This window comes from Bubalus bubalis, chromosome 1, assembly GCF_019923935.1.
Source record: "Bubalus bubalis isolate 160015118507 breed Murrah chromosome 1, NDDB_SH_1, whole genome shotgun sequence".
In the NCBI taxonomy this organism is placed as follows: Eukaryota; Metazoa; Chordata; class Mammalia; order Artiodactyla; family Bovidae; genus Bubalus; species Bubalus bubalis.
The window spans coordinates 184,459,690-184,603,868 of record NC_059157.1 but is presented as its reverse complement, the minus strand read 5'-3'; the positions used below and the strand labels follow the sequence as shown (position 1 = coordinate 184,603,868).

Below are 144,179 nucleotides of genomic sequence, written 5' to 3'. Positions count from 1 at the left end.
AAAAGCATCTTCCTCAGGGAAAGGTACTTACATTTCTCAGTCACCTGATCCTCTTCTTACAGGTCACTACCAAAGAATTTTATTCTATTTATATAGAGCCCCTCCCTCTCTGTCTTTTTACATTATTTCATAAAGCTGAGCTCAAAGACCTTTTTATACAGCTTTCCATCTTCTCTAGATGCCTTTTCCTTTAGTATTATTTGTGAATTCTAAGTCATCTTATTTTTTCAAATCTTCTATTCTCATGGGTAAATATCCCTTTTAAGATTCTGTATCAGATCATTGATACAAAGATCACAGCATCCAGTCCCATCACTTCATGACAAATAGATGGAGAAACATGGAAGCAGCGACAGATTTTTATTTTCTTGGGCTCCAAAATCACTGTAGGCAGTGAGCACAACTATGGGATTAAAAGACACTTGCTCCTTGGAAGGAAAGCTGTGACAAATCTAGACAGCATATTAAAAATCAAAGACATCATTTTGCCAACAAAGATCTAAATAGTCAAAACTATGGCTTTTCCAGTAGTCATGTACGGATGTGAAAGTTGGATCATACAGAAGGCTGAGCACTGAAGAATTGGTGCTTTTCAATTGTGGTGCTAGAGAAGACTCAGAGAGTCCCTTGGACAGCATGGAGATCAAACCTGTCAATCCTAAAGGAAATCAACCCTTTAGGGGTTGAATATTCATTGGAAGGACTGATGTTGAAGTTGAAGCTCCAATACTTTGGCCACCTGATACATAAAATCGACTCATCTAAAAAGACCCTGATGCTGGGAAAGATTGAAGGCAAAAGGAGAAGAGAGTGGCAGAGAATGAGATGGTTAGATAGCTAATATCACTGACTCAATGAACAAGAGTTTGAGCAAACCTGAGGAGATAGTGAAGGACAGGGAAGCCTGGCATGCTGCAGTCCATGGGGTTGCAAAAAGTTGAACACGACTTAGCCACTGAACAACAACATCAGACTGCTAAACTTTAACATCTTTTTAAAATAAAAAGAATAGAAAAATTCAGGAAGTAGGGGAAGTTGTGTAGAAGCAAGAGATTAAGTACAAAAGATGCCAAGAAAATAATTAGAGAAGTTTGTAGCCAATGAAAAGAGATTACTTTCAAAATTTCTAATACAGGAATGTCAAAAATAGAAATAGATGTCAAAATAGAAAGGCACCTCCATTATAGAAACATAAAGGGGATACTTGGGAGTGGAAGCGAAGAAGCACATGATTTTACCCATACTTACTCTACAAACGTCAAGAGTACACACACTTGCCGTGGAAGAATCCAAACATTCCAGAGCTTCCCCAAGTTCGCCGAAGGCCATGAGCACTGCCCAGAGACAAACCACAGTGGACAATGCTGTATGTCTCTTCCTAAGGTGTGAGGATTTCTTTGAGACAGGCTTTATTGAATCTGAAGATTCAAATGGAGTTTCATGGCACAGAGATCAGAAGCATCAGACTTGGTCATGCTTGGCAAACAGGATGTTCTAAACCAAACTTGAAAGAATCCTTTCTAAGTAAGTCATTCAGCCTTCAGGGCATGCACCCAAGGTGAACTTCTAAAGCAGCCGCTCCTAACATTGCCTTTGAACTCCCCCTCCCTGGAGGACAGAGGCTGGAGCTGAGACCCCAGCCAAATACACCTACTGAGAGACTTGCATATTTTACCATTTAAAAGGATGCTCCATTCCTCATACATAAGTAAAATGAGACTATATAAATGTTTACATGTATATGTCTGCATATCTATTGCTGTTGTTGTTTAGTCCCTTTCAGTTCAGTTCAGTTCAGTCACTCAGTCCTGTCCGACTCTTTGCAACCCCATGAATTGCAGCACGCCAGGCCTCCCTGTCCATCACCAACTCCCAGAGTTCACTCAAACTCAAGTCCATTGAGTCAGTGATGTGATTCAGCCATCTCATCCTCTGTCGTCCCCTTTTCCTCCTGGCCCCAATCCCTCCCAGCATCAGAGTCTTTTCCAATGAGTCAACTCTTCGCATCAGGTGGCCAAAGTATTGGCGTTTCAGCTTTAGCATCAGTCCTTCCAAAGAACACCCAGGACTGATCTCCTTTAGAATGGACTGGTTGGATCTCCTTGCAGTCCATGGGACTCTCAAGAGTCTTCTCCAACACCACGGTTCAAAAGCATCAATTTTTCGGCACTCAGCTTTCTTCACCATCCAACTCTCACATCCATACATGACTACTGGAAAAACCATAGCCTTGACTAGATGGACCTTTGTTGGCAAAGTAATGTTTCTGCTTTTGAATATGCTATCTAGGTTGGTCATAACTTTCCTTCCAAGGAGTAAGCATCTTTTAATCTCATGGATGCAATCACCATCTGCAGTGATTTTGGAGCCCCCCAAAATAAAGTCTGACACTGTTTCCACTCTTTCCCCATCTATTAGACTCTGCCCGCCAGGCTCCTTTGTCCATGGAATTTCCCAGGCAAGAATACTGGAGTGGGCTTTCATTTCTTTCTCCAGGGGATCTTCCCAAACCAGGGATTGAGCTCCTGTCTCCTGCATTGTCAGGCAGATTCTTTACGAGTGTGCCACCTGGAAAGTCCCAAGTCTATATACTTGTATATATTATAGATATGTATGTATACATATACATATTTTATACATATAAATGGGCTTCCCAGGTGGCTCTAGTGGTAAAGAACCTGCCTGCTACTGCAGGAGCCACAGGAGATACGGGTTCAGTCCCCAGGTTGGGAAGATCCCCTGGAGGAGGGCATGACAACCCACTCCAGTATTCTTGCATGAAGAATCCATTGAACAGAGGAGCACATATACATACATAAATGAAAGTATGAAAGTGTTAGTCAGGCAAGAATACTGCAGTGGGTTGCCATCCCTTTCTCCCACAGATCTTCCTGATGCAGGGATCAAACTCGGGCTTCCTGCATTTCAAGTGAATTGTTTATATCTGAGCCAAGATACATACATACACATCCCTATTCCTTGCCATCATACTTGTTTTGACCACGAGGTTTCCTCACTAGTCCTGAATCTGTCAGTCCCCCTGTTTCAATGTTCTTGGGCTGCTGTAACAAGGTATCCCAGACTGGGTGGCTTATCCAACAGAAATGTGTTGCCACATTCCTGGAGATGTGTTTGCTGGCAAGGCTGTTTCCCTCTGAGGGCTGTGAGGAAAAGATCTGTTCCAGGGCCTCTCCTTGGCTTGTCCACAGAACTGTTCATGCTTTCATTGTCCTATCCCCATCTGCAAGTCTGTCTCCAAATTTCCCCCGTTTATAAGGACTCCAGTCATATTGGATTTCAGTTCAGTTCAGTTGCTCAGTCGTGTCCTACTCTTTGCAACCCCATGAATTGCAGCACGTCAGGCCTCCCTGTCCATCACCAACTTCTGGAGTTCACTCAAACTCATGTCCATCGAGTCAGTGATGCCATCCAATTATCTCATCCTCTATTGTCCCCTTCTCCTCCTGCCCCCAATCTCTCCCAGCATCGGAGTCTTTTCCAATGAGTCAACTCTTTGCATCAGGTGGCCAAAGTATTGGAGTTTCAGCTTTAGCATCAGTCCTTCCAAAGAACACCCAGGACTGATCTCCTTTAGAATAGACTGGTTAGATCTCCTTGCAGTCCATGGGACTCTCAAGAGTCTTCTCCAACACCACAGTTCAAAACCATCAATTCTTCAGCGCTCAGCTTTCTTCACAGTCTAACTCTCACAGCCATACATGACCACTGGAAAAACCATAGCTTTGACTAGATGGACCTTTGTTGGCAAAGTAATGTCTCTGCTTTTGAATATGCTATCTAGGTTGGTCATAACTTTCCTTCCAAGGAGTAAGCATCTTTTAATTTCATGGATGCAATCACCATCTGCAGTGATTTTAGGGGCCACCATAATAACCTCATTTTAACTTGGTAAAAACTCATCTCCAAAAACAGCCTCTCTGAGGGATTAGGGATCAGGATATCACCATATGACTTGGGGGGTTACATAATTCACCCCATAATGCACCCCCACCTCCAGCCTCTGCCCCATAAGTCACTTTATTCTGAAAGAAGCAACTCTTTAGCATCAAACAACAAAATCAGCTGAGAAGAACCAAGGCTCCAAAGTCTGTGTACAGTTCTTGTAGAAATCTGTGTTCCAGCTGGTTGAGTATCTATGGAAAAACAGCCTTTCCCAGGAGAGTAAGAAACACAGGAAGGGACTTCCCTGGTGGTCCAGTATTTAAGAATCTGCCTTGCAATGCAGGGGACAATCCCTGGTCTGGGAACTAAGATCCCACAATCCACAACTACTGAGCCCCATGTACCACAACTAGAGAGTCCCTGCACCACAATGAAAGATCCCACATGATGCAAGGAGAATTCCCCCATATACCACAACTAAGATTCAATGCAGCCAAATAAATAAATATTTAAAAAGAAACAAACAAACACAGGAGTTATAAGAAGGAAAAAATAAAAAGAAAGGAAAAGCACAGCAAAGTCCCCTAAGCCAGGTGAAGGTTGCAGAGGAAGCTGTTGAGTGTCTGTTTGTTTAGCCCATCTACACAGTTCCACTCTGGAAAACAAAGTCTGTCATGCCCATGTTTGGAAGCCCAGGGCCCTAACAGCAGACAAGAGGAAGTCTGCACGTGGGCCGGCCAGATTTGTCCAGGCACCCAGGATGTTTAGGTTCCACGTTTCACACCTGCAAGGTCACCGATGTAACTTACCTACTAGATGGTTGTGTAGGTCATTCACTGTCACTGAGAATCCCTTCTATACTGTAGGTGTGGATGAGGGTGTCCCAGGATATAGGAATGAGGCTACATGGAACCCAAGGTTTGCCCACTGTGTGCCACTATATATTTATTGAGCTCCTACTCTGGGCAGGGCACTGTGCTAAATATTGTACTTCAATGTAGCTGAAAGTCTGAGTGGAGACTGAGTGCATATGGGGTGTAGGACTGTGGTTCCTTCCATTCTACTCAGGCATCCATTTTCATAAGCTTATAGGGGTGAGTGGGAAGTAGCATTGGAGTTAAAGGGGGAAACAGGAGATGGTGCTTGGGGACTGGGAAAGAGGCTTGGAGGGAACCAAGGAACTTTGTAGGAGGATATGGGGGACCCAGTCCCTCCCCAGAGTCTCCCTTGGTTGTAAGGCAAAGGCAAATGGAATGTTTTGATTAAAACTTTCTGACTTTGGGCTCAGGTATAAGTTTTTTCTGGTTCCTGTGTGGACCTTGTAGCTTCATCCAGTGGCAGCTTTAGAAGGTCAGCAGATCAGCCCTGCTCTTCCCTTCAGTTCAGTTCATTTCAGCTGCTCAGCCGTGTCCGACTCTTTGTGACCCCATGAATCGCAGCACACCAGGCCTCCCTGTCTATCACCAACTCCTAGAGTTTACCCAAACTCATGTCCATCCAGTCGGTGATGCCATCCAGCCATCTCATCCTCTGTCGTCCCCTTCTCCTCCTGCCCCCAATCCCTCCCAGCATCAGGGTCTTTTCCAATGAGTCAAATCTTCGCATGAGGTGGCCAAAGTACTGGAGTTTCAGCTTCAGCATCAGTGCTTCCAATGAACACCTTGGACTGATCTCCTTTAGAATGGACTGGTTGGATCTCCTTGCAGTCCAAGGGACTCTCAAGAGTCTTTTCCAACACCACAGTTCAAAAGCATCAATTCTTCCGTGCTCAGCTTTCTTCACAGTCCAACTCTGATATCCATACATGACCACAGGAAAAACCATAGCCTTGACTAGACGAACCTTTGTTGGCAAAGTAATGTCTCTGCTTTTGAATATGCTATCTAGGTTAGTCATAACTTTCCTTCCAAGGAGTAAGTGTCTTTTAATTTCATGGCTGCAGTCACCATCTGCAGTGATTATGGAGCCCAAAAAAGTAAAGTCTGACACTGTTTCCACTGTTTCCCCGTCTATTTCCCATGAAGTGATGGGACCAGATGCCATGATCTTCGTTTTCTGAATGTTGAGCTTTAAGCCAAATTTTTCACTTGCTTCTTTCACTATCATCAAGAGGCTTTTTAGTTCCTCCTTACTTTCTGCCATAAGGGTGGTGTCATCTGCATATCACTCTTCCCTTAGGATCTTCTAAAATCGCAAATGCTCCCACACTTGGGTCAGTGATTTATTTTGCAGTATTTTCTGAACTAGTTTTTCTTTTCTATCTATCCCCAAAGTATTTTGTTTCTGAGAACAGAGCTCTGAGACTTGTAAATAACTGCACATGTTTTGATTTAACAACACGTGAATTATTGAATCACATCATTCCTAAGTTACTGAGGTAGCCATTAACAAAAGAAGCATCTCCATGCTGAGTCAGGCCACTGGGAGAGTTTTTCAGTGACGCCATTCGAAAGTATATAACCATATCTCCTTAGAAAGAAACCGCTAAATTATAAAAGAAAGCATATTAAATGCTGTTTGGTATTAATATTCACAATAATGTTTTAGAGTTTGCCTCATCACATTTTAAAAATCCATTTCCATCCCACTTAAATAGTCATGATCAACTCTGAGCTTGCAACCTGCAAGGGTATTTCAGAATTAAAAACACCCTATTGTCTTCTGTGCATTATTCCAATAAGTTACTAATTGTTTAATTTTGCCTTTTTCTCCAAGAAAAAGGCTATTTCACAAAGTATAATTTCTCAAACAGTAGTTTATGGTTCTCTTTATTCTGCCAGCATATAAAAGCTTCTGTTATGATTTGTATAAACTTGCCAAGTGAATTAAATCAATGTACAAAATGCATATGTTACCATGCAAATGTAGAAACCTGTCTGAGTGTGAGGGAAACCCACCCACCCTCATGCCAACAAGAGCCAGGGAGCTGCCCAAATATAGAGAAGTTTGGCTCAGGGCACAAAACAGTCATTTTATAATTCATTTACTGGGTTCCAGAACTGTTCATAATTCAATTTCCTGTAGTTTCAAGTCAGGGCTTTCTTTGTTAGTGGACTGATGCTCTGTGCAGATGGGCCAGCCTCTCGCCCAAGGACTATTTCTATGTGCTTCAGCTAAGAACCCTGGAGAGTTCTTCTGACCTTCCACCCAGAAATTAAAGTAAACATGGCCATCAATTGGTTTTAAAACCTGTGTAGGAGGACTTCCCTGGTGGTCCAGTGGTTTAAGAATCCGCCTGTCAATGCAGGGGACATTGGTTCAACCTCTAGTCCAGAAGATTCCACATGCTGTGGGGTAACTAAGTCCATATACCATAACTACTGAAGCCCAGATGCCCTAGAGCCCATGCTCCACAACATGAGAACCCCACACCACAAATAGAGAGTAACCCCACTGCTCGTTGCAGCTAGGGAAAGCCCACTCACAGTTAAAAAGATCCAGCAGAGTCAAAAATAAATAAATATGTGTCATTGTTGTTCAGTTGCCAAGTCATGTCTGACCCTTTGCAACTCCATGGACTGCTGCACACCAGACTTTCCTGTCCTTCACTATCTCCAGGAATTTGCTCAAACTCATGTCCATTGAGTCAGTGATGCCATCCAACCATCTTATCCTTTGCCACCCCTTTCTCCTCTTGCCCTCCATCTTTCCCAGCATCACAGTCTTTTCCTTTTTTATATTTATAACTATATACAGGGCTTCCCTGATAGCTCAGTTGGTAAAGAATGCGCCTGCAGTGAAGGAGACCCCTGTTTGATTCCTGAGTCAGGAAGATCCTCTGGAAAAGGGATAGGCTACCCACTCCAGTATTCTTAGGCTTCCCTTGTGGCTCAGCTGGTAAAGAATCCGCCTGCAATGTGGGAGACCTGAGTTTGATCCCTGGGTTGGAAAGATCCCCTGGAGAAGGGAAAGGCTAGTATTCTGAAGGGAAAGGACAGTATTCTGGCCTGGAGAATTCCAAGGACTGTATAGTCCATGGGGTCGCAAAGAGCCGGATGCAACTTTCACTCACTTTCACTCACTCACTCATAACTATATGAATAAATTGTTTTTTAAGCCTGTACATATTTTTAGGGTATATCTAGAAACAATAAATATAAGTCATACTTCAAACAATTGTAAATTTAGCCAAAGTCACCATTCCTTTATTTTTCACAATATTTAGGTTTCTTCTCCCCATCTGCTTCTCACTCCACCCCGCACCTCTCCATTGTCTCCACCTGGCCTGCAGCATTTCCAGGATAGAAATAGAGAGCAAAGAAGTGGTGCTGGGAGGAGAGGTAAGTTATCTGCTTTAGCTCCTCTCCCTACAGAGTGTGCACCTATGGTACCCAGCTTTGGAGGGACTCTGAAAGAATGAAATTGCTTGAAAGGAAATTGGAGCAATGCACTCAAAGAGCATTTTCCCCACTTATCTTCATCTTTTGTCAAATTCCGAGTGCACTCTTTTTCTCTGAATCCCTAATTAGAGCTGTGAGATGTTCTCTGTAAGGAGAATGCATTTATTTTTTCTATGTCTTCCTTAGCATTTTTTTTCTCTTCCAGCCTTATGGAGATAACTTACATACAGAACTGTATAAATTTAAGATGTATAACATAATGATTTGACTTGCGTATATCATGAAATGATGATCACAGTAAGTTTAGTGAAGATTTATCCTCTCATATGGGTGCAAAATTAAAGAAACAGAATTTTTTTTCTTGTGTGAGAACTCTTGGGATTTACTCTCTAAACCACTCTTGTTTGTACGTGCAGCAGTGTTGGTCATATTTGTCATGTTGGACATTACACCCCTAGTACTTACTTACAACTCTAGGTTTGTACCTTTTGAGCACCTTCAACCAATTCTCCCCACTCCAACTCATCCCTGCCTCTAATTGCTACAATCTGATCTCTTTTTCTATGCATTTGTTTGTTTTTAAAGTATAATTAAACTACAACACTATTTTAGTTCCTGTTATGCAACACAGTGATTTGATATTTCTATGCACATTTGGGGCTTCCCAGGTGGTAAAGAACCCACCCGTCAATGCACAAGACTTAAGAGATGCAGGTTTGATCCCTGGGTCAGGAAGATCACCTGGAGAAGGAAATGGCAACCCACTCCAGTTTTCTTTCCTGGAGAATTCCATGGACAGAGGAGGATGGTGAGCTATGGCCCATAGGGTCACAAAAAATCAAACACAACTGATGTGACTTTATACACTTGCACACATACACATTTAAAAATGATTACCATAATAAGTCTAGTTATGATGTATCACCATACAAAGATATTACACAATGATTGACTGCATTCTCCACACTGTACATTTCATGGTTGTGACTCGTTTATTTATTTTGTACCTCTTAATCTCCAGCACCTATTTCTCTTCTCACCTCACCCCTAGCTCTGGCAAGCACCTGTTTGTTCCCTGTATCTATAACTCTGTTTTGTTACATTTGTTCACTTGTTTTGCTTGTTATGTTATGTTCATGTGTTATGTTTGTTCTTTTGTTTCTAGATTCCCAACACAAGTGAAATCACACAGTATTTGTCCATCTCTGACTTATCTCACTTAGCATAATACACTCTAAATACATCCATGTTGTTGAAAATGTCAAGAGTTCATTTTATGGCATATATATATATATCATATATCATATATCACATATCTCATCTTTATCCATTCACTGATGGGCATTTAGTTTGCTTCCATATCTTGCCAGTGTAAATAATATTGCAATGAACATAGTGGTGCATATATCTTTTGGAATGAGTGTTTTCATTTTTTTTTTTTGATAAATACCCAAGAGTGGAATTGCTGGATCATATGAGAGTTTTATTTTTAATTTTTTGAAGAATTGACGTACTGTTTTCCATAGTGGCTTCACCAATTTACATTACCATCAAAGTGCACAAGGATTCCCTTTTCTTTCCTTTTTTTTTTTAAGATTTTTTGATGTGGACCATTTTTAAAGTCTTTCTTAAATGTGTTACAATAGCACTTCTGCTTTATGTTTTGGTTTCTCAGCCCTGAGGCATGTGGGATCTTAGTTCCCTGACCGGGGGTTGAACCCACAATCCCTGCATTGGAAGGCAAAGTCCTAACCACTGGACCACAAGGGAAGTCCTAACCAATCCCTTTTCTACGCATCCTTGCTAACAATTGTTATTGATAACATTGTTATTGATTTGTCTTCTTGATAATGGCCATTCTGGTCTTGATTTGCATTTCCCTGATAATTAGTGACATGGAGCATATTTTGATGTACCTGTTATCAAAATCTGCAAATTATTTAGTTCCAAGGAGCAAAATCGTATATACTGCTGTTGTAAAACTTGGAAGTGCTTAGGAAATTGAGTACTTAGGAAACTGAAACAGATTTAAGCAATGAAGGTCCATACAGCAAGAGGAATGAACTATCTACAACAACATGCAGAAATGTAGATGAAACCTCACAAACATAATGTTGAGAAAAGCCAGACAGCAAAGATGACCTACAGTAAGTTCTAATGACACAAAATTAAAAAGCAGGCAATATTAATCTCCAGTGTTAGAGGTCAGGAGAGTGGTCATTCTGGTGGCATGGGAGTGAATGGAAGGGGTCTTAGGGGAATACCTGGGGTTCTGGTTATGTTCTGAATCTTAATCTGAGTTCTCATACATAGGTGTGCTCTATGAAAATTTGTTGAGCTGGGAACACAGAAAAGTCTCTTTTCTGAAGTACGTTCAGTTCAGTTCAGTCACTCAGTCATGTCCAAATCTTTGTAACCCCATGCACTGCAGCATGCCAGGCCTCCCTGTCCATCACCAACTTCCGAGTTTACTCAAACTCATGTCCACTGAGTTGGTGATGCCATCCAACCATCTCATCCTCTATCGTCACCTTCTACTCCCACCTTCAATCTTTCCCAGCATCAGGGTCTTTTCAAATGAGTCAGCTTTTTGCATCAGGTGGCCAGAGTACTGGAGTTTCAGCTTCAGCATCAGTCCTTCCAATGAATATTCAGGACTGGTTTCCTTTAGGATGGACTGGTTGGATTTCCTTGTAATCCAAGGGACTCTCAAGATTCTTCTCCAACACCACAATTCAAAAGCATCAATTCTTTGGTGTTCAGCTTTCTTTATAGTCCAACTCTCACATCTGTACATGACCACTGGAAAAACCAAAGCTTTGACTAGATAGACCTTTGTTGGCAAAGTAATGTCTCTGTTTTTTAATATGCTGTCTAGGTTGGCCGTAGCTTTTCTTCCAAGAAGCAAGCATCTTTTAATTTCATGGCTGTAGTCACCAACTGCAGTGATTTGGGAGCCCCAAAAAATAAAGTCTCTCACTGTTTCCATTGTTCCCCTTCTATTTCCCATGAAGTGATGGGACCTGATGCCATGATCTCAGTTTTTGGAATATTGAGTTTTAAGCCAACTTTTCCACTCTCCTCTTTCACTTTCATCGAGAGGCTCTTTAGTTCCTCTTCACTTTCTGCCATAAGGGTGGTGTCTGAGTTTATTGATATTTCTCCCAGCAATCTTTATTCCAGCTTGTGCTTCATCCAGCCCAGCATTTCTCATGATGTACTCTGCATAAAAGTTAAATAAGCAGGGTGGTAATATACAGCCTTGATGTACTCCTTTTCCTATTTGGAACCAATCTGTTGTTCCATGTCCAGTTCTAACTGTTGCTTCTTGACCTGCATACAGATTTCTCAGGAGGGAGATAAAGTGGTTTGAGATTCCCATCTCTTGAAGAATTTTCCAGTTTGTTGTGATCCACACAGTCAAAGGCTTTGGCATAGTCAATAAAGCAGAAATCAATGCTTTTTTGGAACTCTCTTGCTTTTTCCATGATCCAACAGATGTTGGCAGTTTGATCTCTGGCTCCTCTGCCTTTTCTAAATCCAGCTTGAACATCTGAAAGTTCTTGCTTCATGTACTGCTGAAGCCTGGCTTGTAGAATTTTGAGCATTACTTTGCTAGCGTGTGAGATGAGTGAAATTATGCAGTAGTTTGAGCATTCTTTGGCATTGCCTTTCTTTGGGGTTGGAATGAAAACCGACCTATATATGTCAATAAGTTTTTTAAATGTGTGCCTTGTTGGTCCATTTCCTACTTTGGCCCTCACTACCACTTTTTTCCCTCACATTTGAACTACAGCACAGCACAGTATTCTTGCCTAGAGAATCCCATGGACAGAGGAGATTTGTGGGCTGCAGTCCATAGGGTGGCACAGAGTTGGACACACACACACACACACACAGTTTTAGAGACAGAATCCCTGTGTTCAGACAAGACCCACTCTACCATGAATATAGTTCAGTATTTGTGCAACTTCATTGGCTGACTACTAAGTTGTATAGACGGAGAGGTGAGCCCTAGGAAGCTGGGCTTTAAAACAAAACCAAAAAATAAATTTTTTTAAGGAAGGTATATTCAATAACAGCTGGATGCCACAAGGCAGGGGGACCAGGAGTTGATTCGCAGAGTTAGCCCAAATACGTCATAAACAAAGAAACAAGGAAAAAAGACCAATAAAAACGTTTAGGGAGAAAATCAGAATTCAGAGTTGATACAATATGCAATCTCAGAAGTCAAGTTTTCAACACAAAATTACAAAAAGTAAATAAAACAGTGACCCATACTCCAGAAGAAAAATATTTAATAAAAGCTGTCACTGGGGATGGTGCTAGTCACTCAGTAGTATCCAGCTCTTTGCGACCCAATGGACTCTAGCCCATCAGGCTCCTCTTTCCTTGGAATTCTCCAGGCAAGAATACTGGAGTGGGTAGCCATTCCCTTCTCCAGGGGATCTTCCTGACCCAGGGATCAAACCCAGGTCTCCACAGGAATCTGCATTGCAGTCAGATTCTTTACCATCTGAGCCACCAGGGATGCCCAAAGAATTAAATGTTCTATTACTTTTTTGTTTTTTGATCCCAAGGGACTTGATCCGTTGTCTTTTTTTGTTTTTTATAGCTACTCATTAGTGGTGGTGGTGGCTGTGTTTAGCTGACAAAGACTCAAAAGTAGCTATTATAAATAAATCAAGGAACTAAAGAAAACCAGGTGTAAAAATTTAAAGGAAATTATGACAATGAATCAACAAATGGATATTTTCAATAAGAAGTAGAAATTATAAATAAAAAACAACAAAGAAGTTCTGGAGGTGAAAAATCCAATAACCGAAATGAAACTTTCACCAAGAGGACTCAATAACAGATTTGAGATGGAAGAAAAAGTTTCTGTGGACTTGAAGATAGAGGAATAGAAATTTCCAATACGAAGAATAGAGAGAAAAAATATTAAGTAAAAATTAACAGAGCCTCAGAGACCTGTGAGTAACCATCAAGCATAACATCTACACTCAGTGAGAATCACAGAAAGGGTTAAAAAAAAAAAAAAAAAAAAAAACAGGAAGGAGAAGTAGAAAAAAATTGAAGGAACAACAATCAAAATTTTCCAGAATTTATGAGAAAAGCATTAATTTACCATCTTAATTCAGTGTGCTGAATCAATTACTATGAACTGGGCAACTTATTATCATGCATTTATTTTTCACAATTCTGGAACATGGCATCCAAATCAGGGCTCCAGCACCACTGGGTTCTGATGAGATAAAACTTCCTGTTGTATCCTCAGGTGGCAGAAAAAGGGAAAGCTAGTGCTCTGGCCTCTTCTGATGAAGGCATCAGTCACCTAATTACCTCCCAAAAGCCCCACCTCCAAATACCATCACATAGGAAATTAGATTTCAATATATGAATTCAGTGAATATTCAACAAATATTCAATCAACAACATCTACATATGCAAGAAGTCTGATGAATACTAAGTAGGATAAATTCAAATACTGCATAGTTGAATTGTAGAAAGGCAAAGAGAAAATCTTGAAAGTATCAAGAGAGGACATCTATGGTAGTGCAGTGGATAGAAATCCACCTGCCAATGCAGGGGACACGGATTCGATCCCAGGTCTGGGAAGAATCTACATGCCACGGAGCAATTAAGTCCGTGTGCCACAACCACTGAGCCTGTATGCCACAACTACTGAAGCCCATGCACCCTAGAGCCACACAGCAAAACTACTGAGTCCCTAGGCTGCAATTTCTGAAGCCAGAGCACCTAGAAACTGTGCTCAGTAACAAGAGAAGCCCATGCACCACAACGAAGAGTAACTCCCACATGCTGCGACTAGAGAAAGCCCCAGCACAGCAAGGAAGACCCAGTGCAAGAATAAATTTTTTTAAAAAAGAAAATAATTTAAAAAAGAGAAAAATAATTCATGAACAGAAGAGCATCAACATGATTGATGGGCATCTTCATCTAACAAGAGAAAGCCAGAAAGCTGGAGAATGACATATTCAATGTACTTAAAACAAAAAAAAAAAAAAAAAACCTATCAATCAAGAATTCTAACTATTGCAGTAACCATTTTGCAATATATACACACATCAAATCAGCATGCACAACTAAAACTAATACAACTGTTAGATGTAAACTGTATCTCAGTAAAACTGGTGGGGGGCAGAGAATTCTATATCCAACAAATGTCTTCTTCGAAAATGAAAGTAAAATAAAGATATTTCCAGATGAACAAAGAATCCATTGCTAGCAGACTACATTACAGGAAATACTAAAGGAAGTTCCTCAGGCTGAAAGAAAATGGCACCAGCTGGTAAACAATCCAGGGAAAGAAATTAATAGCTCACAAAATGGTAAATATGGAGCTTAAAGTCTATAAACATATTTTTTCTTATTTAGCCTCTTAACTTCTTCAATAGACACAGACTCTACAAAACCATCACTCTAACATTGTATTGTTGGATTTCTAACTTCTATAAATTTAATGTATAAGACAACAACAGTACAATTGGAAGTGAAAGTAAAGTCACTCAGTTGTGTCCGACTCTTTGTGACCCCATGGACTGTAGCCCACCAGGTTCCTCTGTTCATGGAAATTCCCAGGCAGAAATACTGAAGTGGGTTGCCATTTCCTTCTCCAGGGAATCTTCCCAACCCAGGGATCAAACCCAGGTCTCCTGAATTGCAGGCAGACGCTTTAGCATCTGAGACAATTAGAAGAGGGATTAAAAAAAAGAAGGCAGGGACACACATGGTGCCTGGGTTCAATCTCTGGTCAGGAAACTAGATCCTGCATGAAGGACCTAAAGATTCCTGTGTGTGTGTGTGTGTATGTGTGTGTCTGTGTGTGTGTGTACATGATCAGTCATGTCCAACTCTTTGCAACCCCATGGACCATAGCCCTCCAGGCTCCTCTGTGCATGGGATTTCCCAGGCAAGAATACTGGAGTGGGTTGCCATTTTCTTCTTCAGGGTATCTTCCCAACCAAGGAATTAAGCCCACATCTCCTGTAGCTCCTGCATTGGCAGGCAGATTCTTTACCACTGAGCCACCTAGGAAGCCTCTACAAAGATCAAAGTCCCACTTGCTACAACTAAGGCCCAGTGCAGACCAAAAAAAAAAATTTTTTTAAGGAGAAGGGGACAAATTTCTACATTTTACTAGAATTAAGTTAATATTAGTTTGAAGTGGCTTATGACAAATTAAGTCATATTATGATCCCTAACTCAACCAAAGAAAAAACTCAAAAGTGATACATCTTTTTAAATCAGCAGGAATGTATGTTTAAAAATACTTACCACCAGTCAGAATGGCTGCGATCCAAAAGTCTACAAGTAATAAGTGCTGGAGAGGGTGTGGAGAAAAGGGAACCCTCTTACACTGTTGGTGGGAATGCAAACTAGTACAACCACTATGGAGAACAGTGTGGAGATTCCTTAAAAAACTGGAAATAGAACTGCCTTATGACCCAGCAATCCCACTGCTGGGCATACACACTGAGAAAACCAGAAGGGAAAGAGACACGTGTACCCCAATGTTCATCGCAGCACTGTTTATAATAGCCAGGACATGGAAGCAACCTGGATGTCCGTCAGCAGATGAATGGATAAGAAAGCTATGGTACATATACACAATGGAGTATTACTCAGCCATTAAAAAGAATACATTTGCACCAGTTCTAATGAGGTGGATGAAACTGGAGCCTATTATACAGAGTGAAGTAAGCCAGAAATAGAAACACCAATAGAGTATAATAACGCATATATATGGAATTTAGAAAGATGGTAACAATAGCCCTGTGTACGAGACAGCAAAAGAGACACTGATGTATAGAACAGTCTTATGGACTCTGTGGGAGAGGGAGAGGGTGGGAAGATTTGGGAGAATGGCATTGAAACATGTATGATATCATGTGTGAAACGAGTTGCCAGTCCAGGTTCGATGCACGATACTGGATGCTTGGGGCTAGTGCACTGGGACGACCCAGAGGGAGGGTATGGGGAGGGAGGAGGGAGGAGGGTTCAGGATGGGCAACACATGTATACCTGTGGCGGATTCATTTTGATATTTGGCAAAACTAACACAATTATGTAAAGTTTAAAAATAAAATAAAATTTAAAAAAAAATACTTACCATAAAAATCAGCTTTTAAAAGGAATAGAACATTTACATTCATTATATGATTCTAAGCATTGTAAACAGCATTTACTGTTTTCAGAGTTTTTTTTTTTTTACTTGTATTGGGCAGGACCGGTTTGGTTGGAAGGAACATCAGATCCAGTGAAAAAATGGATTAGGAATGTGACTGGCCGTCCCAGGAGCTGAGGAGTTGTCAGGAGCCACTCCCTTTCTGCGGCCCCAGGGATTTTGGCCTATGCTCCTTTCCTCACTTTGCTCCCCAGCCTCAGTGTTGGTTTACCACCACACACTGAGCTCCCAACAGTTACCAGCCCCGGGGCTACTCGACCTTACAGATATGGCCTCACCTCTGTCTGACCAAGTACGTTCTTTTTCTTCAGTCTCAAGAGAGGCTCTCATTGGTAGCCTGACAGTCACCTGTCATCTCTCCTGATCACCTTTCCCTTTTGGTGTTGGGAGAGGCTGAGCAGAAGAACTTCAGCAAGGGCTGGGAGAGGCCAGCAAAGTGACTCAGGTGACTGCACTACTTTCTTTACTGGAAAAGGAACATCACTTTGCTTTTTCCCTATACACTAGCATGTCTGGTGGACACATTTAGTATTGTACATTCATTTTTAGTCAGAAATCTTGACAAGTGCCCTGAATCTAAAGAGAATTTTTTGGTCTCAGCAGTGGTCAGGGACCAGAACAGGGGCCTTCTCTGGGAGCAGTGGTTGAGCTAGGTGGGGCAGGACCCCAGGAACTGGGAAGAGGGGATACTCTGGCCCGAGATGCACAGCAGAAGCACCACGGGAGGTGTTAGTACCAGGAGATGCTGGGGCTGCTGTCAAGAAGGACTGACTGGGAATCTCTTGGGGGGGGGGGGGGGGGGAGGCGTCCCAGGGGACAGAAATGTGGTCCTGACACTGAGAATCACTTATATAAAGGAAAATCTTGGCAAAATAGTGACATCCAGAAATTTTAAATAATCTCATAAAAACTTAGGTGTTATGGGGAGGAGTGTGTGAAAATAGAGCCAAGGAAATAAACTCCAAAAGATTGCGTGTCAGGACTTCCCTAGTGGTCCAGTGGTTGAGAGTGTACCTTACAATACAGTGGACAGACATGGGTTCAATCCTCAGTTAGAGAACTAAGATCTCACTTGCCAGAGTGCATCTAAGCCCATGCACCACAACTATTGAGCCCAAGCACTTCAACAAGAGAGTCTATGAGCTGCAGTGAAAGATCCTGCATGACGCAAGGAGGACCCTGCTTGCCACAGCTAAGATCTGATGCAGCCAAATAAATAAACATTCAAAACAAACAAAGGGCTGTGTATGATATCCTGGACATTGTTAGCCTTGTGTTTTGGAGACTGAGTCCTCTGATGGATGTGGATGGCTGTCTGAGGAGAGGTAATTCATGGCTTTGGACTCAGACTGCACTCTGTCTCCAGCAGGTGCTGATTTCCTCAGCTGATGTCCTTTCCCTTAGCTGGGCTCTATCCCTCTCTGGTCGGTTCAGGGATCAGGCAGGATGGTGAAGCTTCTGCTGAGAACTGGGGACACCCTCCCTCTGGTCCCTTCCTTCCCAAGATCACCCATCACTCACCAGTGCCTGTGATTTCACCTGCCTCTGTTCTCTGACTATTCAGGAAAGAAAGAATCAAGATTTTTACAGGAGTTTTGTCTTTTCCATGGGTCTTGGCATGCTGCCAGGCTCAAGGCCATGAAAACAGTTAACTCTTTCCAGGCTATTCTCATTTTTCAAGGGTCATCACTGAATCACCTGCTTTTCCTCATTCTTCTGTGTTGTTTGTGTGTTTTGGGTCCAAAGTTTTACTTGTCTTCTGTAGGGTGCTCAGAATGAGGGAGACAGGAATGACTTGGGGTTCCAAGGCACCTGGCGGTGACTGACATCAATGAGCTGAGAGACACACGGAGAACACAAGCCGTTATGAGGCTGAGGATGTTGGAGGTGAAAGAGGAACAGGATCCAAGTCCCCTCCACTTGAAACCGAGCAGGGTCCTGTGGGGCTCCCAGGCACGTAGGTCTCTTTTTTGTTCCCCATTTCATTTGGCAAGACTCCAGCCTCCATGACCTTCCCTGAATTCCAAAGGGCAGATTTAAACAGTTGAGGCTCCAATACTTTGGCTACCTGATGTGAAGAGCTGACTCACTGGAAAACATCCTGAGGCTGGGAAAGATTAAGGGCAGGAGGAAAAGAGGGCAACAGAAGATGAGATGGTTGGATAGCGTCACTGACTCATTGGACATAAATGTGTGCAAACTCCAGGAGGTAGTGAAGGACAGGGGAGCATGGCTTGCCGCAGTCCATGGAGTTTCAGAGTCGGACATGACATAGTGACTGAACAGCAACAACAATCAAGGGAGGAGCAGCCAAGAAACCATCTGAGATGAGATTAAAGGAACCATAGAACTCATCAAAATTAGGAGACCAACCGCCTGAGACCCTGTTCAAATCTTAGTGACCCCACATTTGAATCTTCATTATAAAACCCTTCATCAGATACTCCCAGGTTGGGACACAGTTTTTTGAGGCAGAAGCCCACTGTTTCCCTCTTGCTCTGCCAAAGTAATCAGTTCAGTTCAGTTCAGTTGCTCAGTCATGTCCAAGCATTAGGGTCTTTTCTAATGAGTCATCTTTTCATATCAGATGGCCAAAGTATTGGAGCTTCAGTTTCAGCATCAGTCCTTCCAATGAATATTCAGGACTGATCTCCTTTAGGATTGATTGAGTGCAAGGCACTCTCAAGAGTCTTCTCCAATGCCACAGTTCAAAAGCATTAATTCATTGGCACTCAGTTTTCTTTATGATTCAGCTTTCACATCTACACACGACCACTGGAAAAATGATAGCTTTGACTCAGTTCAGTTCAGTTCAGTCGCTCAGTCGTGTCCAACTTTCTGCGACCCCATGAATCGCAGCACGCCAGGCCTCCCTGTCCATCACCAACTCCCGGAATTCACTCAGACTCACGTCCATCGAGTCAGTGATGCCATCCAGCCATCTCATCCTCTGTCATCCCCTTCTCCTTCTGCCCCCCAATCCCTCCCAGCATCAGAGTCTTTTCCAATGAGTCAACTCTTCGCATGAGGTGGCCAAAGTACTGGAGTTTCAGCTTCAGCATCATTCCCTCCAAAGAAATCCTAGGGCTGATCTCCTTCAGAATGGACTGGTTGGATCTCCTTGCAGTCCAAGGGACTCTCAAGAGTCTTCCCCAACACCACAGTTCAAAAGCATCAATTCTTCGGCTCTCAGCTTCCTTCACAGTCCAACTCTCACAGCCATACATACTGGAAAAATCATAGCCTTGACTAGATGGACCTGTGATGGCAAAGTAATGTCTCTGCTTTTCAATATGCTATCTAGGTTGATCATAATTTTTCTTCCAAGGAGTAAGTGTCTTTTAATTTCATGGCTGCAATCACCATCTGCAGTATTTTGCAGCCCCCAAAAAATAAAGTCTGGCACTGTTTCCACATCTATTTCCCATGCAGTGATAGGACCAGATGCCATGATCTTCGTTTTCTGAATGTGGAGCTTTAAGCCAACTTTTTCACTCTCCTCTTTCACCTCCATCAAGAGGCTTTTTAGTTCCTCTTCACTTTCTGCCATAAGGGTGGTGTCATCTGCATATCTGAGGTGACTGATATTTCTCCCAGCAATCTTGATTGCAGCTTGTGCTTCTTCCAGCCCAGCATTTCTCATGATGTACTCTGCGTATAAGTTAAATAAGCAGGGTGACAATATACAGTCTTGACGTACTCCTTTTCCTATTTGGAATCAGTCTGTTGTTCCATGTCCAGTTCTAACTGTTGCTTCCTGACCTGCATACAAATTTCTCAAGAGGCAGGTCAGGTGGTCTGGTATTCCCATCTCTTTCAGAATTTTCCACAGTTTATTGTGATCCACACAGTCAAAGGCTTTGGCATAGTCAATAAAGCAGAAATAGATGTTTTTCTGGAACTCTCTTGCTTTTTCAATGATCCAGCAGATGTTGGCAATTTGATCTCTGGTTCCTCTGCCTTTTCTAAAACCCGCTTGAACATCAGGAAGTTCACGGTTCACGTATTGCTGAAGCCTGGCTTGGAGAATTTTGAGCATTACTTTACTAGCGTGTGAGATGAGTGCAATTGTGTGGTAGTATGAGCATTCTTTGGCATTCACTTTCTTTGGGGTTGGAATGAAAACTGACCTTTGCCAGTCCTGTGGCCACTGCTGAGTTTTCCAAATTTGCTGGCATATTGAGTGCAGCACTTTCACAACATCATCTTTCAGGATTTGAAATAGCTCAACTGGAATTCCATCACCTCCACTAGCTTTGTTCGTAGTGATGCTTTCTAAGGCCCACTTGACTTCACATTCCAGGATGTCTGGCTCTAGGTCAATGATCACACCATCGTGATTATCTGGGTCGTGAAGATCTTTTTTGTACAGTGCTTCTGTGTATTCTTGCCACCTCTTCTTAATATCTTCTGCTTCTGTTGGGTCCATACCATTTCTGTCTTTTATCAAGCCCATCTTTGCATGAAATGTTCCCTTGGTATCTCTAATTTTCTTGAAGAGATCTCTAGTCTTTCCCATTCCATTGTTTTCCTCTATTTCTTTGCATCGATCACTAGACAGACCTTGGTCGGCACAGTAATGTCTCTGTTTTTTAATATGCTGTCTAGATTCTCCTTTTCTACTACACCCAAAAGTCTGTCTCCAAGAATTTGATTCAACACTGATGTACAGAGAAGCCGAGCTTTCTGTAACATACCTCCAACCCCCACCTCCCTCAGATGGAGACAGGGATCCTGGGAGAAAACAGCATCCAAATTTCCCTTTGGGGCCTCTGGAAACCCATTCTGATGGATTATTCAGACCAAGAGAGCCATGCTCCCTTCTGGGGCAGGAATGCCCTCAGGCTTCACTCTCTACTTTATCACTGGGTGTGAAGGGGTCAAGAAGCCATGAAAGATAACTCAGATAGGAAAACACTAGGGGGGGGGGAAAGTGTCTTTCTCCTTGCCTTAACCTGTAAATGCATGCAAAGTGAATGAAAACTCCAGCCAGGTGGAATCTCAACAACCATTTGAAGATTATATGGAGGAATAAAGGTTTGTAAATGCTAAGTCAACTTTGAAAAATCAGTAAAATAGTGGGCTTGGCCAAGTAAATACAAAGACATACCTCAAAGTTAGAGCAATAAAAAAGTGTGCCATAGGCACCCAAGATGGACAGGTCATGGTGGAGAGATCTGACAAAATGTGGTCGGCCCACTGGAGAAGGGAATGGCAAACCACTTCAGTATTCTTGCCTTGAGAACCCCATGAACATTATGAAAACACAAAAAGATAGGACACTGAAAGATAAACTCCTCTGGTCAGTAGGTGCCCAATAAGCTACTGGAGATCAGTGGAGAAATAACTCCAGAAAGAATGAAGAGGTGGAGCCAAAGCAAAAACAACACCCAGTTGTGGATATGACTGGTGGTAGAAGTAAAGTCCAATGCTGTAAAGAACAATATTGCATAGGAACCTGGAACGTTAGCTCCATGAATCAAGGTAAATTGGAAATGGTCAAACAGGAGACGGCAAGAGTGAAATACACATTCTAGGAATCAGTGAACTAAAATGGAATGAAATGGGTGGATTTAACTCAGATGACCATTATATCCACTACTGTGGGCAAGAATCCTTTAGAAGAAATGGAGTAGCCATCATAGTCAATGAAAGAGTCTGAAATTCAGTACTTGGGTGCAGTCTCAAAAATGACAGAATGATCTCTGTTCGTTTCCAAGGCAAGCCATTCAATATCACAGTAATCCAAGTGTATGCCCCAACCACAAATGCCAAAGAAGCTGAAGTTGAATGGTTCTATGATGACCTACAAGACCTTCTAGAACTAACACCATCATAGGGGACCAGAATGCAAAAGCAGGAAGTCAAGAAATACCTGGAGTAACAGGTAGGTTTGGTCTCGGAGTACAAAATAGTTTTACCAAGAGAACACACTGGTCATAGCAAACACCCTCTTCCAACAACACAAGAGACAACTCTATGCATGGATGTCACCAGATGGGCAATACCAAAAGCAGATTGATTACATTCTTTGCAGCCAAAGATGGAGAAGATCCATACAGTCAGCAAAAACAAATCCAGAAGCTGACTGTGGCTCAGATAATGAACTCCTTATTGCCAAATTCAGACTTAAATTGAAGAAATTAGGGAAAACCACTATACCATTCAGGTATGACCTAAATCAAATCCCTTACATCATAAAGAGGAAGTGACAAATAGATTCAAAGGATTAGATCTGATAGAGTGCCTGAAGAACTATGGCCCAAGGTTCATCACATTGAGGTGCAGGAGGCAGTGATCCCCAAGAAAAAGAAATGCAAAAAGGCAAAATGGTTGTCAGAGGAGGCCTTACAAATAGCTGAGAAAAGAAGAGAAGTGAAAGGCAAAAGAGAAAAGGAAAGATATACCCATCTGAATGCAGAGTGCCAAAGAATAGCAAGGAGAGATTTCATGCAAAGATGGGCACAATAACGGACAGAAACAGTATGGACCTAACAGAAGCAGAAGATATTAAGAAGAGGTGACAAGAATACACAGAAGAACTATACAAAAAAGATCTTAATGACCCAGATAATCACAATGGTGTGATCACTCACCTAGAGCCAGACATCCTAGAATGGGAAGTCAAGTGGGTCTTAGAAAGCATGACTAAGAACAAAGCTAATGGAGGTGATGGAATTCCAGTTGAGATCTTTTAAATCTTAAAAGATGATGCTTTGAAAGTGCTGCACCCAATATGCCAGCAAATTTGGAAAACTCAGTAGTGGCCACAGGACTGGAAAAAGTCAGTTTTCATTCCAATCCCAAAGAAAGACAATGCCAAAGAATGTTCAGACTACTACAAATTGCACTCATCTCACACACTAGCAAACTAATGCTCAAAATTCTTCAAGTAAGGCTTCAACAGTACCTGAACCAAGAACTTCCAGATGTTCAAGCTGGAAAGGCAGAGGAACCAGAGATCAAATAGCCAACATCTGCTGGATCATAGAAAAAGCAAGAGAGTTGCAGAAAAACATCAACTTCTGCTTTATTGACCATGCCAAAGCTGTTTGGATCACAACAAACTGTGGAAAATTCTTCAAGAGATGGGAATACCAAACACCTGACCTGCCTCCTGAGAAATCTGTATGCAGGTCAAGAAGCAACAGTTAGAACTGGACATGGAACAACAGACTGGTTCCAAATTGAGAAGGGAGTATGTCAAAGCTACATATTGTCACCCTGCTTATTTAACTCATATGCAGAGTACATCGTGAGAAATGCTGGGCTGGATGAAGCACAAGCTGGAATCAAGATTGCCGGGAAAAATATCAATAACCTCAGATATGCAGATGACACCATCCTTATGTCAGAAAGTGAAGAGGAACTACAGAGCCTCTCAAAGTGAAAAAGGAGAGTGGAAAAGTTGGCTTAAAACTCAACATTCAAAAAACTGAGATAATGGCATCTGGTCCCATCACTTCATGGCAAATAAATGGGGAAACAATGGAAACAGTGACAGACTTTATTTTCCTGGTCTCCAAAATCACTGTAGATGGTGACTGCAGCCATGAAGTTAAAGGATACTTGTCTCTTTAGAAAAGCTATGACCAAAAAGCAAAGATATCACTTTGCTGATGTCAAAAGTAATGTTTTTCCAGTAGTCATGTATGGATGTGAGTGTTGGACCCTAAAAAAAGTTGAGTGCCAAAGAACTTATGCTTTTGAACTATGGTGCTGGAGAAGACTCTTGAGAGTCCGTTGGATTGCAAGGAGATCAAATCAGTCAATCCTAAAGGAAATTAGTCCTGAATATTCGTTGGAAGAACTGATGCTGAAGCTGAAGCTCCAATACTTTGGCCACCTGATGTGAAGAGCTGACATTCTTTTCTAGGAAAGACTGAGGGCAGGAGGAGAAGGGAACAGCAGAGGATGGGATGGTTGGATGGCATCACCAACTTGATGGACATGAGTTTAAAACAAGCTCCAGGAGTTGGTGATGGACAGGCAAGCCTGCTACAGTCCATGGGGCTGCAAAGAGTCGGACACAACTGAGTGACTGAACTGAACTGAACTGAAGCACAAAAATAGAAAATGAATCAAAAGGGACAGAATAGACAGCCCTGAGTAAAACCTGGGTCTATATGGGAATTCTTTTTTTTTTTCTTTCTTTCTTTCTCTGTGTGTGCTCAGTCCCATTGTTAGAGAAAACCAATTAGGAAAGAGCAGATTACACATGTATACCTGTGGCGGATTCATTTTGATATTTGGCAAAACTAATACAATTATGTAAAGTTTAAAAATAAAATAAAATTTAAAAAAAAAAAGGAAAGAGCAGATTGTTTAGTTGATAGTACTGTGGAAATTGTAAGGGTATCAAGCAAAATAAAATCAAATTTCTATCTAATATACAAATAATGTGAGCTCTAGATTGATTCAACACTGACATGAGAAAGGTAAAACTATGAAGTTAGTAGAGAAAGATAAGAGAGTACCTTAATGATTGACCCGTAAGGTAGGACTTCTTAAGCAGAACTTCAGGTGCACAGAAAAGCTGGTAAGTTTGATGACATGAAAATGAAGGACTATGGGGACTTCCCTGTTGGTCCAGTGGTTAGGACTTTGCATTTCCACTGCAGGGGGCATGAATTTGATCCCTGGTCAGGGAGTTAAGATCCCATAAGCCAAATATCACGGCCAAAAACAAAGAAAGAAAATGAAGGACTTTTGGTCAAGAAAGATCATCATAGACTAAGATAATAGGTAACAAAGTGAGAGAAGATTTTGAAAGAAATAAATCAACAAGGTATTAAAAATGTGGAACAAGAAATGTCTGCAAGCAAAAGAAAAATCTTAACAACCCTGATAGAAAAGGGGTTAAAAACAACTTACAGGCAGGAAGCTGTGGAAGTCCCCTGCACTTGAAGGGGTGCTCAAAATCCTTAGTAGGCAGAGAAATGCAAATTAATACCACTGAAAATCACTTTACACCTCTCAACCTGGAATTAATTCAAAAGCTGACTGATACCAAGAACTGGCAAGGGTGTGGGGCTCCCTGGACCTTGTACTGGCTCTGCTGGTGGGAGTAATGGCAGGGGCACTTTCTGAGGCACAGGCTGTTCCTGGTTTAGGCATATTAAGCCAAATCACTCCATTGTTGTTGTTTAGCTCCTAAATTGTGTCGGACTCTTTGCCACCCCACGGACTAGTCCGCCAGGCTCCTCTGTCTGTGGGATTCTCCAGGCAAGAATATTGGAGTAGGTTGCCATTTCCTCCTCCAAAGCAGCTTCCTGACCCAGGGATCGAACCCAAGTCTCCTGTGTCTTATGCATTGCAGGTGAATTCTCAAATCACCCCAATGACCCAGCGATTCTGACCCCAGGTGTGGGAATTCTTACCCAGTCCATGGTGGAGAGGTGTTTTAAAATGTTTACTGCAATAAGCAGCTCACAAAAGGATAAATACTGCTTGATCCCACTTCTATATGGTACCTGCTACTGCTGCTGCTAAGTCACTTCAGTTGTGTCTGACTCTGTGCAACCCCATGGACTGTAGCCCACCAGGCTCCTCCAACCATGGGGTTTTCCAGGAAAGAGTACTGGAGTGGGGTGCCATTGCCTTCTCCGATATGGTACCTAGAGCAGTCAGATTCATCTAGACAGGAAGTAGAAGGGCGGTTGCCAGGGGCTGGGTAGGGGAAATGGAGAGTTAGTATTTAATGGGGACAGCGTTTCACCTGGGGAAGTTCTGGAGACAGATGATGGTGAACAAGTGGGTATGGATGTGTGCACCTGAGCAGGTATGCTTGTGATGGGGGTTGTCACTTGAATATCCAGGCTCAAGGAGAAGGTCTGTGTTAGTCCAGAGTGGGAGATAAATCAGGGGCACAGGTTGGGACTAGATTGAGAGCTTGAACTTGATCTCTGAAGCCAGGTCAGTAAGGTTTTAGAACAATACAGTGCAGGGTTGGTAGAAGTATGCAGACAGGGATGGAAGGAGCAAGATGTCATCAAGGTAGATGGCCCCTAACACTGTGGACCAGATCAAGGGAGCAGGTGAACACCAGGCTCACAACCTGCACCCCTTCCCTTCTCCTTGTAGCTCCACACGTTTTCAGCCCCCAGGTTCTAGTATTGCAGGTGAATTTGAGGTTCTTCTTCATTGAGAAAGAATTCAGAGATGAAGCAAAGAGGTTGAGAAAGTAAAGTGAAAGCTTATTTGAGCAAAGATACACTCTCAGGGCTTCTTTAAGTGGCTCAGTGGTAAAGAACCCACCTGCCAATGCAGGAGACTCAGGAGACATGGGTTCGATCCCTGGGTTAGGAAGGTCCCCTGGAGAAGAGAATGGCAATCCACTCCAGTATTCTTGCCTGGAGAATTCCATGGACAGAGAAGCCTGGCGGGCTATAGTCCATGGTGCTGCAAAGAATCAGACATGACTTAGAGACTGAGCATGCAAGTCTTACTATAATGAGATCACAGTGAGCAAAAGATTACATTTAGACACAGAAGATTCCTGCCCTTCCACTGCTTTTGCTACTTGGACCCTTATCACCCAAAATATGCAGCTTCCAGTCAGTCTGAAGGTTCCTGCTTTCCTCTCTCTGCCCATGGACCCTCACTGTTTACAAATTGTGTGATTTCCTGCTGCCTGGCCCCGTCCCCTTTTCTCTGGCTCAGACCTAGCTACCTGCCTGCTGTAACACCAGCAGCCTTCCAGCCCCCTAGGGTCTAAGGTGGACACACTGGAGGTGCAGTCTACCTTCAAAAGGACGGACCCGGAACTGCCCTGGTGGTCCAGTGGTTGAGACTCCACACTTCCACTTCAGGGGGCATGGGTTCAATCCCTGGTCAGGGAACCAAGATTTGGTGTGTCCCATGGTCCAATCCCCCACCCCTAAAAAAAGAAAGCACTGGGAAAAGAATCTAGAAAGGAGTGTGTGTGTGTGTTTTAGTCGCTCAGTCATGCCTAACTCTTTGCTACCCGTGGACTGTAGCCCACCAGGCTCCTCTGTCCATGGGATTCTCAGGCAAGAATATTGGAGTGGGTTGCCATTCCCTTCTCCAGGGGATCTTCCTGACCTGGGGATTGAACATGGGTCTCCTGTACTGCAGGAAGATTCTTTAGCATCTGAGTCACCCAGGAAGCCCTAGAAAGGGGTGGATATATCTATATGTTTAACTGATTCACTTTTCTGTGCAGCAGAAGCTAACACAACATTGTAAATCATCTGTACTCCAATAAAAATATTTTTAAAAAGAGGATGGATCAAGGAAGAGCTCACACTGAAACTAGAAGTGGCCTGGATCACTTCTAGGGGTTGAGGAGTGCTCAATGGTGACACCCCAAACTTCACAACTCAAGATGTTGAACTTGAATCACTCACCAGCCACCAGCTACCCTGCTTTGCAGAGAGTTCCTGCTGAGCCACCACACCTTCTGAAACACTTGAATAAAGAAATGGGTGGGAATATTGGCACTAAACTTACACAGAAAAGAATCAAGTTGTATTCAATCCAAGCCCAGATCAATCCATCTCTTTGATCTTCCCTTCACTCAGTCATGTCTGACTCTTTGCGACCCCATGGACAGTAGCCTACCAAGCTCCACCGTCCATGGGATTTTCCAGGCAAGAATATTGGAGTGGGCTGCCATTTCCTTCTCCAGGGGATCTTCTCAACCCAGGGATCGAACCCGGGTCTCCTGCATTGCAGACAGATGCTTTACCATCTGAGCCACCAGGGAAGCCAGGTTAATAGGGGCTGGGCAGGGGCTGGAATGCAGGAAGCTGAGATGAATCAGTACTGCCCAGTTACCACCCAGTGAAACGGATACTTCTCAAGGAGCCAGGAACTAATTCATGAGGTCACATCCCCAGCAACAGACAATTGTGATTATTCACATGGCAGTAAACCCAGAGTCGTATCTTTCTGGATGACCCAGGAGGAGGAGCTCCAATACTTTGGCCACCTGATGTAAAGAGCTGACTCACTGGGAAAGACCTTGATGCTGGGAAATATTGAAGGTAGAGGGAGAAGAAGGCAACAGGATGAAATGGTTGGATGGCATCACCAACTCAATGAACATGAGTTTGAGCAAACTCCAGGAGATGGTGAAGGACAGAAAAACCTGGAGTGCTACAGTCCGTGGGGTCACAAAGAGTAGGATCCAACTGAGCAACTGAACAACAACAGAAATACTTCATAAGCAAACAATCTGAATGAATCATACAAAATAATACAAGATTGGAAAGCTTTGGAGATTATGGTTTGTTAGCCCATCATTTCATATCTGGCAAAGAGAGAGTCTGAGTCACTAATTGGAACAATGTTTCTGGATTTGTCTCCACTGGCATCCTTTGGGTTGTCCCCAGAGCTTACAGAGGAAAAGGAAGACGTTTTCAGTGCCACACCCTCTGCACGTATTCTTTGCGATTTCCACCCAAGCAGCTATCTCAGCAGAAAACTCAGAAGCTGGGTCAAGCAGAGCTTGCCCTATTAACTGGGACCAAAAGCCCACATCCCATGACATTCAGTAAGTCAGGCAGAGCAAGATGTCATTCCCAAAAGAGATACCTACATGGGTGTGCTCCTGCAGTCAGCTGATAACCACAGACCCAGAAGCATTTCTGGGGGAAAAAAATGGTGGAGATATTTTGGTTAGACTTCCTAAAATTTCCCCAGAGTGATAAGGTAAGGGAAGAAGTCATTCTTCTATAATAACTCAGCTGCTTTTCCAACCACAAGACTTTGTACACCCACCACCAAAGCACAAGTTCAACCTCAAGAAAAGGTCCTCCCTGACTGAGCCCAGCAGCCATAAAACATGCTGATAATTTAACTCTGTGACCCTTTCCAACTTATGTGTGAGGAAAAAAAAAAAATCCTAACTAAAGTCAGATGATAAATGGCAAATGATTAAGTTATTCTCCATATGCATGCTGTATGTACCATTCTAATGGCAGGAAATGAAGAGGAACTGAAGAGCCTCTTGATGAGGGTGAAAGAGGACAGTGAAAAGGCTGGCTTAAAACTCAACATTCAAACAACTAAGATCATGGCATCCAGTCCCATCACTTCATGGCAAATAGATGGGGATAAAGTAAAAACAGTGGCAGATTTTGTTTTCCTGGGCTCCAAAATCACTGCGGATGGTGACTGCAGCCATGAAATTGAAAGACACTTGCTCCTTGGAAGAAAAGCTATGGCACACCTAGACACGATATTAAAAAGCAAAGATATCACTTTGCTGATGTCAAAGCTATGGTTTTTCCAGTAGTCATGTATGGATGTGAGACCATAAAGAAGGCTGAGCACCGAAGAACTGATGGTTTCCAATTGTGGTGCTGGAGAAGACTCTTGAGAGTTTCTTGGACAGAAAGATCAAACTATTCAATCCTAAAGAAAATGTACCCTGAATATTCACTGGAAGGACGGATGCTGATGATGAAGCTCCAATACTTTGGCCACCTGATGGAAAGAGCCAACTCATTGGAAAAGACCCTGATGCTGAGAAAGATTGAAGGCCACAGGAGAAAGGGGCAGCAGAGGATGAGATGGTTGGATGGCATCACCAACTCAATGGACATGAGTTTGAGCAAACTCTGGGATATGGTGAAGGACAGGGAAGCCTGGCATGCTACAGTTCATGGGGTCGCAAAGTCAGACATGACTTGGCAACTGAACAACAATGTACACAAGAGCTTATTCTTCACTATGAAAAGAGCTTTTAAAAATCAGTAAGGAGCCACCCAATAGTTGGGGGAAAAAAACAGGATTTAAATAGGTAGTTGACATGAAAGCATAGGAAAATAGTCTCAAGCTGGCTCATAATTACAGAAACTAAGATAAAAATAATTAAAATGCTTTCTTTTCAATGTTGGCAAAAATTTAAAGTTTAGGTATGAGAAACAAGCATTCTCATACAGCGTGGGCTGCAGTGTAAGTACAATATCTGTGGGGAAATTTGGCAACATATATTTAAAATGTACAAACTAGCACAGTTTAAATTCTTAAAATATTCCTTAAGAATTTATTCTATGCAAAGAAGACATACAGATGGCCAATGGGCACATAAAAAGATGCTCAACATTACTAATCATCAGGGAAATGCAAATCAAAACTGCAATGAGGTACCGTCTCACACCAGTCAGAATGGCCACCACCAAAAAGTCTACAAATATATTGCTGGAGAGGGTGTGGAGAAAAGGGAACCCTCCTACACTGTTGGTGGGAATGTAAGCAGGTACAGTCACTGTGAAAAGCAGTATGGAGGTTCCTTAAAAGGCTAAAAATAGAGGATTTCCTGGCAGTCCAGTGATTAAGACTCCTTGCTTCCAATTCAGAGAGCGCTGGTTTGATCCCTAGTTGGGAAACTAAGATCTCACACCCCAGGCAGTGCAGCCAAAAATTAAAAAAAAAAAAAAGTTAAAAGTAAAGTTATCATGTGATCCAGAAGCCCCACTCCTGGGCATATATATGGAGAAAAACATGCTACATGAACTCTGATGTTCATTTCAGCACTATTTACAATAGCCAGGACATGGAAGCAATCTAAATGTCCATTGACAGATAAATGGATAAAGTATATGTGGTACATACATACAACAGAATATTATTCAACCATAAAAGAATAAAATAATGCCATTTGCAGCAACCATGGATGGACCTAGAGACCATTACAAGTGAAGTAAGTCAGACAGAGAAAGATAAGTATCATATCACTTACATGTGGAATCTAAAACAACAACAACAACAAAAAAAAAAAAACAGTATAAATGAACTTACTTACAAAACAGAAATAAAGTCACAGATGTAGAAAACAAGTGTATGATTACCAGGGGGAAAGAGAAGGAAAGGAGGGATAAATTGGGAAATGGGGATTGACATATACACAATACTATATATAAAATAGACAACTAATAAACACCTACTGTATAGTAGGGAACTCTACTCAATATTCTCCAATGATCTATATGGAAAAATAATATTTAAACAAAAAAGAGTGGATATATGAATACATATGGACTTCCCTGGTGGCTCAGTGGTAAAGAATCTGCCTGACAATGTAGGAGACACAGGTTTGATCTCTAGATCTGGAAGATCCTTTAGAGAAGGAAATGATAACCCACTCCAGTATTCTTGCTTGGGAAATCCTATGGACAGAGGAGCCTGGTGGGCTACAATCCATGATGTCCCAAAAGAGTGGGACATGACTTAGTGTCTAAACAACAACAATGTATATATATATATAACTGATTCACTTTGCTGTACACCTGAAACTAATGCAACATTGTAAACCAAATATATTCCAATCAAAATTAAAACAATATAATATAAAATACATAAACAATAAGGTCCTTCTGTATAGCACAGGGAACTATATTCAATATCCCATAATAAACCATAATAGAAAAGAATATGTGTATATATATATATAACTGAATCATGGTGCTGTTCACTAGAAACTAGCAGAACATTGTAAATCAACTATACGTTAATCAAAATTTTTTAATTAAAAAAATGACTGCTCAAAAATGTTTATAGTAGCACTATTTGCTATAGCAAATAAGTAGAAACTGCCCCCAAGGTCTACAGTATAAACCTGGTTAAGTCAACATAGTAATGATACTATGCTGTTTTTTTCCCAAAAAATCCAAAAGATTTATATGTGCTGATATGGAAAGATTGCCTGGATATTTTAAGTAGAAAGAAAAGAAGAGTAGAAAATAAAGTCCACACTATACTATATTTACTGCACTATACATAGTCTTCTTAAACATTTTACAATTTGATTTTTAATTTATATACTATATATATATATGAATTCCAGAAGAATATACAAAAACTATTTTAATAGTTTTTTATTAATTATGAATAAATCACTAATATTAGCCATTATTAAATGGTTACTTCTAAAGACGGGGGAAAGAATTGGCAAGAGAAAGTGAATTTTGACTCATCCGTTTGAATCTTTTGTTTTACCATGAACATGTATTATATTGATCATTTCTTTAGAGTGACTCTAATGTTGAAGGGACCCCAGTGGTGGAGAGCACATGTAATAGCTTAAGGGCACTTGGTGCAGACTTACAGGCTTTGTTCATATGAGTCCTTGTTTATTGATATTCCAACATAATTTACACCCACTCTTTACGGGGACTTTAACCCTTCAAGAAAGTTCTTGACTTTCCATGGATTGATATTATGCATGTGCACACTTAATTGGGTCTTCTGCAGGGTGGTACAATTTGCCCCTGCCCCCTGGCTTCTATTGCTGCATTACTAAGACAGGCAGAAACAGATGGAGACAGAGACAACTAAAGGCATCTCTTTATTCCCAGGTAACATTCGTTGGGAGAAGGCAATGGCACCCCACTCCAGTACTCTTGCCTGGCAAATCCCATGAAGGGAGGAGCCTGGTAGGCTGCAGTCCATGGGGTCGCGAAGAGTCGGACATGACTCAGCAACTTCTGTTTCACTTTTCGCTTTCATGCTTTGGAGAAGGAAATGGCAACCTACTCCAGTGTTCTTGCCTGGAGAATCCCAGGAATGGGGGAGCCTGTTGGGCTGCCGTCTATGGGGTCACACAGAGTCGGGCATGACTGAAGTGACGCAGCAGCAACATTCATTGATCATGGAGAAAGCAAAGGAATTCCAGAAAAACATTTACTGCTGTTTCTTCGACTATGCTAAAGCCTTTGACTGTGTGAAACACAACAAACTGGAAAATTCTTAGTGAGATGGAAGTACCAGAGAACCTTACCTATCTGCTAAGAAACCTATGTGCAGGTCAAGAAGCAACAGTTAGAACTGAACATGGAACAATGACTGGTTCAAAATTGGGAAAGGAGTATGACAAGGCTGTATATTGTCACCCTGTTTATTTAACTTATGTGCAGAGTACATCATGAAAAATGCTGGGCTGAAGGAATCACAAGCTGGAATCAAGATCAAAACCTCAGATATGCAGATGATACCACTCTAATGGTAGACACTGAAGAGGAACTAAAGAGCTGCTTGATGACGGTGTAAGAGAGTGAAAAAGCTGCCTTAAAATGCAACATTCAAAATACTAAGATCATGCCATCTGGTCCCATCTCTTCATGACAAATAGATGGGGAAAAGTGGAATCAGTGACACATTTTATTTTCTTTGGCTCCAAAATCACTGTGGGCAGTGACTGCCCTATGAAATTAAAAGACACTTGCTCCTTGGAAGGAAAGCTATGACAAACCTAGACAGCATATTCAAAAGCAGAAACATCACTTTACCAACAAAGGTCTATATAGTCAAAACTGTGGTTGTTCCAGTAGTCATGTACAGATGTGAAAATTGGACTATAAAAAAGGCTGAGCACTGAAGAATTAATGACTTCAAACTATGAGCTGGAAAAGACTCCTGAGAGTCCCCTGGACAGCAAGAAGATCAAACCAGTCAGTCCTAAAGGAAATCAACCCTGAATATTCATTGGAAGGACTGATGCTGAAGCTCCAATACTTAGGTCACCTGATGAAAAGAGCTGACTCAGTGGAAAAGACCCTGATGCTGGGAAAGATTGAAGGCCAAAGAAGAAGGGAACAGCAGAGGATGAGATGGTTGGAAGGCATCACCAATTCCATGGACATGAATCTGAGCAAATTCCAGGAGATAGTGGAGGACAACAGAGGAGCCACACAACCACAAAGCAGAAGAGCCAGGAGGCCTCCCCTTTCTACCCCAGAGCCAGAGTCATGACCTCACACAGGGGCCCCTCGCAGATCCTTATGACCTTATGACTTGAGGAACCGAAACTCAAGCCATCTACTGGAAGACAGTCAGACTTCTGTTTTCATGCTTGAATTTAAAAGCCACAGGACACTCTGCTGTCAGGGATTTGTACTTGCAACTCAAGACTCCAGAGGTGCAGATGGGCCTGGACCCTGGTCTGTGATCCCCTGTCTTTGGAATTCTTCTTCGTGTTGCAGGTAAGAGCCAATTCTGACTCCATGATGGAGCTGTTTCTTTGACTTTAACCTTTGTTTTTCATTGCTTTTGTTATTATAATCATAAATCATGACCTGCCTAAGGGAACCCTGGCCCTCAGTTGTTGTTTAGTCACTAAGTTATGTCCCACTCTTTGTGATGCCATGGACTGTAGCGCACCAGGCTCACATGTCCTGCAATATCCCCCAAATTTTGCTTAAATTCATGTCCTTTGAGTCTCTGGTGCTATCCAACCATCTCATCCTCTGTCACCTTCTTCTCCTTTTCCCACCATCAGGGTCTTTTCCAATGAGTTGACACTATGCATCAAGTGGCCAAAATATTGGAACTTTTAACTTCAGCATCAGTCCTTCCAATGAATATTCAGGGTTTATTTCCTTAAGGATTGACTAGTTTGATCTCCTTGCTGTCCAAGGGACTCGCAAGAGTCCTCCAGGACTACAATTCAAAAGCATCGATTCTTCAGCATTCAGTCTTCTTTATGGTCCAACTCTCATATCAATACATGACTACTGGAAAAACCATAGCTTTGACTATATGGACCTTTGTCAGCAAAATGATGTCTCTGCTTTTTAATATGCTGTCTAGGTTTGTCACAGCTTTTCTTCCAAGGAGCAAGCATCTTTTTATTTCATGGCTGCAGTCCCATGACTGCAGTGATTCTGGAACCCAAGAAAATAAAGTTTGTTACTGTTTCCATTTTTCCCCCTTTTATTTGCCATAAAGTGATGGGATTGGATGCCATGATCTTAGTTTTTTGAATGTTGAGTTTCAAGTCAGCTTTTTCACTTTCCTCTTTCACCTTCATCAAGAGGTTCTTTAGTTCCTCTTCACTTTCTGCCATTAAAGAGGTATCATCTGCATATCTGAGATTGTTGATATTTCTCCTGGCAATCTTGATTCCACCTTGTGAGTCATCAAGCCAGGCATTTCACATGATGTACTTTTCATATAAGTTAAATAAGCAGAGTGAAAATATACAGCCTTGTTATACTCCTTTCCCAATTTTGAACCAGTCAGTTTTTCCATGTAAGGTTCTAACTGTTGCTTCTTGACCCTGCCTCTCTACCTGAAGAGATTAACACAATCCCTCCCTTAGGTTGGCCATGCCAGGAGATATTTGTAAGGTAATGATCTTTACTGCCCCATCTCTGTCCTATAAAAGAAACTGGCATCCAGACCCTGCCAAGATGGTTATTTTGAGACATTAGTCTGCCATCTTCTCAGTCAGCTGGCTTTCCAAATAAAGTCATATTCCTTGCCTCAACATTTCATCTCTCAGTTAATTGGCCTGTTATTTGGCAAGCAGACCAAGCTTAGACTCAGTAACATTTGTGTCCCCTTTTCCTTGCTCTAGACTCCAGGTAGGCAGTTGCCCAAGGAGCACCATGTGTTGCTGATTCTCCTCTGTTGGAAAAAGAGCTTCCTTCCCATTGCCAGGGCAGGATGCTCTGTAAGGAACAGAATGATTTTCCAATTCCATAGTGAATCCAGTGGTAAGCTGTCAAGTCCAGAAGTTGAAGCTAACATCTTGAATAACTTCTGACCCAAACCACCATGTGTGCATGCTCAGTCACTCAGTCATGTCTGACTCTTTGCATGTGACCCCATGGACTGTATCCAGCCCCAATTCTCTGTCCATAGAATTTTCCAGGCAAGAATGCTGGAGTGGGTTGCCATTTCCTTTCTCCAGGGGATCTTCCCAACCCAGGGATTGAGCCTGCATCTCCAGCTTCTTTTGCATTGGCAGGCAGATTCTTTACCACTGCACCACCTGGGAACACAAGCCAAGAGATAAGCTAACTTTTACTCTACACTTCCACCACCACATTTTCTACTGCATAATAGTTTCAACTGCTACTGCTGCTGAGTCGCTTCAGTCGTGTCCAACTCTGTGCGACCCCAGAGATGGCAGCCCACCAGGCTCCCCCGTCCCTGGGACTCTCCAGGCAAGAACACTGGAGTGGGTTGCCATTTCCTACTCCAATGCATGCAAGTGAAAAGTGAAAGTGAAGTCGCTCAGTCGTGTCCGACTCCTAGTGACCCCATGGACTGCAGCCCACCAGGCTCCTCCGTTCATGGGATTTTCCAGGCAAGAGTACTGGAGTGGGGTGCCATTACCTTCTCCGAATAGTTTCAAAGAAATGTACATATGATCTGGTGAATGTAGCCACAACTGATCCATTAAGCATGTACCAATTTTATAAAGCAGTACTGAACCCTTACTGTCACAGAGCTAAACACATCACATAGACTATTTAATGTAATTTAAATTTGATCTCATTTAATGCTCACAATATGCTGAAGAGTGGCATCCCCCATTGTTTTTATCCCCATTTTAGAACTCAAGAATCTAAGGTATATAAAGAACTCATACAATTCAAAAACCATAAAACCAAACAACACAATTTAGAAATGGCCAAAGGATCTGAATAGTCATTTTTCCAAAGAAGACATACAAATGGTCAATAGGCACATGAAAAGGTATTCAACACCACTGATGATTAGACAAATGCGTATCAAAATCAAAATGTAGTGTCACCTCACATCAGTCACAGTAATAATCATCAAAAAGACAACAAATAACAAGCGTTGGTTGAAGATGTGGATAAAAGGGAACCCTGCACTGTTGCTTGGAATGTAAATTGGTGCAGCCACTATGGAAGCCATTAGGGAGATTACTCAAAAAATTAGGGATTTAACTGTCTGTTCCTCTTCTGGCAGTATACTCAAAGAAAACAAAAACAGTAATTTGAAAAAACATATGCACCCCAATGTTCATTGCAGCATTATTTATGGTAACCAAGATCTGGAAACAATCTAAGGGTTGACTGATGGATGAATGGGTAAAGAAGATGTGGTATGTATAGTGAAAAATTATATATACAGCCATAAAAAGGAATTAAATCTTGCCATCTGTCACAACATAGATAGACCTTGAGGGTATTACATTAAGTGAAATATGTGAGCTAGAGAAAGACAGATACCATATAATTTTACTCATAAGTACCATCTTAAAAAAAAAAAAAAAAAACGAGTCGCTAATGAAACCTGTTTAGAGAAGGCCATGCACTCCCCTACTCTTGTGAGAGCACCAAAATCACAACTATCTGTTGAACAACCAGAGGACACAGGAATCCACTAAAAAAAGATACCCCACATCCAAAGACAAAAGAAAAGCAGAAACAAGATGGTAGGAGGGGCACAATCACAATAAAATCAAATCCCATACCTGCTGGTGGGCAACCCACAAACTGGAGAACAATAATGCCAAAGAAGTTCTCCCCACTGTTGTGAAGGTTCTGAGCCCCATGTTAGGCTCCCAGCCTGGGGCTCCAGCAATGGGACTGGGAATCCCCAGGGAACTTTACTTTGAAGGCCAGCAGGATTTGGTTAAGGACTTCCACAGGACCAGGGGAAACAGAGACTCCACTCTTGAAGGGCATGCACAAAATCTTGTGCACACCAAGACCCAAGGGAAAGGAGAAGTGACCCCACAGAAGACAACCTCTTTCTTTAAAATCCAAAATTAAACCTCTTTTCAGGTTTAATACTTCCCATCCCAATCATTTTATTAACTTGGGGTCTACTTTCTCTTGAATTTGATTGATTATCTGTAAGTTGACAATAAACTCCCTAAACAATGGGGCTGAAATAGAAAATTCTGGAAATCACACTTCATGAAAAAGGCGATACTTTTTGTTCCATTACATTTTTGACTGGGGAACTGGTGGCAACACCACTGAAGCAGCATCTAATGGAAGCATAATATTCTAATAGTGGGGGTTCTTCTAAAACAAACTCTGTAGAGAAGGTGGCTTTTCCAATCCCTTCTAGACATTTGAGATGGCTTTGGCTACTGTGAAATTTGGACATAAAATGAGAAATCCTTAAAGACCATGTCCAGACTCTGTGGACTATCCAATGCACTCATGTGATAACATTTTGAATGAAGCAAAGACACTTTTTAGGAGAGGAGCCCAAATCATATGAGGACCTTCATCAGGTTTGCTGGCATTTTCATTCATCTTTTCATAAAATAGTTAACAGTGAACAATTAAGACTCAGATATTTCACTTCAGGGGTCCTTGGGTTTGTGGCCACTGTTCCAGCCCACAGCTTCCCTGGTTCCACTTGAACACAGAAAAGACTTTGTTGTAGGAATTAGCCTAGCAGCCTGAGGACCATGAGCTCTGAGTGCCAGCTGTTGCCATAGTTACCAGGCCCTACTAGGGTGCCTTCCAGATTACAGATATTGTTTGAAAACAAACCAGCTCCTTGGCTTCCATTCACATTGTTTCCACTGTTTTATTCTTGAATTAAAAATCAACATGAGCCTCTGATACTAAAGAATACTTCTCAGTTCTGGTATTCAAGAGCCCTGTGAGCATGGCATGGTCTTTTCAACCATATTGCACACCACTTGGCTTGACAAATGGATTTTATACCTTTACATTAATGTCTTTATATTATGTCTAATTTCAGGTCTGGGTGGGACTTCCTGTCAGGGAATCCTATGATGAATGGCTTCAATGCTGCTGCTGCTGCTAAGCCACTTCAGTCGTGTCTGACTCTGTGCGACCCCATAGACGGCAGCTCACCAGGCTCCCCCGTCCCTGGGATTCCCCAGGCAAGAACACTGGAGTGGGTTGCCATTTCCTTCTCCAATGCATGAAAGTGGAAAGTGAAAGTGAAGTCGCTCAGTTGTGTCCAACTCTTAGCGACCTCATGGACTGCAGCCCACCAGGCTCCTCCATCCATGGGATTCCCCAGGCAAGAGTACCAGAGTGGTGTGCCATTGCCCTCTCCATAAGCAAAAGTAAAAGAGAAAACACTCCTCTTGAAATATATGTTACTGATATAATAAAGTAAAAATTGCAGTGACCAACTAAAAACCACAGCTGATGTCTTGCCAGTGAGAAATTCTTTCCCAGCGATCAGAATTACTCAAGGTGAAGCACAGATCGGTCATCAGGGCCCTAGAGGAAATCAAAGATCTCAGGGGGGTTGTCAGCATCACTTCAACAGCCCCAGCTTCAGGAGAGGTCTCTCAGAGAACCTGCCAGAAGGCAGCCCCCCACATCAACCAAGGTGAGGGTAGCACACACCTATGTGGGTACCCAACCCCCACTGTCATTATGAAGTTGTCAATGCGAACTATACAAGTATAAAACAACACCAGGGGTGTCACTACTGACCAAGGAATTTTACAAAACCTACAGGAAGGCCTGAGCACTGTTGAACCCATGCCAAGAGAGAAAGCTATGTGGTTTTTGCGAGAGGCATTTTGCACAATTAAGGTTTACAGATAAGTGGATATCAAGGCTCCATGCTCCATGATAGTTCAGAGAACTATCTTTGTTCTCTTTGTATCTCTGGTTCAGAGAACCAGCTTTGAAATCAGGTCAGTCTGAGGTCAAAGCCCAACCCCTTGCTAGCCCTGAGAACTTAGGTGAACCATGCAATGTTTCTGGGTGTCCATTTCCTCATGGCAGAATGAGAATGACGACACCAGTTGTACAAAATAACAATGAAATACTGGAGGTTTTTCCCTGTGGCTCAGACGGTAAAGAATCTGCCTGTAATGCAGGAGCCACAGGAGATGTGGGTCAGGAAGATCCCCTAGAGGTGGGTATGGCAACCCACTCCAATATACTTGCCTGGAAAATCCCATGGACAGAAGAGCCTGGCAAGCTACAGTTCATGGGGCCACAAAGAATCCAACTTGACTGAAGTGACTTAGAATGCATGCACAATGCTTGACACAACACTCAAGACACAGCATAGTCAATATTTGAGAAGTGATGGCTATAATAATAATAATCATGAGAAGAAAGAGGAGATGTGGAAAGGGAGGGGGAGGGGACAGTGGCAGGAGGAGCCCTGAGCAGGAAGAAGAGAGAAAGAGGAAGAAGATTCAGAAAAGGAGTATTTACAATGTTTACAAGATGTCATGTATAATGTCAACCCACTCCAATATTCTTGCCTGGAGAATCCCACGGACAGAGGAGCCTGGCGGGCTACAGTTCATAGGGTCCCAAAGAGTCGGACACGACGGAAGCAACTTAGCACCCACACATGCATGTATAAACTGGGATGGAAATGGTAAGGCATGGCCTTGACATACAGAGAGACCTGGGCTCAAATTTTAACTCTGACATGTCAGAATTATTGGCTTCAGAACTGGGCCTGGGAGGGAAGGAGTAAAGATTACCAAAGAAACAAGCTGCTGCTGCTAAGTCACTTCAGTCGTGTCCGACTCTGTGCGACCCCATAGACGGCAGCCCACCAGGCTCCCCTGTCCCTGGGATTCTCCAGGCAAGAACACTGGAGTGGGTTGCCATTTCCTTCTCCAATGCATGAAAATGAAAAGTGAAAGTGAAGTCGCTCAGTCGTGTCTGACTCTTAGCGACCCCATGGACTACAGCCCACCAGTCTCCTCCATCCATGGGATTTTCCAGGCAAGAGTACTGGAGTGGGGTCCCATTGCCTTCTCCGAAGAAACAAGGCTTAGGGGAAAAATGCTGACCTGATTTTCATCTTTTCCTGTGAAATTCCCCCTGCATATTTCCCCCTAATATTCTCCTAATATATTATATTAGGAGAATACATATATAATATAATATATAATTATATATAATATATATATATATATATAATATATCTCCTAATATATCTCTTCCCCCTAATATTCCAAGAGCAGGGTAGCTGAGCCATTTTAGGAATTTGGAGTAACGGATACAATTGTCCGTGTGTGCATGCATGCAAAGGTGAGTGCAGTGTGTATATAAAACCTAAGCATTTGAAATACAGTTAGCAATTAGAAATTCTTAAAAATCAACTTTCACTTTTCACACACATCAAACACTACTTGATAAAGATACATGGCTGGCCAGAACAATAAAGAACAGTATACATTCTTAACCTCCAGCCTAATGACTTGATCAAGTTTAAAGGTATAAGGAGTAATAATGTCTGGATGTTGGCCAAAATTTGAGTGAAATTCAATTATTTCACAGTGTGCCTGGAACAGATAACATGTAAGCACCAGTGAACATTACAACCAAAGTAGGACACAGGCCCCTGGCACCTTTCAGTATCAGTTCAGCAGCTTCATAGACATAAGGTTCTTCCAGGCTTGGCTTATTTCTTCTAGTTGTTACTACCGGTTTTCAGATCCAGCTCCTCAAAAGGCCTTCATATATGGCCTCCATGCCCATTCCAGCATATGTGCTAAGTTGCTTCAGTTGTGTCCGACTCTTTGCCACACTATGGACTGTAGCCCGGCAGGCTCGTCTGTCCATGGGATTCTCTAGGCAAGAATACCAGAGTGGGTTGCCATGCCCTCCTCCAGGGGATTGTCCCAGTCTAGGGATGGAGCCCACGTCTCTTGCATCGCAAGCAGATTCTTTACTACTAGTGCCACCTGAGAGAAGAGAGTCTTACATCTTACAAAGTCATAAGTCTGTACTGACATTTTCAACCCAAACCTAGTAACCTAACACAAAAGTGTCTGCATATTCATTCTCTTTTCCTTTTCTAAGCAACTATCTTTTTTTATCATCTTTTTTTTTTTTTTTTTGAGAGGATATCCTTGTGCCAGCTTCAGTGTATAGACAGTTGACCCTCAAATAACACAGGTTGAAATTGCTGAGTCCACTTATACATGGGTTTCTTTTTTTTTTGGTTGCACCACATGATTTGTGGGATCTTAGTTCCCCAACCAGGGTTCAAACCCCCCATGCCCTCTGCAGTGGAAGCACAGAGTCCTAACTGCTGGACCACCAGAGAAGTCCCACGTGGATTTTTTTCAACAGTAAATACTATAGTACTACTCGACCTGGGGCAGTGAATCTGCAGATACGGAACCCCAGGTGTAGAGGACAGCTATAAGTTACAGTCAGATTCTCAACTGCATGAAGGTCATCATCCCAACCTCCACATTTATTCAGTCAATTAGACAACACAGATTTACTGGGCATGTAGTATGCACTATTTGGGCTCAAGGACATAATTGTGAACAATACAGCAAAAATTACATGGAGCTTATAACCTAGTGAAGTAAGACAGACTGTACACAGAATAAATGGCATATAGTAGGATGGGACTAGGGCTTCCCAGGTGCCTCAGTGGGTAAAGACTCTGTCTGCAATGCAGGAGACATGGGTTTCATTCATGGGTTGGGAAGATCCCCTGGAGGAGGGCATAGTGCAACCCACTTCAGTATTCTTGCCTGGAGAATCCCATGGACAAGAGGAGCCTGGTGAGCTACAGTCCATTGCGGGGAGTGAGCTCTGCCCGTGGCAAAGGTCATGAGGAAGGAGGCTTGGCATACGCAAAGGCGGGATCAAGCCTCAGGAGTCTCCCTGGAAATTCTCGAGCATCTACCCCCAAAAGCAGAGTCTGCCTACTTTCTGCTTTGTGCTTTCACCTACACCTCTGACTTTACAGGGGGGCTGTCCCCCACTACCTCTCTCTGAAAAAAGAGCTTACAGCTCCAGTTAATAATTCCTGGGTGTGACAGTGTTTCAACCTACAAACTCCTTTGGAAATCCTCTAGCCTGCCTGAGTAGGTTTTTCCGGCCACATGTGATTGCTCAGAGCCTCCCATCTGTGAGAGGCATGAGATGTTCTAAACTGTCTAAATACAGATTCCTTTGAGCAGTTAAAAGATTGATTAGAAATTGTATTGGTGAAGGGTTTTTCACTTGTTGGGCCAATGCTTGCTGCTAAGTCTCCATATCCCTTACCTGCTGTGTCCCTGGCAGTGTATTGATTGATATAATTGGTGTAAATAGTAGCTTTAATGTTTGTAACCTGGGACCCTTGAGTTAATTCTTTTTCTTGTTATAGCCCACCACACCTTTGCTCTGTAGGAATGCAACTTTATCTAATGCTTTTGGAGGGTGGCGCTTGACTGATCACCTTTAGAGAAAAATAAGTTTTCTGAAGAAAGGGTCTTAAAATGTTAACAGGCCTCTGGGCCAGAAGATGATGCAAATCACCTAAACTTTTGCATATGATAAGTTTGCAGGAAGAAAGCCTGGCTTACTGCATGACTCTACCCCTTCCCCCATTATCCTCTATGCATAACTTAAGGTATAAAAACTACTTTGGAAAATAAAGTGTGGGCCTTGTTCACCGAAACTTGGTCTCCCCATGTCGTTCTTTCTCTTACCTTCTGGCTGAATTATTCAGCCTCTTTTCTTCACTGAATTTTCCTACTGAGCTATCCTTATTTTACCACTCTTTATATCCTTAATTAACGTTTTATTAAGCAGTTGTTTCCTGATCCTCGCCGACGCCGTCCCCGCCTCGAATTCCCTGGATCCACTGGGGCTGGACCCCAGCAGTCCATGGGCTCGCAAAGAGTCAGACACAACTGAAGCGACTGAGCATGCCCGCACGCAGGTTGGAATCAGCAGGAAAATAAAGCAGGAAAGGAAGATAATGAGTACTAGGCAGACAGGGAGTTCACATTATTTTATAACAGTTTTATTGGGATATCAGTTCAGTTCAGTTCAGTCTCTCAGTCATGTCTGACTCTTTGCAACCTCATGGACAGCAGCATATCAGGTTTCCCTGTCCATCAACAAATCCCAGAGCTTGCTCAAACTCATGTCCATTGAGTCAGTGATGCCATCCAACTATCTCATCCCCTATTGTCCCTTTCTACTCCTGCCCTCAATCTTTCCCAGCATCAGGGTCTTTTCCAATGAGTCAGTTCATCTCATCAGGTTGACCAAACGATTGGAGTTTCAGCTTCAGCATCATTCCTTCCAAAGCATATTCAGGACTGATTTCTGCTAGGAGTGACTGGTTTGATCTCCTTGCAGTCCAAGGGACTCTCAAGAGTTTTCTCCAACACCACAGTTCAAAAGCATCAATTCTTTGGCGCTCAGCTTTCTTTATAGTCCAACTCTCACATCCATACATGACTACCAGAAAAACCATAGCTTTGACTAGACGGACCTTTGTTGTCAGAGTAATGCCTCTGCTTTTTAATATGCTGTCTAGGTTGGTCATAACTTTTCTCCAAAGGAGCAAGTGTCGTTTAATTTCAAGGTCACAGTCACCATGTGCAGTGATTTTGGAGCCCCTAAAAATAAAATCTCTCACGGTTTCCATTGTTTCCTATTCTATTTGTCATGAATGGATGGGACCGGATGCCATGATCTTAGTTTTTTGAACATTAAGTTTTAAGCCAACTTTTCACTCTCCTCTTTCACTTTCAGCAAGAGGCTCTTTTGTTCTTCTTCACTTTCCAGGAGGCATAGGTGTGAAGATGAATGTGGACCTGTGTTGGTCGTAACACCAGCACGCAGTGGAAGTGAGAGAGCACACAGACCCCGGTGCGGCCAGCCGGGAAAACCTAGCCAACCAGATGGGAGGCAGCAGATGTCTGCACTTGAGGCAGAAACCCTGCCAGGGTGGACTGCCCAACTAATATGGTATTTCACTTGCCTGACCACAGCTCTCAATCCTACTGGAGTAAGGCAAGATTTACCCAGAAGCCCTCTGTCTCCCACTCCTTACTCAGGCACACACACACACACACAGCTCCCTGTTCCACACACCCCTCACCTGGTTATGACATCTAATAGTTTCCCATTCTCTCCAAACTGTCTGTCTTCATCAAGAGGCTCTCTAGTTCCTCTTCACTTTCTGCTGTAAGGGTGCTGTCATCTGCATATCTGAGGTTATTGATATTTCTCCCAGCAACCTTGATTCCAGCTTGTGTTTCATCCAGCCTGGCATTTCACATGATGTACTCTGCATATAAGTTAAATAAGCAGGGTGACAATATATAGCCTTGATGTACTCCTTTCCCAATTTGGAACCAGTCCGTTGTTCTATGTCTGGTTCTAACTGTTGCTTTTTGACCTGCATACAGAGTTCTCAGGAGGCAAGTTAGGAGGTCTGGTATTTTCATCTCTTGAAGAATTTTCTACAGTTTGTTGTGATCCACACAGTCAAAGGGGTTAGCATAGTCAATGAAACAGAAGTCAATGTTTTTCTGGAATTCTCTTGCTTTTTCTATGATCCAATATAGAAATTTGATCTCTGGTTCCTCTGCCTTTCCTAAATCCAGCTTGAACATCTGGAAGTTCTCATTTCATGTACTGTTGAAGCCTAGCTTGTAGAATTTTGAGCATTACTTTGCTAGCGTGTGAGATGAGTGCAATTGTATAGTTTGAACATTCTTTGGCATTGCCTTTCTTCGGGATTGGAATGAAGACTGACATTTTCTAGTCCTGTGGCCACTGCTGAGTTTTGCAAATTTGCTGGCATATTGAGTGCAGCACAGCATCATCTCTTAGGATTTGAAATAGCTCACTGGAATTCCATCACCTCCACTAGCTTTGTCCCTAGTGATGCTTCCCAAGGCCCACTTGACTTCAGGCCCACAGCACTCCAGGATGTCTGGAGCTAGGTGGCAATCACACCATCATGGTTATCTGGGTCATTAAGATATTTTTTGTATAGTTCTTCTGTGTATTCTTGCCGCCTCTTCTTAATATCTTCTGCTTCTGTTAAGTCCATACTGTTACTGTCCTTTATTGTGCCCATCTTTGCATGAAATATTCCCTTGGTTATTGGGATATAGGTCACCCTTTAAAGCTGCCCAGTTCTATGATTTCTAGTGTATTCACAGAGTTATGCAACCAAATCCACTACCTACTTTCAGGACATTTTCATCACCCAGCACTGATCCCCTGCCAAAAAAAAATACCCAGTAGCAGCCACTCCCCATTGCTTCCTCTCCTCAACCCATGGTGATCACAGATCTCCTTCCTGTGTACAGACTTGCCTGTTCTGTACAATTCATATAAATGGAGTCCTACAATATGTGGCCTTCTGTGTCTGACTTCTTTCAATCACATAATGTCTTTAAGATTCATCCATGTTGCTGTCTGTGTCAACATTCCATTCCTTGTTGTGGATGAGTAACATTCCACTGTATGGAGAGACCACCATCTGCTTATTTATTCACCAGTTGGTTGAACATTTGGGCTGTTTCCACTTTGCGGTTATTGTGGATAATGTTGCTATGAACATTCATGTACATGTTCTTGAGTGGACATATGTTTTCCTGTCTCTTGGGTATAGACCTATGAGTGGAATTGCTGGGTCATACTTTGAATTGTGGTGAAGAAGATTCTTGAGAGTCCCTTTGACAGCAAGGAGATCAAACCAGTCAATTCTAAAGGAAATCAATCCTGAATATTCATTGGAAGGAACTGATGCTGAAGCTGAAGTTCCAATACTTTGGCTACCTGATGCGAAGAGCTGACTCATTAGAAAAGACCCTGATGCTGGGAAAGACTGAACGCAGGAGGAGAAGGAGATGACAGAAGATGAGATGGTTGGATGGCATCACCAATTCAGTGGACATGAGTTTGAGCAAGTTCCAGGAGATGGTGAAGGACAGGGAATCCTGGTGTGCTGCAGTCCATGGGGTTGAAAAGAGTCAGACACAACTGAGTGACTGAACAACAACAATGGTAACTCTATGTTTAATTTAGGGGGAGAGAGTTTCATTTTAAATGGAGTGGCTGCAGGAGGCCTTGTTGATAAGAACACTGAGCAGACAGCTGAAGACATCAAACCTGGTACATTAAAAGAAACCTAAAAAATTAAAAGAAAAATTAGGTTCCCCAAGCTTGTTTTTTTGAATGTTGAATTTTAAGGCAGCTTTCTCACTCTTATCTTTCACTTTCATCAGGAGATTCTTTAGTTCCTCTTTGCTTTCTGCCATAAGGATGGTGTTATCTGCATATGTGAGGTTATTGATGTTTCTCCTGGCAATCTTGATTCCAGCTTGTGCTTCATCAGCCCAGCATTTCGCATGATGTATTCTGCATATAAGTTAAATAAGCAGGGTGACAATACACAGCCTTGACATACTCCTTTCCCAATTTGGAACCAGTCTGTTGTTCCATGTCCAGTTCTAACTGTTGCTTCTTGACCTGTATACAGATTTCTCAGGAAGCAAGTTAAGGTGGTCTGGTATTCCAATCTCTTGAAGAATTTTCCAGTTTGTTGTGATCCACACAGCCAAAGGCCTTATCATAGTCAATGAAGCAGAAGTAGATGTTTATGGGGAAACAATGGAAATAGTGACAGACTTTATTTTCTTGGGCTCCAAAATCACTGCAGAACAATTCTGCACTGAAAAACAACCTAACCTCAATGAGGTTAACTTTTAAAATCTACAACAAACAAAGAGTCTTCAAACTGCACTCTGAATTGAGTCCCCATGGGGGTCAAAGTCCCTATAGCTATACTCAGAGCAGCTCTTCATCCATCTGATTTTTATATGGAGATCCATTTAAACAAAGAGTTATATATATATATATATATATATATATATATATATATACATACATATATTTGAAAACAACTGGATCCTTTGTAAAATTCCATCAGTAATGATCAACTTTATTGTCCCATACAGGTGTGTACATGTGTGATAAGTAGATTCAGTCATGCCCGATTCTTTGTGACCCTACGGACTATAACCCACCAGGCTCCTCTGTCCATGGGATTATCCAGGCAAGAATACTAGAGCGGGTTGCCATTCTCTCCTCTAGGGGATCTTCCTGACCCAGGGATTGAATATGCATCTCTTACATCTCCTGCATTGGCAGGTAGGTTCTTTACCACTAGTGCCACCTGGGAAGCTCCCCTTGAGGGAGAACAAATTGGATGTTTTCCAGGGTCTAAATTCCTCCTGGCCAGCAATTTTTTTTTAATTGAAGGATAATTGCTTTACAATATTGTGTTGATTTCTGCCATACAACAACATGAATCAGCCACATGTATATATGTCTCCTCTCTCCTGAACCTCCCTCCCACCCCATCCCACCCCTGTGAATGGTCACAGAGCACTGGATTGAGCTTCCTGTGTCACGTAGTATTTCTTAAACCTAGTTTCACAGCTCAATTATCTGAGGAGCTTCTAAAAATACTTTGGCTCATGAACCCCATAAAGAATTTCATAGTGAGTCAAAGGTGACATCACTGGTCTAAAACTATTCCAGAAATTCAAGCCAGGAGGAGAACCATCAACAGGTGTATTCAGGAACCATGCAAAACTCCCATTCTCTACCTAGATATTTTGCAATCCCGACATATCAAGCAAATCCCCTGTAGCCACTCTGAAACACCATCAAGGTGCACATTTTTAAGTGAATTTGATCTACCAACATTTCTGTTTAAAATCTATGAACCTGGTCAAAGGCTGGAGAAAGTGATTTATTATTGTTGTTGTTCAGTTGCTGAGTGGTGTCCAGCTCTTTGCAACCTCATGGACTGTAGCCCGCCAGGCTCCTCTGTCCATGGAATTCTCCAGGCAAAAATACTGGAGTGCATAGCCATTCCCTTTTCTAGGGGAATCTTCCCGACCCAGGGATCAAACCTGCATCTCATGTCTCCTGGAATGGCAAGCAGGTTCTTTACTGTCTGAGCCACCAGGGAAGTCCAAAGTTATTTATAGAGAAATCTGTTTATATCTAGAGAGTGGTCTCTAGACAAAAACAAAGCCAGGCTGCATTTCTCTGCTTTTTTTTGGAGACCCTGAGGAGAAATTATTCTATGAGTGCAATGTTTTCTTGTGGGAGCTTTATTTGCATGCCTAGATAACTTCTGTTTCTTTCAAGGGATGGACAAAACAAACAAACATTTTATGCAACAAACCACAGAGAAAAGTGACCTGGTACAAAACAAGCAAATTAAAATTCTTGTCCTGGGACTAAGGCATAGTTTACCTCGTTAAAGTCATTCTACCAGTGTGTTTTAGAGGTTTCACAACTAATTTTTTTTCCTACTTACCTGAAGTCTTTCCAAAACAAATGGCCAAAACGCCGAGCAGCTCAGGCACCTGTGAAAAGAAGGCTTCTGCGAGGATAATGAGTCTATTTCCAAACATTTGGAAACACGTCATACTAGGCTAAAAAGGCTTGAAACAAGGGCAGTCAGCCACTTGGCCCATGGGGGTTCTGTTTATACTTCCACGAGGAGCTATTTACAGGGTAAAAGAAGATTCTGTATCTTGATCAAAATTGTAGTAGGCTATCAGTTGTTGACAACTTTAGACTCCTATCAACCGCATAGACTATACAGCCCATGGAATTCTCCAGGCCAGAATACTGGAGTTGGTAGCCTTTCCCTTCTTCAGGGGATCTTCCCAGCCCAGGGATTGAACCCGTATTGCAGGCGGATTCTGTACCAGCTGAGCCACCACAGAAGCCCAAGAATATTGGAGTGGGTAGCTTATCCCTTCTCCAGCAGATCTTCCTGAAAGGAATCAAACCAGGGTCTCTTGCATTGCACGTGAATTCTTTACCAGCTGAGCTACCAGGGAAACCCCCCTATGTAACCCAGCATTTGAAATTCAGTCAACCACTGGTTTTCATGTCTTTTAAGAATGTACCACATTTTGCCGAAAATTAATTGTCCTGGATAAAAGCATTGTTACAAAATTACAGAAATCCAAGATGGTGGAGTAGAAGGATGTGCACTTATCTTCTACTCCAAAATTACACATTTCTGCTGAGCAACCATCAACAGGAGAATGTTGGATCCCACCAAAATAAAATACCCCACATCCAAGGGCAAAGGAGAAACCCCAGCAAGATGGTAGGAGGGGCAAAATCACATTTAGAATCAAACACCCTACCTGTCAGAGATACTCAGAGAGCTCAAACAAACGTTGTGCACACCAGGACCCAGAGACCCCCACAGAGACTGAGCCAGAACTGTGTTTCAGTGTTTCTTGTGGAGGTACAGGTTAGCAGTGGCCTGCCACAGAGTCAGGGGTTCTGGGTGCAGCAGACCTGGGTATGGCATAAGCCCTCTTGAAGGAGGTCACCATTAACCCCACCATAGAGTTACCAGAACTTACACCACTGTTGCTGCTGCTGCTAAGTCACTTCAGTCATGTCTGACTCTGTGCGACCCCATAGACTGCAGCCCACCAGGCTTCCCCATCCCTGGGATTCTCCAGGCAAGAACACTGGATGGAGTGGGTTGCCATTTCCTTCTCCAATGCGTGAAAGTGAAAAGTGAAAGTGAAGTCGCTCAGTCGTGTCTGACCCTCAGCGACCCCATGGACTGCAGCCTTCCAGGCTCCTCCATCCATGGGATTTTCAGGCAAGATACTGGAGTGGGGTGCCATTGCCTTCTCCAAGAACTTACACAGGACTGGGGAAACAGACTCTTGGAGGGCACAAATAAAGCCTTGTGCACACCAGGACCCAGGAGAAAGGGGCAGTGACCCCACAAGAGACTGACCGACTTCCCCGTGAGTGTCCAGGAGTCTCCAGCAGAGGCGTGGGCTGGCAGTGGCCTGCTGCAGCGTCGCAGGCACTGAGTGCAGCAGCGCACCACACCTTTTGAAGAGGCGGCGACTATCTTCCTTACCTCCACCATAGTTTGGACTCAGGTCAAACAACAGGGAGGGAACACAGCCCAGCCCATCAATAGAAAATTGGATTAAAGATTTACTGAGCATTGCCCCACCCATCAAAACAAGACCCAGGTTTTCCCCTCAGTCAGTCTCTCCATCAGGAAGCTTCCATAAGCCTCTTACCCTTATCCATCAGAGGGCAGACAGACTGAAAAACCACAATTGCAGAAAACTAACCACACTAATCACACTGACCACAGCTTTGTCTAACTCAATGAAACTATGAGCCATGACATGCAGGGCCACCCAAGATACACAGGTCATGGTGGAGAGTTCTGACAAAATGTGGTCCCCTGGAGAAGGGAATGGCAAACCACTTCAGTATTCTTCCCTTGAGAACCCCATGAACAGTATGAAAGGGGAAAAAGATATGACACTGAAAGATGAACTCCCCAGGTCGGTAGGTGCCCAGTAAGCTACTGGAGAAGAGTAAAGAAATAGCTCCAGAAAGAATGAAGAGACAGAGCCAGAGAAAAAAGAACACCCAGTTGTGGATGTCACTGGTGATAGAAGTAAAGTCTGATGCTGTAAAGAGCAATACTGCATAGGAACCTGGAATGTTAGGTCCATGAATCAAGGCAAATTGGAAGTGGTCAAACCAGAGATGGCAAGAATGAACATTGACATTTTAGGAATCAGTGAACTAAAATGGACTGGAATGGGTGGTTTTAACTCAGATGACCATTATATCCACTACTGTGGGCAAGAATCCCTTAGAAGAAATGGAGTAGCCCTCATAGTCAACAAAAGATTCTGAAATGCAGTATCTGGATGCAATCTCAAAAATGACAGAATTATCTCTGTTCATTTCCAAGGGGAACTATTCATTATCACAGTATTGCAAGTCTCCTGGATCAGTAATGCTGAAGAAACTGAAGTTGAATGGTTCATGAAGACCTACAAAACCTTCTAGAACTAAGACCTAATAAAGATTTCCTTTTCATATAGGGGACTAGAATGCAAAAGTGGAAAGTCAAGAGATACTTTAAGTAACAGGCAAATTTGGCCTTGGAGTACAAAATGAAGCAGGTCAAAAGCTAACAGTTTTGCCAAGAGAACACACTGCTCATAGCAAACACCCTCTTCCAACAACACAAGAGAAGACTCTACGCATGGACATCACCAGATGGTCAATATCAAAAGCAGATTGATTACATTCTTTGCAGCCAAAGATGGAAAAGCTCTATACAGACAGCAAAACTAAGACTGGGAGATGACTGCGGCACAGATCATGAACTCCTTACTGCCAAATTCAGACTTAAATTGAAGAAAGTGGGGAAAACCACTAGACCATTCAGGCATACCCTAAATCAAATCCCTTAGGATTATACAGTGGAAGTGACAAATAGATTCAAGGGATTAGATCTGATAGACAGAGTGCCTGAAGAAGTATGGACAGAGATTATGACATTGTACAGGAAGCAGTGATCAATACCATCCCAAAGAAAAAGAAATGCAAAAAGACAAAATAGTTGTCTAAGGAGGCCTCACAAATAGCTGAGAAAAGAGAAGCTAAAGGCAAAGGAGAAAAGGAAAGCTATACTTATTTGAATGCAGAGTTCCAAAGAATAGCAAGGTGAGATAAGGAAGCCTTCCTCAGTGATCAATGCAAAGAAATAGAGGAAAACAATGGAATGGGAAAGACTAGAGATCTCTTCAAGAAAATTAGAGATACCAAGGGAACATTTCATGCAAAGATAGACATAATAAAGGCCAGTAATGGTATGAACCTAACAGAAGCAGAAGATATCAAGAACAGGTGGCAAGAATACACAGAAAAACTATACAAAAAAGATCTTAATGACCCAGATAACCATGATGGTGTGATCACTCACCTAGAGCCAGACATCCTGGAATGCAAAGTCAAGTAGGCCTTAGGAAGCATCACTATGAACAAAGCTAGTGGAGGTGATGGAATTCCAGCTGAGCTATTTCAAATCCTAAAAGATGATGCTGTGAAAGTGCTGTACTCAATATGCCAGCAACTTTAGAAAACTCAGCAGTGGCCACAGGACTGGAAAAGGTCAGTCTTCATTCCAATCCTGAAGAAAGGCAATGCCAAAGAATGTTCAAACTATACAATTGCACTCATCTCATACACTAGCGAAGTAATGCTCAAAATTCTCCAAGCCAGACTTCAGCAATACGTGAACAATGAACTTCCAGATAATTCAAGCTGGATTTAGAAAAGTCAGAAGAACCAGAGATTAAATTGCCAGCGTTGGATCATAGAAAAAGCAAAAGAGTTCTACAAAAACATCTACTTCTGCTTTACTGACTACACCAAAGCCTTTGACTGTGTGGATCACAGCAAACTGGAAAATTCTTAAAGAGATGGGAATACCAGACCACCTGACCTGCCTCCTGAGAAATCTGTATGCAGGTCAAGAAGCAACAGTTAGAACTGAACATGGAACAACAGACTGGTTCCAAATTGGAAAAGGAGTGTGCCAAGCCTGTGTATTTGTCACCCTGCTTATTTAACTTATATGCAGAGTACCTCATGCGAAATGCTGGGCTGGATGAAGCACAAGCTGGAATCAAGATTGCCGGAAGAAATATCAGTGTCATCTCAGATATGCAGATGACACCCTTATGGCAGAAAGCAAAGAAGAACTAATGAGTGTCTTGATGAAAGTGAAAGAGAACAGTGAAAAAGTTGGCTTTAAACTTCACATTCAAAAAACTAAGATCATGGCATCCGGTCCCATCACTTCATGGCAAATAGATGGAGAAACAATGGAAACAGTGAAACACTTTATTTGGAGGGCTCTAAAATCACTGCAGATGGTGACTGCAGCCATGAAATTAAAAGACGTTTCCTCCTTTGGAGAAAAGCAATGACCAACCTAGACAGCATATTAAAAAGCAGAGACATTACTTTGCCAGCAAAGGTCCATCTGTCAAAGCTTTGGTTTTTCCCAAAGTCATGTACGAATGTGAGAGTTGGACTATAAAGAAAGCTGAGCACCAAAGATTTGATGCTTTTGAAGTGTAGTGTTGGAGAAGAATCTTGAGAGCCCGTTGGACTGCAAGGAGATCAAACCAGTCAATCCTAAAGGAAATCAGTCTGAATATTCTTTGGAAGGACTGATGCTGAAGCTGAAACTCCAATCCTTTGGCCACCTGATGAGACGAACTGCCTCATTGGAAGAGACCCTGATGCTGGGAAAGATTGAAGGCGGGAGGAGAAGGGGACGACAGAAGGTGAGATGGTTGGATGGCATCACCAACTCAATGGACATGAGTTTGAGTAAGCTCGGGCAGTTGGTGATGGACAGGGAGGCTGGCGTGCTGCAGTCCATGGAGTCGCAGAGAGTCAGACACCACTTAGCGACTGAACTTAACTGAACTGAAAAGCATTATAAACAATATACTAATTAACTGACCAGTGGATGTGGAAGAGGGTTTGTTTGCTTTTCCTCTGTTTGGTGGATAAATGCTTTATGCTCACCTTCTGATCTCCACAGTACCCGCACACATAGCCAGGGGTCTCCGGGGACAGCGATGCTGTTTATCAAGAAGCTTGTGTTTTATCGCCATCTAGTGGCTCTTCTCTATTACCACACCTCACCGGCTCTCAATGGCCCACGAATCCAACCTGCAATGTAGGAGATGTTGGTTCCATCCTTGGGTAGGGAAGATCCCCCGGAGAAGGAAATGGCAACCCGCTCCAGTATTCTTGCCTGGAGAATCCCAATCCATGGGGTCTCAAAAGAGTCGGACACAACAGCAAAACAGTCACCCTACACTCACTACCTATGCACAGGTTTGACACTGTTTTTTAAAGAAGCATTTCTAAAATCCCTCAAGGAACTTTGTAGGTAATACACTCCATTCCCTTTCTATACCTCTCACATTTAATCTAGAAAAATTGATGACAAAAATAAACCCTCTTTATCTCTTATCTTGGATCCTTGCACCAGAGGAACATTTCAAACCAAAGAAATGCAAAAAAAAAAAAAAAAAAAACCCAAAAGTAAAAAGTGGAAGAGGAAGCACTTACTGTTCTGTGGTTAGAAAAATGCGCTTGAATATTTGTGTACCTGCTTTTCAAGTTAAAAAATAAAAAAGGAGGACTTCCCTGGCAGTCCAGTGGTTAAGAATCTGCCTGCCAACCTGCAGGGGACACAGGTTCGATCCCTGGTCCAGGAAGATTCCGCATGCTGCAGGGTAACTAAGCCCATGCACCACAACTACTGAGCCTGTGCTCTAGGGCCTGTGCTCCACAAGAGAACCCACTGCAGTGAGAAGCCTGCCCACCACCACCAGAGAGTAGCCCTGACTCCCTGCAATTCAGAAGAAGACTGCAACAACAAAGACCCAGTGTAGCCTAAAACTCAATTAAAAAAAAAATTAAAAAGGAACAGTTACTCTGAATGTTCAGGCTCTGTATAAACTAATCAAAACCAACTCTTTGAACCTCTGTTAGTTGAGATCATCATAGAATTGTTCCATTTCTTTGGTCTTTTCTCTCTCTCTCTTTCTTTCTTTCTTTTTTTTTTTTGAAGAAGGATTTTGTTTATTAACCTGGATGTTTCTTTTGAGCTTTTTCTTTTACATATTTGTAATGCTGTTTGTTTTCTAGAAACTTTATATATGGACAAAGCATGTGGATTTTTAAACTATATTTTGATATCTCATAGTCTACATTTGTCATTGTGCCTCTGGACCCACTAGCCATTGGAGGCTAGACTGATGGGTGAAGCCAAATCTGGATGAGAACTTATACTAGTTACATGGTATTATTGATCAAAATGATTTTTGCGTTTTAATAATACCTTGTAAAGAGTGAAATGTGAGTGAATAAATAATATATACTAGAATATTAATTTCTTGACTACAAAAGACAACATAATAAAAATAATTCAATTAAGTGATTTATTAATTAATTTAAATAAGTGATTTACTCTGCTTATTATTAGCACAAATATTTATTCTCATTCAAAAATACAAAAAAAAAAATAGGAAAACTTGCATCTAGATGAATAAATCTGTCTCCAGCCTGCTCTACCACAAGAGCTATAAATCAGCCCCAGAAACAGTAAATGCTTAAGGCCTATTTGGGTGTGGAGCAGCTATAAAATTGTGATGCTTTTTACATAGGACATAATCTAATGAAAGAGAGTACAAGGTAGAAACTAAATTTTAAGCATACGGATTTCCATCCCACTGCAGTCTCTCACCTTATTTTTAACAAGGAGAGAAATTTCCTCAGAGGAGTCTACTTCAACATTTTGGAACAAAATAATGTTAATTCTCTTCAAAATGCCTCTTTTTGTTACCAGGGTAACCAGAAAAGAGCTGTCTGCCAGAGTTCCCGTGAGCCACACGACTTCTGCCACCAGAGACTACATTCTCCAGTGACACCAACAGGCTTAGCCACAAAATCAATAGGCAGACTTAGGAGGAGGAAAAGTTAAGGGCTACTCCAAGTCGACAGCCAGCTTTGTCCTCAATTAAGAAAACAGCACAGAGAAGGGCCCTTCTGGTGGCACAGAAGCAATCCTGGCTGCAAGGAAAGCACACAGAGCACCACACACGCAGAGAGGGGCGAGATGTCAGCAAAACCTTACGAGGAAGGGAAAAAATTGCTATCAGACACTAAGATGGGGCAGGTGAGCAGAGAAACGCTTCAAACCTACCTGGTGAACAAGTCAAGGGGCTGGACCAGCTCTTGGAGAACAGACACTCAGCATCAGGAGGCAAGATTACAGTCACAGGCTTTGCACGTAGCAGTCATGGCTGCGAATCAATCAGTACAGGAGAAGCAGAAGCAGCCACTCCCTCCAGCGTGGCAACGTGCACAGGGCACTAGGGTGGCGAATTTCTTTGTCTGCCTCAAGATCCCTACACACATGGACAGCTGCGACATTTAAACAAGGCTTGGGAGACAAGGTACACAGTGGTGCAAATAATACAAAATAGGACATAATGAGACAATCAGTGTCATTGGAAAACATGGACCAATGACATTGATGCAACAAAAAGCATCCATCCCAGCGGGCACAGAAAAGTTCTGCCGAGGATCCAGGACCACCCCCTGCCCCCCACTACAGACAGACTGAGCCAGCCTGTACATGGAGAGGCTAGAAATGAAGAAATCCACTCCTTGGGACAAGATATTTGTTATTCAACTTTATTTGTATGGTTGTTCTCTGGAAAGTTCTTCGTCTTCAAAGCTAATTCTGAGAAAAGTAGCATAAGGCACATACAAAGAAGTACTTTTGTCTTATCACAAAGAGAAGTTCTATATTTTGTAATTTTTTTTTCAGGGTATTAGTGAGAAGGACTATTCATGCAAAGCAAAAAAAATTTAAGCAAAGGCCACAAATGTCAGGCCCGTGAAAGTATGTGTGGGCTGTCTTCACATTTGATTTCATGTCGATATGATTAAGTAAATACATGTGTGGAGATCTAATCGCATCATATCATACAATTCCCCGGTGAACCCTGGACATCCTGACAGAGGTGTGCTAGCTTCAGGCCAAAGCGTTTTGTTGAATTCAGTTTGTGGGGAGACAGATGAAATGGTGCTTCATGGTTTGGGTTTCCTAAAAGAAAGGGAAAATATTAGGGAGATGAAAATTAAAGAGAGACAGAGAATGTTTACCACAAACTTAATTATTTATCAAGAGAAGTGAAGTGAAAGTCGCTCTGCTGCTGCTGCTGCTGCTAAGTCACTTCAGTTGTGTCCAACTATGTGACCCCATAGACGGCAGCCCACCAGGCTCCTCCGTCCCTGGGATTCTCCAGGCAAGAACACTGGAGTGGGTTGCCATTTCCTTCTCCAGTGCATGAAAGTGAAAAGTGAAAGGGAAGTCACTCAGTCATGTCCGACTCTTAGCAACCCCATGGACTGCAGCCTGCCAGGCTCCTCTCTGTCCATGGAATTCTCCAGGCCAGAATACTGCAATGAGTTGCCATTTCCTTCTCCAATCAAGAGTCAAACTGCCTTTTATTCTAGAAACTACTACTCATCAAGGGCAAAGACAGGAAATTAAATTTTTCTTGTGGAAAACTAGCCGAGGTTTATATCCTTTCTCCGTACTAACCTATCAAACATCAGAGGGAAGCTGGCATCTTCCATTACAGTTTCCCCATTGCATTTTCATGAAAAATGGAGAGACTGAATTTACAGCTTAGTCCTGGGGGTGGGGGGGAAGCAAGGCAGGAGCAAGCAGGGGTAGTTGAAATGATCCACAGCTAGACTAGAGACAGCATAAAGCAGCATCCCGTTAGGAGACAGAACTCAGTCTCAGACTATAGACTGTTTCTCCTGGGGCATCAACTTAGCATCAATTTCAAATATAAGAAATGAGAAATCTTTCATAGTTCCATTCACGGCCATATTCTCCCTAGGACCATTTCTTCAAGCAAAATGCCTGGCATATGCATGAGTTATGAGATGGTTTGCTTTTAGACACAGAATGGTTTGCCCAGTGAAATGCGCCATGCCATGCATTTCAAGTTGCATTTTCAAGGACATAGGATCTCTCTGGGGGTCAGGGATGCGATTTAGGAAAGTGATTCTTGCCTTCCCTACCAGGCATTTTGACCTCACGACAAACTTCTACGAACTAAATTCCAAACTAGAAGGCATAGGTTGTTGTTGTTCAGTCACTAAGTCATGTCCAGCTGTTTGCAACTCCATGGACTGCAGCACGCCAGGCTTCCCTGTCCTTCACCAACTCCCAAAGCTTGCTCAAACTCATGTCCATTGAGTCAGTGATGCCATCCAACCATCTCATCATCAGAGAAACAGGTAAAATGGCCTTGCCATAGGTTTTTTTTTTTTTAATCAGTCTATAGAGCCATCTGGCTACTGAAGGATTCTCTCTCAACTGTGTCATTTCATATTCAATATTTTTTATAAGTATCACATTAAATTGCATAATTTTAAAAGACTTTACAAGCGGAGTGAATAGAAATGCATTTAACTGTATTTATGAGTCTTTTACTGTTGAGGGGAAGGTTGCTATAAATATCAGCATATTTTCCTTTTCTATCATTCTTCAGATAGAATTCTAAAAGTTAACTTGCCAGTCTTCATTTTTTTCAAAATTGAGTCCTAATCCATTCCTAAGAAATGGGATTAGGGACACTAATCAGACTGAATTCTCAATTGTAACTTTTTTCTTCTACTTAGAAGAAAATTAAAAATAAAGAAATGAGATCGCTTCCAAATTGATCATCATCTGGACCTGAAGTGGAGGTCTGTGTGGTCACAAAATGAAAGAAAGCACCTGGGAAAGCATCAAATGATGGGCTAGATTTGCTTCCCTGGGGCTCAGACAGTAAAGAATCTGTCTGCAATGCAGGAAACCTGGATTCGATCCCTGGGTCAGGAAGATCCCTTGGAGAAGGGAATGGCAACCCACTCCAGTATTCTTGCCTGGATAATCCCATGGACAGAGGAGCCTGGATGGCTACAGTCTATGGGGTTTCAAAGAGTTGGACAATACTTTGGCCACCTAATGCAAAGACCTGACTCATTGGAAAAGACCCTGATGCTGGGAAAAATTGAGAGCAGGAGGAGAAGGGGACGACAGGATGAGATGGTTGGATGGCATCATTAACTCAATGGACATGAGTTTGGGTGGACTCCGGAAGTTGGTGATGGACAGGGAGGCCTGGCGTGCTGCGGTTCATGGGGTCGCAAAGATTTGGACACAACTGAGTGACTGAACTGAACTGAACTGAGTGACTAACACTTTCACTTTCAGATTTGCTTTGTAATTTGAATAAAGCAGTGATGAAACTTCCATAGTCGCAATAATACAGTGTGATGGCTGCTCCCACCAGCTCCAAGATTTCCTAAAAATACATCTTTTTTTTTTTAGTATCAGTATTTTATGTATAAGTGTAAGTATATTAAAAGGAGAGATATATACTATTCAAATTGGTCTTTGGTGCACAGTGTGGAGCCTTATGTTAGCTGATATTTATAAGCACTGGAGTTTCTTTTCCTGTCTACAGTGGGACCCTTTTGTCTGCCCTCCACTAGACAGGCTCCAAGTGTGACTGCAGACCTTAACTGAAGACTTGTTGTGTGTCCAGCGCTCATTCTCTCATCCTCTGTTTCTTTCTGCTCCCCTGGTATCAACAGCCGCCAAATCGGTCTTACCTGCTTCAGTGGAGGCATGGTACAGACAGAAAGGAGACTAAAAAAAAAATTTTTTTTTTTTTAATGAACAAGAACCCTTAGGGTACCAGAGCAAATTGTGAGCCTCACTGCCCTAGAGAATAAATACTTGCCCTCAAATCTGTTGGCAAGGTCAAATCATGTCAATGGAAACATAATGTTCACATGGGTATTTGCTAAAAGTCTGTTATACCAGATACTTTTATAGCTCTTAATGACCTTATCATCTTTTCTGTATAGGCCACAACATTTGAGTATTTTCTCTGTGTCCTCAATATCCACTTTCAGCATCTTACTAATATAATACATTTAGGGTTATCTGCTGAAGCCAAAGCTCCAATACTTTGACCACATGATGCCAAGAGCCAACTCATTGGAAAAGACCCTGATGCTGGGAAAGATTGAGGGCAGGAGGAGAAGGGGACGACAGAGGATGAAACTGTTGGCATCACTGATTTGATGGAGATGAGTTTGAGTAAGCTCTGGGAGTTGGTGATGGACAGGGAGGCCTGGCATGCTGCAGTCCATGGGGTCACAAACAGTCGGACACGACTGAGCTACTGAAAAACAAAAGGGTTAACTCACCGAACTGTTAAGAACCACATAATTCTTTTTCATTGTCAATAGAAGTTTAAAATTACAAGGTAGTAAGCATACTTGTCAAAGATACCTAAAGTGACTTCACCATATTGCAAACTGTTTCTACATGAGTGCTCTGGCTAATATTGAATAAATGGAATGTTTTTATATAAATCAATGAATAGTAATATCAAGTACTTATCATTGAATCTGGCAATATTTTTTTTCATGGGCAGCCAGCTTTGTGGTTTTTTTTTTTAGGTTGTATTGATAATTTATCGCCATTGTTATGAACATCTATTGTAAATTCCCCCACAGATACGTAAAGGAGTTCATGTGATAGATGCTGAGAACAGAATACTTCCTGTGCTTTCACTTAAATAAAGAGGAAGAAGCAGCAGCAGGTGCAACACAAACTTCCTCACCTGAAAGTCACACTTTTTACTAGAAATTGTATCAACCACAGCCTTCCTTGCCCTGGTGCCCAAGAAATGGGTCCAGGAGAGTTCACCAGCCCAGCAGCTCCAAGAAGGGGCAGCCCAGGGCCTCGGGAAGACAAACAGGTCGAATTGGAATCCACCTCCGTCACTAAGTGAAATGTGGTCTAGACGGCGGACAGTAATAAGCAAGCCTTCAACCCCAGAACGATGTGGCTACCTGGACAAGTGGAAAAGTAGAGCATGAAAAGGCCTAAGACTCTTCTTCCTCGTCTCCTTCTCCTTCTTCTTCTCCTGGTTCCTCTTCTCCTTCTTCAGCTTCTTCTCCCTCTGCTTCCCCTTCTGCTCCCTCTGCAGTTACTTCTTTTGTCTTTAACAAAAATTACACCGTTATGGAGACGTGTAAGGGTCAACAGATATGGTGAGGAAGAGTGTAAAATATCAGACTAGAGGTCAGGGCCTCCCACACCCCATCTAACACACACACACAACATACCCATACCACACACACACAACACACACACCCGCCACACATACACACCCCACATATATACCCACCACACACACATACAAGCCCAACACATACACACACCACACACATACCCCACAAACACATCACATACATACCCCACACACACCACACACATACTCCCCCACACACTCCCTGCATATACACCTACCACACACACATACACACCAAACACACACACAGAATACACATACCCCACACATACACACCTCACACACACACTCACCACATACATACACCTACCACATACACACCCAACATACAAAAACCACCACACACTCAACACACAACACACACATACCCTCCCAACACACCCCACACATACATCCACCACACACACACATCCATGCCCAACACACACACACACAACCCACACACATACACTCACCACATATACACACACACAGACATCATCTTCCTAAACAGAGACGCTTCACCCTGGGATGGTTCTGCTGGCAATATGTTAATTCTAATGAGTTTCATGATTCCTCTCAAGCATATAGTCTTTACTTGTATTAACAGATTGTTCTAATACAATTACCTTTAAAAATTCAGAAAGCACTTGGAAGAATAAAACACAAAAAGAATCTCAGCAAAAAGAATTTTGTCAGAACTTTGATGAGGCTTTTAAACATGGAAGCTGGCTATATTTTGTTATACAAAGTAATTTCTTGAATCCAAAGTTATCAGCAACCTACGTATATAATCTGAAACTACTTGCAAATTAATAACCTGTTTGTCTTATTTTTATACATAAAAATGGGATTTTTTTTAAATGGAAGCTTGCCTAGCAAGAGAGGAATGAAAATTTATTATTGGAAAGATATAACATACAGGTAATGAAAATTCACTGTATAGAATAGGCTAAAAATAACTTTTAGGTCTAATAATAGGGATGAGTTTGATAAAATAATATTAAAATAATGAAACAGACCTATATTTACCATCCCTGTAAAATATATGGCTTAATTACATGAATAAAAGTAGATTACAGAAGAGTATCCATGAAGGTTTGATAAATATGTGTGTGTATGTGTATGAGTGTGTAACTAGTGGGTCTCTCTGGGTAATGGGGTTATAAACTATTTTTAGTTTCTGTTTTTCTCTGTATTATCTAAACTTTCTATAAATGTCATGAATTATTTACAATTTTAAAAATCAGCAAAAATTTTGGGGGGGAGTTTCTTATGACAGTTGGGACCTTCTTTAATGTGAATGACCTTCCACTGAAATACCTAGACAATACCTGTGACTTTTGGTAAATATTCTATCTTTCCTTGAGTTTTCAATTTTAATTTAGCTCTCTGATTAGCATTTGTACTTTTTAATTAATTTTTATTGGAATATAGCTGCTATTTCTTTTCCTTTCCCGTGGTTGGTGTTTTCCTTTATGGGTACAGGAAGGACGGCGGAGAGGAAGGCTCTGCCCAAACAGTTGGAGGCTCTGATCAGCTGTTTTTACTTCTGATGGTCCCTCATTCCTTTCAATCCTGAATCCCTACAATGAAGATGCTCCACCTCAGCTTTTACAAACAAACTGACTGCACACTAAGCCCTGGAGCAAGGATCCCCAACTCCGGGGCCACGAACAGGGTGGTGGGCAAGCAAAAGCTTCATCTGCCATTCTCCATCCCCTCCATCACTCACATTACAACCAGAACCACCCCCCAACCCTGGTCCATGGACATATCGTCTTCCACGAAACCCGTCCCTGGTGCCATATAGGTTGAGAACTGCTGCCCTGGAGCGTCTTATTCACCGACTGAGAAAAGCAGGCTTCTGAAGGTTCCAAAACACCATGGGTGATTCTGATGCACACCAGTGGTTAAGAACCAATCTTCTACCAATACTTTGGTCACCTGATGTGAAGAGCTGACTCATTGGAAAACACCCTGATGCTGGGAAAGACTGAAGGAAAAAGGAGAAGAGGGTGCCAGGGGATGAGATGGTTAGATAGCATCACCCAGTCAATGGACATGAATTTGAACTAACTCCAGGAGAAAATGACAGACAGGGAAGCTGGTGTGCTGCAGTCCATGAGATCACAAACAGTCAGACACGACTTAGCAACTGAACGACAACAGTTGCTTTGACATATACACACTATTGATACTATATATAAAATAGATAGCTAATGAGAACCTGCAGTATAGCACAGGGAACTCAAATCAATGCTCTGTGGTGACCTAAATGGGAAGGAAATTCAAGAAAGTGGGGATATATGTATAACTGATTCAGTTTGATGACTATCAGTTTTAAATGATGAGCCCAAAAATGTTCACAAACAATAGTCTTAAAAGTCTTGATTATAGTGCAGGTCTAGCTAACCTGAGAGGATGAATAGAAGTAGGGAGAATCCAAGAATGTCCCTTTGGACCTATCCTCAGAATCCACTAACATTCTCAGAACAGACTCATCCACCTGTTGACAAGATTCCATCCCCATTAGGAGTTAAAGTTAAAACTCCCCAACACCCAGCTAATAAAGTGCAGGTTCAACAGGCAAGTAGTTCAGTAAGAATCTCAGTTCCACTTTGCTTTTACATGTAATACCTCTTCCCCATTGTCAGCAATACAAAAACAGCATGCTGACCTTGCCAAGCTCAACCAATGAAAATTATCATAAAGCTCCTTATTATGGAGTCCTCCCCCCAGTGCCTGTGAAGGAGCAAGTCTGATAGGATCCAAATGTTTCAACAAGCAGGGAAAGAACAGGAAAGGAGAGGATTATCTGTGAAAATTTAGATTGAGTTAAAGACCTTCCTCAGTCTTAGATACCTTCTCTTTCTCTTTACTCATTTCCATTACTCATTTCAGTCACCAAAGAAAAGTAAAAGTTTTTTTTTTTCCATCAAACACAAGTTCCTCATGTAAAATAAATATTGTGTTTGAAATTAAATGGACCTTTTATTACAAGCTGAGCTAAAGAAGGCTGAGCACTGAAAAAGTGATGTTTTAAAATCATGTTGCTGGAGGAAACTCTTGAAAGTCCCTTGGACTACAAGGAGATGAAACCAATCAACCCTAAAGGAAATAAATCCTGAATATTCATTAGAAGGACTGTTGCTGAAGCTGAAGCTCCAGTACTTTGGCAACCTGATGCAAAGAGCATCAGGAAAGACCCTGATGCTGGGGAAGATTGAAGGCAGGAGGAGAAGGGGACGACAGAGGGTGAGATGGTTGGATGGCATCACCAACTCGATGGACATGAGTTTGAGTAAGCTCCAGAAGTTGGTGATGGACAGGCAGGCCTGGTGTGCTGCAGTCCATGGGGTCGAAGAGAGTCAGACGCCACTTAGTGACTGAACTTAACTGAACTGAAAAGCATTATAAACAATATACTTTCTATAAATGCCATGAATTATTTGCAATTTTAAAAATCAGCATAAGTTTTGGGGGGGAGTTTCTTATGACACTTGGGACCTCCTTTAATGTGAATGACCTTCCACTGAAATACCTAGACAATACATGTGACTTTTGGTAAATATTCTATCCTTGAGTTTTCAATTTTAATTTAGCTCTCTGATTAGCATTTGTACTTTTTAATTAATTTTTATTGGAATATAGCTGCTATTTCTTTTCCTTTCCCATGGTTGGTGTTTTCCTTTATGGGTACAGGAAGGACGGCAGAGAGAAAGGCTCTGCCCCAAACAGTTGGAGGCTCTGATCAGCTGTTTTTACCTCTGAGTGATCCCTCATTCCTTTCAATCCTGAATCCCCACAATGAAGATGCATCATCGACGCAATGGACATGAGTCTGAGCAAACTCGGGGAGATAATGAAGGACAGGAAAGCATGGCTTGCTACAGTCCCTGGGGTCGAAAACAGCTGGACACAACTAAGCGACTGAACAACAGCAATTACCAGCATCAAAACAGTAGGCGTTCTTGCCCTTGACCTCTACTTGGCAACCCTTGGGTCACTTAGAACCTGTGTTCTCAGCATTGATAGAGCATCAGAATCACCTGAAGAGCTTCTCAAAACAATCTTCTTGGCTCCAACTCAGGGCTTCTGACCTTATAGATCTGGGGCCAGGCCTGAAAACACGTATTTGTAGAGGTTCCCAGGTGAGGCAGCTGCTTCTTCTCTGGAAACCCACTTTGAGAACCTCCACTGAAGCCTGGACTTCCCTGGTGGCTCAGACGGTAAAGAGTCTGCCTGCAATGCAGGAGCCTGTGTTCTCTCTCTTAAATCACACTGGTTGATGACGGCATGGTTGAGTGCTTACAAGTAGTAGGTTTGGTATCACCACCCGCCAAAGTCTTCATTTACCAGGGTGGGTTATGTTTGTTCCCATGCTGGTATATCCAAGTCAGTCTTATTGTAATTACACAACTTAAATAAATATCACAGGGACTTCCCTGGTGCAGTGGTTAAGACTTTGCCTTCCAATTCTGGGGGTACAGGTTCAATTCCTAGTCAAAAAGCTAAGATCACACGTGCCTTGAGGCCAAAAAACCGAAACATAAGACAAAAGCAATATTGTAACAAATTCAATAAAGACTTTAAAAATGGTACACATCAAAAAATTTTTTAAAAAAATAAGCACCATGGAATCCAATGATATATGAACATGAAAAGAACTTTTTTCCCATGTAAAGTTAATGGAATGCTTTGAAAAGACCAACATATGTCTGTCATCAAATGAAGTGTCAAAAAGCTTGGGTGCTAAGGAGGACTCCTGAAACCCAAAAGGAAAGAAACCAAAACTGGAATTTCTAGACAGACTACTGATTATGTTAGGAAGACAGCAGGTAGTTCTAGCCATTGGACTATTTTTTAAAGAAGCGATTTTTGTCCTGCATCCAAAAACTTGGCAGTAAATACACATCTGTATATTTCAAGTTAAAATAAATGTTTAAGGTCTCTACATTTCTGTGATTTAACATTTTAATTAAATTCTTCATTTGTTCAAATAACTCCCAGCTCCAAATATGAGACATGAGGTCTCCCTAGGAATGTTGGTTATTATTTGAGCATAGATCCTGTAAACAAACATGTTGGCCAGCCCAATAATAGTTTAAATTATATGTTACAGAGGATATATTTCATTCCTTTAAATTTTATCCTTAATATCACTAATATTGTTTTATAACTTCTCTTTCATTGTTTTAAATGTACTTGTATTCTCAGTACTCACTTATTTAATACTTCTTACTTTGTGCAACTCTTTTTTTATTATTATTATTATTTTATTTGCCTGCTCTGGGTCTTAGTTGTGGTGCACTGGCTCAGTAATTATTGCATAGCACAGGGAATTCTACTCAATATTTTATAATAACATGTAAGGGAAAAGAATCACACATGAATCACTTTGTTACACATCTGAAACTAACATAACACTGTAAATCAACTATGTTCAAAAAAAAAAAAAGAACACCCACACACACACAAATAGTAATGCTCCCCCTGGGTAGATCCACACTAGAAATCCTGGAACCATGTGGTTACTTACCTATGTCACATGTCTTCCAGACACTAAATGATGAGCTGCATGTTTAAACCTCCTGGTGTCTAAGGTACACACCATGGTACAAGACTACAACTAAGACTCAGTATTATCCGCTGCCTTAACATTGGTAAAATTGGGAAGACTTACAATGGCCTGACCACTGGCTCCCCTCCCCGTCTGATCCCACAAATTAGGTCTCTCACCCAAGCAGCCCTCGGTATCAAGGGACCAGATGCAGTGCCTGCTTTCACCCCAGAATTACTCAATCAGGCCAACCATGTCCCCCGTGTGGACTCGGGGACACCCCACCCTCTTGATTCTACACAACCTGCCTCCCACAGCCCTAGTTGTTCACACTGTTCCCAAGAGACCCTACCCCGTGTGGCCCTGCACTGTGTGGATGACCTCATCCCCTGGGCTTGGAGAACATGTGAATAATAAACCCTGTCCAAACCTGTGGCTGATTCATGTCAATGTATGGCAAACACCACCACAATATTGTAAAGTCATTGTCCTCCAGTTAAAATTAATTAGTTAATTAAGAAAATAAAATAAGCCCTGTCCATCTCACTTGTCCAGTGAGTGTGTCCAGTTGTGTGTCTGCCATTCCCATAGCCAGAGGGAGGGAATTCCTCACTCACCAACAAGGTAAACAGGAGGCCATCAAGTAACACCAGTGAGAACCACACAAGCAGTATAAATGGTGCACTATTCAATGGGATGGGAAGGAAGAAGGGAGACGGCATCGCCACTGAAGGACTTGGTCCAGCTTGGCCTGACTTATTGATGACACCTTCACCACAAAAGGTGAAGACTTCAGAGCCCCTATTTCTCCATTCACCTCCAAATGTATCTCCAACTTATTTTATTTCTCTTCTTGGCAGGCTAAAGGAGGACTTGCTGGGAATGTGGGTCGAGTCAGCTTCTCTGTATCATGAACATGGAGAAATGTTGGAAAAGCTGCAATTCTCTCACCTAAAAGATGCTTTTGTTAAGCACAACACAACTGTGAAATATGCTACTGTACCTCTTCTGCTGCTGTCTCTCCCTCTTCTTCCTTAAATCCATAAACAGAAATTAAATAAAAACATAAGTTTTAAGTTGAATCTAAAAATTAAGCAAACTATAAGCCAATACTAGGTAATAACTGTAAATGGAAAGCAACTTTTAAAATGGCATAAAAATTTTAAACTATAAAAAATTTTAGTTAAAAAAATAAATAGAAATTAAGCAAGCTATAATAAATGCATATTTACCAAAACTAAGAATATCAATTTATTGAGAAAACATCAATAGCAAAGATATGATAACTGAGCAATGCTTACTTATTTCATGCATTTTATTTCAAGTCCTTGGAATATTATAAAATCAAAGACATATTTTCATCACTCTTACTCCTAAGAAAATACAACTAATTAGTAATACTGCTTAATTATATGTTTAATACTGTTCTATATCCAAAGCATATTGCAGACCTATAGAGCTATCAAGGAAAATTCAGACTATATATGTAAGCAACTAGAAAATTTGAACAAAATTATGTCTTTTCTGCTTTTATGACCTTATAAGTATGCCTTACTTCAGTTCTGAACCAATTAATAAAAGTAGATTAAAAACTTTTCCTCCATCAGAACAAATAACATATCTAAACCATTTAAACACTGAGTCCTGGTTAAAGAAAGAAACTTAAAGTTAAGAAATGATAAAACCATTTCCAGGCTCAAACAGGTCTCCACTCTGCCAATGCACAGAAGTTTCTATTTCCCTGGGATCAAAGTAGGAAAACCAGGCAATACCTCCTAAAATTGCAAAGAAATAAGAACCTTCACATCCTTTCCCAGAATGGCCCTCTCATGAGCCTTTCTGGGGCCAGAGTATTACAACGGCTTTAATTGGGCAGGAAGATCTGGTTCTAAAAAGTAGTCCCTAAACATTCCTAATGCCTTTCAAAGCAGGCAGTAAGTTCATGGAATTCTGGACCAGAGGAGTTGAAAGCAACCTCATAATTACCTATATCCTCTTACTCAGTCTTTTCTTTGGACAAATGAGGACACAAAGACCACAGGGTTAAGTAATTAGACAAAAATCAGAAGCCAAGTAACACAATCAGGACTTACTCTGAGACTCTCTGTTGTTGTTGCTGTTTAGTCACTAAGTGTGTCCAACTCTTTGTGGCCCATGGACTGCAGCATGCCAGGCTTCCCTGTCCTTCACTATCTCCCAGAGTTTGCTCAAACTCATGTCTATGCAGTCAGTGGTGCCTTCCAACCACCTCATCCTTTGTTGCCCCCTTCTCCTGTTTCCTAACTTAGTGTTCTTCCTACTCCACCACACAACCTCTCAAGATTATCACAGAAGACAAGTCATGGAGGGCCTGCCATATGGCCACCTTCTCTGGCTCAAGTTCTTGACCAGCTCCAGAACAATACTCTCAGATTTCTGATGCTGGCAAAGAAAATACAGAAAGCCCGATCCAGCCGGCTTAACCTGAGTCAACCCAAGAGGTGTCCCAGTACGGGGAATCTCTAAACTGAAGCTGGCAACACAGCAAGTCTTATAAAGTTCAGGAAAAGATAGTCCTGCACTTGTTGCAGAATCCGAGTGTTGGTTTTTCAGCAATGTGTTGAATATTAAATGTCTTTGATATTGTCTACCTCTGCCAATGCCTTGTCTTTCCTTCACCATGACTGCCATCTTCTCTCACCAAAATTACATCACTTCTAGGCTTCCTTATCTCCAAGTAATTCTCCACACTATAGCCAGAGATATCATTCTAAAAGACATCCCAGGGACTTCCCTGGTGGTCCAATGGTTGGGAATCTGCCTGCTAAAGCAGGGGACACAGGTTCCATCCCTGGTTCAGGAATCTCCCACATGCTTCAGGGCAACTAAACCTGTGCACCACAACTACTGAGCCTGAGCTCTAGAGCCTGTGCTGAGCAACAAGAGAAGTCACTACAATGAGAACCCCGTGCACCGCAATTAGACAGTAGCCCCTGCTAACTAAAACTAGAGAGCCCACACACAGCAAGAAGATCTAGTGCAGTCAAAAAATTTAGTTAACTTAAAAAAGACAATCCACCTCATGTCTAAAACCTTCCATCTTTTCATGATAAATCCATAATCTTTAGGATGGTTGAGAGGCTGTCATGATTTGGCTCTTGCTCACCTTTCTAGTCACATCATGTTTTACTTCAGCTAATGATCACATGTAACTTTCTCACATCAGCCACACCTTCCAGGACACTGCATACAATGATATTTTCAAGGAAGACTTTCCTGACCCCTAGGGGCTTCCCTGGTGGCTCAGTAGTGAAGAATTTGCCTGCCAATGCGGCAGAATCAAGTTTGATCCCTAGGTGGGGAAGATCCCCTGGAGAAGGAAATGGCAGCTCATTCCAGTTTTCTTGCCTGGGAAATCCCAAGGACAGAGGAGCCTGGCAGGTTACAGTTCATGGGGCAGCAGAGTCAAACCCAACTTAGCGACTAACCAACAACAACAACAAGGGATGAGTTAAAGAATCCCCTTATTTGCTCCCACAATCATCATTTATCGGCCTCCCTGACTGTGTGCTCTTGGGGGCACATGTGTCCTTGTTCATTTTTGGGTTTTCAGGACCCAGCTACTGTCTGGAATAAATACAATAAATGTATTAAGTGACTAAATTAATGAACCTGTAACTCTTTTAGATCTATTAACTCTTTAGATCTCAAAGAACATTCATTTTCTTCTTATCCACATACAATCAAATTAGAATTCACACTACATAATACAGAACTATCAGCTATGTAGAGTTTTACACTTTCTAAATCCAATTATTTTTATTAATTGTGTACAGTTGAAACAACTGAGTTAACAAAACCACACTATTAAAAATGGGGTTATCCTTAGAGCTAGGCTGGAGGCCACTAAGAGTTCTTATAGGAATAAGTGGTCATCTCAACTTCTAGAGGTTAGCTAGCAGCAATTACCATGGAACCTAGGGCTTTTATCAATACATGAATTGACCTTGATTTCTTGAAAGAGGCATTAAATATAAAAAGTAATTGCTCAGAGAATTTCTAGAGATACTTAGCCTCAAAAGGTCAAGTAAAGAAAAACAAATATTGTATATTAACACATATATGTGGGATGTAGGGAGAAGGCGATGGCACCCCACTCCAGTACTCTTGCCTGGAAAATCCCATGGACAGAGGAGCCTGGCAGGCTGCAGTCCATGGGGTCATGAAGAGTCGGACACAACTGAGTGACTTCCCTTTCACTTTTCACTTTCATGCATTGGAGAAGGAAATGGCAACACACTCCAGTGTTCTTGCCTGGAGAATCCCAGGGACAGGGGAGCCTGGTGGGCTGCCGTCTATGGGGTCGCACAGAGTCAGACACGACTGAAGTGACTTAGCAGCAGCAGGAGTGGGATGTAGACAAATGGTACAGGTGAATCTATTTGCAAATCAGAAGTAGAGACATTGACATAGAGAACAAATGTATGGACACCAAGAGAGGAAGGAGGGGTGGGATGAATTGGGAGACAGGAATTGACGTATATACACTCTGTGTATAAAATAGGTAACTAATAAAAACCTATTGTATAGTACAGGGAACTCTACTCAGTGCTCTGTGGTGACCTGAATGGGAAGGAAGTCCAGAAGGGAGGGGATATATGTATACATATAGCTGATTTACTTTGCTGTAATGTAGAAACTAACACATATTGTAAAGTAACTATACTCAAATTAAAAAAAAGTTTTAAAGGTCATGTAAGCTTTGAAGAAACTTGGCTAAGACCATCATCAGCTCTACCAGAACAGAAGCTCATTTTCACAGCTCCATCCCTGATCCCTGCACTGCCTGGCATGAGGCAGCATTCAATCTGTCAATAAAATGTTGAATTAAGGTATTTATGTATGCCATTCCTGCCTCAAATCTTTCTTAGGAGGAGATGGGATATTAATTAAATAAAAACTTCAATGCCCATCCTACAGTTCAGTTGCTCATTCATGTCCGACTCTTTGCAACCCCAAGGACAACAGCATGCCAGGCTTCCCTGTCCATCACCAACTCCCAGAGCTTGCTCAAATTCATGTCCATCATGTCAGTGATGCCATCCAACCATTTCATCCTCTGTCATCCCCTTCTCCTCTCGCCTTCAATCTTTTCCAGCATCAGGGTCTTTTCCAATAAGTCAGTTCTTTGCATCAGGTGGCCAAAGGATTGGAGTTTCAGCTTCAGCATTAGTCCTTTCATTGAGTATTCAGGACTGATTTCCTTTAGGTTTGACTGGGTTGATCTCCTTGCAGTCCAAGGAACTCTCAGGAGTCTTCTCCAACACCACAGTTCAAAAGCATCAATTCTTCGACACTCAGTTTTCTTTATGATCCAACTCTCACATCCATATATGACTACTGGAAAAACCATAGCTTTGATTAGATGGACCTTTGCTGGAAGAGTAATGTCTCTGTTTTTTAATATGCTGTCTAGGTTGGTCATAGCTTTTCTTCCAAGGAGCAAGCGTCTTTTCATTTCATGGCTGCAGCCACCATCTGCAGTGATTCTGGAGCCCCCAAAAATAAAGTCTGTCACTGTTTCCACTGTTTCCCCATCTATTTGCCTTGAAGTGATGGGACCGGATGTCATGATATTGGTTTTTCTGAATGTTAAGCTTTAAGCCAACTTTTTCACTCTTCTCTTTCTCTTTCATCAAGAGGCTCTTCAGTTCCTCTTCACTTTCTGCCATAAGGATGGTGTAATCTGCATATCTGAGATGATATTGATATTTCTCCCAGCCATCTTGATTCCAGCTTGTGTTTCATCCAGCCTGGCATTTCACATGATGTACTCTGTATTTAAGTTAAATAAGCAGGGTGACAGTATATAGCCTTGACATACTCCTTTTTCTATTTGGAACCAGGCTGTTGTTCCATGTCCAATTCTAACTGTTGCTTCCTGACCTGCATACAGATTTCTCAGGAGGCAGGTCAGGTGTTCTGTTATTCTCATCTCTTTAAGAATTTTCCACAGTTTATTGTGATCCACACAGTTGAAGGCTTTGGTGTAGTCAATAAAGCAGAAGCCGATGTTTTTGTGGAACTCTCTTGCTTTTTCTAGATGTTGGCCATTTGATCTGTGGTTCCTCTGCCTTTTCTAAATCCAGCTTGAACATCTGGAAATTCTTGCTTCATATACTTTTGAAGCTTCACTTGGAGAATTTTTTTTTTTTGCCTTTTTTTATTATTTTTTATTTTTTTAATTTTATTTTATTTTTAAACTTTACATAATTGTATTAGTTTTGCCAAATATCAAAATGAATCCGCCACAGGTATACATGTGTTCCCCATCCTAAACCCTCCTCCCTCCTCCCTCCCCATACCATCCCTCTGGGTCGTCCCAGTGCACTAGCCCCAAGCATCCTGTATCCTGCATCGAACCTGGACTGGCAACTCGTTTCATACATGATATTTTACATGTTTCAATGCCATTCTCCCAAATCTTCCCACCCTCTCCCTCTCCCACAGAGTCCATAAGACTGTTCTATACATCAGTGTCTCTTTTGCTGTCTCGTACACAGGGTTATTGTTACCATCTTTCTAAATTCCATATATATGCGTTAGTATACTGTATTGGTGTTTTTCTTTCTGGCTTACTTCACTCTGTATAATAGGCTCCAGTTTCATCCATCTCATTAGAACTGATTCAAATGTATTCTTTTTAATGGCTGAGTAATACTCCATTGTGTATATGTACCACAGCTTTCTTATCCATTCATCTGCTGATGGACATCTAGGTTGCTTCCATGTCCTGGCTATTATAAACAGTGCTGCGATGAACATTGGGGTACACGTGTCTCTTTCAATTCTGGTTTTCTCAGTGTGTATGCCCAGCAGTGGGATTGCTGGGTCATAAGGCAGTTCTATTTCCAGTTTTTTAAGGAATCTCCACACTGTTCTCCATAGTGGCTGTACTAGTTTGCATTCCCACCAACAGTGTAAGAGGGTTCCCTTTTCTCCACACCCTCTCCAGCTTTTATTACTTGTAGACTTTTGGATCGCAGCCATTCTGACTGGTGTGAAATGGTACCTCATTGTGGTTTTGATTTGCATTTCTCTGATAATGAGTGATGTTGAGCATCTTTTCATGTGTTTGTTAGCCATCTGTAATGTCTTCTTTGGAGAAATGTCTATTTAGTTCTTTGGCCCATTTTTTGATTGGGTCATTTATTTTTCTGGAGTTGAGCTATAGGAGTTGCTTCTATATTTTTTTGAGATTAGTTGTTTGTCAGTTGCTTCATTTGCTATTATTTTCTCCCATTCTGAAAGCTGTCTTTTCACCTTGCTAATAGTTTCCTTTGATGTGCAGAAGCTTTTAAGGTTAATTAGGTCCCATTTGTTTATTTTTGCTTTTATTTCCAATATTCTGGGAGGTGGGTCATAGAGGATCCTGCTGTGATGTACGTCAGAAAGTGTTTTGCCTATGTTCTCCTCTAAGAGTTTTATAGTTTCTGGTCTTACATTTAGATCTTTAATCCATTTTGAGTTTATTTTTGTGTATGGTGTTAGAAAGTGTTCTAGTTTCATTCTTTTACAAGTGGTTGACCAGATTTCCCAGCACCACTTGTTAAAGAGACCAATAGTATTCTTCACAGAGCTAGAACAAATAATTTCACAATTTGTATGGAAATACAAAAAACCTCGAATAGCCAAAGCGATCTTGAGAAAGAAGAATGGAACTGGAGGAATCAAGCTACCTGACTTCAGGCTCTACTACAAAGCCACAGTTATCAAGACAGTATGGTACTGGCACAAAGACAGAATATAGATCAATGGAACAAAATAGAAAGCCCAGAGATAAATCCACGCACATATGGACACCTTATCTTTGACAAGGGAGGCAAGAATATACAATGGATTAAAAACACTTGGAGAATTTTGAGCATTACTTTGTTAGCATGTGAGATTAGTGCAATTGTACAGTAGTTTGAACATTCTTTGGCATTGTCCTTCTTTAGGATTGGAATGAAAACTGACCTTTTCCAGTCCTGTGGCCACTGCTGAGTTTTCCAAACTTGCTGGCATATTGAGTGCAGCACTTTCACAGCACCATCTTTTAGGACTTGAAATAGCTCAGCTGAATTCCGTTACCTCCACTAGCTTTGTTCATAGTGATGCTTCCTAAGGCCCACTTGACCTCTCATTCCAGGATGTCTGGCTCTAGATCAGTAATCACACCATTGTGGTTATCTGGGTCATGAAGATCTTTTTTGTATAGTTCTTCTGTGTATTCTCGCCACCTCTTCTGAATATCTTCTGATTCTGCTAAGTCCATACCATTTCTATCCTTTATTGTGCCCATCTTTGCATGAAATGTTCCCTTGGTATCTCTAATTTTCTTGAAGAGATCTCTAGTCTTTCCCATTCCATTGTTTTCCTCTATTTCTTTGCATCAATCACTGAGAAAGGCTTTCTAATCTCACCTTGCTATTCTTTGGAACTCTGCATTCAGATGAGTATATCTTTCCTTTTCTCCTTTGCCTTTCACTTCTCTTCTTTTCTCAGCTATTTGTAAAGCCTCCTCAGACAACCATCTTACCTTTGTGCATTTCTTTTTCTTGGGGATGGTCTTGATCACTGCCTCCTACACAATGTCATGAACCTCCGTCCATAGTTCTTCAGGCACTCTGTCTATTAGATCTAATCCCTTTAGTCTATTTGTCACTTCTACTGTATAATCGTAAGGGATTTGATTTAGGTCATACCTGAATGGTTTAGTGGTTTTCCCTACTTTCTTCAATTTAAGTCTGAATTTTGTAATAAGGAGTTCATTATCTGAGCCACAGTCAGCGCCTGGTCTTGTTTTTGCTGACTGTATAGAGCTTCTCCATTTTCGACTGTGAAGAATATAATCAAACTGATTTCGGTATTGACCATCTGGTGATGTCCACCTGTAGAGTTTTCTCTTGTGTTGTTGGAAGAGGGTGTTTGCTATGACCAGTGTGTTCTCTTGGAAAAACTCTGTTAGCCTTTGCCCTGCTTCATTTTGTACTCCAAGGCCAAACTTGCCTGTTACTCCAGGTATCTCTTGATTTCCTACTTTTGCATTGTAGTCCCCTATAATGAAAAGGAAATCTTTTGGGGGTCTTAGTTCTAAAAAGCCTTGTAGGTCTTCACAGAACTATTCAACTTCAGCTTCTTCAGCATTACTGGTCGGGGCATAGACTTGGATTATTGTAATATTGAGTGTTTTGCCTTGGAAACGAACAGAGATCATTCTGTGATTTTTTTTTTTTTTTTTTTGCAAATCATTTTTTTAAATTTTATTTTATTTTTAAACTTTACATAATTGTATTAGTTTTGCCAAATATCAAAATGAATCCACCACAGGTATACATGTGTTCCCCATCCTGAACCCTCCTCCCTCCTCCCTCCCCATTCCATCCCTCTGGGTCGTCCCAGTGCACCAGCCCCAAGCATCCAGTATCGTGCATCGAACCTGGACTGGCAACTCGTTTCATGCATGATATTTTACATGTTTCAATGCCATTCTCCCAAATCTTCCCACCCTCTCCCTCTCTCACAGAGTCCATAAGACTGTTCTATACATAAGTCATTCTGTGATTTTTGAGATTGCATCCAGATATTGCATTTTGGACTCTTTTGTTGACTATGAGGGCTACTCCATTTCTTCTAAGGGATTCTTGCCCACAGTATTAGATATAATGGTCACTTAGCTCACGAAATTTTAAAACATCAGAATTACACAGATCCTTAAATGTCCTCTGGAGGCTCAGATGGTAAAGAATCTACCTGCAATGCAGGAAACATGGGTTCGATCCCTGAGTCGGGAACATCCGCAGGAGGAGGAGGAAATGGCTACCACTCCAGTATTCTTGCCTGGGAAATCCCATGGATAGAAGAGCCTGGTGGGCTACAGTCCATGGTGTCACAAAGAGTCAGACATGACTGACTGGACAAAGCTACAACTTAAAATTATTTTACCTTGTTGTTCTTCTAAGAAAGCTAGTCCATCAGTGGAGACACAGACATAGAGAACACACTTAAGAAAAGATGGGTGGAAAAGAAGGAGAGGGTGGAATGCATGAAGAAGGTAGTATAGAAACATACACTACCATATGTAAAATAGATAGCCAGTAGGAATTTACTGTGTGACTCAGGGCACTCAAACCAGGGCTCTGTAACAACCTAGAGGGGTGGGATGGGGAGGGAGATAGGAGGGAGGTTCAAGAGGGAGGAGACATGGGCAAACATATGGCTGATTCATGTTGATGTTTAGCAGAAACCAACAAAATATTGTATTGCAATTATCCTTCAATTAAAAATAAATAAATAAACTTTTTTTTTTAAAGAAATCTAGTCAAAGGAAGCCTCCAAAGTGAGAAGTCTTAAAATTTCATAGCAGCTGTTTCTCTTGGGAAGTTGGCCAGGGAGGCAGGCTGCTGACATGGCATGTGACCAGGACTAAGGACAGGTGTCAGCCGTGGTGAGTGTCAGGCAGTGGCTGGTTAAGACAAGTGGCCAGCGTGGAAGGAAGGCAGGGACCAGCCCAGAGGGATCTGAAGAGGGTGACCAGGCTGGAGGTCAGGAATAAGAGCAGGGTTCTTGTCGGGAGCCGCATTAGGCATTACTGACAAAATGGAGGCACGGTCCCCAGCCCCCTCTCCTCATTCCGCAGGCAAGGATCCTGGGATGAAGGAGTTAGGCCTTGTAATTCTGACTTGTCTTTTCCTCTCCTCGGCTGAGTTGACTGAAAAGGAATATTAAGGTGCTTATTGTTCTTGAGAGGAGCATGAAAAGGCACAAAGCCTTCTTCAGTTGTGCTCAGAAAATAATTCATAAAGTTAATCATTGACATTGGTTTAAGGACTTTTACAAAAGAATGTTCCACGATGAGCACATAGGCCGTAGCTTGAGGCCATGGGAGGGATTGATATCTGAAGCCTATTTGTGAGGAGAATGTTTATGGCAAAGGAGTTTACTGAATTTAGGGCTTAGAAATAATTAAAATAGTTAGAAGTTAAAGATTTAAGGAATGTGGTAAAGTTAGCATATTTTACTATAACTTATAGAAGTTAGGAATTTTTAGACACTATAGCTAGAAATGGAATGAAGCAGGGCAAAGGCTAATAGAGTTTTGCCAAGAAAATGCACTGGTCATAACAAACACCCTCCTCCAACAACACAAGAGAAGACTCTATACATGGACATCACCAGATGGTCAATACCGAAATCAGATCGATTATATTCTTTGCAGCCAAAGATGGAGAAGCTCTATACAGTCAGCAAAAACAAGACCAGGAGCTGACTGCGGCGCAGACCATGAACTCCTTATTGTCAAATTCAGACTTAAATTGAAGAAAGTAGGGAAAACCACTAGACCATTCAGGTATGACCTAAATCAAATCCCTTATGATTATACAGTGGAAGTGAGAAATAGATTTAAGGGCCTAGATCTGATAGATAGAATGCCTGATGAACTATGGAATGAAGTTCGTGACACTGTACAGGAGACAGGGATTAAGACCATCCCCATGGAAAAGAAATGCAAAAAAGCAAAATGGCTGTCTGGGGAGGCCTTACAAATAGCTGTAAAAAGAAGAGAAGCGAAAAGCAAAGGAGAAAAGGAAAGATATAAACATCTGAATGCAGAGTTCCAAAGAATAGCAAGAAGAGATAAAAAAAAAAAAGCCTTCTTCAGCAATCAGTGCAAAGAAAAAGAGGAAAACAACAGAATGGGAAAGACTATAGATCTCTTCAAGAAAATCAGAGATACCAAAGGAACATTTCATGGAAAGATGGGCTCGATAAAGGACAGAAATGGTATGGACCTAACAGAAACAGAAGATATTACGAAGAGATGGCAAGAATACATAGAAGAACTGTACAAAAAAGATCTTCATGACCAAGATAATCACGATGGTGTGATCACTGACCTAGAGCCAGACATCCTGGAATGTGAAGTCAAGTGGGCCTTAGAAAGCATCACTACGAACAAAGGCTAGTGGAGGTGATGGAATTCCAGTTGAGCTCTTTCAAATCCTGAAAGATGATGCTGTGAAAGTGCTGCCCTCAATATGCCAGCAAATTTGGAAAACTCAGCAGTGGCCACAGGACTGGAAAAGGTCAGTTTTCATTCCAATCTCAAAGAAAGGCAATGCCAAAGAATGCTCAAACTACTGCACAATTGCACTCATCTCACATGCTAGTAAAGTAATGCTCAAAATTCTCCAAGCCAGGCTTCAGCAATACGTGAATCGTGAACTTCCAGATGTTCAAGCTGGTTTTAGAAAAGGCAGAGGAACCAGAAATAAAATTGCCAACATCCGCTGGATCACTGAAAAAGCAAAGAGAGTTCCAGAAAAAACATCTATTTCTGCTTTATTGACTATGCCAAAGCCTTTGACTGTGTGGATCACAATAAACTGTGGAAAATTCTGAAAGAGATGGGAATACCAGACCACCTGATCTGCCTCTTGAGAAATTTGTATGCAGGTCAGGAAGCAACAGTTAGAACTGGACATGGAACAACAGACTGGTTCCAAATAGGAAAAGGAGTACGTCAAGGCTGTATATTGTCACCCTGCTTATTTAACTTCTATGCAGAGTACATCATGAGAAACGCTGGACTGGAAGAAACACAAGCTGCAATCAAGATTGCCGGGAGAAATATCAATAACCTCAGATATGCAGATGACACCACCCTTATGGCAGAAAGTGAAGAGGAACTCAAAAGCCTCTTGATGAAAGTGAAAGTGGAGAGTGAAAAAGTTGGCTTAAAGCTCAACATTCAGAAAACAAAGATCATCGCATCCGGTCCCACCACTTCTTGGGAAATAGATGGGGAAACAGTGAAAACAGTGTCAGACTTTATTTTTCTGGGCTCCAAAATCACTTCAGATGGTGACTGCAGCCATGAAATTAAAAGACGCTTACTCCTTGGAAGGAAAATTATGACCAACCTAGATAGCATATTGAAAAGCAGAGACATTACTTTGCCAACAAAGGTCCGTCTAGTCAAGGCTATGGTTTTTCCTGTGGTCATGTATGGATGTGAGAGTTGGACTGTGAAGAAGGCTGAGCACCGAAGAATTAATGCTTTTGAACTGTGGTGTTGGAGAAGACTCTTGAGAGTCCCTTGGACTGCAAGGAGATCCAACCAGTCCATTCTGAAGGAGATCAGCCCTGGGATTTCTTTGGAAGGAATGATGCTAAAGCTGAAACTCCAGTACTTTGGCCACCTCATGCGAAGAGTTGACTCATTGGAAAAGACTCTGATGCTGGGAGGGATTGGGGGCAGGAGGAGAAGGGGACGACAGAGGATGAGATGGCTGGATGGCATCACTGACTCTATGGACTTGAGTCTGAATGAACTCTGGGAGTTTGTGATGGACATGAAGACCTGGCATGCTGAGATTCATGGGGTCGCAAAGAGTCGGACACAACTGAGCGACTGATCTGATCTGATAGCTAGAAACCTTTTTTAAGAGATAGTGAGCTCAGGATGTTAGGGGCAAACAGGATTTAGGAAGATAAGTAGTAAACTGAGGAATGTAGCATGAGCTACAATATAATCACAAGTTAACTATAGGACATTAGAGGAGGTAGATAATAGATGATAAGGCTGATTCCAAGAGAATCACTGAAACAAGAACTCTGTTTGAAGAGCAACAGTGATTTATGGAGATAATAAATCTGGAAGAGGGGGAACTGAAAATGTCAAACCTCTGGCCTAATGTTTTTGTAAAAGTATAAAAGAGAATCTTAAACTTGGAATAAACAGGCAGTCCATAGAAAACTGAGAGGCTGTCTCATTGGCCGACCCCGTCCATCTCTTCAGGTTGAATCCCTGGTTGCTGGAGTTGGACTCCGGCAGGTTCTCTCCATCATCAGACAGTATGGGAGCTCAGCCTTAGACTCACAAGTTCATGGTGGACATAAACCAACACCTGCCCCTTGATGTAGAAACTACCCTCAAGATTGATTTTGGAGGAATCAGAGTGGGGAATATGTATAGACCATAATCATGTAGTCAGTCAAGCCAAGGTGTCAGAAGGTTTTGGAGAGGATCACTGAATTGGCAAAGAACACAATGTAAAATATTTTGGCCTCAATGAAAACCAAACACAAAGATGAACAAATTGCATCTTTTATTTCCAGGGTTTCATAAAGTTCTCATGACACCCCCAGTCTGCAGTCCCCTTCTCAGAGTTCCCAGAAGCTGAGGTGACCTGCTTGCCTTCTTTCCTCCTCTGGTAGTATTCACAAACCTCCCCTCTCCTCCTTAGCCCCTCATCCCTCCCTGGTCATCAGGGAAGGGAACCATGAAGTCCCCTCTCTGTAGATCTGAAGCTACAGGTGATTACATCTTAGACAGGAATGAAAGCCCTTTTCATGGTGCACCATTTTGCCTCCCAAACACTGCCCCGACCTGTCAGCAAGTAGGTAACATACACTTCGGCATCTTATGTGTAAGAACCCCCGAGGTTTGGGTTGGTGGTCAGGAAAAGTCCACATCATTAAAGGAAATAATTATGATTTTTTAAATTTAAATTTATTTATTTTGATTGGAGGCTAATTACTTTACAATATTGTATTGGTTTTGCCATACATCAGCATGAATCCGCCACGGGTGTACACGTGTTCCCCATCCTGAACCCCCCTCCCACCTCCCTCCCCGTATCATCCCTCTGGGCCATCCCAGTGCACCAGCTCCAAGCATCCTGTATCCTGCATCGAACCTGGACTGGCGATTCATTTCTTATATGATATTATACATGTTTCAATGCCATTCTCCCAAATCATCCCCCACCCCCCCACACTCCCCCCGCCCACCGCAGAGTCCAAAAGACTGTTCTATACATCTGTGTCTCTTTTGCTGTCTCACATACAGGGTTATCATTACCATCTTTCTAAATTCCATATATATGCGTTAGTATACTGTATTGGTGTTTTTCTTTCTGGCTTACTTCACTCTGTATAATAGGCTCCAGTTTCATCCACCTCATTAGAACTGATTCAAACGTATTCTTTTTAAGGGCTGAGTAATACTCCATTGTGTATATGTACCACAGCTTTCTTATCCATTCATCTGCTGATGGACATCTAGGTTGCTTCCATGTCCTGGCTATTATAAACAGTGTTGCGATGAACATTGGGGTACACGTGTCTCTTTCAATTCTGGTTTTCTCAGTGTGTATGCCCAGCAGTGGGATTGCTGGGTCATAAGGCATGTCTATTTCCAGTTTTGTAAGGAATCTCCACACTGTTCTCCATAGTAGCTGTACTAGTTTGCATTCCCACCAACAGTGTAAGAGGGTTCCCTTTTTTCCACACCCTCTCCAGCATTTATTGCTTGTAGACTTTTGGATCACAGCCATTCTGACTGGTGTGAAATGGTACCTCATAGTGGTTTTTATTTGCATTTCTCTGATAATGAGTGATGTTGAGCATCTTCTCATGTGTTTGTTAGCCATCTGGATGTCTTCTTTGGAGAAATGTCTATTTAGTTCTTCGGCCCATTTTTTGATTGGGTTGTTTATTTTTCTGGAATTGAGCTGCAGGAGTTGCTTATATATTTTTGAGATTAGTTGTTTGTCAGTTGCTTCATTTGCTATTATTTTCTCCCCTTCTGAAGGTTGTCTTTTCACCTTGCTTATAGTTTCCTTTGTTGCACAGAAGCTTTTAATTTTAATTAGGTCCCATTTGTTTATCTTTGCTTTTACTTCCAATATTCTGGGAGGTGGGTCATAGAGGATCCTGCTGTGATGTATGTCGGAGAGTGTTTTGCCTATGTTCTCCTCTAGCAGTTTTATAGTTTCTGGTCTTACATTTAGATCTTTAATCCATTTTGAGTTTATTTTGGTGTATGGTGTTAGAAAGTGTTCTAGTTTCATTCTTTTTTTTTTTTTTTTTACAAGTGATTGACCAGTTTTCCCAGCACCACTTGTTAAAGAGATTGTCTTTTCTCCATTGTATATGCTTGCCTCCTTTGTCAAAGATAAGGTATCCATAGGTGCGTGGATTTATCTCTGGGCTTTGTATTTTGTTCCATTGATCTATATTTCTGTCTTTGTGCCAGTACCATACTGTCTTGATGACTTTGGCATTGTAGTAGAGCCTTAAGCCAGGCAGGTTGATTCCTCCAGTTCCATTCTTCTTTCTCAAGATTGCTTTGGCTATTTGAGGTTTTTTGTATTTCCATACAAATTATGAAATTATTTGTTCTAGCTCTGTGAAAAATACCGTTGGTAGCTTGATAGGGATTGCATTGAATCTATAGATTGTTTTGGGTAGTATATTCATTTTCACTATATTGATTCTTCCGATCCATGAACATGGTATATTTCTCCATCTATTAGTGTCCTCTTTGATTTCTTTCACCAGTGTTTTATCGTTTTTAAATCAATGTGATATTCTTTGATAAATATCTTCCCCATGAAACTAGCATCATCTGAGCACTTAGAAGTGTGTACTGAATAAACACGTGCAATAGTTGAAATCAGGTGAGCTTAGACACTCAGCTGGTCTATCACTGGTTTTAATGCTCCCAGCCACTGGAGGGAGCTATTACCACTGCCCACTTGAAAATGGTTCTGAACACACAGTTCAGTTCAGTTGCTCAGTCATGTCTGACTCTTTGTGACCCCATGGACTGCAGCACACCAGGCCTCCCTGTCCTTCACCATCTCCCAGAGTTTGTTCAAACTCATGTCCATTGAGTCAGTGATACCATCCAACCGTCTCATCCCCTGTTGTCCCCTTCTCCTCCTGCCTTCAATCTTTCCCAGCATCAGGGTTTTTTCCAATGAGTCAGTTCTTCAAATCAGGTGGCCAAAGTATTGGAGTTTCAGCTTCAACATCAGCCGTTTCAATGAATATTCAGGACTGATTTCATTTAGTCCTGAATGGACTGGTTGGATATCCTTGCAGTCCAAGGGACTCTCAAGAGTCTTCTCCAACACCACAGTTCAAAAGCATCAATTCTTCTGCACTCAACTTTCTTTATAGTCCAACTCTCACATTCATACATGACTACTGGACACACAGGAATGGTGTTTAACACACAAATGAAAGGTTTGGGGGAAATGGTCAACCCTAAATATGGTCTATAAGTCTACTTATCAGAGATGCACCAAGGTCATACTCTTGGTTTCTACCTCCTACTGTAGCCAGCTGAGATGTCACCACTAGAGGAAGCCAGGAGAAGAGCACACAGGACTCAGTACTAGATCCTTGTGAATCTGTAATTCTTTCAGAATAAAAGGTTAAAATATGTTTGTATTCCTTGTCATGAACAGTGTGGCTGTATACATGTGCTCAGTCACTCAGTCGTGTCCAGCTCTTTCTAACACCATGGACTGTAGCCTGCGAGGCTGCTCTGTCCGTGGAGTTTTGCATGCAAGAATACTGGAGTGGGTTGCCATTTCCTTCTCCAGGGATCTTCCCCACCCCAGGCTCAAATCCTCATCTCCTGAATTACAGGTGGATTCTTCACCACTGCGCTACCTGGGAAGCAATGGTTTATACCAGGATACAAATTCTCATTTTGTTCTCCCTGCTACCCAAAATAAGAGTTACTGTCTTCCCCACACAAAAAAGGAGACAGCCACATACTTGTTCTTGTTCCCCACCTGCTGGGAAGAAGTTACCAACTGTGCTTTTCAAAACCCTGGGCTGAGAGAGGTGAGGAGGCTAGATGATCCCTGTGAAAAAAGTCCTTGGAGTTTAGGACTTGGAGCTGAGAAGATGGAAGCAGCCAGATTCAAGAGAGAAGGAGGTGGATGTTCCAGGTGGTGCCAGGACTTACCTGATGCAAAAGCTGAGTCAGGGACCCTTGGGGCATCGGGACAGCACCTGGACATGATGCTCGGGGAAGCATCAACTGTGGTCAGAGGGCTGGTCACTGTGAGAGGCATGGCCATGTCCAGCCAGGGCAGAGGGCCTAACCCATGCTGAGGGACCAGCATTAACAGTTTCCAATGGGCTTCAGGAAACCCACATCACAGCAGGACCACCATAAAGAACCAGGGCCCTCTTGCCTCCAGTCACCCCTGAAGACCCCAGGATGACTCTTAAGTCCCTGGAGAGGAGTGGGTCTCTGAAATGCTTCACCTAGATTGAATTTCCTGCCTTCCAGAAGTGGAGGCATGAAGCAGATAATATTATGTCTAGAGAAATCAATGACGGTCCACGACCACAAGTTTTAAAAAACTAAACCTAGATTTAGCAGCAGCAGCAGCAGCCCACAAATCCAATGTTATTTAAATCCCTCACGGAGTGTTGGTTAGAAAAGGAAGTGCAGGGAGCCGCTGTTTAGTTACAACAGACTTAGCGAAAGCTAAGAATCCATGAGATCTCCCTAAGATGGTTTCAACAGAGCCAGGGTTTGCACCTAAAAGCCTTGGATTTATCTGAATTGTGATATCTAGAAGAACCTACTACATGTGACTGGTACTTTAAAAATCCATGTTACAAAGGTAGAACACAGTGATCTAATTGGCCTTTCTGCTCATCACAGATAAGCCTGTGTAAGCCTGGGTGCACAGCTGGGAAAGACATGATGACAAAGAGCTGAGACAGCCATCTCAACCTTGAAAAACAACCCCAACCAGAAAAGCAGACAGAAAGCTCTTGAAGCACAAAATGCAATCATTCTAAATATCAGATCGCTTTTGTCTCTGTTTAAAATTTTAATCAAGTTTTCTATGCATTCAATCCCAAAGCTAATGATGTTATTATGTCATTTTTAATGTTCTCTGACAGATTATGGTTTTCTCCCTTATTTAACTGAATTACAGTAAGTCATAGGGCATGCATCGCTTGTTAAATGAGAAAAAGTCAAAATCTTTCTTTATGTAGAATGAAAAATTTTTAGTCACTCAATCTTGTCCAACTCTTTCCGACCCCATGGACTGCAGCCCACCAGGCTCCTCCATCCATGGGATTTTCCAGGCAAGAGTACTGGAGTGGGGTGCCATTGCCTTCTCCAATCTAAACCACTGGACTAGAATAAATATTATTAAAGAATTGATAGTTAACATTGATGTTAATTAATTATTAACATTAATTCATCTAAAATAAAAATGTCTTCTAAATTTAGTCATTCCTTCACCACAGCCCACGCAAAAATACCAAAACAATGTTTTTATTTCCTATGGGGATCCACAAGATTGCAATTTATTTCACAAAGTGCTCACAATTTTAGAAAATATTAACAAGAAAATCCCCAGGCTGAATGGCTTATCACTTCACTGAACTAACCGGCCCAGCAACTGAGAAGCTGGGAAGTTGAAGCCAGCAGGCTCTGGCCTCAAGATGCTGTCTTCCTCTTAGGTCTCATGAGAGAAAGGGTGTGGGGTGTAATGTTTCTTTTCTTTGTTTCTCTGCCTTAAAAAGAGAAAACTGAATTTCAATGTATAAATCAATAATTCTGTACCAGTTTTAGGCAATCCATGCAAAGTCAGATTATAAAATGCTTTTAAAGATTTTTATAATCTCCAAGATAATTAAATGGTCACTCCATTTCATGTTAAATTGATTATTTCTGAATTATACAGGCAGCCATGATACCCCACCTAACTTCTAAGCAAAGACTGAAGAAGATTTGGTCTTTCTTCAAAACAGAAATGTCAAAGGGTCTTAAATTATCAACACTGAAATAGCAGTGTTGAAACATAAGGGAATTTACTGCCCTGGTTCCTCCCAAATTTAAATTCCTTGAGATAAAGATAAACTGATGCCATCTCACATTTTCCATAGCAAGGCATCAGTCTTGGCCCCTTTCCCAGTCACAGTCTCTCTGCTGGGAACAAGGGTCCAACGATCAAGAGCTGTTCACACCTCTCCTGGAATCAATAAATAGGGACAAAAGCAAACCACTGGGCTTTGGTAAATAATCTTTTCTACAATTGGCCCAAAGCAGAAACCCACTGAAATCCTCCTGATTTCTACCCTGCCCATTCAGGCTCCCTTGGCACCAGGGTCTCTCCTTTGCCTGGCTTCCCAGCCACATTTTCAGAATTTCTTGAATAAGTAGCCCATCTGACCCCTCATTATCTTAGCTTGGCGCTTCCAGAACCACAATCTCCACTTGGCCCTTTACTCTGCAGCCCCTGCATTGGAACCTTTTAGAGGTAGCCTTGCATCAGCTGGGTTCTGCAGTTCCTCTGATTGGCCTCAAATTGGAAGCCTCAAATCCCTCCCCCCAGCCCCTCTATCCTCAGCTCCTGTTGGCTTCCCACAAATCCTCTTGCTGGAGTATGTCAACTACAAATCATATGTCATCTACCTCTACAAGGATTAACCGTGAGCCACTGCAGCTGCTGACCTTCAGCACTCCCAGAAAGGAGTTCAGGGTGGAGATCAGGAACAAAGCCCTCTGTGCCCTGGGAGGAAGTGGCAGAACAAGTCCTCGGATAGATATTTTCAGGCCTAGATTTTATGAGCCCAATTCTTGCACCTCCTCATATCTAGAAAAGCACCAAAATCCTTCATGGTGATGACTGCTTCTCAAGACTACCAGAAACCTTCTGCAGAATATATAAGCGTGATTGCATTTACCCCTCCTTCACAAAGACCATATATACTGACCTTCCCCTTACCTCTTTGAAGTGGTTTCTCAGAGCTAACTGAAATGATGTCTCCCAAGCTATAGTCCTCATTTTGCCCAAATAAAGCTTAATTCAAAACTCTCACAATGTGCATTTTTTTGTCCATATATTTTATTCATTTTATATTTAATGATACATTCCTTAGTTAAAATTATAAAACATTGCACACTTGCTTGTTAGAGTAACAATGTGTTATTAAAAGATTAGTAGCATTTAGATAAATGGGAGAAGGAAATGGCAACCCACTCCAGTGTTCTTGCCTGGAGAATCCCAGGGACGGGGGAGCCTGGTGGGCCGCCGTCTCTGGGGTCACACAGCATCGGACACGACTGAAGCGACTTAGCAGCAGCAGCAGCAGATAAATTGAGGTTGATAAACTTGTGGCCTTAGGAAACATCACTACAAACAAAGCTAGTGGAGGTGATGGATTTCCAGTTGAGCTATTTCAAATCCTAAAAGATGATGCTGTGAAAGTTCTGCACTCAATATGCCAGCAAATTTGGAAATCTCAGCAGTGGCCACAGGACTGGAAAAGGTCGGTTTTCATTCCAATTGCAAAGAAAGACAATGCCGAAGAATGCACAAACTATCACACAATTGCACCCATCTCCCATTCTAGTAAAGTAATGCTCAAAATTCTCCAAGCCAGGCTTTAGCAATACATGAACTGTGAACTTCCAGATATTCAAGCTGGTTTTAGAAAAGGCAGAGGAACCAGAGATCAAATTGCCAAAATCTGCTGGATCATCAAAAAAGCAAGAGAGTTCCAGAAAAACATCTATTTCTGCTTTATTAACTATGCCAAAGCCTTTGACTGTGTGGACCACAATAAACTGTGGAAAATTCTGGAAGAGATGGAAATACCAGACCACCTGACCTGCCTCTTTTTTTTTTTTTCAACAAGTATGATAGGAATTCACCAATACTTGTGAACAAGGCATAAGGTCCCTTGTTTCTGAAAGAACATGAACCCAACCTAATCCTAACAACACAACAACAAGCCTTGTGTAGCCTGCCACTCCAGGCCTGAGTTCAGGCCCTTCCTCTGGCTTCCTTTCAGCCCTCACCTACCTCACACACAGCAGTTAACATGTTAAGTGAAAATTACCTGCTGCCTCCTGGCTAATCCCTCAGTTCCTCACTTTTGAGCTCACTATTGTGTGCCTAGAAAGATTCCTAGCATCTGGTCAGAGCTCAATAAATGGTTATTGAATAGAACTGAAACCAGTGAAACTACAGTGAGAAAAGCAAACACTCACATCCTTCTCTTGGGATCCAGCGAGGTCGCCTGCATCTTCATCACCCTCTTTCTGTGCCTCCTGTTCTCCACTTTCTTCAGCCTTCTCTGTTCCCTGGTCACAAAGGAAACCCATGGTATCACCAACCTTGGATAAGCTTCCAAGACAACCCCAGGCCATAACTGCTACAGTTTCCTTATTTAGATACAGTATATACCTGAAGCAAAGGTAGACCTCTATTTACTAGTCACTCAACTCCTAGAGTATAGGATCACCAACCCTCAACATTGCTAATTGGATCTATCAGTGTCAGTGAACAGACCCAACTCACATGCATGGTAGAGTCATAAAGACCCTGAAGTGAAGTGAAGTGAAGTCACTCAGTCACGTCCAACTCTTTGTGACCCCATGGACAGTAGCCTACCAGGCTCTGCTGTCCGTGGGATTTTCCAGGCAAGAATACTGGAGTGGGCTGCCATTTCCTTCTCCAGGGGATCTTCCCAACCCAGGGATCGAACCCAGGTCTCCTGCATTGCAGACAGACGCTTTACCCTCTGAGCCACAAGGGAAGCCCCATTAAGACTCTAATAGGAGTTAATTCATCCACTTAAGGCTTGTGAAGAGAACTTCAAAGGATTCCCTATTTAGGGAGTATTTGTTTTCTATTGCTTATGTGGAGAGAGGCATTATAATTTTAGAGATTAAAAAAGATAGATGATAGAGATAAATGATGGATGATTGATAGATACATAGAGAAATGATAGATGTGATGGATAGATGGATAGATAGTTGGATGGGTAGCTAAATAGGTGTGATGGATGGATGGATAAATAGATAGATGTGATAGATGGATGGATGGATGGATGGATAGATGGGTGGATGGATGGATGGATAGATGGATGGATGGATGGATGGAAGAGGTAGACAGACAAACAGATATGGAAAAACTAGAACCCAGTAGACATTCTACGTAAAACAGGTTTCCCGGAAGATAGTTCAAGACCCCAACTCTTACCTCTGTGGTGCTCTGAGCCTCTCCTGCCACTTCACCATCAGGAAGGGAAGATGCTTCCTCAGGCGACTTTGTCACCTGCATCACAGAAATTAAGAATGTTTGAGAGTTTTCTTGAGGATAATGGCTTGCATTTCAACACCTTTTAAGTCTCCATACTATGTTTGTCTTCACCCCTCATTTTATCTTCACTATGATGTTGTAACCTAAGTCAGTCGATAGTCACCACCACTCACACCTAAGAAACAAGAAACAACATAAGTCAGTAGATAGTCACCACCACTCACACCTAAGAAACAAGAAAATAAGGCAAAAATTGTCACACTGCAAGTTAGGGGCAGGGCTAGGATATACCTTCTACTTTATGATTTCCTGACCTATCCAGCGGTTTCCAGCCTTTTATAGTACTAGTTTATTTTCCTCATCAGAAGTAAATTGTAACTATGTGAGGTAACAGATGTTAAATAAACTTACTGTGGTGATTATTTCACATATCTACATATATCAAATCATTGTGTTGCACTCCTTAAATTCATACAATGTTATATTTCAATTATATCTTAGTAAAGTGGGGTGAGGGTAGAATTTGGTGATTTTTTTAACTTTTTATTTTATATTGAAGTATAGCCAATTAACAATGTTGTGATAGTTTCCAGTGCACAGCAGAGTGACTCAGCTACGCATATACATGTATCCATTCTCTCCCAAACTCCCCTCCCATCCAGGCTGCCACATAACATTGAGCAGAGTTCCCTGTGCTATACAGTAGGTTCTCATTGTGCACATCTGTGAGTGTGTGTTAGTCACTCAGTCATGTCCAACTCTTTATGCTCCCATTGTAGCCTGCTGCCAGGATTCTCTGTCCATGGAATTCTCCAGGCGAGAATACTGGAGTGGGTAGCCATTCCCTTCTCCAGGGGATCTTCCCAACCTATAGACTGAACCCAGGTCTCCTGCTTTGCAGGCAGATTCTTTACCCTCTGAGCCCCCAGGGAAGCCCAGGTTCTCATTAGCTGTCTGTTTTACACATAGCCTGCATGTATATGTGTCAATTCCAATCTCCCAATTCATTCCACTCCCCTTCCTCCTTTGGTGTCCATGTGTTTGTTCTCTACATCTGTCTCTAGTTCTGCTTTGCAAATAGGTTTATCTATACCATTTTCCTAGATTCCACATCCACATGCAAGTTGTGGATGGACCTAGAGACTGACATACAGAGTAACATAAGTCAGAAAGAGAGAAACAAATATATAATAATGCATAAAGATTTGGTGATTTTTATTCCAAAGGCACTTCAAGTTCATGGGAACAAATTGGGCCATAAACACACCCTCCAATCCCACGCTCCTACAATACTCAATATTAAAATCTTTGTATGTATTCAACTCTATGTTAACATATACATAGGCTATTTTTGTTTCATTTTTGTGTTTTTTCAAAACAATAAATAGGTACATACTACACACAACTTGATTCATTTGCTTAGTATATCATGGGCATTTGTCCAGATTAATTCATATGGTTGTAACTCATTCCTATTAACATTTGCTTAATGTTAAAAATATAATAACTTATTCATATATTTCCCAACTGATGGCTATTCAGAAAGTTCACATGTTCGTGTGTCTACAAACAACACTATACTAAACTGAATAAATGCATGATAAATCACTTTTTAAAAAAAGAAATTTTTTGTTTTGTAGCCTTTTATATACACAAATTTTTCTAACTTTTGGGGCTTCCTAGGTGGCACTAGTGGTAAAGAGAGAGAGAAAGTGAAGTCACTCAGTCATGTCCAACTCTTTGCAACCCCATAGACTGTAGCCTACTAGGCTCCTCCATCCATGGAATTTTCCAAGCAAGAGTACGGGAGTGGGTTGCCATTTCCTTCTCCAGGAGAGTGGTAAAGAACCTGCCTGCAAATACAGGACACCTAAGACACGGGATTTGATCCCTGGGTCAGGAAGATCCCCTGGAGGAGGGCATGGCAACTAACTCCAGTATTCTTGCCTGGAGAATCCCATGGACAGAGGAGCCTGGCAAGCTATAGACCATGGGGTTGCAAAGAGTCAGACACGACTGAAGCAACTTAACATGCACACATCTAACTTTTATTTTCTGACATGTAGTTATTTTATATTAATTATTAACATCTAGTGATTTAATCAGTGTGAAATCTAGTTTTGTGTATAATATAAAGTAGGGCTCTGTTTTCTTCCAGATAAATGACAAAGTATGCCTGTCACATTTATATACCACCATTGTCCTGTCAATTAAGATGTTATTTTTGTCATTTATGTATATATACATTTGGATCTGTTAACACACTAGTCTATGTATAAATATATAAACATATCCATGGATGTATTTATTTTTTCCCTTGGATGTATTTATATGTTCCCAAGCCAATATATAGCTTTTATCACTGTAGTTTTAACCTGAATTTTAATATTCAGAAAGGCAAGCTGCTACAAAGTCTCCTTTTTCAAAGTTTTTTGGCTCTTTTCAGACCTGTATTATTCCAGTACATTTTAAGAGCATTTTTCCCAGTATCAACAATTTTTAAATAGGCTTTTCTTTGAAATACCACTAAATGTATTTATTAGTTTAGAAATTTTCACTTCTTATTGTTAAGTCATCTCACCTAGGGCATCATAATCTCCCCATAACTTTAGTACTTGGTGTCCTTCAGATAAATTTACTCCTAAAAATTTTAAAGATTTTTATCACCATTGTGAACAGGATTTGTTTTTTACATTTTAACTTCTCATCCATTATAGTTGATACAAGTAAAAGCTACTAATTTTTCCATTCTTTAACCCAGAAACTCTATGTTATTAATTCTAATGAATTTTACTGGAGTCTCTTGAAATTTCTAAGTATACATTTACATCATACACAAGTGAAGATATTTTTTATATATCATACATTACATATATATGAGATATTTCATTTTCTTACTTTATTGTAATAACTACAGCTTCTAAAACAATGTTTAATATTACGTCCATGGTGCCTCTGTCCATGGGATTTTCCAGGCAAGAATATTAGAGTGGGTATTTGTTCCCTTCTCCAGGGGATCTTCCCAATCAAGGGATCAAACCCAGGTATCCCACAGTGCAGGCGGAATCTTTAGCATCTGAGCCACCAGTGAAACCCAAGAATACTGGAGTGAGTAGCCTATCCTTTCTCCAGGGGATCTTACCAACCCAGGAATTAAAACCAGGGTCCCCTGCATTGCAAGAAGATTCTTTACCATCTGAGCTACCAGGGAAGCCCAATAGCCACAGTTTCTAAAACGTTTAATAATATGGTGATGATGGGCATGCCTATTGTCTCTTGATTTTAATAGAAATGCTTCAGTATTTCAGGTTCATTATGATAGTTTCCTCTTGACAACTGGTTTTTATCACATTTAATCAGTTTCCTTCTGCTTATATTTTAATCCATGTTTATTTTTAACCAGGAATATCTGATTAATTATATCAAATATCTTCTTGGTACTTACAGACAGAATCTTACAGTTTTTCTCCATTAATAAGTTCATGTAATGAACTATGTCAATAGAAAAAATTCTGCTTTAATTAGTTACCTGTAACCCACTGCTAGATACAGTTTGCTAATACATTATTTAGACTTTTCCCATCCAAATTCATAACAGAAATTGATTTAGGTATAACTGAAAGTTTTCTAAGTAATGCCTCAACTGATCAGGGATTTTATCTATTTTATTTGTCTGTTCAAATTATATACAGCCAAATTACATATAAACAGGAGACCTCCCTGGTGGTCCAATGGTTAAGAATCTGCCTTGCAATGCTGGGAATGCAAGTTTGATCCCTGGTCGAGGAACTAAGATCCCATATGCTGTGGAGCAACTAAGCCTGGGTGCACTGCAACTACTGAGCCCATGTACCACAGAGCCCATGCTCCACAACTAGAGAGTCCACGCACCACAACAAAAGATCCTGTATGATGAAACTAAGACTCCAAGCAGCCAAGTAAATAATAATAAAACAATAAATATTTTTAATTCATATAAATGTATTCAAGTTCAGTCACTCAGTTGTGTCCAACTCTTTGCGACACCATGGACTGCAGCATGCCAGGCTTCCCTATCCATCACCAACTCCCAGAGCTTGCTCAAACTCATGTCCATGGAGTTGGTGATAACATCCAACCATTGCATCCTCTGTCCTCCCTTTCTCCTCCTGCCTTCAATTTTTCCCAGCATCAGGGTCTTTTCCAGATTCTCAGTTCTTCACATGAGGTAGCCAAAGGATTGGAGCTTCAGCTTCAGCATCAGTCCTTCCAATGAATATTCAGGACTAATTTCCATTAGGATTGTCTGGTTTGATTTCCTTGCAGTCCAAGGGGCTCTCAAGAGTCTTCTCCAACACCACAGTTCAAAAGCATCAATTCGTTGATGCTCAACTTTCTTTATGGTCCAGCTCTCACATCCATACATGACTACGGGAAAAACCATAGCTTTGACTTGACAGATCTTTGTCGGCAAAGTAATATCTTTGCTTTTTAATATGCTGTCTAGGTTGGTCATAGCTTTTCTCTGAAGGAGCAAGCGTCTTTTAATTTCATGGCTTCAGTCACCACCTGCAGTGATTTGGGAGCCCAAGAAAATAAAGTCTCTCACTGTTTCCATTGTTTCCCCATCAATTTGTATTCAAATGACATATAAATTGTACATATATATATATATATATACATACATACACACACATAAACGTACACATGTTTGTGTAGATAGATACTTTCTATTTTATATTAATCTTGGTTTTCCCTTTTATTCATTCACTGCATATGAATTATTCTGTTTTTCCATTTTCCTAATTTTAAAAGTTGAGTATTCATTTTACTAGGTTTTTATTTTTCTGTTATTTTTTGTTGTTTAGTCACTAAGTTGTGTCTGGCTCTTTGCAACCTCTGGACTCATAGCCCACAAAGCTCTTCTGTCCATGAGATTTCCATGGAAAGATGCTGGAGTAGGCTGTCATTTCCTTTTCCAGGGGATCTTCCTGGACCAGGGATCAAACCCACATCTCCTGCATTGGCACGTGGATTCCCTACCACTGAGCCATGAGGGAAGCCCCAAAATATTTAAAGCTACAATTTTCCTCTGTATAGAAATTTGGCCATATGTTGTGATTTGTATATGCAATAATATCTTTTGCTTATTATTTTATGATTTGTAATATCAGTTTTGTTTTCCTTTGGATATGGAGTTATTTGAAATATATTTATTTCTTAATTTTTATGTTATTCCCCTTTCATATGGTAATTCTACACTTGGAATAAAAATGCATCCTATAAAATCATCCCCTTTTGAAGTTTTTGAAGGTTTCCTTTGTGACCAAGACTATAATAGATTTAGAAATTGTGTAATAAGTATACAAGAAAAATACATTCTATTTCTATCCAATATATTCTTATTCTTGTATTTGCACACATATGTCTACACATTTCTATTAAATTGTTTGCTGTCACAGAAGACCCCAAGGTACCAAAATAATCTTAAGAAAGATAAAACTGGAGGTATTATGTTCCCTGATTTCAAATTATGCTACAAAGCTACAAAATGAAAACAGTATGGTATTGGCACAAAAACAGACATACGGATTGATGGAACAGAATAGGGAGCCTGGAAATAAACCCACACATTTATGGTCATTTAATTTATGACAAAGTAGGCAAGAATATACAATAAGGAGAAGACAATGTCTTCAATAAATGGAGTTGGGGAAACTGGACAGCTACATGCTAAAGAATCAAAGTGGACTACTTTCTCATACCACATACAAAAATGAACTCAAAATAGATTAAACATTTAAACGTAAGACCTGAAACCATAAAACTTCTAGAAGAAAGCCATAAGCAGTACACTCTTTAACATCAGTCTTAGCAATGTATTTTTGGATGTCTCCACAGAGAAGAGAAACAAAAGCAAAAATAAATAAACTGAACTACATCGAACTAAAAGGCTTTTGCACAGTGAACGAAAATATCAAAAACAAAAAGACTGCCTACTGAATGGAAGAAGATATTTGTATACAATACACTTCAGGAGGGATTAATATCCAAAATATACAAAGAACTCATATAACTCAACACACACAAAAATTTTAATGGTCAGAAGACCTAAATAGACACTTTGCCAAAGAAGATATACAGACGGCTAACAGGCACATGAAAGATGCTCAACATCACTAATCATCAGGGAAATGAAAATCAAAACACAATGAGATATCATCTCATACCTGTCAGAATGGCCATTATCAAAAAGACAGCATAGAGGGCGGTCCAAAATGGTGAAGAATAGGACGGGGAGACCACTTTCTCTCCCACAAATTCATCAAAAGATCATTTGAATGCTGAACAAATTCCACAAAACAACTTCTGAACGCTGGCAGAGGACACCAGGCACCCAGAAAGACAGCCCATTCTCTTCAAAAGGAGATAGAACAAAACATAAAAGGTAAAAAGAGACCAAAGAGTTAGGGACAGAGACCCATCCAGGAGGGAGCCCTGAGAGAGGAGAAGTTTTCAAACACCAGGAAACCCTCTCACTAGCGGGTCTGTGGAGAGTTTTGGAATCTCACAGGGCAACATAACTCGGAGGGGAAAAAAAAAAAACAGATTATGCACCTAACCACAACTCCCAGCGGAGTAGCAGCCCAGATGCTCCCGTCTGCCAGCAGCGAATGGGGGCTGAACAGGGAGGCCCGGGCTACATGTTTAGGGCAAGGACTGGGCCTGAATGCCCTGAGGACAATCTGAGGGAGCTAACGTAAGATAGCAACCCAAACTGTGGGATAGTCAGAGAGAGAGAAAAGAGAGAGAGACAGAGAACTTCCCCTCAAAAAGCTCTAAGGCACAACCTGGCCCACTCACAGAACAAAGGATTGAGCAAATACCAGAGGAGAGCTAGCTGGCTGTGGACCGGCCCCTCCACCCACTGGAGGCAGAGAGGCAGGCGGGCGACAGCCAGAGCCAGAAGGCCAGAGGCAATCTCGGCCCCAGAGATGGCATCCTCCACCAAACTGTGAGCAGGCTCCCAGTTGCTAACCAAGACTTCCTGGGATCCTGGATGGTTGACATCCACCAGGAGGGTCATGGTAAGAGATCAGCTCCCCAGAAGAGACACACAGCACACCTGAGATGGCGCTCTTGTGGTGCACCCAGAAAACTGAGCGGCTGGGACTGAGGAGGTGATATGATGCACCACCCACCTGTGGAGAGTGTGCTTGCCAAGCACCTGGTCACCTGAGCTGCTCGGACCTGGGAAGGGCACAAAACACAGGCCCAGCTGAGTCTGTGCCTTTGTGAAGTACCCGAGAACCTGAACCTGAGCAGCTTAGACCTGGGAAGTGCACACAACCCAGGGCTGGCTTTAGACAGTTCCCCTGCAGAGCAACCTGGAGCCTGAGCAGTATGGACTGAGAAAGCACACACGCAGTGAACGGGGGCAAACCCAATGTGGCCCAGACACTGCGAGCACTCCCCACATATACCAGTGATATTTGTTTGCAGTGTTCCTCCCTCCTCACAGCACAACTGAACAAGTGAGCCTAAATAAATAACCACCTTCGCCCCCTTGTGTCAGAGTGGAAATTAGACACTGAAGAGACTTGCAAACAAAGGAAGTCAAAATAAACAAAGAAGAGGGAACTGCTTTGGAAGTGACAGGTACAATAGATTAAAACCCTGTCGTTAGCATTGGCTACATTGGAAGGGGCCTATAGACCTTGAGAAGAAGTATAAGCTGGAACAAGGAACTATCTGAAACTGGACTGACCCCACACTGCCCTCAACAGCTCCAGAGAAATTCCTAGATATATTTTACTATTATCATTTTTTAATATTTTTAACATTTTTTATTTTTAAGTTCTTTATTACTCCTTTAATTTTCATTTTAAAAACCTACTATTACCTTGCAAAGAAAATACCCTGTTTTTAAAGCAAATTTCATATCTATATTTTTTATAATTTTTATGATTTTGTTTTTTTTTAATATTGTATTTTTGAGAGTGTAACCTCTACTCTAGATTTTTAACCTGTGCTTTTTGGTATTTGTTATCAATTTTGTACCTTTAAGAATCCAATATTCAGTACCCATTCTTACTTAGGAGTGTGATTACTGGCTTGATTTCTCTCTCCCCTTTTGACTCTCCTTTTTCTCCCCCAGGTCACCTGTATCTCCTCTCTCCCCTTTCTCTTCTCTACTTAACTCTGTGAATCTCTTTGGGGATTCTGGGCTGTGGAGAACACTTAGGGAACTGATTACTGGCTAGACTAGTCTCTCTCCTTTTGACTGCCCCTCCTCTCCTCCTGGTCACCTCTATCTCCCCCACACTTTTCTCTTCTCCATGTAACCCTGTGAACCTCTCTGGGTGTCCCTCACTGTGTAGAATCTTTTCACCATTAACCTAGATGTTTTATCATCAGTGCCGTATGGATGGAGAAGTCTTGAAGCTACTGTAAGAATAAGATTGAAAGCCAGAGGCAGAAGGTTTAAACCCAAAACTTGAGAACACCAGAAAACTTCTGACTCCAGGGAACTTAATCGACAGCAGCTCATCCAAAAGCCTCCATACCTACACTTAAACCAAGCTCCACACAAGAGCCAACAAGTTTCAGAGCAAGATATACCAAGCTAATTCTCCAACAATGCAGGAACACACCCTGAGCATTAAAATACAGGAAGCCAAAAGTCACACCAAACTCATAGACACCTCAAAACTCTACTGGACACTTCACTGTACTCCAGAGAGAAGAGATCTAGCTGCACCTACCAGAACACTGACACAAGCTTCCCTAACCAGGAAACCTTGACAAGCCACTCATCCAACCCCACCCACAGTGAGGAACCTCTGCAATAAAGAGGAACCACAAACTTCCAGCATACAGAAAGTCCACCCCAAACACAGCAATCTAAGCAAGATGAAAAGGCAGAGAAATATTCAGCAGGTAAAGGAACATGATAAATGCCCACCAAACCAAACAAAAGAGGAATAGATAGGGAGTCTACCTGAAAAAGAATTCATAATAATGATAGTAAAAATGATCCAAAATCTTGAAAACAACCTGGAGTTACAGATAAATAATCTGGAGACAAGGATTGAGAAGATGCAATAAAAGTTTAATAAGGACCTATAAGAAATAAAAAAGAGTTAATCAATAATGAATAAAGCAATAAATGAGATCAAAAGCACTCTGGAGGGAACCAACAGTAGAATAACTGAGGCAGAAGATAGGATAAGTGAGGTGGAAGATAGAATGGTGGAAATAAATAAGGCAGAGAGGGGAAAAAAAGAATTAAAAGAAATGAGGACAACCTCAGAGAATGTTAACAATGTCCTCAGACAATCTCTGGGACAATGTTGAATGCCCCAACATTCAAATCATAGGAGTCCCAGAAGAAGACAAAAAGAAAGGCCATGAGAAAGTACTTGAGGAGATAACAGTTGAAAACTTCCCTAAAATGGGGAAGGAGATAGCCACCCAAGTCCAAGAAACCCAGAGAGTCCCAAACAGGATAAAGTGAAAGTGAAGTTGATCAGTCATGTCTGACTCTTTGCGACTCCCTGGACTGTAGCCTACCAGGCTTCTCCATCCATGAGATTTTCCAGGCAAGAGTACCAGAGTAGGTTGCCATTTCCTTCACCAGGGGATCTTCCCAACCCAGGGATTGAACCTGTGTCTCCTGCATTGCAGGCAGACACTTTGCCCTCTGAGCCACCAGGGAAGCATTCAAACAGGATAAACCCAAGGCAAAACACCCCAAGACACATAGTAATCAAATTAATGAAGACCAAACACAAAGAACAAATATTGAAAGCAGCAAGGGAAAAACAACAAATAACATACAAGGGGATTCCCATAAGGATAACAGCTGATCTTTCAATAGAAACTCTTCAGGTCAGAAGGCAATGGCAGGACATACTTAAAGTGATGAAAGAGAAAAACCTACAACCCAGATTACTGTACCCAGCAAGGATCTCATTCAAATATGAAGGAGAAATCAAAAGCTTTACAGACAAGCAAAAGCTGAGAGAATTCCGCACCACCAAATCAGCTCTTCAACAAATGCTAAAGAATCTTCTCTAGACAGGAAACGCAGAAAAGGTTTATAAACTCAAACCCAAAACAACAAAGTAAGTGGCAATGGGATCATACTTATCAATAATTACCTTAAATGTAAATAGGTTGAATGCCCCAACCAAAAGACAAAGACTGGCTGAATGGATACAAAAACAAGACCACTATACATGCTGTCTACAAGAGACCCATCTCAAAACAAGGGACATATACAGACTGAAAATGAAGGGCTGGAAAACGCTATTTCACGCAAATGGAGACCAAAAGAAAGCAGGAGTGGCAATACTCATTTCAGATAAAAATAGACTTTGAAATAAAGGCCATGAAAAGAGACAAAGAAGGACACTACATAATGATCAAAGGGTCAATCCAAGAAGAAGATACAACAATTATAAATATATATGCACCCAACATATGCAATATGTAAGGCAAATGCTAACAAGTATGAAAGGGGAAATTAACAGTAACACAATAATAGTGGGAGACTTTAATACCCGCCCTCACACCCATGGATAGATCAACTAAACAGAAAACTAGCAATGAAACACAAACTTTAAATGATACAATGGACCAGTTAAATCTAATTGATATCTCTAGGATATTTCACCCCAAAACAATGAATTTCACCTTTTTCTCAAATGCACACAGAACCTTCTCCAGGATAGATCATATCCTGGGCCATAAATCTAGCCTTGGTAAATTTTTAAAAATTGAAATCATCTCAAGAATCTTTTCTGATCACAATGCGGTAAGATTAAATGTCAACTACCAGAAGAAAAAAAAAAAAAAAACTATTACAAATTCAAACATGCTGCTACTGCTGCTAAGTCACTTCAGTCGTGTCCGACTCTGTGTGACCCCATAGACAGCAGCCCACCAGGCTCCCCTGTCCCTGGGATTCTCCAGGCAAGAACACTGGAGTGGGTTGCCATTTCCTTCTCCAATGCAGGAAAGTGAAAAGTGAAAGTGAAGTCGCTCAGTCGTGTCCGACTCTTAGCAACCCCATGGACTGCAGCCCACCAGGCTCCTCCATCCATGGGATTTTCCAGGCAAGAGTACTGGAGTGGGGTGCCATTGCCTTCTCCGAATACAAACATATGGAGTCTAAAAAACACGTTTCTGAATAACCAACAAATCACAGAAGAAATCAAAATATGCGTAGAAATGAATGAAAACAAAAACACAACAATCCAAAACCTATGGGATTCAGTAAAAGCAGTGCTAAGGAGAAGGTTCATAGCAATACAAGCTTACCTCAAGAAACAGGAGAAAAATCAAATAAATAACCTAACTCTACACCTAAAGCAACTAGAAAAAGAAGAAATGAAGAACCCCAAGGTTAGTAGAAGGAAAGAAATCATAAAAATTGGGGTAGAAATAAATGAAAAAGAAACAAAGGAGACCATAGCAAAAATAAACAAAGCTAAAAGCTAGTTCTTTGAGAAGATAAATAGAAAAACCATTAGCTAGACTCATCAAGAAAAAAAGGGAGAAAAATCAAATCAACAAAATTAGAAGTGAAAGTGTAGAAATCACAACAGACAACACAGAAATACAAAGGATCATAAGAAACTACTATCAGCAGCTATATGCCAATAAAATGGACAACTTGGAAGAAATGGAAAAATTCTTAGAAAAGTATAACTTTCCAAAACTGAACCAGGAAAAAGTAGAAAATTTTAACAGACGCATCACAAGCACAGAAATTGAAACTGTAATCAGAAATCTTCCAACAAACAAAAACCCAGGACCAGATGGCTCCACAGCTGAATTCTACCAAAAATTTAGAGAAGAGCTAACACCTATCCTACTCAAACTCTTCCAGAAAACTGCAGAGGAAGGTAAACTTCCAAATTCATTCTATGAGGCCACCACCACCCTAACACCAAAACCAGACAAAGATGCCACACACAAAAAAAGAAAAGTACAGGCTATTATCACTGATGAACATAGATGCAAAAATCCTTAACAAAATTCTAGCAAACAGAATCCAACAACATATTTAAAAAAATCATACATCATGACCAGGTGGGCTTTATTCCAGGGATGTATGGATTCTTCAATATTTGCAAATCAATCAATGTGATACACCACAGTAACAAATTGAAAAATAAAAAACATATGATTATCTCAATAGATGCAGAGAAAGCCTTTGACAAAATTCACATCCAATTATGATTTTAAAAAACCCTCCAGAAAGCAGACATAGAAGGAACATACCTCAACATAATAAAAGTCATTTATGATAAACCCATAGCAAACATTATCCTCAGTGGTGAAAAAAATGGTGAAAAATTGAAAGCATTTCCCCTAAATCAGGAACAAGACAAGGGTGCCCACTCTCACCACTACTATTCAACATAGTTTTGGAAGTTTTAACCACAGCAATCAGAGAAGAAAAAGAATAAAAGGAATCCAGATTGGAAAAGAAGTAAAACTCTCACTGTTTGCAGATGACATGATCCTCTACATAGAAAACCCTAAAGACTCCACCAGAAAATTACTAGAGCTAATCAATGAATATAGTAAAGTTGCAGGATATAAAATTAACACACAGAAATCCCTTGCATTCTTATACATTAACAATGAATAAACAGAAAGAGAAATTAAGGAAACAATTCCATTCACCGTTGCAATGAAAAGAATAAAATACTTAGGAATAAATCTACCTAAAGAAATAAAAGACCTATATATAGAAAAATATAAAAACTGATGAAAGAAATCAAAGAGGACACAAATAGATGGAGAAATACACCATGTTCATGGATTGGAAGAATCAATATAGTGAAAATGAGTATACTACCCAAAGCAATCTACAGATTCAATGCAATCCTTATCAAGCTACCAGTGGTATTTTTCACAGAACTAGAACAAATAATTTCACAATTTCTATGGAAATACAAAAAAACCTCGAATAACCAAAACAATCTTGAGAAAGAAGAATGAAACTGGAGGAATCAACCTGCCTGACTTCAGACAATATTACAAATCTACAGTCATCAGGACAGTATGGTACTGGCACAAAGACAGAAATATAGATCAATGGAACAAAATAGAAAGCCCAGAGATAAATCCATGCACCTATGGACACCTTATCTTTGACAAAGGAGGCAAGAATATACAATGGAGAAAAGACAATCTCTTTAACAAGTGCTGCTAGGAAAACTGGTCAACCACTTGTAAAAGAATGAAACTAGAACACTTTATAACACCATACACAAAATAAACTCAAAATGGATTAAAGATCTAAATGTAAGACCAGAAACTATAAAACTCTTAGAGGAAAACATAGGTAAAACACTCTGACATAAATCATAGCAGGATCCTCTATGACCTACCTCCCAGAATATTGGAAGTAAAAGCAAAAATAAGCAAATAAGACCTAATTAAGCTTAAAAGTTTTTGCACAACGAAGGAAACTATAAGCAAGGTGAGAAGACAACCTTCAGAATGGGAGAAAATAATAGCAAATGAAGCAACTGACAAAGAATTAATCTCAAAAACATACAAGCAGTTCCTGCAGCTCAATTCCAGAAAAATAAACGACCCAATCAAAAACTGGGCCAAAGAACTAAACAGACATTTCTCCAAAGAAGACATACAGATGGCTAACAAACACATGAAAAGATGCTCAACATCACTCATTATCAGAGAAATGCTAATCAAAACCACAATGAGGTACCATCTCACACTGGTCAGAATGGCTGCTATCAAAAAGTCTACAAAAATAAATGCTGGAGAGGGTGCAGAGAAAAAGGAACCCTCTAACACTGTTGGTGGGAATGCAAATTAGTACAGCCATTATGGAGAACAGTGTGAAAATTCCTTCAAAAACTGGAAATAGAACTACCATACGACCCAGCAATCCCACTGCTGGGCATACACACTGAGGAAACCAGAATTGAAACAGACATGTGTACCCCAATGTTCATCGCAGCACTGTTTACAATAGCTAGGACATGGAAGCAACCTAGATGTCCATCAGCAGACAAATGGATAAGAAAGCTTATACATATACATATACATATACATTGTGTATATACATATACACAACGGAATATTACTCAGCTATTAAAAAGAATGCATTTGAATCAGTTCTAATGAGGTGGATGAAACTGGAGCCTATTATACAGAGTGAAGTAAGTCAGAAAGAAAAACACCAATACAGTATATTAACACATATAGATGGAATTTAGAAAGATGGCAACAATGACCATATATGTGAGACAGCAAAAGAGACACATATAAAGAACACTTTTGGACTCTGTGGGAGAAGGTGAGGGTGGGATGATTTGAGAGAATAATATTGAAACATATATATTATCATACGTGCAATAGGTGCCAGTCCAGGTTTGATGCATGAAACAGAGTGCTCAGGGCTGATGCACTGGGACAACCCTGAGGAATGGGATGGGGAGGGAGTTGGGAGGGAGGTTCAGGATTGGGAACACATGTACACCCATGGCTGATTCATGTGAATGTATGGCAAAAAAACACCACAATATTCTAAAGTTAAAAAAAAAAAAGACAACATATAACAAGTATTGGTGAGAATATGGAGAAAAGAGAACCCTAATGCACCATTGATAAAAATGCAAATTGTTACAGCTACTAGGGAAGAAAGTATGGACAGTCCTCAAAAAATTAAAGATAGAACTGCCATACTATCCATCAGTGGTACTCCTGAGTATTTATCTGAAGAACATGAAAACACTAATCTGAAAAAAATATATGCACTTCAATGTTCATTGCAGCATTATTTACAATAGCCAAAATATCAAAGCAACCTAAGTGTTCTTAAATAGGTGAGTAAATAAAGAAGATATTATATATATATATATATATTCCATATATATGTGAATACTGCACCATTATATAAAAATAATTAGGACAAAATAAAATAAAATTAAAAAATAATAATAATAATTAGGACTTCCCTGTAGCCCAAATGGTAAAGAATTTGTCTTCTATGCAGGAGACCAGGTTTGATCCCTGGGTCGGGAAGATCCTCTGGAGAAGGGAATGGTGATCCACTCCTATGTATACTTGCCTGGAGAATCCCATGAACACAGAAGCCCAGTGGGCTATAGTCCATGGGGTCGCAAAGAGTTGGACATGACTGAGCAACTAACACACAACACACACATATAAAAGAATGGAATTTGCAAGTGCATGGATGGACCTAGAGGGTATTATGCTAACTGAAATAAGTCAGACAGAAAAAGACAAGTACTGTATGATACCATTCATATATGGAATCTAAAAAGCAAAACAAATGAACAAACATAACCAAACAGAAGCAGAGTCATAAATACATAGTGGTTGCCAGAGTGGAGAAGGATGGAGGGAGGAAATAAATAACTGAGGGAGATTAAGACATACAAACTTTAAGTTACAAAATTAATGAATCACTGTTATGAAACATACAATATAGGGAATACAGTCAACAATTATGTAATATCTTTGTATGGTAACTTGATTTATTATGGTGATCATTTTGAAACGTCCTGAAATAATGAATCACTATTTTGTACAATGGGAACTAATGTAGTGTTGTTGGTTAATTATATTTCAAAAACAAATAAACAAACTCATAGGGGAAAAAATGTATTTACCAGAGGCAGGGGGTGGGGAGAAGTGAACCGGATGATGATGGACAAAACGTACAAATTTCCAATGACAAAATAAATAAGAACTATAGATGTACTATACAACATGATAATATAATTAACATAGCTGTATGTTATATATGAAAAATGTTAAAAGAGTAAATCCTAAGAATTCTCACACAAGGAAAACAATTTCTTTTCTAGTTCTTCAATTTGGTATCTATACAAAATAATCAGATCAGATCAGTCGCTCACTAAACTTACTGTGGTTCATTTCATGATGCATGTAAATGATTATGCTGTATGCATTAAATTATAGCGCTGTATGTCAATTATATCCCAATAAAACTGGAAGAAATTTTTTTTAATTTTAAGATTTTTAAAAATTAATTTTGCTAATTACATTTGTTTGTATGCTTAAAAGAGTACCCAATATGTAAGAAATGCAATGTATGTATTGAAAAGTATGTTTTTAACAAGTTTTCTCTAGGGGTTTCTGGTTTATGTATTTGACTGCCATGTACTATGATCCACAAAGATCCATGACTACTATATTTTCTTCATATATTTTTACCATTTTTCTTTATATAATACCTCTTTTACTTCATTATCACTTTTGGTCTTTAATTCCTCTGACAGCCAATATTCCAGCTTTCTTTTTGTTTATGCCCTTCATTTCAAGTTTTCTTTGAATTATTGTTCTATTGTTATAAATAACATATCTCAATCTTCACTAAAATCTAATTTCACTGACAACTCTAATTCTGTTATAGGAAAGTAATCTTCTACAGACACTCAAACAGACAATGATTATAAACTCTAGGTGAAATTTAAAAAATAAATTTTCTATAAGACATAAGTTAAAGGAAAAATAAAAAGCTAGATGATTCAAGAGGAAGTTGACACTTGAAAGATGAGAATGATTTGTACCCTCATGCTCACAGCCACATTATTAACAAAAGCTAAGAACTGGAGACAATCCAAATACCATCAGTGGGTGAATGGAATATATAATGGAATGTTATTCAGCCTTAAAAAAAAAAAGAAGGAAATCCTGACACAAACCTGTCACAAAAAGACAACTACCATTTGATTTCACTCATATGAGGAGTCTAAAATGGAAAAATTCATAGAAACAAAAAGAAAAATGGTGGTTACTAGGGACTGAGAATAAGGAGAAATGGGGAGTATTATGAATATAAGGCTTTCAGTCTTACAAAATGAAAAGTCCTGGAGATCTTTTGCACTGCAATGTACATATAGTTAACACTACTGAGCAGTAATTTTTTAAAAAATATTTTTTTAAGAAAGTAGGAATAGCACCGAGTAAGTTGCCATTCTCCGGGCTTGAACCTGAAAGTAAGCAAATCTTGTGAGAAACATAAAACCACAACAGCAAATTCACAGGTTTTTTTTTTTTTTTTTTTCTTGTCTGAAAAATCAAAAAACCTGAATTTGGGGCAACCACAGCCCCTGGAAAATCAAGACATAATCTTGGACAGGAGAGAGGCAAATGGAGAGAGCCCCAAATTCTGTTTATAAACTCTGCCAATATCTTCAACTGAGCCCAGAACAATGTGTGCATATGATTGGTTTCAACTAAAGAAAAAATAATTCAAATTTAAGCTGCTACTAGAAACTTAGTGTTTGCAGTCTGAGTACAACAAAGCAAATGCCCTATTAAAGCCAAAAACAATCAACATTTTTCAGAGGAATGTAACAAAATACAGTATGCACAACACAATATTCACTATGTCGAAGTATCCAAAACCCTTGAAGTATAAAGAACAAGGAAAATGTGACCCATCCCCAAAAAGAAAAAAGAACAGAGACTGAATCCAGAAAGAAGCCAGATGTCAGAATTAGCAGACAAGGAATTTTAAAAGCAACTATTAAGACTATACTCAAAGATGTAAAGGAAAATATTCCTACAATGATGAAACAATTGGAAATATCAGCAGAGAAATAAAAACTGTAAACAGCAAACAAATGGGACATTCTAGAATGTAAAAAAAAGTACAATATCTGAAATTTAAGTGCCACTAGACTGAATGCAAAATAAAGATGACATAGGAAAAAGTAAGTAAACTTAAAGATAGACAAAAAGAAATTATACACCTTGAAGACTAGAGAGAAACAGGTTTAAAAAAAAGCTTCAGGGAAGTATAGGATAATGACAAAAGACTTAACATATATGGAGTTAGACTGTCAGAAGGGGAGATAAGAAAAAATGGGGCAGAAATAATATTTGAAACTATGGATGTGAGAATTAGACTGTGAAGAAGGCTGAGCACCGAAGAATTGATGCTTTTGAACTGTGGTGTTGGAGAAGACTCTTGAGAGTCCCTTGGACTGCAAGGAGATCCAACTAGTCCATTCTAAAGGAGATCAATCCTGGGTGTTCTTTGGAAGGAATGATGCTAAGCTGAAACTCCAGTACTTTGGCCACCTCATGCGAAGAGTTTACTCATTGGAAAAGACCCTGATGCTGGGAGGGATTCGGGGCAGGAGGAGAAGGGGACAACAGAGGATGAGATGGCTGGATGGCATCACCGACTCGATGCATGTGAGTTTGAGTGAACTCCAGGAGTTGGTGATGGACAGGGAGGCCTGGAGTGCTGCAATTCATGGGGTCGCAAAGAGTTGGACACGACTGAGCAACTAAACTGAACTGAACTGATAATGGCTAAAAACTTCCTAAATTTGGTCAAAAAATTTATAGATTCCACATTAATTCTTCCAATCCATGAACACAGAATATCTTTCCATTTATTTGTATCTTATTCAGTTTCTTCCAACAATGTCTTACTGTTCTCAGTGCATAGGTATTTCACCCCTTTGGTCAAATGTATTCTTAGGTATTTTACTTTTTGCTGCAATTGCAATGGAATTGTTTTCTTATTTTCTTTTTCTGCTAGCTCTTTGTTAGCATGTATAACAAAATTTCCTGCCAGGTGCACTATTCTTATCATAATTCTCATCAAGTCTTTCAAATTTGAAAATTAACAGTAATAAATTAACCACAGTCATTTTAAGTCTTTTGTCACACACAGATATTTTTCTTAGCTTCCCTGAAAGCCTTTGTAATCAGCTACAAGCCATCGTGCTTAATCTACTATGTAGAATGACTGCTCAGAGTGCCACAGAAAAGGATTATACGTCGAGTGCTGTGGAGTATAGGCTTCTGATAGCATCAGTTAGAGACCATATGACTGGACTCAGTCAGAATTTCCAAAATTCTAGTTGAGATGTAGATGGATTCCTGAGACTTCTAAACTCAGATCCAGTGGAATTAAGAGCTAATTACATAGAACAGAATGAATCAATGAGGTATGACTGTAGTTTTTGTTTGGAATATTGTTGATTTTTTTTAATGTTTTATTTTCTGGATATGTAAGGAAGCCCTGTTTTTTCTCTTAAGTATTTTATAAATTTTGACATTGTAGTAGATGCTACTTTTGTACATTGAAATCAAACTTTTGTAAATAACATTCTATCTGATTCCTCCAGAATTCAAAAATTCTAATTGAATCTTTTTACTTTTTATGACAGTATAGTTATTTGCCTAGGTTCAGTAAGAATGTATATTCCTTGTTACCCAGGCATAATTGGAAACTGGTTATGCACCCAAAGCCTTGCTTCTGTGTTATTAAGAATGAGGCTCACTGAGCATAGGCAAAACATTCTCTGACATAAATCATATAAATGTCTTAGGTTGGTCTCCCAAGGCAATAGAAATAAAAACAAAAATAAACAAATGGAACCTAATCAAACTTACAAGCTTTTTCTCAGGAAAGGAAATTAAAAAAAAAAAAAAAGGACAGCCTACAAAATGGGAGAAAATATTTGCAAATGATACAGTTGACAAGGGCTTAATCTCCAAAATATACAAACAACTTAATTGAAAAATGGGTAGAAGACCTTAATAGACACTCTCAAAAGAAGATGTACAGATGACCAGTAGGCACGTGAAAAGATGCTCAACATTACTAATTATCAGAGAGATGCAAATCAAAACTGCAAAGTACCACCTCACAGGGGTCAAAATGGCCACCACTAAAAAGTCTACAAATTACAAATGCTGGAGATGGTCTGGAGAAAATGGAACTCTCCTACACTGTTGGTGGGAATGCAAGTTAATGTGGCCACTACAGAAAACAGTATGGAGGGTCCTCAGAAAACTAAAAATAGAATTATCATATGATCCCACTTCTGGGCATATACCCAGACAAAACTATAATTCAAAAAGATACGTGCACCCCTATGTTTACAACAGCAATATTCACAATAGTCAAGACATGGAAACAATCTAAATGTCCATTGATAGATGAACGGATAATGATGTGGTGCATATATACAGTGGACTACTATTCGGCCATAAAAAAGAATGAATCTACCTACAAAACAGAAATAGACTCACAGACCTAGAGATCAGGGTTGTGGTTGCCAAGGCAGAGAGAGAGGGGGGAAAGGGATGGACTGGGAGTTTGGGGCTGGTTGATGCAAACTATTACATTTAGAATGGAGAAACAATAAGGTCCTACTGTATAACACAGGGAACTATATCCAGCTCTGGGGATAAACCATAATGGAAAGGAACATTTTAAAAGAATGTAGATATGTATATACCTAGGTCATTTTGCAGCAGAGATTGGCACAACATTGTAAATTGACTATACTTCAGTTAAAAATAAAATAGAAGAATGATGCTCATTGAATCAGATATGACCAGATGCCTGTGAAGAACTAAGGTTGACTTTACAGAGACAACGCTTACTCACAAAGTTCTCTTAGGAAAACCAGCCCAGTACTTGGCCTGGAACAGCCTGCCTAAGACAAAAAACTGGTTCTGCAAGCAAAAATGCTGCTTATAATGCTGAATATCATTTTATAAGTATACATTTTCTCCACAATAGTCAAGAATGTCTATTTTTAGCTTGAGCAAGATTGATTTCTTTGCTGACACTTCTCCACGATGTTGTTTACTACAAAATGATACTGTGACAAATAATATCGTTTCCATAAATCATCAAGTGTCTGTCTTCCCAAAGGAGACTTGAAGGACTTTGCCAGAGTGCACACACATAAACACTGCGCAATAGTGACAGCAACGAAGGTTCTAGCCCAGACTGCATTGCAAATAGTGGGGTCCTTTTGTGGTGGCTCAGACGGTAAAGAATCCACCTGCAATACATCTCTTTGCTGTCCAACATGCTCATCGCTGATTCAGTCCATCAGCAGTTCTTACCAGCATTCTTCCTTCAGAACAGGCACTAAAGTCATCCACTTCTGTACCATTCTATCCCCACCACCCTAATCCAAGCCACCATGACATCTATAGTCATTCATCCCACTTCAATCCATTCATCCTGTTGCAGTCAAAAGAGTTCTAAGAAGGAAATAAGATCACTTTATTCCTCTGCTTAAAAACCCTTATGTCTTCACACACCTAAGATAGACTCCAGAGCACCCCAGTAAGCCACAGGCTGCTCACTTGCCACCCCTGCATCCCATGTATCTGTTCCCCTCACTCCAGGGACTCAGGCCTCATGGCCATCAAGCAGGTCTTCTCCAAGCTCTATGCTGCCTCAGGGCCTTTGCACTTGCTCTTACCTTTCCCTGAAACACTCTTCCCTCCACCCTTCCTTTCCTTTTCAAGATCCCAGGGACCTGAGTGTCCCCACCAAGAAATATATCCTAACACTAAGGCACCATCTCTTAAACATACTAGCTAAACTAATGTGACTCCGTTAACAAACTCTTTCATCAAATAAAAAAGATTGAATTGTGTATAATAGCTTTTAGCACTTTTTTTTAAGCTGTTAATAATTGACCAAAGCCAGAAAGGTGTTTCATTATCTTAACAGGAGGCTTTATCCTCCTATAGAACCATTAGCCACCTGGGAAATCTACATTACCATTTGGAGACAGAATCTGTTAAACTTCATAAAAGAGACCTCAGGCATTATTACCTGAAGAATGCAGACACATGGAAGACAGCACACCCACATGCCTCTGAGACACACCCATCTCTGTAAGGTAAGCCTTTGGGGGGAGCTCAGAATTTAATTGTGCAAGAATTAACTTTCACAAAAATCTCTTTTGAAATGAAGCAGGGCACAAACAAATTAACTAAGAAATAAATGAATTAGATAAATGTGTGCTTGTCTTGTATCTATGTCATGTATGAGATGCTTGGTAGAGGTAAGGGTTTCAATGAAAGTAAAGAATAAAGCCAGATGATCTCCATCAAACATTCAAATTCATGATACTTGTTTTATTAGCATAATTCTTTATTTCAATGATATTAATACATAATTAAATATGAAACAACACCTGGGGGGGGTACCTTATGAAATTTATTTTCAAGTCTAGATCATACTTTTTCCCTCCTTACCAGATACAAAAAGGCAAAATTCAATTTATTTTAAACAGAAATAATAGAAGAGTATATATCACTATAAAATTAACTAACATAAGCTGTTGTGAAAAATTCATAACAAAATAATTTCATAGATATAACCTGAGAATTTATATTTTTACATATTCAATTAACACCCTTAAAATTATTGAATGCAATATTTCTTAACTGATGTATTGTAAAACTTATTATAACCGGGTATAAACCTCAAAAATAATAAAAGTATAGTTCTGAAATATGTTTTAGTAGAACCCATGCATATCTCTGCATAAGAAAAAACAGTATATTGCAATCATGTTAATTTAAAGATCATTATTTATTTAACAGTCTCGGATGCTGATCTTATCCTCACTTATGACCTATATCGAACCCCATGGGGGTGCTCAAGCTTACCTTTGAGCCTGGAGGGGGAGCCAAGCCAAGGAAGGAATAAATAATATTCTCTTCTTTTGCAGAAAAGAAAGAGTCAAAATCCTTGAAGCAAAGAAAAAGAATGATTAAACCCAATGCACACTTGTGAGCCAGTACATTGACCTAAGTTAATCTTTCTTATTTATTAGTCATAAAGTGAGGAGCTAACACAAAAGTTTATTCGCTTTGCCAAAGATGATAAACCCCAAATTTGGGAAATTGAACCATGAAGTTTACATTTGTTTTTACACGCCTTCATTGTGCCTGTTATAGTATAGTGAGAACACACACACACGGAGTATTCCGGCTCAGGAATTACTGACAAGACTCAAACATACATCGGGAAAGTCTTATCTAAAAGTTTCACGTCTTTAGCTGGTTTCCTTATAATTTGGTCCTATGGGTTCAGACCCTGATTAGGGTCCAAACTGCACAGGACTAAAACAAGATTTCTGTGCTGTGATTATAGTAGCTTCTAGTCAGTAAAGCAGCCACCTGCAATATAGGAGATCCAGGTTCTATCCCTGGGTCAGGAAGATCCCTTGGAGGAGGAAATGGTGACCCACTCCAGTATCCCTGCCTGGGAAATCCCAACAACAGAGGAGCCTGGTGGGCTACAGTACATAGAGTTGCAAAGAGTCAGATACAACTTAGTGACTAAATCACCACCAAGGGACTAGACTTGTCTCAGGCTCTTCCAATACCAGGAGCTGCAAGATTATAGAGGGTTTAGAAACATGTTCATTTTGCCCGAAGGGGAAAAACTGTAGAATCATTAGAAACCTGGAAGCAGATGGAATTCAGAAGCTCAGTAAAGATCCGCCCTTCCCCCGACTCCCACCGGGGCCAGGCCACACTCGTCAGTCCTTCACCAGGTGGATCCTGCCCTAAGCCAACTCTCCAGCAGTGTGTTAGTCAATAGCTCAGAAGAGTTTCACTTTTTATCATTAAAACATAAAAGATCCTCCTCCAGTCCACTTTCCTGTTGCCAGTCTTTATCGCTGGGGCTATAATGCAGTTTCAACAGTGTTGCCATAGGCTCAACCTGTACAGGGTTAGTCTGGCCTCGCAAACATGTGGTCTTGCTACTGCCTACCCTCCTCTGACATGTGTTAAGAGCTTAAAACCAAAGACAGTCCACCTATGTTAAGAAGATCTTATGTAATTCCTGTGTGTTCATCTTACCCAAAGCTTTGCTTTTTTCCTACCTGTCACCCTGATTCTCTGTGATTATTTTCTTCTTTGGTACTGAATGTATTTTTGTAAGCTGCCTCATATCTTAAGGGAAATATCACATACTGTGAGTGAGTCTTTGGTATTAGAAATACTCACTGATTCCCAGAACACACGCTTACTAGTTGTTGCTAAAGATTACATGATAGGATGCATTAGTAGTAGTAGTACTAGTAAGTTGTTGTTGTTCAGTCGCTAAGTCATGTCTGCCTGTTTGTGACCCCATGGACTGAAGCATGCAGGCTCCTCTGTCCTACACTATTTCCTGGAATTTGCTCAAATTCATGTCCATTGAGTCAGTGATGCTATTCAACCATCTCATCCTCTGCCAACCCCCTTCTCCTTTTGCCTTCAATCTTTCCCAGCATCAGGGTCTTTTCCAATGAGTCAGCTCTTCACATCAGGAGGCCGAAGTATTGGAGCTTCAGCTTCAGCATTGGTCCTACCAATGAATACCCAGGACTGATTTCCTTTAGGATGGACTGGTTTGATCTCCTTGCAGTCCAAGGGACTTGCCAAAGTCTTCTCCAACACCACAGTTCAAAAACATGAATTCTTCAGCACTCAGCTTTCTTTATGGTCCAGCTCTCACACCTGTACATGACTACTGGAAAAACCATAGCTTTGACTAGATGGACCTTTGTTGCAAAGTAATGTCTCTGCTTTTAATATGCTGTCTAGGTCTGTCATGCCTTTTCTTCCAAGGAGCAAGAGTCTTTTAATTTCATGGCTGCAGTCACCATCCACAGTGATTTTGGAACCCAAGAAAATAAAGTCTCTCACTAACATGCAAATTTTCCCAGACATCTCTTGCTAAATTTTGGATGATTTCACAATGTTTTGCTCTTAACAACATATATATGTGTGTGTGTGTGTGTGTGTGTGTGCTTATACATATATATATATATATATATATATATATGCCTGTATATATGTATATATATATAACATGTATATATATAACTAATATATATTTATATATATTAAACTAATGTATAATACTTTATCGAGCCCATCTTTGCATGAAATGTTCCCTTGGTATCTTTAATTTTCTTGAAGAGATCTCTAGTCTTTCCCATTCTGTTGTTTTCCTCTATTTCCTTGCATTGATCACTGAGGAAGGCTTTCTTATCTCTTCTTGCTATTCTTTGGAACTCTGCATTCAGATGTTTATATCTTTCCTTTTCTCCTTTGCTTTTTGCTTCTCTTCTTTTCACAGCTATTTGTAAGGCCTCCCCAGACAGCCATTTTGCTTTTTTGCATTTCTTTTCCATGGGGATGGTCTTGATCCCTGTCTCCTGTACAATATCACGAACCTCATTCCATAGTTCATCAGGCACTCTATCAGATCTAGGCCCTTAAATCTATTTCTCACTTACAGTGTATAATCATAAGGGATTTGATTGAGGTCAAACCTGAATGGTCTAGTGGTTTTCCCTACTTTCTTCAATTTAAGTCTGAATTTGGTAATAAGGAGTTCATGATCTGAGCCACAGTCAGCTCCTGGTCTTGTTTTTGTTGACTGTATAGAGCTTCTCCATCTTTGGCTGCAAAGAATATAATCAATCTGATTTCGGTGTTGATCATGTGGAAAATTCATCAAGAGATGGGAATACCAGACCATTTGACCTGCCTCTTGAGAAATCTGTATGCAAGTCAGGAAGCAACAGTTAGAGCTGGACATGGAACAACAGACTGGTTCCAAATAGGAAAAGGAGTACATCAAGGCTGTATATTGTCACCCTGCTTATTTAACTTATATGCAGAGTACATCATGAGAAATGCTGGACTGGAAGAAACACAAGCTGGAATCAAGATTGCCAGGAGAAATATCACTAACCTCAGATATGCAGATGACACCACCCTTATGGCAGAAAGTGAAGATGAACTCAAAAGCCTCTTGATGAAAGTGAAAGTGGAGAGTGAAAAAGTTGGCTTAAAGCTCAACATTCAGAAAACAAAGATCATGGCATCTGGTCCCATCACTTCATGGGAAATAGATGGGGAAACAGTGGAAACAGTGTCAGACTTTATTTTTTGGGGCTCCAAAATCACTGCAGATGGCGACTACAGCCATGAAATTAAAAGACGCTTACTCCTTGGAAGGAAAGTTCTGACCAACCTAGATAGCATATTCAAAAGCAGAGACATTACTTTGCCAACAAAGGTCCGTCTAGTCAAGGCTATGGTTTTTCCAGTGGTCATGTATGGATGTGAGAGTTGGACTGTGAAGAAGGCTGAGTGCCGAAGAATTGATGCTTTTGAACTGTGGTGTTGGAGAAGACTCTTGAGAGTCCCTTGGACTGCAAGGAGATCCAACCAGTCCATTCTGAAGGAGATCAGCACTGAGATTTCTTTGGAAGGAATGATGCTAAGTCTGAAACTCCAGTACTTTGGCCACCTCATGCAAAGAGTTGACTCACTGGAAAAGACTCTGATGCTGGGAGAAATTGGGGGCAGGAGGAGAAGGGGATGACAGAGGATGAGATGGCTGGATGGCATCACTGACTCGATGGACGTGAGTCTGAGTGAACTCTGGGAGTTGGTGATGGACAGGGCGGCCTGGCGTGCTGCGATTCATGGGGTCACAAAGAGTCGGACACAACTGAGCAACTGAACTGAACTGTGTATAATACTAGTATATATAATATATTATGCTTTTCCCTCTTCCATCATAAGGAAAAGGCAAAAACTCAATAGAAGAATATTCTAAAGATATACAGAAGAAGACATACAAACATAAAGAGCTACACAATCTCTTTACTAATGGCCACAGTCAAAGGATGCCTTCTGTGTGCCTCCATGGAACTGCCACAGGGAGTCAGGGTGGATGGTTTAGAACAATTTTTAAATACAAGAGGGGTTGAAATAGAGTTGGTGGTTTATTTTGTTAAGTAGGAAAAAAATTTTAATTGTCTGCTGTGGTCATCATTTTTTTCTTTTTTGTAAAATTGAAAAATACATTTTACCAATATAAAAGTGATAAGAATTTATAATTCACAAAGGTTCCACTTCACTTGACTCCAGCCCTGACTCCCAGGCCCTTGAGGGAGGTCAGATAAAAACAAATATTAAAACCTTCTTAGAGGGACCAGAGATATGGGGGTGATGTCACCCAGTGCTTCAAATATCCATGATGCCATCTTCTCTCAGGCTTCCCTGGTGACACAGTGGTTAAGAATTCCCCTGCAGTACAGGTGACCTGGGTTCGATCCCTCAGTCGGGATGATCCCCTGGAGAAGGGAATAGCAACCCACTCAAGTATTCTTGCCTGGAGAATCTCATGCACAGAGGAGCCTGGTGGGCTACAGTCCATAGGGTCGCAAAGAATTGGAGATGACTGAGTAACTAACCAGTCCATTCTGAAGGAGATCAGCCCTGGGATTTCTTTGGAAGGAATGATGCTAAAGCTGAAAGTCCAGTACTTTGGCCACCTCATGCGAAGAGTTGACTCACTGGAAAAGACTCTGATGCTGGGAGGGATTGGGGGCAGGAGGAGAAGGGGATGACAGTGGATGAGATGGCTCGATGGCATCACTGACTCGATGGACGTGAGTCTGAGTGAACTCTGGGAGTTGGTGATGGACGGGGAGGCCTGGCGTGCTGCGATTCACGGGGTTGCAAAGAGTCGGACACAACTGAGCAACTGAACTGAACTGAATTACTAACAAGTAGTCAAGTAATAGTTATAGCACAGGGAACTACATTCAATATCCTGTGATAAACCATAATGGAAAGGAATATGAAAACAAATATATGTATAACTGAATCACTTTGTTATATATCAGACACTAACATAACATTGTAACTCAACTACACTTCAATAAAATTAAAAAAAAAAAAAGAAGGACTTCCCTGGTTGTCCAGTATTTGAAAACCTGCCTGCCAATCAGGGAACACCAGTTGGATCCCTGTTCCTAGTTGGGAAGATCCCACACGCCGCAGAGCCACTAAGCCCATGTGCCACCAACTACTGAAGCCCACATGCCTAGAGTCTGTGCTCGGAAACGAGAGAAGCTACCTCAGTGAGAAGCCTGTGAACCACTAGACGGTAGCCCCTGCTTGCCGCAACTAGAGAAAGCCCGTGCGCAGCAATGAAGACTGAGCTTGGCCAAAAACAGACAAATTAATTAATTTAAAAGGCAAAGAAAACTTGACCATAATGGCAAAACAAAACGTAATTTTTATTAACATGTTGATATGTACACATCAAAGTTATATGTAAGATATAATAAAATTGCCATCATACAAAAACATTAAAAAATAAAACAGCATGTTCAGTAACATCAGTGTGTTGAAAACACCCTCCCCCTGCCCTAATCAGGCTGGCATCCTGTCCCCTCTTGCAGCTCTGGGTCCCCAGACATATTTGCCTCTCTGCTGCATGGTTGAAGACCCTTTTAGCTGCGCTCAGGACCAGGCAGGCACTCCAACCCTCACATTGGTGAAAATGCACAGACTCCAACTTGGCATCAGCAGACAAGTCTGCCACTTCCTGTTAGTATTTTTCTGCCAGACAGGTGACCTGGCCTCCACTGGGCCTGGATTCCTGGCGGTGTCCCCTTTCTGTAGCTAGAGGTTGTCTGCCATGCCCTCGAGATAACATCTTCATCTGTTCTGCCCAGAGCAGCAGGAATTCAGGCTGGCAGGGACACGATGGTACACAGAACCACCCATGACACCAGCCCTTGCACTGACCTGGTGCAGAGAAAGCCACTGCTTGCCCTTGAGGTCCCCTCCAGCTGCTGCCAGCATCATTTGAGAATTCACAGAGGCCATTGAGTCAACTTAAGTGATAGCCTTATTCTGATGCTCAACATTTCTATCATGTGGAAAGATATGCTAACCATTCAGATTTATGCCATTTTATTTCTTTAAAGCAGGTTTATTACTTAATTTTTTTAATTTTCATTTTATATTGGAGGATAGTTGGTTCACAATGCTGTGTTAGATTTAGGTGCATAGCAAAGGGATTCAGTTATACATAGACATATATCCATTCTTTTTCAGATTCTTTTCTCATATAGACTATTACAGAATATTGAGTAGATTTATGCTGGCATCCTTGACACAATGGACATGAGTTTGAGCAAATTCCAGGAGATAGTGAAGGACAGGGAAGCTTGGCGTGCTGCAGTCCATGGGGTTGTATGCAAAGAATCGGAGACAACTTAGCAACTGAACAACTATGCCATTTCAAACCTGACACGTCCTTCAGAACTTTGAATCTCTTTTTAAAATTGGAATCTACAATACAAATAGTCATTTTACCTACTTTCTGAAAACAAAGTCCTCTGCCTCATTAATGCCCTTTTGTTGGGAATATCCCCAGATTGCAGAAAAGCAAGTTTAGCAAAGCTGCTAGTAAGAAAAACTACTAATACCTCTCTGAATGCAGAAAGAATTCAAAACAGCTAAACATAAAATCATTTGTATGCTTATCTCATTAGAGCCGTATTTATAACAGGAAAACACATCTTAAAAATAGAAGTCTTTTTTCTTAGTTGGGAAATCTTTTCTTCTTCCACAGTTAATACAGAAAGCATTGCTAGATGACAGTAAAATGAAATAAGAAATGCCTTTGAAGTTCTATTTCTGTAGCAGAAAATAACTACAGAATTTTTATTCTGGGATAAACATAGGTTGAAAGAAAAGACTTCAGTATCATCCCCACTGTAACTAGTCTTAATTGAAAAGGACAGGAAAATAAGAAAAAGTAAGAGATTTAAAATTCTACTTTCACTAGAAAAGTACTAGAAGAAAACAAGATGATTCCTTTAATGATATTAGAGTGCTGAATGATTTTCTAAACAAGACATAGAGTGCAGGGACTATAAAATATATTAATAAACTGTCTACAGAAAATAAATGTTAAGCCCTGCATTCCAAAAAAAAAAAAAAAAAAAAAAAACTTCGAAAAGTCAAAAGACAAATAAGAAACATAGGGAAATATTTGCAACATCTATGGTAGTGAAAGGGCTACTTTCCATCATACGTAAAGATTCTCACAAGCCAATAAACATTACCTGGAACCAAACAGAAAAAGTAGAAAGTCATAGAAAAAAAAAACACAGAAAGCTTATAAACAGAGGAAAAGATGTTCAGCCTCTGCAATAAAGACAGAAATCCAAGTCAAAGCAGTGAGAACACATTTTTCATCTAACAAATTGATTAAGTTTGTATATAGAGTATTGTCAAAGTCACAGGAAACCAGCCACACCCAAATATAAACTGGTGCAACTACAGTCCAGATTTAATATCTATTGAAATATGAGATGCATATATGCTGTAACTCAGCACATCTTCTAGGAATTTATCCTATATATACACCCAGACTCAACACAAAGTTCTGTATGTGTAAAGAGACTTCTGCAGCATCGTCTGTAGCTGAGAAAAGACGTGAAGTCGCTCAGTCATGTGTGACTCTTTGCAACCCCACAAACTGTAGCCTGCCAGGTTCCTCTGTCCATAGGATTTTCCAGGCAAGAATAGTGGAGTAGGTTACCATTTCCTTCTCCAGGGGATCTTCCCAACCCAGGGGTTGAATGCAGGTCTCCGGCATTGCAGGCTGAGCCAGAGGGAAACTGAAAACAACCTGAATGTTTCCCGTTAGAGAATTGTGGCAATTAATTATGTCATATCCAACGGAATGTTTTGCAACCATTGAAATAAAGAATATGTGACCCACCAATCCCACTCCTGAGCTTCCATGGTGGCTCAGTGGTTTAAAAAAAAATATCTGCCTGCAAAGCGGAAGACATGGGTTCGATTCCTGGGTCAGGCAGATGCCCTGGAGAAGGAAATGGCAACCCGCTCCAGTATTCTTGCCTGGAGAATCCCATGGACAGAGAAGCCTGGCTGGCTACAGGCCATGAGGTCGCAAAGAGTCAGGCAGAACTGAGCAACTAACACACTACATACGCCAATATAAAATTTTAAAAAGCTTTTCAAAAAGAATATGTGCAGCTCTGCAATAACCTCTGAGATACAGTTATTAAGTGAAAAGAACAAGTGTATAGAGTTTATTCCCATTTTTTAAAGTGATTAACAATGGTTAATACACATACAAAATTCATGGAAGGCCAAACAAGAAATTGCCAACATTGGTGGGTCAAAGCAGGACGTCTACATAATTTGCAGGGCCCAGTGCAAATAAAGTGATAAAAACAAGGCAACCCTTTTTCAAAAATCATTATGAATTTCAAGACAGCAACAATAGAGTGTTAAAATAAGCAGAGTGCTCTCTTGAGTGGAGCCAGGTGTAACTTCCCAGGTGGTGGGCTCATAAATCTGGCCCACCTCAGAAAAAGGAACTGCTACTGCTACTGCTGCTAAGTCACTTCAGTCGTGTCCGACTCTGTGCGACCCCATAGACGGCAGCCCACCAGGCTCCCCTGTCCCCAGGATTCTTCAGGCAAGAACACTGGAGTGGGGTGCCATTTTCTTCTCCAATGCATGAAAGTGAAAAGTGAAAGTGAAATCACTCAGCCGTGTCTGACTCTTAGCGACCCCATGGACTACAGCCCACCAGGCCCCTCCATCCATGGGATTTTCCAGGCAAGAGGACTGGAGTGGGGTGCCATTGCCTTCTCCACAGAAAAAGGAACTAGAGGGGTCTAAAATGGGAGGAAGAATCATCTCCACTGTGGACAACTCTGGAACCATTTTAATTTTTCTGTGTGTACACAGACTCATTTTTCAATTATTAAAAAAAAAAATTTATATGGAATTTTCTGGTGGCCCAGTAGTTAAGAATCCACCTTGCAATGCAGGAACTGTGGGTTGGACCCCTGGTTGGGGAATTAAGATCCCACATGCCACGAGGCAACTGAGCCCACACACTTCAACAACTGAGCCCTCACACCACAATTAGAGAGCCCGTGCACCACAACAAAAGATCCCTCATGACTCAACAAAGATCCCCCATGAGGCAACTAAGACTGAGTGCAGACAAATAAATAAATAAATTTTTAATTTCTAAAAAATAAAAATTGACCATCACCATTGGCCCCCACCCCAAGAAGCCTTTTTCTCCCTTTCCTTATCTAATAAGAGCCACAATTCTTAGAAATTCAGGTCAGGTTGGAGAGATGTCCGGAAGCCAAGCAGTCTGGAGGGTGTGGGGAGAGGAGTGTGGTGTACAGGGGAGGGACCCTCCCTTACCAAGGAAATACTTTCCTCACTCTGGGAGGCCCCAGCTTCAATCACAAGAGAGTTGAACTGGACCATTGTTCCTTGTTTAGTCACCAAATTGTGTCCAGCTCCTTGTGACCACATGAACTGCAGCACACCAGGCTCCTCTGTCTTCTACTATCTCCTGGAGTTTGCTCAAATTCATGCTCACAGAGTCAGTGATGCTATCTAAACTCTCATCCTCTGCCACCCCCTACTCTTATTGCCTTCAGTCTCTCCCAGCATCAGGGTCTTTTCCAATGAGTCAGCTCTTTGCATCAGGTGGCCAAAGTATTGGAGCTTCAGCTTCAGCATCAGTCTTTCCAATGAATATTTAGGGTTAATTTCCTTTAGGATTGACTGGTTTGATCTCCTTGCAGTCCAAGGGACTGGCCATAAGTTCCACTAAATAATTGCTCAACACCTTAAACCTGTTTGAAAACACCCACATATCCACAGGACTTTAAGTTAAGCCTCTGAAGAAGCCTAACACAGCCATGTAAATTCACACAGCCTGTACTTCCCCCTCAAAAGCCATGTCCACCCAGAATCTCAGAAAATGACCTTATTTGGAAATTGAGATATTGGCTTCCCTGGTGGCTCAGATGGTAAAGAACCCACCTGCAATGCAGGAGACCTGGGTTCAATCCCTGAGTCAGGAAGATCCTATGGAGAAAGGAATGACTACCCACTCCGTATTCTTGCCTGGAAAATCCCATGGACATAGGAGCCTGGTGGGCTATAATCCCTGGGGTCAAAAAGAGTCAGACATGACTGAGCAACTAACACTTTCTCTTTTTACTTTCACAGATGTAGTTACTTATGATGAGGCCATGCTGGACTAGGGTGGACCCTATTCCAATGACTTCTGTCCTTATACGAAAGCCATGTGAAGACACAGAGAGACCCCAAGAAGGAGGCCATGTAAAGATGGAGGCAGAGATGGACCTGATGTGTCAACAAGTGGAGGAATGTCAGAGATGGCTGGCGGCCACGAGAAGCCAGGAGAGACTCATCAAACAGATTTTTGCTTAGAGCCTGCAGCACAAACCAACCCTACTGATGCCTTGATTTAAAACTTCTGGCCTCCAGAACTGTAAAAGAATAAATTTCTGTTGTTTTAAAGCACTGTAACCATCAGCTGGGGATGCCATAACAAAATACCATACTCTGGGTGGCTGACTAACAGAAATGTGTTCTGGGTACAGCATCATTGAGTGCTGCTCTCTTCCTGGCTCATAGACAGTTGCCTCTGGCTGTGTGACCACAGGGTGAAGAGAAAGGGGTCTCTTTTTCTTCTTCCTCCCATAAGGGAACTAATCACACCATGAAGGCCCCACCCACAGGACTTCATCTGATCCTAATCACCTCCCAAAGATCCCTTCTTCAAATACCATCACCTTGGGCCTTGGAACTTCAATGTACAAATTTAGGGGGACACAAACATACAGTCCATAAGAATCACCAGGTTTGTGGTATTTTGTTATATCAGCCCTAAGAAAGTAATATGAACCCCCAACAGCAGAACAATTCATGCTTCAAATGAGAGGTCTAAAAGCTTTTCTGTAAATGTCATGTCATCTAGTCACTCAGTCATGTCTGACTCTAAGACCACATGGACTGCAACACACCAGGCTCCTCTGTCGATGGGATTCTCCAGGCAAGAATACTGCAGTGGGTTGCCAGTTCCTTCTCAGGGGACCTTCCTGACTCAGGGATCAAACCTGGATCTCCTACTTTGCAGGCAGATTGTTTACTATCTGAACCACCAGAAAAGACAGTAAATCTCAATGTTTTTGGCTTTGTGGGTCAGATGGTCTCTGTTGCAACTGCTCAGTTCTGCCATCATGCAAAATTAGCCATAGGCACTAGGTGGTAAATTAGTGCAGGCGTGTCCAATAAAATTTCACCAAAACAGATAGCTGCAGGCCTTGGCACTCGGGCTGTAGTTTGATGACACTTGCTTTAGGTGAGAAATATAATAACAAAGAAAAGCTGAGCTAAAGGACCAGCAATTTTGTATAGCAAGGAGAAAGGTGGTGACTTCCCTGGCAGTCTAGTGGTTAAGACTCCATGCTTCCAGGGCAAAGGGCAAAGGTTTGATTCCTGGTCGAGGAATTACGATCCCACATGCCATGTGGTGAAGCAAAACAAAATAAAAATTGCCTACAATTTTTTAATAAATAATTAATTTTTTATAAAAGCGAAGAAGTGAGTGAAAAAATCCTATGCCAGGCTCCAACCTCCAGAACCAGCACAGCTCTGGGTAATTAGTTCCCTCTGCCTTCCAGAAGCATGATGGCCAAGTCTGAAAAATGACCTGGAAGACTTAGATGACCCCCCAAAGCTAACTCCAGTTCTCATGCTCCAAACTCCTTTGAGCTTTTAAACGTTTCTTTTCAACAATTTGATTTACCAAGTAGAATCTGTAAGCCCTGAGGAAAAAATGATTTTGTGGTAAAATGAATGACTAAATGTATAAAATAAAATTGCTATTATAATTAAATGCCCAGAAGAGTTTTTGTTGGTTTTGTTTTGTTTTTGGTGGTTTACAAACAACAGACATTTATTTCTCACAGATCTGGAGGCCAGAAGTCCAAGATGAAGGTGTCAGCAGATTCAGTGTCTGTTGAGTACCCCCTCTCTGGTTCATAAACGGTCATCTTCTTGTTGTGTCCTCACAAGGAGGAAGGGTGTCCAGAACAGTTTTTTAGCCATTTAGATGCATTTACACAAAACTTTCTGCCTGCAATGCAGGAGACCCGGGTTCGATCTTAGGTTGGGAAGACACCCTGGAGAAGGAAATGGAAACCCACTCCAGTATTCTTGCCTGGAGAAGTCCATGGACAAAGGAGCCTGTCGGGCTACAGGCCATAGGATCACAAACAGTTGAACATGACTGAGGGACTAACGTTTTCACTTTCACACAAAACTTTACTTCTGCAAATCATTCTTTACAAAGGTGAAAGTGTACGCAGTGGATGCACGTATGTGTACCCTACCAGGTTGAACAGAATGTCTTTTCAACTAAACGCTTGTTTTGCCTGAACAAGTGGCCTCCTCTCTTCAAAATAAAATAAAAAACCTAAAGGAATCCCAAGAACTTCTGAATCATCATTTTATTGTTTCTATCATTTTTAAAATCTTAACTATTTATTCTCCACCATGGATCTAACCATCCAGGTATCAAATGGTAGAAATAGATCACAAGATGAAAAATGTCAACAAATGTAAATGCTACCTCGAAGCTTATCCGCTGTAAACAATTTCTGATAAACACACATGCAGAAGAATTTTCAGAGAAACTAAATCTCACCCCACAATACTGCTCCTCATTAAAGATCTGAGGAGGCAGTGGAATCCCATTCTGAGGTTTCTTCTCTCCGGGAACATTTTCTCTCATCCACTTCCTGTTGTCTTCATCTCCAGCAATATCGAACTCCTTAAAATCGATTTTATTAGCTTCCAAAAAGCCCACAACTTCTTGCTGTTTCTTCCTAATCTAGTCATGAGAAGAAAAGGATTACCGTTAGACTGTTTTGTAAAAACCCATTCTCCAACTATACCATACAATACCAATAACTTTGCTAAGTATTTAAACAAGAAAAATCATAAAATCACACTTCTTCATTTAATAGGATCAACAGAGCAATCATTTAAATTCTGAAAATTTAATCTCATCAATGTTTAAATCATGATATAGTCAACTGAATAGGAATAAAGATACTATCATCATAGCTTTTATTTGAGGTCTTCAAAATACTTTTAATTCTCTGCTAAGCTTTAAAGCCAAAAAATAAATAGAGATTGGTTACAAAGAACAAGATGATAGAAAGAAGGAAAAGAACACAATTTACTATGAAACTCAAATACCAAGTATACCCACACTAAAAGGCACTATTTACAGTTATGAAAATGGGAACATGAGTCACGCTGAACAAACGTAGCTTTAGAAATAACACGGGAAGCCGAAAAGTCCGCATGGAGGTTATTGGAAAAGGAAGAGCAGGGAAAAAACTAGAAAAGCTGGTGGATATTTCTCCTGGCACATGAAAGAGTAAAGCAGTAAAATAACTGTTCTCTATTCACAACCAACTCTTTAAGTAAAATCAAAGTGCAGCCGCACCTAAGAGAAAACCCAGGTGCCCTTTTCTCCACACGTGGTTCACAAGTAAGGACTGTATTCTACCAATGTCATTTCTTTGTGAATGTGGCCATCTTGAAATCTTAGCACTCCTTCCCCAGAAACAATTACAATTTTCTCTCTTCAGTCAGAATTTTTCTCTCTTCAGTCAAGGAATTTACTCCCAGAATGCACGATGCCTTTTTTTTTTTTGACTGAGGGCATGTGGGATCTTAGTTCCCTGACCAGGGATCAAACCTGCACCTGCTGCATTGGAAGCATGGAGTCTTACCCACTGGACCACCAGTCTCTTTTGTAGACAACTTACAGCAGAGCGTGGACCACATTGTAAGAACTCTGGGAGAAACTTCAGAATGATCAATAACATAAATCAATCAATACTCATTTATTGATTCCTTACCCTGCACAAGACATGGTGCCAAGCTCTTCACATGAATAGATTCATAAGATGTTATTTGGGTAAAAAAAAATGCACTCATTTGCACAGATGATAAAGAGGCACAATATGGTCCTTTCTTAAAACTGAAAGTTTACATTAGTATCTTCTTTGATATAAAAATATCCAATATCTTAATTTTAAGTCCTCTGAATGGAATATTGCCTCACAACGGAAATAGTCATTAAGAATGTTTTCTAGGATATGAGCCCCCTTGTCATTTTCATGTAACTTGTTTATCAGCAGGAGGACTAGATTCTGAGGATTCCAAACGCTGAAAAGGTACATGCCCATCCTAAACCCAACATCTAGATTCAAATCCTCTTTTGTTTAAACCCAATTCATTCGATATAAATCTTTATCGATTTATAAAAGTCACTGAAAGTCACTCAGTCGTGTCCAACTTTTTGAGAGGCCCATGGACTATACAGTCCATGGAATTCTCCAGGCAAGAATACTGGAATAGATAGCCTTTCCCTTCTCCAGGGGATCTTCCCAACCCAGGGATCGAACCCAGGTCTCCCACATTGCAGGCGGATTCTTTACCAGCTAAGCCACCAGGGAAGCCCAAGAATACTGGAATGGGTAGCATATCCCTTCTCCAGTGGATCTTCCCGATCCAGGAATCAAACCAGGGTCTCCTGCACTGCAGGTGGATTCTTTACCAACTGAGCTTTCAGAGATTTATACACCTTCCCAAAATTCTTATTTTATTTATTTTTGCCAAAATGATTGATTATATCAATGACTTTTGTGTAGAGGTTCCTTCCTAAGGTAAGGTAAAGAAAGATACATATGGATGCTTATGCCCTAGAATCAAATCACCACCAAAAACAAACCCTATGTAATTTGGTTTGGGTGGTGACTTGATTATATATAGATATAGCATATTAATTATAAGCATAATGTTACTGTTTAATAATTTAATTAATATAAATTACTGTTTTATAATTTTAATTAATGTACAGTGAATATAAATTATGGGCTTCCCTAGTGGCTTAGATGGTAAAGAATCTGCCTGCAATGCAGGAGACCTGGTTACATCCCTGGGTCAGGAAGGTCCCCTGGAGAAGGGAATGGCAACCCACTCTAGTATTCTTGCCTGGAGAATCCCAAGGGCAGAGGAGCCTGGTGGGCTACACTCTATGGAGTAACAAAGAGCTGAACACGACTGAGTATCCAATACTTACCTAAATATAAATTATATATAAATTTTTGTATATAAATTACATATACCCATATATAAATGGTAATCATACATTTTCTTAATTAATATTTGTACCATCAACATAACAAAGATAAAACAACTAAAAGCATTAGGTCAATAAATCAAAGGCTGCTCTTAGCTACAGTACAACATTTAATCCATAAGACTCAGGCCAAGGGATCTATTTCAGTTTGGGGCAAGCGTAGACAAAAAATAAAAACATAAGTCATACAGAAAGGAATAGAATGATGGAAGGTCCCTTAAGAATCTGGCATAAGCACTTGGGCACATTCCTGAGTGTCACATCTCTCAGAACCAATGGACAGACTGCTCACCTCCCCACCAGGGTGAGCTTCCCCAAGGCTATGCTAGGGGAACCCCAGACCTCCTGGTCCTTCTAGTGGAAACTGGACTCCATATTCCCGGGCCTCACGGAGGAGTTTCTGAATATCAGAAAATCCCACCAGACACGACGACCGGTTGTTGGACTAAATTATTACTTTAATTAATCATGTTTTCTCTACATACTCTCCAACCTGTTCATAATTACTTATGCCACTTTATAAATCACTTACTCCTTTAGTTATTTTCAGAGATAACCTTGCTGTTTCAAAGAGTAGAGACATCCTCACTTCAGGTAGATTTCCTTTTAGTTAAATACTCAGAAGGCAACATTCTGTATTCTGTTCAAACCCCTCTCTTCCTTGCTCCTCAAATACCTTCAGCCTGGCTGAAGTCCACTTCCCCACGGACGACATTCCCATCTCTATTAATCACGGCTCAGGACTTAACTGAGTCACTATACAACACACTTGAAACTAACACAACATTGTAAATTAACTACATGTCAATTATAAAAAAGAAGAACTTAAAAAAAAATCATGCCTTAGGACTTGAGGTGGGATGGAAAAGGATTTAATTTTATTCCACAATTTCTAAATAGATGGAGAACATTTTCCCAAGTCCTGACTTATTTTTTCTCTTCTGGAAAGTCAAAGAAAAATGGAGAAAACAGGAGGGGACAATCTGTTGACTATTATCCCTCTCAAGACAAGCAATTACATCTACAGAAAGTTGACTGACTGTTGGGAGCATGATATTGCATTAAAGTTTCTCTCTCAGCACCTCATTCAAAAAAAGAGAAGAAAAATAAAATCTGCCATCCTGGACTTCCCAAACACCAGTCACTTAAAATAGGTCAAAAGCATTGCTCTCCTAGCTGTCTGGAGCACTTGACTTCTGCTGGGGGCTGGAGAAGGGTCTTAGGATGAGCCCAGAGAGAGGGGTGAGCACGTGACTCCACCTGGCTGGCACGTGGCCTTTGCCCACACTCTGATACCCATTTGAGTGTGGGTGCACTCTCTTGCAACACCCCCTCGGTGGACCCTTGTTCAAGGAACCCCGCTACACACTCCCCACTCCTTGCAGTCGATGTACAGCTTTTCTCCACATGGCCTCCCAAGCTGACCCCAGGGACACAACATCAGCCCCCAGAGGGGAGCTCCCCTTCAAGACTTCAAGGGGAGGGGTGGTGCAGGGTCCCCCAACAGTCCTCACCACAGACCCACTTCTCCTTGCATGCTTCACCCCTTCTCCCCTCTCCAGGGTGCCATGGCCAAGGCTGCCTCATCCTTCTGAGCAGCCCCTCTGGAGGGTCTGGGGTCCTCAGGGTCTGTGTCACTTGGAGCCTTTGGGACCTCAGTGGAAGTTCAGAAAGCTCTGTTTTCTTATCCTGTTACATTGACTCATAAGAAAGTGTCATTCTCAAAGAGAACAGTTTTGTGGTTGCCAAAGGGGAGGAGGGTGTGGGAGAGATGGAGTGTGAATTTGGGATTAGCAGATGCAAACGATTGCATATAGAATGGATAAACAAGGCCCGACTATATAGCACAGAGAACCATAGTTAATATCCTGTGATAAATCATAATGGAAACGAATCTGAGAAAGAATGTACATGAATATATAACTGAATCACTTTGCTATACAGCAAAAATTAACACAACATGGTAAATCAACTATACCGCAATAAAATGAATCAAAAAATAAAAAGAAAGTGTCATTCGGGGTCCTGAAGTCACCGGCCACTGTTGGTGACTGTGATGCATCAGAGGGGTCTTTGGGCCACTCGCTTGGCACCTCCCACTTGTTGTCTTGTACAGTTAGAAACCTCTCCAAAAGAGGTGACTGCACTGTAACATAAAGCATGCTACATCTAAGTGACAGGTGACCTGCGAGTCCATCCTGGCCAGGAAGGTTACTATCTGAGCAGAAGCTCTGCTTGTCCATCACCTCATCTGCAAAATGGATAGAATTCTGCCTTTTTCCCAGGGCTGGTGAGAACTAAGGAATGCATGGAAAAGCCTTTTGCACCACAATTCGAGTAGCTGCACAATCAGGCACCCAGTACACTGTTACCTCATTGTCTCGTCCTGAATGCCACACCAGGCAAGAATTCTGATCAGCATCTTAAGATAACAAAACTGAGGTGCAGTGAATTAAAGAATTTCCCAAGGGTCACACCCAGAGTCATCAGTTCAATAGCTATGTTTTTCCCTCTATGAAGTGATAAGGTTAGTCTCTCAACTGTGTCTGACTCTTTTGTGACCCCGTGGACTATAGCCCACGGGGCTCCTCTGTCCATGAAATTCTCCAGGCAAGAATACTGGAATGGATAGCCATTCCCTTCTGCAGGGGATCTTCCAACCCAGGGAGAGAATCTGGGTCTCCTGCATTGTGGGCAGATTCTTTACTATCTGAGCCACCAGGAAAGCCCAAGACTGGAAAAAGGACTAAGAAATCCAGGAGCCACCATTAGTCTGTCCTTAATGATGGTGGCTCAGGGGCTGTGCATCTTGAAAACAGGGAGGACTGATCTGTCTCCTTTTGTCTTCAGCCCCTTGCAACAATGGCCTTCAAGATGAGGGGATGGTTAGACACAAAGACACAACCTTTTCCTGCTCCCAGGGTCTCTTCACCCACATCTATCTCTAAAGTAGTAAAACATGGAACCACAGTTGGGCATCAACTGTTAAAACAGAGATGTAATACACAACTGCATGTGTAATCTTCATCAAGAGATTACAATCAGTATTTTCCTTTTTCATTTATTTCATTCATCCAACAGAAGTCATAATGCTCTCTCCGATGATGTCACAGGCAAGAACCTATTTTTAAAGCATATAGACTGAAGAAATAAGGAGTAAAAGTTTTGTAGACCAACCACCATCCACACAGCGTAAGTGCTGGCAGCTGCCCTGGGCTGTCCTGCAAAGAAACTTCCGGGTGAAATTCCCTCAACCAGGAAAAATCTTTAGCACAGACACCGTAGGAATAATCTGTTCTTATTCTTTATGATAAGACAGAAATTCTTCAATTTATGTGGCTTGAGATAATTATTCTGAACATCATCATAAATGAAGACCTTCTAATATTAACTAATAATTATAACAATGACAATAATATTGATTAACAATTACTAATAATATTATTAACATTTAACATTAACTAATAATTATAATATCCAATAGCTATAACAATATTAATAGCTGATAATTATAGCATTAACTAATAATGATAATATTTATTAAGCACTTGACACCATGCTGGGCACTCTTAGCTTACTGACCCTTACTTACTGACCCTTGCTTACTGACCCTTACTGCCTCTCACTCTTAACTTACTTCCTAAGTAAGTTGAGTTGAGTTCTATTCTTATCATTTTACAGACAAGGAAATTGAGGCTTAGCAAGGTGAAATAACTTTCTCAAGGTCACATCGTCCCACGTGGCACCAAAACATTTGCTTACAGCAGCAAAATGAACTTGGATTTTTCAAGATCCTGGAATAAACAGTACCCCTCCAGGTCCTCCCAGGCTAATTAAATCATGTTCCCAAATTTCAAGAACGTAGGAAATCAGAAAATCCAAAGAAAGGACCTGTTTGCTCATTGTCTTTGTTAAGGATGTCTAGGGTCACTTAGATCTGATCTATGGAATATGTACAAGATTGACAGGTTAGCAGTAAAAGTTTCCAGCAATGAGTGTGCCAACAGCTTATGTGAAGCCCACGATGAAAGCCATTTTCCATGATGAAAGCCATTTTCTTTAAAAAAAAATTTTTTTTTAATCTAAGCAATCCAAAAATGTGCTTTTTGTAGATCAAATTTCTGAGGTCATCAACAGCCGTAAAAGACTTTACCATTTTAACATTTGGAATTTTTTCATAAAATTGGAACATCATGAAAGATGCTCGGCAGATCATTAAACAGTTGTGTCAGAAGGAAAGACCAGGCTCTTTTCTCAGGTTTTCCTCTTGTCCTCTCTCGAAACGGTGTGAACTTTCAGGGCTGGAGGTGGGTGGTAGGGGAGAGGGGAAGCCATTCAGTAGCTGCTGTTAGGATTGTTCCCTGGGCCAGTCACTCGCCTAGGGTGTCATCCTGGCTGAGGGACCGCTGAAATCCAAGCTGCAACCCGAGAAGTTCCAGGAATCAGATATAAAAGGAAACAGCCCTTGTGCTGGTCTTCACTTCTCAGGACTAATAAAACTGTTTTCTCTCCACAGCCTTGCAGATGCTAAAATGCTGGTCCAAATATCAGTCCCAGAGAGACACTGCAGGTTCAAGTCTAATATCAAAGCCTGAATCATTTCCAAGGATAAAATGAGTCCCTCCCTTACCCCTATTTCTTAAGGCACAAAACGAAGGCTGGACTTAGAGAGATGGCTGGGTGATTCCCAGCCTTGTCCAAGGAAATCAGATAAAGCACCTATTTTTGGTCTGTTTGGATTCCTAGAGCATTTAAATCTGTAACCTCAGAGATATTTGGTTTTTTTCACTGTGACATCATTACCCTCAAATAATAGTATTACACATGCTAACTTTACACTTTCCTTAGGATTACACCACATACACAAGTCATTACAGCCAGGGGTCATTTTAGTAATCTGGCCCATCATAAGCTAAAAATGTTGTTACATAAAGTGTCATTTACTTGCAATATTAGATTTGTCTAAGTCTCACAGGATGAATGGCAGAAACATTCCACACACACACACACACACACAAAAAGCCTCTGATTCTACCAAAGATGCGACACAATAGACACAAATCACACATTAAGTCTTAGCATCCAACACACCCCCCTTCCTCGAATCCCATTCCACACCCAGCTGCCCCAGATCACACGTTTTACACACCTTACACCATTCAGATCAAGGCAGAGAGCAAAGGGCTCGCAGGCTTACTTACACACGCCTCAAAAAGAAATGTAAGCCCAGCGCTGGGCCATACCCGCTGCTTCTACTTCCAAGTCTGAGTTTTTCAGAAAAGAGGACGAGAAGAAAGCCCCCGAATTCCATCAGACACCTACCGCTATGGACCCAGATGATGTGGCAACAAACACTTTGATAACCATTTTGAGAGTCGGAATGAGGACTCCCCCCAACACACCCCTGCGAGGGAACGCGGAGCTAGACAGATACTGACAGCGACACAGACAAGAGCCAGATGGGGGCTGGCGGGGCCCCAAGGCTGTCTGAGCGCCTGCCTCTCGGCTCAACTTAAGCCCGGCCTCTCCCGGGCATCCTGGGCTCTCCCCTCCATTGGCCCGGGAATATTTGGGGATCTGGCAAGAAAACAGTTGATTGGTTGATAAAAGCAGCCACTGCACCCTTTCCCTTACCTCTTTAAAAGCCCGACAACTGTCCCTAAAAGGCAAGGCTGCGCTCTGCACCAATCAGAGGCCTGCGCGGAGATGCCCGGGGCGGAGGGAGGCGGGGCCCGGGGCGGAGGGTGGCGGAGAGAAGGGAAGGAGCTGGAGAAGCCCAGATAACCACCTCTGTCCCTGAGGAGGCTTTGTTTACAGGGCTTTTGGCAAACGCACAAGGAAGGGTCAGAACAGCCACAGAAGCCTTTAAATAAATAAAGACGGGCTTCCTTAATTTAAAATTTTATGACAAATTAAAAAATTAAATGACCTTCAACTGAAGTCCGCTTTAATGAATCTCCACTTTAATTCTGCATTACATAGGTCTTGCTTTATTATATTGCGTCAGATAAATTTCGCTGAGTGAAAAAAAATAAAGGAACAAGTGATGAAACTTTATTCAAGAAAGTACGTTTGTCATTAATAAGAAAGAGTATCCCTTCTGGATCAGCAGTAGTGGTTGGTTATTAATGTTTTTAAAGGGTGCGTGATTTTTATTATTAAGCCATTCAGTAGTGGCACCTAGTGTACAAAGTATGTTTGGGTTTTTTTTAATCTTTTGACCACACCGCATGGCACGTGTGATCTTGGTTCCCCAACCTGGGCTGGAACCAGTGCTCCCAGCGTTAGCAGAGAGGTATTTCAACCATTGTAGTCGAGAAGGCAGTGGCACCCCACTCCAGTGCTCTTGCCTGGAGGGTCCCATGGATGGAGGAGCCTGGTGGGCTGCAGTCCATGGGGTCGCTGGGAGTCAGACACGACTGAGCGACTCCACTTTCACTTTTCACTTTCATGCATTGGAGGAAATGGCAACCCACTCCAGTGTTCTTGCCTGGAGAACCCCAGGGATAGGGGAGCCTGGCGGGTTGCCGTCTATGGGGTCGCACAGAGTTGGACACGACTGAAGCGACTTAGCAGCAGCAGCAGTGCCAGAGAAGTCCCTAAAACATTAATACTTAGTCGTTGTTCATTATCATTTATGAATACTCATCTTTTCAAGTCTACTCTGAGGAATACCTTAATGAAACCTTCCAATACAATTCCAAGGGATACAGTTAAAAAGTAAAACTAATGATGTTTATTTTCATTGAGAAAAAAAAAATGCAATGAGCTGCCACACAATAGATTCCTTTAGGAGTGGCCTGTCTCCAGTTTTCTCCCTTTACCACCTGTTTCTCCTAAAGAACAGAAGCTGACATGCCGAGGACCGTATCAGGTTTCACTGACACCCTAGAGCGGGCAGGGAGGTGGCGGCCTGCTTGTCAGCACCAGTGACATCAACAAGCAAATTGTCTTCACTATTTTGGAGCCCTTGGGGGAAGGGGAATCTGTTTGTAACAGGCTCTCTCTCTGTGTCTTATTTGTATAGATAATTTGAATTCTGTTAAACATTAGCATTAAAATTCTAGTAAGAAGCCCAGATAGAAGCCACCCAACTCTGCTGATGGGTTTCAAAGTCAAGATCAAGGGCGTCTGGAGCAAAGATGGAAGACTATATTTAGTTTTCTTAATAGTCTTAGGACTTCCCTGTTGGTTCAGTGGTTAAGGCTCTGCGTTCACTCCCACTGCAGGGAACGAGGGTTAGATCACACATGCCCTATAGCATGGCCAAAATATGAAAATATAGTGATGGAGCATTTATGTAAACAAAGTTCTCCTCTTTCTTAAAAAAAATGAGAGAAATAACCAAGTCACTCTCTGATTTTCAATCCCTTGCTACTTATGGGGGACATGGCTGTGGGATCCCAGAGAAGGGAGGAACCTCTCAGGTTTTTGCATCCAACCCCTTCACCAGGGCCAGGAGGTCCAGAGGCCTCCTCCTCTCCCCCTCATGTAAGTTCCTTGCAAGAGAAGGCTACCCTGAGCCCAGAATATAGCTCAGTTAATTTACATCAGAATGAATGGTCAAGATGAACCCACCATAATTTAACTTACAGCCTCAATATGCAAAGTTTACTCCCCAAATTAAGTGAAAATGATTAATACTTCCCCAAATTTAAGTCACAAGCTTTTTGTTTTAAACCTCACCAACTCATTGTACCTGGTGGTTCAGATGGTGAAGAGTCTGCCTGCAATGCAGGAGACCAGGGTTCAATCCCTGGATCAGGAAGATCCCCTGGAGAAGGGAATGGCAACCTACTCCAGTATTCTTGCTTAGAGAATTCCATGGAGAGAGAAGCCTGGCAGGCTACAGTCCATGGTGTTGCAAAGAGTCAGATATGACTGAGCAACTAACACTAACTGAAGATTATAAGTCGTTTCATCTTTTCTTCTTTTCTGTATTTTCAAAATTCCTACTGGGAATTCCCAGGTTATTTGAGTTGGGGTTGAGCCAACCCAAGCCACACAACCAAAATAAATAAATAGATTTAAAAAATTCTACAGTCAGATCAAATCAGATCACTCACTCAGTAGCGTCCAACTCTTTGTGACCCCATGAATCACAGCATGCCAGGCCTCCCTGTCCATCACCAACTCCCGGAGTTCACTCAGACTCACATCCATCGAGTCAGTGATGCCATCCAGCCATCTCATCCTCTGTCGTCCCCTTCTCCTCCTGCCCCCAATCCCTCCCAGCATCAGAGTCTTTTCCAATGAGTCAACACTTCGCATGAGGTGGCCAAAGTACTGGAGTTTCAGCTTCAGCATCATTCCTTCCAAAGAAATCCCAGGGCTGATCTCCTTCAGAATGGACTGCTTGGATCTCCTTGCAGTCCAAGGGACTCTCAAGAGTCTTCTCCAACACCACAGTTCAAAAGCATCAATTCTTCAGTGCTCAGCCTTCTTCAGAGTCCAACTCTCACATCCATACATGACCACAGGAAAAACCATAGCCTTGACTAGACGAACCTTTGTTGGCAAAGTAATGTCTCTGCTTTTGAATATGCTATCTAGGTTGGTTATAACTTTCCTTCCAAGGAGTAAGCGTCTTTTAATTTCATGGCTGCAGTCGCCATCTGTAGTGATTTTGGAGCCCAGAAAAATAAAGTCTGACACTTTCCACTGTTTCCCCATCTATTTCCCATGAAGTGATGGGACCAGATGCCATGATCTTCGTTTTCTGAATGTTGAGCTTTAAGCCAACTTTTTCACTCTCCTCTTTCACTTTCATCAAGAGGCTTTTGAGTTCCTCTTCACTTTCTGCCATAAGGGTGGTGTCATCTGCATATCTGAGGTTATTGATATTTCTCCCTGCAATGTTGATTCCAGCTTGTGTTTCTTCCACTCCAGTGTTTCTCATGATGTACTCTGCATAGAAGTTAAATAAACAGGGTGACAATATATAGCTTTGATGAACTCCTTTTCCTATTTGGAACCAGTCTGTTGTTCCATGTCCAGTTCTAACTGTTGCTTCCTGACCTGCATACAAATTTCTCAAGAGGCAGATCAGGTGGTCTGATATTCCCATCTCTTTCAGAATTTTCCACAGTTTATTGTGATCCACACAGTCAAAGGCTTTGGCATAGTCAATAAAGCAGAAATCGATGTTGTTCTGGAACTCTCTTGCTTTTTCCATGATCCAGCGGGCTGCGACGGGGGCGCGCCAATGCGCAGCAGAGAGGAGGTCAGGGGCAGAAGCCGGGAGGACCCCATGCCCGAAGGGCGGCGGCCAAGAGGAGTTACCCCACATCCGAGGTCAGGGGCAGCGGCTTAGAGTACCAGACTGCGACGGCGCAGGAACGGCAGAGAGGAGCTACCCCGCCTCGGAGGTCGGGGGGGGGGGGGGGGGGCGGCCGAGAGGAAATTCTACAGTGAGTATTTACTGTTTTGTCATACAAAACATTTTTTCAACACCTTAGTCCTAAGTCCACCACATAAGCATATTATTTTGCTCCAAATATTAATAATAAGCAGCTCTGAATATTTCTTAATGTCTTTGTAAAACATAATATACACTATGGCTCATGTGCCTAGAAAATATACATTTACTGATCATGTATATATACTGATTCTGCATAGTGACAGCTTCGGTTCAGTTCAGTTCAGTTCAGTAGCTCAGTCATGTCTGACTCTTTGCGACCCCATGAATTGCAGCACACAAGGCCTCCCTGTCCATCACCAACTCCCGGAGTTCACTCAAACTCATGTCCATCGAGTCAGTGATGCCATCCAGCCATCTCATCCTCTGTCGTCCCCTTCTCCTCCTGCCCCCAATCCCTCCCAGCATCAGAGTCTTTTCCAATGAGTCAGCTCTTTACAAGAGGTAGCCAAAGTACTGGAGTTTCAGCTTTAGCATCATTCCTTCCAAAGAAATCCCAGGGCTGATCTCCTTCAGAATGGACTGCTTGGATCTCCTTGCAGTCCATGGGATTCAGAAGAGTCTTCTCCAACACCACAATTCAAAAGCATCAATTCTTTGGCACTCAGCCTTCTTCACAGTCCAACTCTCACATCCATACATGACTACTGGAAAAACCATAGCCACAGCTTACTCTGTCTTATTAAATTATAAAAGTCTGGCAAGAAACTTCAGACATAAAATTGGGTCAAATTCTAGAAAGGTTAAATATGACTGTATTCTTCATTATGTATAGGACCTAAGTCTATGGGGTCCCCTATGGGGGCTTCCTGGGACAAACCCCTCCCTCCATATCCTCTGCTTGCCTCTCCTTTGTAGAAAAGTTATAGTCTTCCAGGCCTTCCCTGAGTCACAAAAGCCTGGCTCAAGAATTACTGATTGGGCTTCCCTGGTGGCTCAGTGGTAAGAATCTGCCTGCCAATGCAGGATACATGGGTTCAGTCCCTTGTCTGCGAAAATCCCATATGCCACAAAGCAACTAAGCCTGTATGCCACAACTATTGAGCCTGTGCTCTAGGGCCCGAGAGCCGAAACTACTGAGCCCACATGCCACAACTACTGAAGCCCTCTCGCCCCAGAGCCTGTGCTCTCCAAACATGAGAAACCACCACAGTGAGAAGCCCATGCACTGCAGTTGCCCCTGCTCACTGCAACTAGAAAAAACCTTAGGAGGCAACACAGCCAAAAATAAAAAAATAAAACTATTTTTTTAAGTTATTGATTAAGAGTATGTGAACATGTAGTGAGAAAAGTAGCAGTTGAGCCAAGAGAACTGGTAACAATTTAAACAGTAAATCAGCCATATGGCTGTCACAGAATCTTTAGTTCCTCCCTAAAGTACATGGATAACGTATCTCATGCACATTCCTGAGTTGTTTTACAGATACTAAAGCCCCCACCAGTGGAAGAGGCTAACTGCATGATGTCCATGAGCACATAGCCCTCAGACTGACTGGAGCCTGATGATGTTAACTCCTGTGACACCACCCTGATAACTGGTATCCTCACTATCAACCAATCAAATACTGTGCACAAGCTAATCACCCACCCTGCAGCCTCCCCGTCCCTCACTTTACCCATAAAAACACTTCCCTAAAGCCTATCAGGAAGCTCAGGGTTTTGTTGTTTTGTTTTGTTTTGTTTTGTTTTACCATCAGCTGCCCACACTCCTTGTTTTGGCACCTACAACAAACCCTGTGCTTTCCTTCACAACTCCATGTCAATAGATTGACATTATTGTGCACACAGCCAGAGAACCCAAGTTTGGTTTGGTAACAGTAGGGTAAAACTGACTTCAGTCTTGACATCCCCTTGAGCTGCTTGCCACAGGGATAAACAAATTTCCTACTTAAAATAATAGCTAACAATTTTGAGCAGTTTGCCATGCCAGACCTCATCTAAGGGCTTTGCACAAACCACTCCCGTGGTCCGAACAACAGCTCTAAAACCAAGTTCTATTACTATCCATCCTCAGGGATGAGGACTTAGAATGGGAGATGGGAGAATTCCCTGGCTGTCCAGTGGTTAGGACTCAGTATTTTCACTGCCAAGGGCCCAGGATAGATTCTTAATTAGGGAATTAAGATCCCAGAAACCTTGAGGCATGGCAAAAAAAAAAAAAAAGAAAGAAAGAAAGAAAGAATGGGAGATGATGGGAAAGGCAAACAGTGTATCCAGGAATTGAACTCAACCCCATTTACATCCATACCACACCAGGAAAACTCCTGACTTCCTACCTTCAAATTTCTAGTGCTCCTTTATTTCACTATGAATTATCCTTCGAAGCTTATCCTTTTAATAATGACCATGCAAAGGTACAAATCAGAAATTTGAAAACTCTAACTGAAAGATCTTTTGTTACAATGACACTCATGAGCGTCAAGAAAATTAATACAAATACCAAACATTCCAAATGAGTCTTTAAAGAAAGCTCAATGAATCTCTGACTTTGAAGTTTCACTTCAGGAACAAGTTGCATGATCCAGTGAAGATGCAAGAGCCTAATTATTTCAGATCTGTAGTTCTTGATATTAAAGTCAAATAACAATAGTTTTAGATCTGACCTAATTTTTAACAGAATTTTCTCTTTTTTCAAGCTTTATTGAGTTACAGTTCACAAATAAAATTGTAAGACATCTAAAGTGTAAATCATGATGATTGATAGATATATACACTGTGAAAAGACAATTTCATATAATTTTAATTATAGAAGTATGCTATATTGGCTCCAAGCTTAGCAGAGCTTCTCAGATGATCTTACAATAAATGATACCAGATGCTATGCTTACTTTAATTATATAACTTTACAGGTAAAATAAAATGAAAAGTTAAGGCTGATTTTTATTATGCGGAATAACAGTGGTGATTATCATGGTAACAGTTTAGTTCAGTTCAGTTCAGTCGCTCAGTCATGTCCAACTCTTTGCGACCCCATGGACTGCAAAACACCAGGTTTCCCTGTCCTTCATCAACTCCCAGAGCTTACTCAAACTCATTGTCCATTAAGTTGGTGATGCCATCCAACCATCTCATCCTCTGTCGTCCCCTTCTCCTCCTGCCTTCACTCTTTCCCAGCATCAGGGTCTTTTCCAATGAGTCAGTTCTTCATATCAGATGGCCAAAGTATTGGAGTTTCAGCTTCAGCATCAGTTCTTCCAATGAATAGTCAGGACTAATCTCCTTTAGGATGGCCTGGTTGGATCTCCTTGCAGTCCAAGGGACTCTCAAGAGTCTTCTCCAACACCACTGTTCAAAAGCATCAATTCTTTGGCCCTCGGCTTTCTTTATAGTCCAACTCTAACATCCATACATGACTACTGGAAAACCCATGGCTTTGACTAGACGGACCTTTGTTGGCAAATAATGTCTCTGCTTTTTAATATTCTGTCTAGGTTGGTAATAGCAAAAGTAGTCGGTGGAATATTGTCCCCCCCCCCCTCGCAAAAAAAAATTTGTGTTCCCCCAAAACCTCAGAATATGACCTTATTTGGAAGCAGAGTCTTTGCAGATGAAGTTGATTAAGGACCTTTTTTTTTTTTTAATAAAAGGTTTATTTACTTATTTATTTACAGCTGTGCTGAGTCTTTATGCTTTTCTCTAGTTGCAGCAATTGGTGGCTACTCTCTAGCTGTGGTGCACAGGCTTCTCATTGTGGTGACTTCTCTTGTTGCAGAGCACAAGCTCTAGGGCATGTGGGCTTCAGTATTTGTGGCTCCCAGGCTTTAAAGCACAGGCTCAATAGTCGTGGTGCACAGGATCAGTCGCTGCACGGCATGTGGGATCTTCCCAGACCAGGAATGGAACCTGTGTCTGCTGCATTGGCAGGTGGATTCTTTACCACTGAGCCACCAGGGAAGCCCAGTTAAGGATCTTGAGATGAAATCATCCAGGATTTCAGGTGGGCCCTAAATCCAATAACGGATATCCTTGTAAGAAGGGGAGAAAACACAGTGAGGCACAAAGACAGAGGCAGAGATTGGAGTGATGTGGCAATAGCCAAAGAACACCAGGAGCCACTAGGAGGTGGAAGAGGTTGGAAGGATTCTCCCCAGACTTCAGAGGGGGCATGGCCCTGCTGACACCTTGATTTTGTATTTTTGACCCATGAGAGAATAAATCTCTGCTGTTTTAAGCTACCAGCTCTATAGTAATTTGTTACAGCAACCTTTAGAGCAATGAAAGCCTAAGTTAATAATGATGGAGGTCATCACCATAATTACTAAGGGCTTATCCCACTTCCATAACACACCAACAGAAAAGGAGCACCTCTTTCCAAGGCAGAAGCAAAGACTATAGACTGCAAAGAGCTAGCAAAAAAGAGAGATAAATACCATTCAGATGGGAAAGGACATTCTGAGGATCCTCCATCTTTCAGGGTCCTCCAATCCTGAGGTTGGAATGTTCCCTCAATAATAAGCAGTCACTTTTGTTGCTGTCTTGGGAGTGCCACCAGCCATGAACCAGCCATCTTTCCATGATCAAGTCTAGGGCAATACTTGTCTAATGTATGTCTGTCTGGAGATGGTGCCCAGCTGACCCATAACAAAAACCACCACCCACTCTATATGAATAACACATCATCCAAGATTGTAGAAACACATAGTGACCTACTGTATAGCACAGGGAACTATATTTAATTAGTTTAGGTCAGTTGCTCAGTCATGTCTGACTCTTTGTGACCCCATGGACTACAGCACGCCAGGCTTCCCTGTCCATTTCCAACTCCCAGAGCTTGTTCAAACTCATGTCCATTGAGTGGGTAATGCCATCCAACCATCAACTATATTTCAATAAAATTACTGAAGCTGAAACTCCAGCACCTGATGTGAAGAGCGGACTCATTAGAAAAGACCCTGATGCTGGGAAAGACTGAGGGCAGGAGAAGAAAGGGGCAACAGAGGACAAAATGATTGGATGGTATCACTGACTCAATGGACATGAGTTTGATCAAGCTCCAGAACATAGTGAAGGACAGAGAATCCTGGCCGTACTGTAGTTCATGATGTCACAAAGAGTCAGACATGACTTAGCAACTGAACAGTAACAACAAGAATAAAATTTAACAAAAAAAAAAGAGTCTGCTTGGAAATGCCCACTGCCCCTATTATATAAAACCAAACACACACACAAAAAAAAGAAGGGAAATGGATAGATTTAAAGTACACAATATCAATAACCTCAGATGAAAAAACTATCAATGTGTCATATATCAACTGAACAGAAAATAACTGAATAGAACACAAATATCAACAGAACTGAACTAAACTACACAAACAAAATACACTGTAAACAAAATTAAAAGGTAATTGACAAACTAAAGGAGATATTGGCAACATATACTATATTCAAAAGTTCTAACAAATCAATTTTTACAAAGAAAGCACAAATAGTCACTAAAAATACAGCAAAAATGCCTATCCTTCCTAGCAATCAAAGTTGTGAATAAACTCATAGTAAAGTGTCACTTTTATATATATATATATATATATATATATATGTAGTTATCATTTATTTTTATTTATTTGACTGTTCTGAGTATTGCTTGCTCTGTGGATCTACTTCCCAGTTCAGTCTCTCAGTTGTGTCTGACTTTCTCGACCCCATGGACTGCAGCATGGCAGGCCTCCCTGTCCATCACCAACTCCCAGAGCTTACTCAAACTCATGTCCATTGAGTCAATGATGCCATCCAACGATCTCATACTCTGTCGACCCCTTTTCCTCCTGTATTCAATCCTTTCCAGCATAGGGTCTATTCCAAGGAGTCAGTTCTTCATATCAGGTGGTCAAAGGATTGGAGTTTGAGCTTCAACATCAGTCCTTCCAGTGAATATTCCAGACTGATTTCCTTTAGGATTGACTGGTTTGATCTCCTTGCTGTCCAAGGGACTCTCAAGATTCTTCTCCAACACCACTGTTCAAAAGCATCATTTCTTCAGTGCTCAGTTTTCTTTATCGTCCAACTCTCACATCCATGTATGACTACTAGAAAAACCATAGCTTTGACTAGATGGACCTTTTTTGGCAAAGTAAGGTCTCTGCTTTCTAATATGCTGTCTAGGTTGGTCATAGCTTTTCTTCCAAGGAGCAAGTGTCTTTTCATTTCACGGCTGCCATCACCAGCTGCAGTAATTCTGGAGTCCAAAAAAAAAAAAAAGTCTTTCACTGTTTCCATTGTTTCTCCATCTATTTGTCATGAAGTGATGGGACCAGATGCCATGATCTTAGTTTTCTGAATATTGAGATTTAAGCCAACTTTACACTGCCCTCTTTCACTTTCATCAAGAGGCTCTTTAGTTCCTTATCTGCTTATCTGAGGTTATTGATATTTCTCCCGGCAATCTTGATTCCAGCCTGTGCTTCGTTCAGCCTGGCATTTCATGTGATGTACTCTGTATATAAGTTAAATAAGCAGGATGAAAATATTCAGCCTTGATGGACTCCTTTCCCAATTTGGAACCCATCTGTTGTTCCATGTCCAGTTCTAATTTGCTTCTTGACCCATATACAGATTTCTCAGGAGGCAGGTCAGATAGTCTGGTATTTGCATCTCTTTAAGAATTTTCCAGTTTGTTGTGATCCATACAGTCAAAGGCTTTGACAGTCAATAAAGCAGAAGTAGATGTTTTTGTGGAACTCTCTTGCTTTTTCAATGATCCAATAGATGTTGGCAATTTGATCTCTGGTTCCTCTGCTTTTTCTAAATCCAGCTTGAACATCTGGAAGTTCATGGTTCACCTACCATTGAAGCCTGGCTTGGAGAATTTTGAGCATTACTTTGCCAGCATGTAAATGAGTGCAATTGTGCGGTAGTTTGAACATTCCTTGGCATTGCCTTTCTTCAGGATTGGCATGAAAACTGACCTTTACCAGTCCTGTGGCCACTGCTAAGTTTTCCAAATTTGCTGGCATATTGAGTGCAGCACTTTCACAACATCATCTTTCAGGATTTGAAAGAGCTCAACTGGAATTCCATCACCTCCACTAGCTTTGTTCGTAGTGATGCTTTCTAAGGCCCACTTGACTTCACATTCC

At 41.2% G+C, this 144,179-nt stretch overlaps 1 protein-coding gene across 2 annotated transcripts; it reads right to left on the bottom strand.

The window, feature by feature from the left end:
• Nucleotides 1-57,013: 57,013 nt before the first annotated feature.
• Nucleotides 57,014-133,256, bottom strand: SH3BGR (SH3 domain binding glutamate rich protein). 2 transcript variants are annotated; one of them, XM_006054746.4, is made up of 8 exons: nt 133,011-133,253; nt 125,175-125,360; nt 112,436-112,516; nt 89,903-89,977; nt 88,909-89,001; nt 68,059-68,088; nt 61,272-61,421; nt 57,014-57,444 (listed from the first exon to the last, which is right to left on the bottom strand). In XM_006054746.4, the coding sequence occupies exons 1-7, from the start codon at nt 133,053-133,055 to the stop codon at nt 61,305-61,307; spliced, it is 627 nt and encodes a 208-aa protein (XP_006054808.2). In that variant the 5' UTR covers nt 133,056-133,253; the 3' UTR covers nt 57,014-57,444; nt 61,272-61,304. The 2 variants fall into 2 exon arrangements, with proteins under 2 accessions (XP_006054808.2, XP_006054809.2); XM_006054747.4 differs by lacking the exon at nt 68,059-68,088 and having other exon boundaries at nt 133,011-133,256.
• Between the last annotated feature and the right edge of the window lie 10,923 nt (nt 133,257-144,179).

Bases quoted from the DNA above. Each gene is read 5' to 3' on its own strand.
- SH3BGR (XM_006054746.4), bottom strand. From the start codon at position 133,055: ATGGTTATCAAAGTGTTTGTTGCCACATCATCTGGGTCCATAGCG. The intron at 125,361-133,010 runs GTAGGTGTCTGA...TCTCATGACTAG, and splicing joins CATCATCTGGGTCCATAGCG to ATTAGGAAGAAACAGCAAGA. The intron at 89,002-89,902 runs GTAAGAGTTGGG...CTTTGTGACCAG, and splicing joins AGGCTCAGAGCACCACAGAG to GGAACAGAGAAGGCTGAAGA.